This window comes from Mytilus galloprovincialis, chromosome 7 (genome assembly GCF_965363235.1).
Source record: "Mytilus galloprovincialis chromosome 7, xbMytGall1.hap1.1, whole genome shotgun sequence".
NCBI classification, from domain to species: Eukaryota; Metazoa; Mollusca; class Bivalvia; order Mytilida; family Mytilidae; genus Mytilus; species Mytilus galloprovincialis.
The window spans coordinates 44,294,363-44,438,541 of record NC_134844.1 but is presented as its reverse complement, the minus strand read 5'-3'; the positions used below and the strand labels follow the sequence as shown (position 1 = coordinate 44,438,541).

At 32.3% G+C, this 144,179-nt stretch overlaps 6 protein-coding genes across 7 annotated transcripts; 3 read left to right on the top strand and 3 right to left on the bottom strand.

Annotated features, from left to right (window-relative positions):
* Nucleotides 1-24,360: 24,360 nt before the first annotated feature.
* On the bottom strand, nt 24,361-55,478 carry LOC143083088 (homeodomain-interacting protein kinase 2-like). Its single transcript, XM_076259298.1, has 14 exons — nt 55,159-55,478; nt 49,770-50,748; nt 43,193-43,316; nt 42,487-42,609; nt 35,834-36,105; nt 33,388-33,547; nt 32,755-32,959; nt 32,167-32,252; nt 31,499-31,702; nt 30,920-31,005; nt 30,292-30,555; nt 26,821-26,915; nt 25,468-26,122; nt 24,361-24,968 (listed from the first exon to the last, which is right to left on the bottom strand). Exons 2-14 carry the CDS (start codon nt 50,732-50,734, stop codon nt 24,611-24,613), a joined length of 3,597 nt encoding a protein of 1,198 aa, XP_076115413.1. The 5' UTR covers nt 50,735-50,748; nt 55,159-55,478; the 3' UTR covers nt 24,361-24,610.
* Nucleotides 55,479-63,525: 8,047 nt separating this feature from the next.
* Nucleotides 63,526-76,921, bottom strand: LOC143083086 (E3 ubiquitin-protein ligase TRIM45-like). The gene is made up of 7 exons (XM_076259291.1): nt 76,899-76,921; nt 75,596-76,693; nt 74,391-74,571; nt 72,783-73,007; nt 72,451-72,510; nt 70,655-70,711; nt 63,526-64,423 (listed from the first exon to the last, which is right to left on the bottom strand). The coding sequence occupies exons 2-7, from the start codon at nt 76,685-76,687 to the stop codon at nt 63,744-63,746; spliced, it is 2,295 nt and encodes a 764-aa protein (XP_076115406.1). The 5' UTR covers nt 76,688-76,693; nt 76,899-76,921; the 3' UTR covers nt 63,526-63,743.
* A 582-nt stretch (nt 76,922-77,503) lies between these two features.
* On the top strand, nt 77,504-87,603 carry LOC143083085 (uncharacterized). 2 transcript variants are annotated; one of them, XM_076259290.1, is made up of 12 exons: nt 77,504-77,576; nt 77,814-77,898; nt 78,732-78,927; nt 80,646-80,858; nt 81,252-81,290; nt 81,544-81,582; nt 82,491-82,556; nt 83,078-83,116; nt 83,774-83,815; nt 85,437-85,493; nt 86,110-86,175; nt 86,768-87,603. In XM_076259290.1, the coding sequence occupies exons 2-12, from the start codon at nt 77,890-77,892 to the stop codon at nt 87,442-87,444; spliced, it is 1,443 nt and encodes a 480-aa protein (XP_076115405.1). In that variant the 5' UTR covers nt 77,504-77,576; nt 77,814-77,889; the 3' UTR covers nt 87,445-87,603. The 2 variants fall into 2 exon arrangements, with proteins under 2 accessions (XP_076115405.1, XP_076115404.1); XM_076259289.1 differs by having other exon boundaries at nt 85,437-85,502.
* A 6,478-nt stretch (nt 87,604-94,081) lies between these two features.
* On the bottom strand, nt 94,082-96,438 carry LOC143081710 (uncharacterized). Its single transcript, XM_076257451.1, has one exon. The coding sequence runs from the start codon at nt 96,433-96,435 to the stop codon at nt 95,254-95,256; it is 1,182 nt and encodes a 393-aa protein (XP_076113566.1). The 5' UTR covers nt 96,436-96,438; the 3' UTR covers nt 94,082-95,253.
* Nucleotides 96,439-99,284: 2,846 nt separating this feature from the next.
* On the top strand, nt 99,285-115,794 carry LOC143084202 (glutamate receptor ionotropic, delta-1-like). Its single transcript, XM_076260612.1, has 8 exons — nt 99,285-99,567; nt 104,358-104,545; nt 109,249-109,437; nt 112,088-112,273; nt 113,204-113,298; nt 113,631-113,721; nt 114,633-114,954; nt 115,544-115,794. The coding sequence occupies exons 1-8, from the start codon at nt 99,483-99,485 to the stop codon at nt 115,792-115,794; spliced, it is 1,407 nt and encodes a 468-aa protein (XP_076116727.1). The 5' UTR covers nt 99,285-99,482.
* An 18,350-nt stretch (nt 115,795-134,144) lies between these two features.
* On the top strand, nt 134,145-142,651 carry LOC143081709 (putative glutamate receptor). Its single transcript, XM_076257450.1, has 6 exons — nt 134,145-134,311; nt 135,720-135,814; nt 136,213-136,303; nt 138,553-138,874; nt 141,138-141,406; nt 142,158-142,651. Exons 2-5 carry the CDS (start codon nt 135,768-135,770, stop codon nt 141,182-141,184), a joined length of 507 nt encoding a protein of 168 aa, XP_076113565.1. The 5' UTR covers nt 134,145-134,311; nt 135,720-135,767; the 3' UTR covers nt 141,185-141,406; nt 142,158-142,651.
* The last annotated feature ends 1,528 nt before the right edge of the window (nt 142,652-144,179 follow it).

Genomic DNA, 144,179 nt, shown 5'->3' with positions numbered 1-144,179 from the left:
ACCCTAATACCAGCCTCTCCCTAAAAACTTAACCCCAACCTTGAACAAAGTCTAAACATAACCCGAAATAATCCATTGTCCTAAATTAAATGAAGATCACGAATGCAACAGCAACTGAAGTTGTAACATCCAAACTAATTACTTTAATGAGTGAGAAGTTAACATAGAGCACTCGAAACGTAAACCGAAAAAAGGACAGATAAAACTATGAGTAAATAGAAAATAAAAAAGAGTACACAGAAAACTGAAGATTGAAAAACAAAAACACCAATGGTCTGCTGCTGAATTAACAAAGAACAATATTTTTCATGGAGAAAAGAAGCATGTCAATGTTGTGACTATTGATTGGCTTTTACTGTTAAGACTTTTGCTGCCCCATCCCCTAATTTAGCATCTATGGTGTTTAGAAATGGAACTTGAATCAACAATATTTATTTCCTAAATACATACAAATATATATGTAGTACATTTATGATGAATTTAATAATGCCTGCACTCACTCGCTGGAAGAAAGATGAGATAACTTTTCTCTTGATAATGTAAAGATACTGCTATAGGATGCACTTAGATTTCAAACAAGGCAATTGGAAGTGCAAATAAACAGGATTGTATTCGTTAACCACTTGAAGTTTGTGTCCCACGTACAAGTAAAGATTGATTGATTATCGGTTGCTTTACGGCCAGTGGCTAATAGTTCATGCTTGTTTAGGACGATACAAATATAGAATAAAGCAATGTGGGTTTTGGTCCGGTTGTTGTCTCTTTGAATCATTACCCATTTTCATTCTTAATATTATTGGAGCACATTTTTTTCCCACAGTGATTTTTTGGGTGGAAATATGAAATTTTAATACAAGCTATTATAAATCAAGTAAATTCAAATATGTGATACAAAAACACCATTTCAACTAACGTCTCTGCTTTCAATATTATCCTGAATCAGTCCCACAAAATTATAAACTTTTCTTCCTGTCAGACTAGTACTAGTACGAAACGAGCTGTCTGAATGCAGTTTTGTCTGCCACCCTCAAAAGAAAAGTATTCTGGAGAACTCTGATCATGCAAACATTGTACTTTAGATGACGTTTAAAACCAATCATTTTTCTCATACTTGCATGCTTAAAACAATTTTCCCATATACAAAAAAACGGATTTGTCTTTCCATGTGAAAAAAAATTCGAATAGTTTAAATCCTTGTTCATGTGGGAATATGGCATCCAATCTAATATGTCAAGTATTAATGACAAATTCCGGATAACAGACTTTCTTGTTAACTTCTTAAGTTTAAAAATTATGACTGTATAATAATCTGATCATGTCTTCGTCTGGCATATGAACAGCTTATCATGATAGTTCAATTTAGGCGGCCATACTTTTTTTTACTATTTGAAGGGATTTTAAGGACCGTTACTAAAGTTGTTCGTCCGTCCACCCATGTTTTGCATCAGCATTTCCTTCAAAATGAAAATCTATGATAGCTAAGAATATTGTGCTCCCTCGGTTTTACAACTTTCTTTTTACCCTAGTAATACTCATTCTAATGCAATTATTTTGTAACAATTGTTCTGATTGGATGACAGCAAGCGTAAAATTCTCTATCTCCTTTTCTGTAACTAAGGAAGCCGACATTTTGAATTTCGGAATGTGTTGACATGTTATTTCTACAATAATAAACAAAAAACTCACTTGTTGCGCCTAAAAATCTTCTTTTTATCAAATTTTATTACATTTTGAAGCGGCACAGAAGCCAGAAAACGCCCGGTGTTTATGTTTGACGCCGGAAGCATACCTATGACGTCACCTAGTGTAGGGACCAAAGAAGATAACATCTTTTCGCGGAATTTTCTTTAATGAAGATTTTACACTGAAATAATGATTGAAATTTAATTATGAACTTGTTTTGCATTAGAATAGAGATTGTATCTGAAGCTTTGCGGACGTCCATCGGTAGTTTTACTGTCGCAAATACCCGTTTACCTGTCTCCGCTCCGCGTCGCCAGGTAAACTAAATTTGCGACAGTAAAACTACCGATGGACGTCCTTAAAGCTTCAAATACAATTCAGTTATCTCTTAATTTACATATATATGGATCTCTCATAAAAATATAAAAAGGTAAAGCCAGTATCTGGTATCCACAATATAAGATTCGGTCCCATACAGTTTGCCGTGTGTTAAATAATAACATTACTGTACGCTCATAACACATCTTTCAAAAGATTTTGCTCATGTTTAAAAAAAAAAGTAAAATCACAAAAATAAGGATAAAACACATTAAACGAATGGACAACAACTGTCATATTCCTGAATTGGCACGGGCATTTTCAAATGTAGAAAATGGTGGATTGAACCTGGTTTTATAGCGCTAAACCTCTCATTTTTGTGACAGCCGCATCAAATCCCGTTATTTTTACAACGATGCGTGAACAAAACAGACATTATCGATAACAAAAAAGTCAATATATGGTTACAGCAGTGTCAATGAAAGTATAAATATATTATAATCAGAGTTTATTTAAAGCTAGATATTCTGTGAGAACTTCCACAGAATGTCAGCATTTTGATTTTTTTTTTACATTGCATTCGTTGGTAATGGATGACCAGTTAAATGTTAAAATGTTATTTTTAGAGTTTGAAAATAAATTTGAATGATCCAAGTGCACTTATTCTTATGATTCCCTAGTTGAAATGAAAACAACTACATTCAAAATAAGAATAAGCAGGATTACCAAAAAGATACTTAATGTTTTGGATTGAAATCAGCAGTTACCCTCAAGACAATGTTTTAAGGAATACTTACGTGTTAGCAAACACGACAAAGAGGGACGAAAGATACCAAAGGGACAGTCAAACTCATTAATCGGAAATAAACTGACAACGCCATGGCTAAAAATGAAGGACGAAAGATACCAAAGGGACAGTCAAACTCATTAATCGAAAAGAAACTGACAACGCCATGGCTAAAAATGAAAAAAAAACACAGACAAACAATAGTATACAACTATCATGTTATACAATATGAAAATATGATACTGTCGATTTATTATAATTTTTTTGATACCAATTTTCAGGTTAACCACAAACTCAAATGTTCAACGAATTACCAAATTTTCTACAGGCTTTGTATGCAGAGATTAGCACAAGAGTGCACACACTGAAATGTCTCGCCTTCTTTACTAATCATTGATATTATGTTGATACTCCTAAATATAAAGCTTTATTACAACTGTCACATAAACTTAACATGAACCATGAAAATGAGGTCAAGGTCAGTTGAACCATATGCCAGGCAGACATGTACAGCTAACAATGGTTCCATACAAGAAATATAGTTGACCTATTGCTTATAGTATAAGAAAATAGACCAAAACACAAAAACTTAACACTGAGCAATGAACCGTGAAAACCAGGTCAAGGTCAAATAAAACCTGCATGACTGACATATAGATCATAAAATATTTCCATACATCAAATATAGTTGACCTATGACATATAGTATTAGATAAAAAGACCAAAACTCAAAAACTTAACTTTGACCACTGAACCATGAAAATGAGGTCAAGGTCAGAGTGACATCTACCCGCTAGACATGTACACCTTACAATCATTCCATACAACAAATATAGTAAACCTATTGCATAAAGTATGAAAAAAACAGACCAAAACACAAAAACTTAACTATAACCACTGAACCATGAAAATGAGGTCAAGGTCAGATGACATCTGCCCGCTAGACATGTACACCTTACAATCATTCCATACAACAAATATAGTAAACCTATTGCATAAAGTATGAGAAAAACAGACCAAAACACAAAAACTTAACTATAACCACTGAACCATGAAAATGAGGTCAAGGTCAGATGACACCTGCCAGTTGGACATGTACACTTTACAGTCCTTCCATACACCGAATATACTAGACCTATTGCTTATAGTATCTGAGATATGGACTTGACCACCAAAACTTAACCTTGTTCACTGATCCATGAAATGAGGTCGAGGTCAAGTGAAAACTGTCTGACGGGCATGAGGACCTTGCAAGGTACGCACATACTAAATATAGTTATCCTATTACTTACAGTAAGAGAGAATTTAACATTACAAAAAATCTGAACTTTTTTTTCAAATGGTCACTGAACCATGAAAATGAGGTCAAGGACAATGGACATGTAACTGACGGAAACTTCGTAACATGAGGCATCTATATACAAAATATGAAGCATCCAGGTTTTCCACCTTCTAAAGTATATAGCTTTTAAGAAGTGAGCTTACACCTCCGCTGCCGGATCACTATCCCTATGTCGAGCTTTCTGCAAAAAACCATGAAATCAAAGATCACTGAAAATGCAAGTTATCCTCGATCCACAAAATTATTACCCTAGAGAAATAAATGAATCAGCAGTGCATGACAATGAGACAAATGTCTACTAAAACAAAAGGACTAGACATGTACAGTATTAGGTCAATGTCAGAAAATGTAGAACTCTTTGTTATGCTTACAATAAAAAAAAAGGGTTTACTTGATCCATCAGAAAGTTTAGTGTTTATGGATGGATAAATGACTGTCTAACATCCAGTGTCAAATTAAATGAATATTCAGGAAGAGAATATGTGAATATCATATAAATATGAACCCTACTTATTACTAGACCAAAATTCTGAGCCTTCTAGTGCTATTGTGTACCTGTTAGTGCTAGTACTGAATAAAAAATGATGATAGTTTCAAGTTTTGATCTAATATTGTTTTTATAATAGAGATATAAAAGGCTAAGATGACATCAAATGTGTTAATTTCACATAAATAGACATAGTGTCCAATTTCTGTCCCTGAATGAGTCATTGAGTGCAAAATACAGTGATTATATTAGTCTAATTAAAATATAGATCTCTGATTTCGTATATAGTATAACGAAATCAGAGATCTATATTTTAGTTAGATTGTGATTATATTCAACCGACATTGCAGAAAAATATAACAATATTATCTATATTTGAAAATAAAAAGTTAAGGCTGTAGTATAAACAGTTCAGAATAGCCATACATTGTTGCAAAATCAATTTCGTAACAAAATTTGCTTAGCTATTCTTGTGTTTGCCAAGTACAAATAAGTTTTATTTCCAAGACAATGTACTGTTGTATTATTTCCTTTCTATTGTAAAGCTAAAATACTTTTGGTAAAAACTCTGATTTTTAAAGTTAAAATTCCCAACATTTATTTCTTGCTATTGCATCGTCAATAAAATTCTTAGCAAACATTATTCTTGTCACAAACACAACTTTATATGGTGAATAACCGTATTTGATAAATGTTTACAGTCAATAAAATTTCTCTGCAAATGGCATGGTTGTTGAATAAAGTGAAATGTTTATGCATTCACACAATTTGATTAAAATACAGATCCTGCTTCCATGCATGGCTTACAAGGATCTGACAACAGTCGGTTCTACTTTCTGTTCTGGTCAATGTAGGAAATTTCAACTTAAGATCCTGTCTCTAACATCATGGTGGATCAGTCCCATAATGTGAAAATTATAAACTTTGCTTCGTGTTTGACCAGTATGAAGAGAATTTAAAAACAGCTGTCTGAAGGCAGACTTGTCTGTCAATCTAAATAGAAATGTATTCTGGGGAACTCTGAACATGCAAACACTGTACTGTAGATCTGGTATTAATTATTTTTATACTTCTCGCATGCTTAATACAATTTTCCTATAAACAAAAAACAGATTTGTCTTTCCATGAGAAAAAAAACATCTATCTAGTTTAAATTTTTGTTCATGTATGAATAGGAAATCCAATCTATAAAGTCATGTATTAATGACAAAGTCCGGATAACAGACTTTCTTAATAACTTCTTAAAAGTTTAAAAATGATGGCTTTATTACAATCTGACCATGTCTTCAGTCTGGCATTTGAACAAAGAAGTTATCTTAATAGTACATTTTTAAGCCGTAAGACATAATACATAAGACATAAAGATTTATTTAGAATCTGTATAAGCAATACAATTACAAACAGAAGTTCTGATAAACAGACAGAACAAACGCACAATAAACAATAAACAAAACATAATATTAAGTCATGCAAACAAACAATTAACATAGAAAGTAAGAGTTCATATTATATGTATACATGTAACACAAAAATTCTATCACGCATCTTAAACACACACACTGAAGCAGACATAAATAAGGTAAAAACACAAAAGCAAAAGTAAAATGATTTGCAACAACAAATGTTAAGTAACTACAACAAGTACAAAATAGCAGAAGCACTATAAGAAAACAAAACAAATAATTCGACATGCTGAAAACAAAGCATTAAACCAAAACTGAAGAACAGAATTAACTGCTTTTCCAGGCAAAATAGCATGAGCTGCCTGTCCAAGAATTTATCAAGTTCTCGAAAATGATTTAAAGAACTTTATAGTATAAAGTGATAGTAAGGGCCGTTAATAAATGTGGTCGCCCGTCCCCCCACATTTTGCATCCACATTTCCTTCTAAATGCATGCATTGAAAAAAAAATACAGAATCTATGGATATTGTGCACCTCCTGTTTTACAACTTTCTTTTTACCCAAGTAATAATCAATCTCAAATATATGGCTGTCGTAACAACATAAAAAAGGGTAGCAAGCATCTGGTAAACACAATATAAATGTCAACCAATTGCATTGAATCTTTTTCACAGAGTATGCTATGTTATCCGAATTATTCCGTTTTTTGTCACGCTTGAATCTTGCGGCAGCGTTAACTATTTGTATAAGGTAGCACTCCACATTTAGAAAATAAAATTAAAAATGAACCACAAAATGTTTTATCATCTCTTATTCGTAGATTAGCATTAACCTTACTGTTTGTGTTGTACATGTGCATATGTATGTAATCAGTATCTTCCATAGATTTGATTTTAAACAGTTAAAAGGGTGAAACATAATTCCTTTTATGTGTATCCATGGCAACATTCTGCATTTATTTGACTTTAAATATTGCAAAAAGGAGGGTGAAACTGTCACATATCCCCACCCCCACCCAATTGGATCAAACTAGAATTTCAATGCCTATGAGTGATACCATTTTAGAAACTGTTTACATTAATTTTCCTAATGCTCAAATTTATTGACTGCTTTCGGAATGTTATCACATGCCTTTCCGTTAACATCCGTCACGTTTATCACATGCATCTTCGTGCATTTCCGGAAATTTCTTCGAAAACGACAACACAGTGCGGAAAACCGCAAGTGATTTACGACTTTTCGCGAAATAGTTGAGGAGCAAATATCAAACTAAGAACATGATAATTGTTGTGACAAGATAAATAAAATGCTTGTATTATCAATAAAAATAATTAAAGTTAAGAAATTTGTATTTGGTTGTATGTAAATTATTATCTAAAGATTCATAGAAAGACAAAGTTTTAATTAATAGTTCTTGTCTGTATTTCTTCTGCTGAAGTATATGATAAAAAGATAATTACATGTCATGCAATTTTCATATCAGACCCTTCATCGGGCCCTCGTTCAATACATCAGCCCTAGAGCCTGCGGCTCTTGGGCTGATATCATGACCTAGGCCGATAAAGGGTGTGATATGAAAAATGACATGTAATAATCTATACTTATTGCACACTAGCTCTCATATTTAAAAAATCAACAGGATCCAAAATGTGAAACTACACACCTAACTGTGGAGTTCTACCTAAAGCATTTTCAGAAGGTAGAAGACCTGAATGCTTCAAACATTGCATATGCCTTGTGTTAAGAAGTTTCCGTCTGTTATATGACCATTGTCATTGACCTCATTTATATGGTTCAACGACTGCTCGATATTTTGTCATTTTGTCATCTCAGATACTAAAAGTAATAGGTCAACTATATTTGGCCTGTGAAATGACCTTGACCACATTTTCATGGTTCATTGGTCAAGTTTTCATAAGTGTGCCTCTTTAATAGATATTATATAAGCAATAGATCAACAAAATTTGGGGTATGGAATGATTGCATGATGTACATATTGTCTGGTAGAGTAAATATGACCTATACCTCAATTGTATGGTTTTGGTCGATGTTTAATTTTCATAATAAGGTCTGTTTCGTAAATACTACCTTTATTTAGTGTGTGTTATCATTGTCTGTCCAGGTTCATTTTTCCTAAATCATTGATGATGTTAAATGTATGATATACTTGTAGTAAAACCTGTCTCTTTTCTTTTCACACAAACACAAAAAAAAAAACTCCCAATATGTCAAATTGGAGATTTCTGGTAAGAAAGTAATTGAAATATTTATGATCAAAAGACTTCAAAACGACACAAGTCGGGCGTACTGCAGATATATGCCTATTTATCTAGAACAACAATATAACTTACAATCTCTAATATAAACCTCTTGTGCTATACTTGCGATCTTAAAATAGAGTTACACCAAAATCCTGATCCATTCGTTTTGTGCTCAGGAAGTTGAGTGGCGAAAATTGAGAATGGATCTCATTCTCACAACTTTAAGATGAATTAAATGGCAATGGGAAACTGGTGAGTCGCAAACAATGTATAATTGTAAACTCGTCTTGCGGTTGAGGTAATATGATTTAATTATTTGTTTACTTTGGTAACCTTCTGATTGTTATTGTGTTCAGATTGTTTTTCCGTACCTTCACTTCCCACTTATAATGATAATATCGGGACCTAATACTCAACATTACAAACTAGTGTGACTATCCTTGGTAAATCGTTGCGGTTATTTCTTACATGAAGTATTTGACGTGAAAGCAGCTCTTCTGCTGTCACTGGTGAATTAATTCACAGCTTCGGATGAGGTGAGACATGGTGTTTACGTCATTGAGACAGCAAACAAATAACAACTGAACTTAAAGAAGAAAAAAAACCTTATAGACATTTAGACTATCTAGACTCTTATCAATTTATCAGAGTTTGACATATGATATAGACACTCCCAAATAGATTTATAAGCGTCTTCTTATAGATTAGTCCTATGACGCTAGTAAATATAATAGACGACTTCTACTAAACAAGGCAATATATTTTGTGGTTCATAAATCACATTCTGAAAATATAGATGAATATTATAAATATACAAAGACCAATGATAGCAAAAGATTTGATACAAAAGTCATCCCCAAACGGAGTAAGTGAATCCTAAATTAAGCCAAGCCTAACAAAACCACACAAGTCTGGAAACGAAAGGAGAAAGAAACCCAACCAAACGATCTTAGTGGTACATACAATATACAATTCGTTATGATTGACATCTGTTTGTCTTGAAATGTATGACGGGTTTGAAATTACAGTTCGGTTATTTATGTGTTAATGCGTGATCCTTTATAGCATGTGAACGTACTCAGGACGAATCGAGACATTTAAAAAAAAGGGGGGCTACCTAGGAAAAAGGGGAGTTCCAAACAAATGAACCCATTCAAATGCATTAATCGTTTAACAAAACGGGAGTTCCAATCCCCGGAACACACTCTTTCTGGATCCACCACTGTGTACTGCTAAGCTTAAGGTTCTGGTATTGGGGTATGGACTCGCGTGCAAAAAAAAAATCTTAAAGTCGAAATTAATATCTTATGTCTGGGGCAAAGTGAAGCATTGAAAAATTACTAAGCGCATGGCTAAATAACATATTGTAAAGGGAATGCAATGTAAGGTGAGTAACTCAAACAGATTATATGCAACTACAAAAAAATAGCGAGAATCAAATGAGCATTACAAATCGTGACTTTAGATAGAGAGTTGTCTCATTGGCAGTCATCGTATTACATCTATAAAAGAGGGACGGAAAGATACCAAAGGGACAGTCAAACTCATAAATCCAAAACAACTGACAACGCCATGGCTAACCAGATGCTCCGCAGGGCGTAGCTTTATACGACCGCAGAGGTTGAACCCTGAACGGTTAGGGCAAGTATGGACACAACATTCAAGCTGGATTCAGCTCGAAATTTGGATTGTGATTAAATAGTTGACACAGCATAGGTTTCTGACACAGAATGAATGTGTTCTAATGAACTTAAAATTTTTGTTTCTCTTAGAGCAATTCACTATGCTGTTGAATATTAATCCTCTCAAAAAAATGTTTGAAGAAATTTTCTTTTTTATTTATGAAATTTCAAATGAGAAAAATTGAACCCAATTTTTTTAATCACATCCCCCTTTCCCTTATTCCAAAACTAATCTCAATTAAAATTTCTAATGGAGTTTGCAACAATAACTACTCATTTAAATACATCATAAAATATTAAGATGTAAAAAAACTGCTTGTTATCACTGAATGGTAAAGATTATTTTAATTTATCAGTTGGTAGTAAAAAGTGAATATACATTGTATATTGTATATAACAAAGATTTAAGTTGATTCTGGACAAAGAAAGATAACTCCAATTAAAAAAAAATCTTGCTATTGCACAATATTTTGCAATTAGATATTTCTTGCTTACTATTCTGGACAAAGAAAGATAACTCTAATTAAAAAAAAATTTGATATTTCACAATATTGTGCAATTAGATATTTCTTGCCATTGCGCAATACTGTGCAATTGAAAAGACTTGCTATTGCACAATACTTAATATAATAATTTTAGATCCTGATTTGGACCAACTTGAAAACTGGGCCCATAATAAAAAATCTAAGTACATTTTTGGATTCAGCATATCAAAGAACTTCAAGATTTCAATTTTTGTTAAAATCAGACTAAGTTTAATTTTGGACCCTTTGGACTTTAGTGTAGACCAATTTGAAAACAGGACCAAAAATGAAGAATCTACATACACAGTTAGATTTGGTATATCAAAGAACCCCATTTATTCAATTTTTGATGAAATCAAACAAAGTTTAATTTTGGACCCCGATTTGGACCAACTTGAAAACTGGGCCAATAATCAAGAATCTAAGTACATTTTTAGATTCAGCATATCAAAGAACCTAACTGATTCATTTTTTGTCAAAATCAAACTAAGTTTAATTTTGGACCCTTTGGACCTTAATGTAGACCAATTTGAAAACGGGACCAAAAGTTAAGAATCTACATACACAGTCATGACAGTTAGATTCAGCATATCAAAGAACCCCAATTATTCAATTTTGATGAAATCAAACAAAAGTTTAATTTTGGACCCTTTGGGCCCCTTATTATGTTGGGACCAAAACTCCCAAAATCAAACCCAACCTTTCTTTTATGGTCATAAACCTTGTGTTTAAATTTCATAGATTTCTATTTACTTATACTAACGTTATGGTGCGAAAACCAAGAAAAATGCTTATTTGGGTCCCTTTTTGGCCCCTAATTCCTAAACTGTTGGGACCTAAACTCCCAAAATCAATACCAACCTTCCTTTTGTAGTCATTAACATTGTGTTTAAATTTCATTGATTTCTATTTACTTAAACTAATGTTATTGTGCGAAAACCAAGAATAATGCTTATTTGGGCCCTTTTTTGGCCCCTAATTCCTAAACTGTTGAGACCAAAACTCCCAAAATCAATCCCAACCGTTCTTTTGTGGTCATAAACCTTGTGTCAAAATTTCATAGATTTCTATTAACTTAAACTAAAGTTATAGTGCGAAAACCAAGAAAATGCTTATTTGGGCCCTTTTTGGCCCCTAATTCCTAAAATGTTGGGACCAAAACTCCCAAAATCAATACCAACCTTCCTTTTGTGGTCATAAACCTTGTGTTAAAATTTCATAGATTTCCATTCACTTTTACTAAAGTTAGAGTGCGAAAACTAAAAGTATTCGGACGCCGGACGACGACGACGACGACGACGACGACGACGACGACGACGACGACGCCGACGCCAACGTGATAGCAATATACGACGAAAATTTTTTCAAAATTTGCGGTCGTATAAAAACGAAAAAGACAAACAAACAACAGCACACACGACACAACATAGAAAACCAAAGAATAAACAACACGAACCCCACCAAAAAACTAGGGGGGATCTCAGGTGCTCCGGAAGGGTAAGCAGATCCTGCTCCACATGTGGCACCCGTCGTGTTGCTTATGTGATAACAAATCCGGTAAATAGTCTAATTCGGTAGGTCACATTCATGAAAGGAAAGGGGATTGTAGTTACGACGTAAGGAACATGTCCGATATCATTTGTGAAACGGTTATTCCATAACGGTCAACCAACTCGTGATGGCGTCCGTAAAATTTACGAAGGGATGATTTCAACTTCACCATTTGGAACTCTTGGTTTAATAGCTTCCTTGTGAGCAGCAACCCTCTATCAAGAAAATCATGATAGGAAATGCAAGCACGGGAATATCGTATCAATTGGGAGATACACCCCGTATGCAGGTGCTGCTGGAATGTTGCTACTTAGAAATGGAAAGTTCACAATTGGAAAGCTGAAATCATCTCTTTTGTCGTAAAGTTTTGTTTTCAACCCACCCTCAGTGTCAATTTCTAGATGTACGTCAAAATATGAGGCCGACTTAACTGTATCTGTTGTATCCTTTATCTCTAGCTCGATTGGATAGATGCGCTCCACATAGTCACCAAATTTGGAATTATTTAGTGAAAGAACATCATCTATATAGCGAAAAGTGGAGTTAAAGGATATTGCTAACTTCTTATCTTTCTTCCTAAGAAGTTCCTGCATGAAGTCCGCCTCATAATAATAAAAGAAACAAGTCGGCAAGTAGAGGGCACAGTTTGTTCCCATTGGAATGCCGACAGTCTGTTGAAAAACACGTCCTCCGAACGTAACAAATATGTTGTCAATCAAGAAATCAAGCATCTTGATAACATCAAATTCAGAGAATTTTTTGTTCGAATCAGAGTGATCCTTTACAAAGTAGGATTTATCCCTCCCTAAAACAAGATACTTGTATCTACGTTGGCCATTCTTTTTTACGAAGCAAAGCAACACCAACTCTTTCAATTTGTCTTTTAGTTTGGAATGTGGAATACTAGTATAAAGAGTAGAAAAGTCTAATGTTTTAATACTGTTACAAGATGAAAGAGAGTTAGATTGTATGTACTCTAAAAGATATTTGGAATTTTTAAGTATCCACATCTGATTCACGCCCCCTCTAGAATAGGCAGTTTCACAATAACTTTGAAGCCCGTCTTTGATTGCTGATAAAATAGATGTTAATAATTTAGAAAGAGGTTTCGTAACCCAGCAATATACCGTTGTTTGTAAGGACACTTATGTAGTTTAGGTATCCAATACAGTGATGGCAGATCCAGTTCTTCATCTTTGGTTGAAATTCCAAAGGAACACAGAACAGACCTATTATTAACCAGGATTTCCTCTTTGGTAAGTGTCGTGAGGGTATAGTTGAGTTTCCAAGTGAATTGTCAATACCTAATTCGTTTATCAAGCAGTTAATGTAATGAGTTTTACACACAAAAAACGAGGTTATAAGCAAAGAAAGTATCGATTTCAAAATGTATATTTGATCAACATGACGAATGCCACATGTAATGCCGGATCTGCTTATCCTTATGTCAAATAGTTATCAAAAGTACCAGGATTATAATTTTATACGCCAGACGCGCGTTTCGTCTACATAAGACTCATCAGTGACGCTCAGATCGAAATAGTTAAAAAGCCAAATAAATACAAAGTTGTAGAGCATTGAGGATCCAAAATTCCAAAAGGTTGTGCCAAATACGGCTAAGGTAATCTACTCCTGGGGTAAGAAAATCCTTAGTTTTTTCGAAAAATTTAAAGTTTTGTAAACAGAAAATTTATAAAAATGGCCAGATAATTGATATTCATGTCAACACCGAAGTGCTGACTACTGGGCTGGTGATACCCTCGGGGACGAAACGTCCACCAGCAGTGGCATCGACCCAGTGGTGTAAATAGTTATCAAAAGTACCAGGATTATAATTTTATACGCCAGACGCGCGTTTCGTCTACATAAGACTCATCAGTGACGCTCAGATCGAAATAGTTAAAAAGCCAAATAAATACAAAGTTGTAGAGCATTGAGGATCCAAAATTCCAAAAGGTTGTGCCAAATACGGCTAAGGTAATCTACTCCTGGGGTAAGAAAATCCTTAGTTTTTTCGAAAAATTTAAAGTTTTGTAAACAGAAAATTTATAAAAATGGCCAGATAATTGATATTCATGTCAACACCGAAGTGCTGACTACTGGGCTGGTGATACCCTCGGGGACGAAACGTCCACCAGCAGTGGCATCGACCCAGTGGTGTAAATAGTTATCAAAAGTACCAGGATTATAATTTTATACGCCAGACGCGCGTTTCGTCTACATAAGACTCATCAGTGACGCTCAGATCGAAATAGTTAAAAAGCCAAATAAATACAAAGTTGTAGAGCATTGAGGATCCAAAATTCCAAAAGGTTGTGCCAAATACGGCTAAGGTAATCTACTCCTGGGGTAAGAAAATCCTTAGTTTTTTCGAAAAATTTAAAGTTTTGTAAACAGAAAATTTATAAAAATGGCCATATAATTGATATTCATGTCAACACCGAAGTGCTGACTACTGGGCTGGTGATACCCTCGGGGACGAAACGTCCACCAGCAGTGGCATCGACCCAGTGGTGTAAATAGTTATCAAAAGTACCAGGATTATAATTTTATACGCCAGACGCGCGTAATCCAGTTTTTGGTGGGGTTTGTGCTGCTTAAACTTTGGTTGTCAGTGTCGTATTGCGTATACTTCTTTTTCCATATACTGTCCACATTCAACTTTCTGAATATACTGGCAATTTGATTCTGTCTTTTGGTCGTTTTTCGTTTGTGGCCGTTGCAGGTTGTTTTCGACGAACTAGTTTGAATAGATCCCTTTTGCACCTTCTGTCTATTTTTTTTTTACTTTCCATTAGTTTATTTACACTGTACCAATAATCAATTAATTTATTATCCCGAACATTGAACCCGACCTGTTAAATAGTATTGGTCTCTGTAAGGGGACAAATTGAATATTTAGCACCAAAATCTCAACAACCTCAATATAAACGAAAGCGAAGATAAGAATAAGTTATGTTGGCAATTGTTATCACTAGTCACCGTTGTAAAGGTACACTTTTCTGTCATTTAGTATGGTAAAACAAACAGTTGTTCAGTAGATCTTAATATTTATACAGCATAATGACACTATCAAAATATTCAAACAAATGCATATGATTGAAGACATCCGTTTTGTTCAATTTTTCAATCCACTTGAATTACTTTACGTCACAAAGAAATAAATTTTCCAATTTTCATTTTAAAGTTCTTGACATGTTTATCCTGCCAAAAAAAGCCCTGATTCAAGAGGTTTCACTAGTGTAGCAAAGGCTAACTAATTTTAAGCTTCTGCACACGAGCACATATGGTTATTGATTAAATATTTAAAACACATTCTGCAAAAATCTTAACACATCATTTTTGCATTTTCAATAATAGTTGCACATTAATTTCTGAAAAGATTGCATTTTCTTCATTCTCCTTCGATACAAATATTTTGTTCTAAGTTTGATGGATATTACATCCATATAAGGATCAACAACCTCAATATAAACGATGTAATCCGGTGAATGTGATATGCATATGAACCCTTTTATGTACTGCACTAAAAAGGCTGTGTCCAATTTTTGACAAGTTTGTTAACAAGGTGATTCCCAAGAAAGATATATAACTCTATGACACATTATTCCGAATTAAAGCAGACCAGTCTATGCTGTTGAACTGTGTGAAGAAACAGAAAATATCAATTTTCGTGTCTTTGGTTTGAACCTGCAAGAAGCTCACCCATGAACTCTCACTCAAGGATACCATTCCACCACTAAAGCCTTTTTCTAAATTTGATCTAACATTCTTTTCATGCCTACTTTCATTATGTCACCATCTGCCCTTGACATCAGGCTGTATAGCAAGAAATTGAAAAAGAATTGGTGAACTAAACATACTTAACAGTCAGTGGTAAAACTTACAACTTTAATCAGAGAGACAATATGATACACATCATTTGTCAAGTTGTGGAATGGCATATTTTAATGTACTAAATTACAAGTCTGTTATAATGGATTAGTTTTTAACAACTACTGGGTCTATACCACTGCTGATGGATAGTGTGTCTTTAAAATTTTATTGATCATTAGTTTTCTGTTAAACAGTAAATTAATAGTTAATTACATGTTGAAGTCAAAACTATTCAGTTTTCTCAAGGGATAGAGTCTAATCTATATCAAGTAACTTGATAACACCAGAGAGAAATTGGATCATCCAAACACAAAACCTTTAGTTTCAAATCCATTTTTTGTTGAGGACTGTACTTTGACCTATAATGGTTTACTTTTACAAATTGTGATTTGGATGAGAGAGTTGTTTTAATTTTTTTAATGTGCTAGTTCAAAAGATATTTTTGCAAGGGCGCAAGACTTCCAAACGGAAATGCTTTTCTGACTTTTAGGTTGCAACTTTTTGGTTCTTTCTCCTAAGTATGAAGACAATGTTTGGAATACTTCATCTAAAATGAGGCAGGTTAACTTCTAAGATTAAAAGCTGAGTAAAATAACAAGACACAAATCAAGTGAAAACAAATTTTATTTCCTATTGATCCCAAAATGTGAGTAACTACTACTGTCTGATATATCAAAGGAAACAAGCTGGTATTAGCAACCCATACCGACGTGATTACTACGCTTTGTCGAAAATATTGCACACGATTAATACAAAATGATTAATGACAGAGTACACAATAATTAGGTACTTAATTACAAATATATAACTGTATATATCAACAATCAGAGAAAAGGTTGGGAATACATTTAATTTGAGCTACAAGAGGAAAATATGGCTAATATTTATCTAATTATCCCTTATCTAATTGCTCCCATTACTAAGCTGAAAATTTTGTCCCTTTTTTTAAATCTATATGATTTTTTTTAAAATCAAATCTTTTCCTATATCAATAGGTAGAATTCTAAATAAATATTTCAAATTAACTTTAACCTAAATTGAAAATTCAACATTTCTAACAAATAAAATGCAATAGAAACATCACTAAAAATAAAATCAAATTAATTCAATTCTTTCAAAATTAAAACAAAAAATTTCTTAGGCTGACCAATTTTTCTCTTGTGTGTGGGATCAAAACATAAAGCATAAAATCTATATAATGCTGATCACAAGTGTGGGTAAAGAGACAATCAACTACATACCCGCTGTAACGAGGTCAGGGGAGTACAATGAAATATGGCAATCACATGATAAAAGGGGGAGTAAGTAGCGTGAAACCGTTCAAACAAACTGACTAGACGATTATTACAGATAAAACCATTAAAAATATTAAAATAAGATTAAAATAATGATTAAAAATGTGCTCCCATATTGGCTCCACTCTGGGTTTCATCAATGATAAATACAAAATGCATCAATATTAAGAATGATAATGCCTCTGTGAACAGGGTATGGCAGTGAACTTGTGAAACAATGAATTCATTTGAATTGAAAAATACTTGTGAAAAGATAAATTCATTTGTCTTTAAAAAAAAAAAAACTTTTGAAATACTTTTAGTTAAACCATTTAAAAATCTGTTGTTTCCTAAATTTCATACTTACAAAATCAATTTTCAACTTTTGTAAACTTACTCAAATAATAATAACTATCAAACTTCTAACAACTACTTAACCTAAACTCTTTCCGTGAAAATTGGATTTTTTTCTAAACAAGTTGATTGCCACATGAAAACTTTTTTTTTCTATTTAAAGAACATTTTTATACAAATACAAGTCAACAATATAAAGGTCCAACAATACATCTTAGCTGCCTTTGGTGGCAGGGGTCCATAATGGTATCCTACAACTTCTATTTATTTGTAGATCAGAATGAACAATCCCTTGTAAACAACCCTTATTATGAACTCTGGGAAATGAATACTGTAAAGTATCTGAGCCCCTATAATCTGAACTAAACTAGGAATTACAGTTTTTAAGTTATAGCACACAATACAGCTAGTCAACATTTAATTCAAAACAAGAAAAAAATCAACAACAAAAATCAGTATTGTACTTAAAAACTAAATTTATAAAAGAAAAATCAAATATCTGAGATAAACCTTGGAGCTTATTATTTCAGAACCTAACTTGTTTTCAGTCTCCCTCTGCAAGATTGTTTTTCAAAATTCCAATGGATAGAAACATCAAAAACAAAAACTTCAATCTTTCCTTGAAAGGAACTGGTAAATGAAAGGAAAATTTTATGTACCAAAATTATTTTCCATGTACATGTATAACAGAAGTGGGTTAACATAAAAATTTATATTAAATCTATCTGTTGTGAACTATATGTTGGCCAGCTGTAGCCATTTAATACATTTGTTTTTCAATCCGGGCACCTTAAAGATCAATACAAAAAGCACTAGACATGGAATGTATCAAAGCCATCTTGAAAGACAACCAGAGTGTGCCTCATCAAAACTATGTGGTAAAATAATGAATGATGATAACTAGAGTTACATATTGTCATTGGTTCAAAAATTGCTTTCTAAAAATGGTACACATTTACAAGTGTTTCAATAGTTTTGTAAGTTAGATTTCATTTAAATAAATTTATCTCTTTGCAAGTGTAGTTATGTGAAGTTTCCAATAGTTCTGAAATTCTTATAAATTATGTCATTTATCTTTATTATATCAATTCATACAAATTTTATCAAAAATTACATTTTTTATGAAATGTGTTTATTGTTAAGAATATTAATATATGTCTGTCTGATCATTTCTCAAATCTAAAAGCTCATTAAAATCAAAATTTTTTGCCAATGTGCATTCTTAATTATCTATTCCTGTACCGGGTATTAAAACATATCACGGTTGTAAAACTTGTTTCACTTTATGGTACCGATTTTTAAAAACAATTCTAAAACAAATGACCCTACAAAAATATTTCTAATGATAAAAGCCTAACGTAATGATTAATTATGAGATCATACTCTGAATAACAAAGCTAAAAACACACACTATGATATAAAAATATTATCACACATGCTGACACACAAGTGAAATCTACAAGCTCCTATTAACATCTACATCTTATGAATAATAATAATAGTAATAATAATAATAAAATAATGTTAAAATAAAAAGACTAATAGGTTAATTGAACACAAAACTTCATTCCAGTAAAAATGTTAAAAATGCCATCAACACTGTATAATACATCATAACTAAAATTTGCAGTGATTTCATGTTAAGTTTTGAAATCAATAATAAGCTATCCAGTAAAAATAAACTGTTTTATTTGGCTTCAATATGAAGGGTATTTGGGTCTGTGTTTTCATGAAAAACAAATGTAAAGGATTTTTTTTTTACTTAATTCAATTATCAAATTTGAACAATTTTAATGCCAACAAGCAATAAGATTTAATTCTTCAGTTTTTCTTAAAATCTGGTTATGAATGGTCTTGCAAAAAACTAATTATGACATAATTATCTAAATAAGGTACATGCATAGCTTCAAGAAGATAATGGTAAATAAATGTTTATTGGCCTTAAAGTGTATCATTTTTATCTACTTTTTGCAAGATTTTTTGCAAGATTTTAGCAGTATAACTGTGTAACCCTAACTTTAATCTATACACCAAAGGGAGATAATTACAATTTATCTTCTCTAGGCAAAGATTATATTTTCTATGACAATAAAAGTACTTAGATAAAAAAAAGTGTTTTCAGAACCAAACATAAAATCACTGTAAAAATATCAATCTAATCAATACACATTATATCATATTTCAGAAAAATATCTACTTCAGGGGCAAAAAAAAAAAAGAAGGTAAAATAGGTCAAATGACTATGTCCAATTAAATTTACAGATATATTTATATAAGTATATATATATATAAGTTTAATACTTGTCTGTGTAATCTCAAGCTACGTCTATATCAAATTAGTAATTAAAATTATTTAGATAATTAAGTTTTTGTTTGTTTATCCACTACAGTGTGTCTGGCTATGCTAATGATTATTTCGTTGACATCACGAGACAGAAAATACGAGACTTAGAATCATCTAATTATGAAAGGATACGTCTAAAATGATGAAAACAATACTTTTAAGTCTCTGTTTAAAATATATAAAGCTAAATCTTTTGGAAGAAGCAATAGAAGCACCCACGAATGATGAAAAATAAATTTCCGAATATCAATTATAGAAGCCTAACAAAAATGAACAAAAACCAAACCAAACAAAATAACCTGTACTGACCTAAACTGAATATAATATGACTTTTTCTCAGTTTTTGATTATCACATGAGCAAGTATTTCTTCACAACATTCTATTAATTCATTGCATGTACTCCATTTCTTTATGAAAATACCAATATTTAACTGCTTTGACATTACTCTGAGAAATCTTATATATAACTATTACATATTTTCAAACATTACATCTACTTTTGATATTGTCTACAAATTTTATAACCTAGCTTCAACATTTCACGTTTCTATTTCATTCTCTCTATTTTGATCAATTTTTCCAACAAATGATTTAACGAAAAAAATAAAATAACCCATGTGTCTACGATCCCACCACAAAAACTATGTTTGACAACTACCCTGAGTAATTATACTTTATTTTCAAAGCATGCTATATGTACTAAATATAAAACTCTATGGCATGATATACCCCCAAAAACTACTATTGCAAAAAAAAAATCCAAATGTACCAAAATGGGGTATGTTGAAAATTACAAACTACATGCACAAGAATTAAAAAACACAAAAAAAACTTCAACCATTCACCACATCAACAGAATTAAAAAAATTCTTCAAACATTCAAAACTAACTTGAATAAATACCATTAAACTATTAAATATGTGCTAAGATTAAATAGAATAAAAAACTAAACTTGATTTAAAACTTTCTGTTAGATCATTGTTAATTTGTGTTTAAAGGAACAGGTAGCTTTGATTAATTCTATCGTTTTGAAAATAACCTCCCTTTTCTTTAAATTTGATTTTCTAAACATCCAAAATTACAACCCACAACACTAAAAGAACTACATCATTTTTTTTGCTATTTTCCTATTTCACACTCAAAAATTTAAGAATTAATATCCCTTTGCTTTAAATCCTATTCCAAAAATTTCATCGTTCCAAATTATTGAAACCAAACTGCTTTGTATACAAATAACATGAATTTGATATGTAATTCTAAACAGTCTAATGACTTTTCTACACGGTCAGTTGACCTCTAGCACCACTAATATCACACTATACCAAACAGAAAGTTCTAAACGTCTATAACAATACGATATAAATAACAAGTGCACCAGTTGATAAAAAAATCTACACGTAATGCTGAATATACAAGGCAATAAAATACACATGGTAAATGATGGATACAAATGATTGGTGTACTGACCATATCTATACAAGATGTTTGGTAACAAGCAATTCATCCTTAAAGCCCTTTGAAATTTATTTACCTAACTATAATATGCATAATCAATTTTTATCCAAATGCAACCCTTGTTGAATAATGTCTTACAATTTAAAAATACCCATACTTTTATATTCTTTCATAAGCTCTTTAAAGCTTGTGTTGTATATTTAATATATATATGCTGGATCAAAATTTTTTTTTTTATAATATCTTATTTTACCCACTTTAATAAAGACTTGATATTTATCAATAAACTCATCATAAATACCAGGATTGAAATTTTGCATTTGCACCAGATATGCGTTTCGTCTACAAAAAGACAGCTACTTAAGTTTATTTTAACACTGATCTTAAGCATGTTGTCAGAACATCTTGCATATTTGGTCCAAAAAAACACTTAGTTGACATGGAAATGGATTGAAAGACACTATAAATACTGGCAACATGTGAGGTGATATATGTATCAAAACTAATGAAATAAACACGTCAAACAGATTGGCTGTAACTTTTATACGGACATTTAAATGCTTTCTTTAAGAATATATCTTAAGTTCTTTTTCTTACAGGTGACATTATGCTTGAACTCATTTTTTCTCTCTCCAGACAACAGCTTGCTTTAAAGATAGGAAAGCTTATTTCTAATAATTTGTTTTCCACTAAGGAAGAACATGTACATATTGATGTTCAATTTTGAACCCTTAATCAGTTTAAGAGCCCTTCCACCAGACAAAGTCCAAGAAACAACCATTCTGCTGACAGATCTGTGATGTTTTGATGTAATAACTATGCAAATCTTGAGTATCACAATAAATCGGTGCATAAACAACATTACAACTATACTGGAAGTTGTTAATAAGATTACAGTTAACACATGGCAACTACACACAATTAAAATACATCTACAAGTACACAAAAAAATACCATTTTGTCCTTCTCCAAAGTGAAATCACCATTCTACCTATATATACTGAACACTTATTTACAGGGAGACATTTAGTTACAATAATAATCATAAGACTAAAAGTTTTGTATTAGTATATTGCTCTAATGCAATACAGCCTTTATAACCGATTAGTATATTTCTCCTTTTATAATTGTACTGAGGCTAACAAAAATATATATATATTTATTAATATAATGTTTTTCTTGCTATACATTTAGATGAAAGTGAGTAAAAATGGCACCATATATAAAACGAATCTACATGATTAGTTGATAAATACACACACAGACACACAACATGTACAAATTTGTTACCTTATTTCACTTTAATAACTTTGTGCACCAAAATCTGAACTAAATTCCTTATTTACATCTTATTATCAGAATTCTATGTACAATTACTTCTCTTTAAAACTTCATTCGTTTTCTACTTCATCTCATTCTGTAGAAAAATATTTTCATTTCATTTGTATTCTATATATAGAAAATATTTGACAATTTATAGCCCTGGTTAAAAATTCTTTGGCAAATCACAGATCAGGTAACTGGAGGGCTAACACTTTAAATAAAAATATTAACAAATCAAATTTATCAAGTGGCACAATTTTATTGCTGTGGAAATTAAATGTATATGTTTCCAAGTCCAGCACACCTTTTTTTTAAATTCATGTAGAACATTTGCATATAACTATATCCTGTCCTTGCAGGGATATATTGTGATTCCACTCGAGAAGCAAACAACGTGTGGCCACACCAGTTGTCTCCATATCTGATTAAAAATTGTCGAAAATATCTCTCTCTTCTTGCAAAAATTTATGGAGACATATTTGAAGGCACTACCATTTACTTATGAGCAACAGACTGTTTCATCATCATCAACAACAAAAATACTACAGAACACCCATTATATGTACAAATTCTCCTTAGTACTGTTGTGCTTGTCTACCTATTACACTAGCATAAGCCTCAAATTATCACATTTGTATTCATTTCCTCATCATTTAAGTCAATTTTCAATGTACAAATTTCCCCCATCTTATAAATTACCTAGAATTAAAATTCAATTTTTTATAAAATCATCATAGTTTTATATTGACAATATTAATTTCTATATATTTGCACACCTATACTGTCAGGGATCCTATAAATACAGTGTTTATTAAAATCTAAATCACACCTCTGAGACAAACTGTAAACACAGCAATAAAAATGTTGCCCCTGAACTTTCTTGACAATGAAAGCTAACGTGTCTTCTTTATGTCTCTAATAAAACTAGACAAGGAGGAAAACAAAATCAACAGAACTCTTGAACTACATTTAAATGCATTAGTGGAAACAATAAAACAGCATGATAAAATGCTTTTACAATAACAGTGTGTGATATGATAAAAGCTAACATTCTACATGTACCACACTAAAAATACATAAAAAGCTCAAAATAAAACACCAAATGTTTTTGATATACTTGAAGAAAAAACTGGTTGTACAATTTGAAAACATTGTATATCCTCTGAAATAACACTTTCTTGTCTTTGAATTCCTTATTGTCCCTTCTGACCTTCCTTCACAAATATTTCATGCTTATTCATGTCAATAACTTCCATAATAAAAAAAATTGAATCTAGTAGAGACTCATTTGTATTAATAACCTTGAGAATACTGAAATAACAGGATGAAAAATGACCAACTGCTTTTAATTAACTAAAATGTCAGCAGAACATCATCCAGAAATAAGCCTCAAGGACAAAAAATGAAAAGAAGCATTTAACAGACACCCCTTAGTTTAAAAAATTGATAATTATTCAAAGAAAGGAATGTAAAATAATGCTATGCTTTGAACTTTTTCTGCTATAATTGAAAATGTGAAATATTTACAATGACATGAAATTAAGCTGTACAAAAAACAATTTCTCGATCACCAAATAAGTTATTTCTGAACTTTATTTTTCATTTATTTTCAATGATTTAAAATTCAGGATAACTTATTGTAGTTATGAAAATAATGTGGCAAGAAAACTCCCATAAAATGCTTATTTGGACAATATCTTTTTCCAATTACATACAACCAGTTTTTAAGTTGAAAATTGACAATTAAAATATGTTCAAACTATTATTAAAAATTTACAACATTAACAAAATTCACATCACACTACTGAGTAATTAACGATAAAAAAAGCTTCTGATTAAAAAAAAACCCAAGCACTCTGTGCCGCCCTAAGTCTATATAGGAATGATATAGTTGCCACATAGCACCAATGAAAACTACAAAGTCTATGAAAATTTACATGGAACATCACGCAAAATACTGAAAGGGTCTGCCCTTGTTTGGGCTAAGAGGATATGTAGCATAAAGTCCTGCTGATGCGGGATTCAAGCTCCCAAGACCACCATATTGTGAAGCTAACTGTGGCTGATACTGTACTGCCGGTATGGTGGAGCTCTGTAAAACTGGATGAACATGTGCTGGCAGTGGGTGGGTCGTGTATTGGACATGTCGTGGACTCTGATGGGCAGGCGGAGGGGCAACAGTAGGTGAAAACGGTGCATACTGGCCCATTCCTGCAGGGATGGCAACTTGAGGTTGCTGATGAGCTGGCAACAGATAATGATGAACAGGGCTTCCTTGTAATGTTGGCTGTCTTCTGTAGTCTCTGAAGTGAAAAATATTGATTCATGAGAATTTATAATAAACAAACCAAACACCAAATATTTTTCTCAAGTTTATTTGGATCATATTTATCTTTTGAAACTATAAAATTGTATATATATTACCTTTGAATGATTGTCTTTTTTTATTTTTTATTTTTGGTTTTAGTTAAGTGTTAAAGGTTTCACTGTGACTGAGATGAAGAACAGCAAATAAAGCACTATTCCTTTGCTTTTTGTTTATATTTTTTTTATAGTACATGATAAAAGTATGGTTCAAATACTGTAAATTCAGAAATTATTGCCATGTTTTCAATAATGCAACAAATGTAATAGTTTCATGTAAGCAACAATATTCATGATTTCATGTGATTTTTTTTCAACAAAATTTTTGAAATCACATTAGTTTTATCTCACCACAGTGATTCACTACAATAAATGCATGGATTAGTTTCTGAATTTACAGTACTTTATTTGAGGAATGAGATTTAGAATTAGACTTACCGATGTACTTCTAGTTGAGGTCCAGCATTAAGGAACACTGGCTGACCAAATGCTATTCCTGCTTGAACAGGTGACAGCTGATTTGTCCCTCCTGTAGAAAAGTTCAAATTACTTGGCTTATGCTTTTGTCCAAACAATGCACTGCTGTATATGGCATTGGCGGCTGACAATTTTATTTGTGGATTAGGAACTGATCTCACAGTGGGCGACACATAGGCCAATTTTCCATGATTTGATGTGTGTGGCATATCCAGTTCCAAAGGAGGCAATTTCACCTCTTGCTTAGGACTCCTACCTCCACGAAATCTATCAAAACTTGACATGGATGAAGAAGAAGGCAGGGCCTCTTGTTTTGGCATGCTCACAAAAAACGGTGAAACTTTAGCCTGCTCCCTTTTCTTAATTGGATCTAGCAAGCCTGACAATTCTGGCGGCACAAATGAAATAGGATTACTAGAGTTCTGTAATTGCATGCCACTGTATGGATATGATCTTAAACTATGCTGTGCCTCACTAAGTAATGATCGTTCAAGGTCTTCATGCTTGATTGGTGTCAAATTGATTTGTTTCTTGAAATCTAAGTTGCTGTCCTCTAAGTCTGAATCTTGTATGTCAGAGACTAAGAGATGACTCATAGGATTTACTCTAGGTGAATCTAAAATTTAAGAATATATGCATTTTAACTTTTTAGTGATGCATTGGAAAGACATGATTGTAAACTAAAAATATTAACCACTTATTTGATGTCATTATTCAGTTAGTCTTTTGCAATAACGGGGCTAAAATAGTTTTTCTGCTTATACTCCCAGACTTTTTTAAACATTTAGAATTTTTTAAAGAAAAAAGGTTAGAGAATTGTATGTGTAGAACAATAAGCAAAGGGAAACCCATTTCACATATGAGTTTGGATTTTTTAAAGCTAATTTTCAGTATAATGACAGACGTGAGTTGCCAGTTTCAATTTTTGTCTACCAGTACTTCTATCTAACAAAAATGTTTCTAGCAGCAGTTTGAATATTTCATTCTACCTATTTGATGCAATATATCTTGTCCTGAAAATACATGATGTACTTTCCAACAACTACCAATCAATCTTAATATGACACTAACTTAATCTTTAAAAGATAACTTTATAATACAGGCTATTCCAAAACGAGTTTATTATATTCAGCAAATCTCATCATTTCAATTTATTCTAAGACAATGTCAATAAATACTTTTACAGTTTGTGTTTATGATCTAAATAGTGTTGTTTTTTTTGTTTTTTTTATCTCTTTTTGGTTTTTCTCTCCATTTTTGAATGTTTACCTATGATGTTTGTGTTTTTAAGCTTATCTATGCTGTTTAACTTACCTGACACACCCACTGATCCAAACAAATTCCCATCCAATGTCTTCTGATCCAGATAACTATTTCTGTTTTGATGATGATGGTGATGATGATGACCTCTGATAAAAATATAACATGCATCATATTAAAAACATCATTTCATCTACTTCAACTTTCCTGATGATTTATTTAACTTTTTCACTAAAATAAACATACATGTATATGGTTGACTTTTTAAAAATATAAATTCTTACACTTGCTAGTGGTAATTAGTAATAACAAAATTTCAGATGAGTTTCGCCTACTTAATTAGTTTTGTTAAAGATAAACCAAAGCCCTTGTTGGCACCAAGGGTAAAGATTGCTTTTATTTTGAATTGTAAACTGCATCATATTAAGCAATGGAACAAATTGAGGCAATATTTTGAACTGGTATCTTCTTATGTCCATAATTGTAGGGTAAACAGATAGATTCTATTCATACACCATGCACTATTTCTTCAACTTTTTATAAAATTGTTTTTTTGGTCAAGTATGGTTTTATGCAAATACACAGCATTTTGTTACTTGATAAATCTGAGTATATATTTTTAAATTGTTTGACATGGGATTTAATTAGGAACTATAAAAGAATGTCCACAGCACTGCATTTTGTAAGCTTTAAGCTTAATGTAGCTGCCAAGTGCAATATTTGTCCCAAAAACTACCCATTACTGCCCTGTTAAGGGGATCCGATACAGTTTCTCGATATAATGTCATTTTTATAATTTTGAAATATGTTGTAAGGCCTTGGCGAGTTATAAAATAGAACACAAAATAAAACATGGGTCACCGTGCTTGTTTTCAAGAAAATTGAGACTGAAAATTGAGGATTTGTGCAATTTTGTAAAAAAATTAGGCAATGTTATAAATTTTTTGGAGCAGATATTCTTCGTCGTAAATTATTAAGATCGGGTTCAATCTGAAGCTGTGATAAGTGGCAATAAGGAAAAAAATAAATCACTATACGAATAACTATAAAATTATTCAAGTCTTGCTTGACATTGCGGACCAGATGCTCAAAGTGGTATTTTTCTAAACCTAAAAAAATGGAAAAAAAACTGTTTCTGAAAATGTCATTTTTATCATTTTTCTGCATAAACTGCATTTTGTCATGCTTTCTCTAAATCTCAATTAAAAAATATAGGTCACCGTGCTGGATTCCATGATAATCACGATTTATCCTAAAAAATTGCGTCACCCCTTTGTAACCTCAACGTTAGCGATAAAGTGCACGACGTCGCTGGCAGACAATTTCGACGTTGTCGCTTCAAATTACCGGCGACATTTTTGTAAAGTACTATGATGATCTATAAATTGGTAACATTGTTTTCGGAAGTAAAATCATGTGAATAACAAATACCTCTCTGTGTTTGTGGTCTAAGTGAGAAACTTCTCAAGAAAAGTTATTACGGACTGTTGATAATTTTTACGGTTTTCAAAAATTTAAGACTCGGCAATTTAGAACATGACATACAGGTACATTTACTGTACACACTCGTATAATATTTCATACTGTATGATGACCTCTAGATGTTGTTCTTTGTTTTGTTTTGTTTGGTTGGCTGCTGTTTCATTACACATACTCCTTAATATCCTTTAATTCACGTTTTTATCACTGAGAAAATCCGTTTTTGTTGATACGAATTTTAAAAAAGTTAGCGTCGTTTGGACAGTAATCAAATTTGCCGTTACTTTTCTCGTTTGAGATGTTTTACCTTGTCATTTCGGGACCTTTTATAGCTGACTATGCGGTATGGGCTTTGCTCATTGTTGAAGACCTATAGTTGTTAATTTCTGTGTCATGTTTGTCTCTTGATGAGAGTTGTCTAATTGGCAATTATACCACATCTTCTGTTTTATGTGGTCAGAAAACAGAAGCAAAATCTTACAAAGGAGAATTTTCAATTTGCTAATGGATGCTTTTGTCCAGACAGAGAAACTATAATTTTGAAATTTTTGATTTGGCAAAAAAATGACTGAATTAATAGCGAGAGGACTGGATATATTACGATTAGTTGCAATTAAAATCATTCTCTCATAGCGTAATTTTATTGGTAAATAACTATATATTTTTTGCACCACAGCGCGTACATAAAATACCGCATGTCCATTCCCCTGTATGTCCTTCCGGACTTCTGGTTAATTAGATTTTTCAAATGTACAATTCTTGCCAACTTTCTATAAAACTGATATCGTATGGACACGTTCGAAAATCAGTGCATATCAACTATTCTTTAAAAGAGTTATGCCATTTGGAAATATTAATTATATTGAAAATTGCATTGTATTTTCTGTCATTCCGTCATTTCTCTAATATATATATATAAAAAATAAAGAAAAAATAAACAACTGCGCTTCGAGCGCATGATACGCCCTTCGTCTCATGAAAAAAAACCCACCATAATATATGTTTTTAAAATAACACGGGGGTTGTACGGAAGTCATGCTAGGTATATCCTGACTCATTCATTATTCTTGCTCAATAATGAGTTTATATATATCACAACATGTTTTATATGATTCCTAAATTGAAGCTCAACTCAAAAATGAATTAAAGAATCATCACGAAAAAGTATACAGATCTTAAGAATAATTTAACTAAAAAGTATGTGAAGTTCTATGCAATTATTATAGATAGTTTCTGAGATACGGCGCGACATGTGAACCCCCAGCCCCTTTTTGTCATAAACTCAATAACTCTAAAATCAAATTCTGAATCATTCTCAAAAGTATATACAAGTTCTTCAGAATTATATAACTAAGAAGTGCGTGAAGTTTAGAGCAATAGTCATAAAACGTTTTCTAGATGCAGCGCGAACTGTTAAAAAAACTGTTCTAGTTACAAAGTCCTGTAACTTATAAAGTTCACCAAAAATGATACAGACCGTTTGACCATCATGACTGAAAAAACAACCATGTTCAGTTTAATGATAATATGCTGTACCATATTTATAAAGGAAAGGAAATTGACTTCTTCGTGTACATACATTTTCGGTATTAGTTTTTAAATATCATTGGTTTTCTGTGCTGTAATAAAAAATCGGATCCGGACCAAATCGTGGATGATGCATGATAATAAAATTTTAATTGACATGCATGATATTAGTAACACCAAAAGGGTCAGTCGTCTTGAGATTGCTCACTATACGATATTTGTTGAAGATCTCAAAGAAACAGTAATGTGTTTTATTTCTTATTATGTTATTAGACGTTATCCTGGTATAATCAAATGCACTGACTAATATTAATGGCGTAGAAATTAGCATGCGGGAAAAACAGAAATTGGAGCATGGAAATTCCACATTACGTTTCGTATTACGGAAAATGACACGCATTACGTCCCGCAAAAAGTGACGTTTTGCGGGAATTTAAACGCTTAACGTCGCGCCAAGAGTTAACTCCCTTGAAACTGTATCGGATGCCCTTAAACCTGTTATTAGGTTAATTGACCTACCTTCTGTGATGTTTTCCCTCTCCATCATCTTCACTGTCAGAACTAATGGTGATTATACTATGGGCAGGGCTGGGAGTGTCAGCTATCACTATAGTCTGACGTTCTCTCCCTGGACGCCCAGGGGCATGACTACTGTTCCCATTGGTCCAATCACACAAAAGGGCAGCTTCTTGTTGTAACAGTGTATCTGGTGGAGTATTTTCTTTCACTCTCTTCTTTACTGGTGAAAGGTGAGTTGACGTAGGCTCTTTAACATAACTTCGACTAGAAAGAAAGATAAATATTTTCATGATTTTTGCAACAGATCATATTGTTATAAACATTATATTATGTATGAAATGAATGTTTTGATTCTTAGTGATCTGAATGGTAGGGGTATACATTTATAAAATAGCAACCTCAAAAGGCATACAATATCAAGGACTCTTTTAGTTCCATAAAACTAAATACACAAAGAACTTATATACATCTTGATGTCAGGCATCATAATAGTATCTTATCTTTTAAAATAGTAAGCATGACACCCATGTTCTTCAGCTGAGTAAATAATTATTTTTTTAGGCTACATTTTTCGCAAATAAGACTGTTTTTGGTAAGAATCATTTTTCAATTGAACTTCCTATATTACCTTTGTTTCCTTTGCATCTTATTAGAAATATCATTATTTCTGTTGTATGGATTTGACATCATCTGTAAGTGTTGGTTCTGTACTGCCTACAATACACAGTACATTTTTATATATAAAGCTTTGACTACATACACACATATACAATGTTCAAAATAATACAAAATTGATAAACACAAATATTATTATATCTGTATAAGCTAGTATAACTATTATTCAAGTCATCTCATCCATAACATTTTTTTTCTAAGGGTGGAAAGACTTCTAGAGTGGTGGTCATTCAGTTAACAGCTTAATGATTCAGTTAATCTATTATTTGCACACTTGAAATTTTCACACACAACATAATCATTATTAAATGTATTTATACTTTTAAAAGTTGCTGTTAATTGTTTATGAGATTTTTAGGTATGTTTCACATAAAATTGTGGCTTATTGAAGTAATTTTGACATAGATTAGTGGCATGATTGAGTTTGTTTTGCATAGATTTGTGGCATTTTTCAGTACATCAACCTGGGATTTGAATGCATGTATATCTCAGGACTATATCATTTAGGACCTTTAATTCTAATAGAACTTACTGTTTCATTCAACATTGCAGCAAGTGGACCATGCTCAAAACCATCCAGGACCAAAGACTGTCTCCAACTCTCTTGTAAGGACTGTGACGCCAGGGTGTCTGCTAAGAGAGGCTGTTGTACTGACCTCTGTTGAGGTAGGCCTAACTGTTGCCAGGAGCCTACCAAAACTGGCTGTCCTCCAGGCCAGGAGTTTCCTGGAGCAGTCTACAAAATAAACATCATTTCAATATTAAATCTGCTCAATGTAATGTGTTTTTGGTTGTTTTGCTGCTTTCTTTCACAGTATTTTCATGAACATTGAAATGATCGTTATATAATTAAAATGTCAAAAATTTCTGCAATGGGTTTATTCAAACTTCCGATATCATCATTTTACACAATTTTATCTATTATTGTCATTAATTTAAAATCTAAATTAGGGGCAAAAAAACATGAAAGTTAAATTAGTGAAGAGGTTTTGTCTTACAATCATAAAACTGCAACTTGACATTGCAATACACATCATAGATTTATTTTTTAAAACCAGTAAATGTTACATGTGAAAGAAATACCAAACTTGGCATATGCAATGAATTTGGTTAAAGTGTTCAATTGAAAAGTCGTTTTTTCTTTTTAAATATCAGCATCAAATTCACTGCATGTAATGTAACCAATGGTTAACATCCTACCTGTGTTATTAATTGTGGTTGCAGCTGTAAGGCTGGTGCTTGTGTAACCATTGGTATAGGATTGTATCTTGTTGGAGAACTCAAGCCTAAAAATACAAACACATTTTGTGGTTAATATTCTTTGTCTGAATCAGTTTCTACTCCCATGACTATAGATCAAAATTTGAATTTTATGTTCTTCATAAATTGAAAATAACTATCAGTAGCAGGTATTATTTTATAGAAATAATGGTAGTTTGAAAGCCATCACTACTATAAAGTTTGATTTATTGCATGCAGTTTCAATTTAATCAAGATCTTAGATACTCAGAATTGTCATATGATCCAATACTTTTCTTCCCTCACAAATTAACTGTGTTTTAAGCTAGAGTTGTCTTTCTTGGCATTCAAATTTCATAAAATGTTTTGACAGTTAGTTGGGTTATATAAGACATATGTTTAACTTTTATGTAACACCTTATTCCACAGTGAAAAACTGATAATACAAATTGATTCAAAATATATCCCATGTTTATAGCTTTTTTTTTAACTTAGAAATTGCATCCAATTTTTTTTGTAATTTCTATAAAAAGCAATAGAATTACATACCCTGTATACCAGGAACCAGTACAGATGACACATGTATAAATGGATCAGCTCTATTGAACTGGTTACTATTCCTAGGTGCTGTGAGTTGTGGATTTAGTGACTGTTGTGTAGGTTGGTATGGTATGTATGGACGAGACTGTAGAGGGTACGGCAAGTACTGAAGTTCTGTTCCCTGGTGTTGTGCAGTCATGTTCTGTGATGCCATCTACAATTAGGTTTTTTTTACTTAATTAATAGTTTTAATATTAAACAAATCAAATAACCAAAACTGTTAAACAGTTTTTAAATTCTTTAAATTTCATTCTGATTGACACTGATGTCAGAAAACAAAAGGTTGGGTGCAAAACAGCATATCTGAAAATTTTCACTATTAACATTTCCCAGCAAAATACACCCTTTTCATTGTGAAATCAGTGGACATGAAACAAACATTATGACAACAGCGAGATAAAACTACACATCTTAAGCACTAACAAAACCTAATATACAGTATATCTATAAACTTAGAGCATGGGAAATCACAATTCCATAGCTTAATATTGTTTAATTATAATGCAAATTTTAGCATTTATCCCTACAGCTTTTCAAATGAAAAGTACAATAATTTATAATGTCTGTCACTGAGCTCCATACCTGTGAATGTAGAGCATTAATCTGGTTGTTAAATGTAACAGTCAGACTACTAGTAGTAGCTGGTACAAAGTTAGACATAAGTCCACTGTTCTGATTCACATCAAATAAGTTCTTTACAGACTTTCTACAGATCTCCATTGCTGTCACACTCTGCTTCACTCTGTAATAAAACAATAATTATTGTTAATATTTATATTTTTATAGTTGTGCACAAGGTCTCTTTGATCAAAACATTCTTGGTAAAAGAAATAAAGAATTCTTGTAAGGATAGCAGATTGAGAAATTGTTATTCAAGATTCAAAGTTTTATTTAGAGTCGATATTCAATAAACTACATAACACAAGCTCTAGTGAGCTTTTCAAATCGACTAAAATGAATTTGTTATAGTCATGATATTGAAGGATCATGCTTATAAAATTGAGAATGGAAATGGGGAATATGTCAAAGAGACAACAACCCGATCAAAGATCAGATAACAACTGAAGCAATAGGGAATTAAACATTTAATAGGAATGAGATAGAATTAATGAATGGGGGCACCACACCCCATACACCCTGAAAGAAAAACACTGAACAAAGAAAAGCAATTTTGAAAATGAATTTTAGCATTTCACTTTAAGTTTCACTGTATAACATAAGTTAAAGTTTGGGGCAACAAAGAGAACAGTCGATCTATTTTGACTGTTTACCACTTTATAAGGTTGAGTAACAATTGATCTATTTTGACTGTTTACCACTTTATAAGGTTGTGTAACAGTTGATCTATTTTGACTGTTATGATTACCACTTTATAAGGTTGGGTAACAGTTGATCTATTTTGACTGTTTACCACTTTATAAGGTTGGGTAACAGTTGATCTATTTTGACTGTTATGATTACCACTTTATAAGGTTGAGTAACAGTCGATCTATTTTGACTGTTATGATTACCACTTTATAAGGTTGGGTAACAGTTGATCTATTTTGACTGTTTACCACTTTATAAGGTTGTGTAACAGTTGATCTATTTTGACTGTTATGATTACCACTTTATAAGGTTGGGTAACAGTTGATCTATTTTGACTGTTTACCACTTTATAAGGTTGAGTAACAGTTGATCTATTTTGACTGTTATGATTACCACTTTATAAGGTTGAGTAACAGTCGATCTATTTTGACTGTTATGATTACCACTTTATAAGGTTGGGTAACAGTTGATCTATTTTGACTGTTTACCACTTTATAAGGTTGAGTAACAATTGATCTATTTTGACTGTTATGATTACCACTTTATAAGGTTGAGTAAAAGTTGATCTATTTTGACTGTTATGATTACCACTTTATAAGGTTGAGTAACAATTGATCTATTTTGACTGTTATGATTACCACTTTATAAGGTTGAGTAACAGTTGATCTATTTTGACTGTTATGATTACCACTTTATAAGGCTGAGTAACAGTCGATCTATTTTGACTGTTATGATTACCACTTTATAAGGTTGGGTAACAGTTGATCTTTTTTGACTGTTATGATTACCACTTTATAAGGTTGGGTAACAGTTGATCTATTTTGACTGTTATGATTACCACTTTATAAGGTTGGGTAACAGTTGATCTATTTTGACTGTTATGATTACCACTTTATAAGGTTGGGTAACAGTTGATCTATTTTGACTGTTTACCACTTTATAAGGTTGGGTAACAGTTGATCTATTTTGACTGTTATGATTACCACTTTATAAGGTTGGGTAACAGTTGATCTATTTTGACTGTTTACCACTTTATAAGGTTGGGTAACAATTGCTGCTTTTAGGAATTCAGTGTTACTGCATTTGTTTGAATCAGAGAATTAATTCATTTTGTTTGAAGGTTTTTTTTGTTTTGTTTACTATTACCTTTTTGTAAAATACAAACATTTGTATATTAAAAGATAAACAATGAAATCACCTTAAGAATAGCATGCCTTTCTACATTAAGAAAAATCTCAATGTGGGTTTTAAACTTGTATAATAGAGTTCTTAATCTTCTAACTTTATTAGTTTTGTTTACCTTTACTACTTCAACCCATTCTTAAGAGATTTAATACAGATATGTGTGTTTTATCCATTAGTTATATTTCTGCAGTTTATACCCACTTTCCTTACAGGTTTATACTTAATGTGTTTTAAGACACTTCTAAAGCAAGCATGCAGGAGTGTAAACAGATTAAACAATAAACAGACATTCAAATTATGAATGTATATAAATGCCAAAATCTAATCTCAAACTTGGACTCCACTCAAGTAAATTAAGTTATCATCATCAATCATTCAATACACAGTGCATTTTTTACTTCAACACAGCCCTCAGTTCAGTGATATTTGATAGTATTTTACAATGATTGATTGATTGTTGGTTGTTTTATGTTCAGTGGCAAATATTATAGTATTTTACAAACTGCAGTCCGGCCAACTAACAAGAGCTACTCACTTGCTACTATGAGCATACTCTATAAGATGTGCCATAGTTATAAATGGATGATTGAGTGCTTCTCCTGGTGTGATTCTCCGGTCTTGGTCCAATGTTAACATTCTCTTTAACAAATCAATGAATTCCTTTCTATCAATCTTCTCCGCCAATAGTTCACTTCCTTCCAAATCGGTGGGAACGTTGATCTGGATCATGTCATCCAAACAATTGAAGATGTACTTTCTTGCTTCTTTTGACTTTATATTTGTTTCCTTTTCATGCTCCTCAGGTGTCTGAAAATTTACAAGAATAATGAAACATATATTTTTTGTTAAATGCAATACACATGGAAACTGAAGAAGTTTTAAGGTTCAGTAAATAGCCCTTTTTTCTCTGATTTTTAACTTCATGAAAAAAACCTTTATGGTTAGGTACATATACCGTAATAACAGTTCTTTATTTACAATAAAGGGCCCCTGAAGGGATATAATGATAATATTGCTTAACACTTTCTCATTCATCACACATAAACATAAACGTATAAAGGAAATTAAATTAAAGTTCACTTAAAGTAGATATTTCTGAAAATTAAAATACTATTAAGACTTTAATAATTAATGAAGTGGACATTAAGATTGAAGTTAGAATAATAAAGTCAGAGCGTCTTGACCCTATATAACCCTGATAGACATTCTGGCAACAGCTGATGAAATGGCTGATGAATTCATTAAGCATCAGGCATTTTTCTTCATGCAGAATACATTCATATGATTGATCAACAAAACCATTCTTTCCCATTACTTTTACCCCTTAGCAGATGTTTGATTTTCTTTATGAAAAATCAAATATATTTCTATTTTATATTATTTAAAAGCCAGAAATATAGGATCAATTTTACATACAAGTACATAGCTATGAAACCTGCTATATTTAATATTTCATATTTTAAATCAGCTGTTAGCAAATAAACATGGACCATTTATTTCTTTACATTTTAATCAGCTGTCATCATTTTTGGCAGGGATATTTAGTTTCCTTCACATTACATAGATCTACAAACACTACCATTGTACATTATGTCAGAATTATTTTCATTGTACAATACAGGATTACGTCAGGGATGGTTTTACTTCACAATAACAGTCAGTTCAACGGTCTGTTTATGGATTTTCCTGACAAGTCGTGTAAGCCCATACTAGACACCCACTTCGTATTTCCCAGCATCAATAATCTTCTTGTCAACGCTGATAAAAATCAATACAAGAGAGATTCGGAAGCCTTTCTGTCACATAATATTCTGACCATGTATACAGGGACTAAATTCAACAACCTCTATTTGCATGAAATTGAATATCTGCTCTGTCACATAATATTCTGGCCATGTGTATAGGGACTAACTTTAACCACCTATAAAGCCGTTCTGTCACATAACATTCTGATCATGTGTACAGACTACAGGGTCCAAATTGAATAACCTTACCTCTATTTGCATGTATATCATGTTAACAGTACGTTATATTTGATACAGGTACCTTACACGTTATTTCTACAGCTGATGTAATTTGAACATGTATATTCTTAAATAATACTGTATAGCCTAAAACACCTGTATAAATTGACCCTTAAAAAAGAATGATGTTAAGGATGTACACCTCTGAGGAGCCAAAAATTTCTAGAATTAAACTTTTTTTCTTAACCTGATTTTTGGGTTTATAAGACTGTAACAAAATAATTGGTGAAGAAAAAATCATATGGTGGTGCACTTCTTTTTTTGCTACGACTCTTTGAAAATGCCCAATTTTGATGATTTTCCCATTTTTCATCAATTTTTACCTATTTTTGGGCTATTATCGTGAAAAAAATCACAGTTCCACAATTAAACTTTTTTTCATACTTTCTATAAAGATGAAGTGGACCAATCTGAATAAATTTTACTTAAAAAAACTATAGGTAGGTGTTAATATAAGAAAGTTTTATCATATTTTGACGCTTTTTTGTGTAAAATTTACCATGCTGTCAAATTTCTATTTTTGGGATTTTTCTCAGTTTTAAGAACATAATGCATATTATTTCAACTTTTTTGTTATAAATAATTGAAAAAATACATATCTAAGAAATTGGAAAAGACCAAAATGATATGGGATGTACATGATTCTTGTAAAATCATTTTTTGTATCCCTCACCCATTTTCTCAAAATTTTGGCTAAAAATACTGACTTGATTGGTCGTAAAATTTGAAAACTGGATTCCTAAAAAACCGTTCGTTGTAAAAACACATTTTTTTCACAGAGTTATGTTTGATTATAGTATTTTTAAAATTCATTATTATTTTTCACTTGTATCACATTTTTTTGAAATAATTCAGGAACGAGATTTCAATGAGACTGAACGAGACTGAAAAGTCAGAAGAATACATCCTTAAAAGGATTTCATGTCAAAAATGACAAATGACATATCTTTACAAAATTCTTAATTCACGTGGAAGTGCCTAGCTAGATAATTAATATGAAATTTAAATGTTAATAAAAACCCTGCACATTTTAACCTAAACATGGATTGTCTACCTCTTCTTTTTTTATTAATTTCTCTACAAATTTCAAAATAAGCTCTTTACAACATGGAGCTCATAAAAAATGAACAGAACGACTGTGTTATTATACAGTGGTCTCGCTAGCCAAAAATAGAAGGGCGCCGCGCCCTGGGTGCCCCCAGCCGCGCCCTGGGTGCCTTCATCCGCGCCCTGTGTGCCTTCATCCGCGCCCTTCTGCCCTGACGTCTTTTTCCAAAATTCTCTTGTGCCGTTTTGGTAAAATTGCCTTTTGTTTCATCGATTTCTGATCTCCAAGTTAATTACATATCTGACACCTGTGTGATTGCCCCCAGGTTAATCATGTCATTATAATCAATTACAATGACAAAGACTTCAAAGGTGTTAATATCTAGGTAATTTAATTAGGACAATGTATCTTTTTGTCATACATTTGATGAATGTGTCAGCGAGTGTGTTTAGCTTGGGTCGGCATTTTCGATTTCCAAGTCACAATGGAAGAGTGTATAAATGAAGACTTTCATGACTTTAGAATTGAATTTAAGTCATCAAAATAAAACTATGCCTTCACAGAAATGCCTTCCATCTCAACTTGTTAGCGACAAGCACAGTTTTTAATTAACGCAAACGTGTTGGAAATTAATTTTGGAGTTACTTCCCCTGTTTTAGCTTATTACAAATTTGTGCTCTAATAATATTATCTAGTATCAAAAAAAGGAATAAAGAACCAATTGAATATATAATAACATAATAATGTTACCTTAAGGATATTAACTGTCTATGAACATATTAAAAAAAATATATTGCAATTTCTGTTTGATAATTATACTTTTAGCAATCCATGTTCTAAACATTGATAAATTAGTAATACACAAAAAGTTAGAGATAATACGTTTAAAAAGCTGAAATTCTTATAAAGATAGAAAAAAAATTCTTCGGCAATGGGTAGAGTGAAGCTAAACTATAAACACATAATATGTTGATGAAGATGTACTATATAATTCATAACTACACTAACAATGAAATAAAGACTATAGTTAAAATGCATCTTTATTTTAAAAAAACAACATATACAGTAAAAAAAAATAGATTCGTTAACTCGTGATACACACAGAAACGTAGACAAAAAAAATAGCAGTGCCTTTTCTTATCATAAAAAGTGCCCTGCCCTCCACTGGCACCCTGCCCCTTTTGATTTCTAGCTAGAGCACTGTTATATATGTAAATTTCAATTCCAAGGTAAACAAGATCACTGCAGTCAATATGGTTCTATAAATTACATCTGAACTGAAGAACTTAGTCAACATAACCTTGGAGAAACTCAATTAATTATCAGATATTGGATACTAAAGTTATGAAACATAGAGCTAATAGTAATTCATCAACTGAGCATCTACGGGAATCAGATACTCTTTGTTTGGTAATTCTAACTTCATATTCCTATGTTTATGCTTCATCCTTGTAACATTTACGATATTATTTTCAGAAGATGATGATGAAAGAACTGAATCAGTTGTCTTTAGGGCTTGAATGGATCTTGTAATGTATAGAATCGATGAAACATTCATTTTCCTTTTCTTTCTGTTTTGTCAGTGTCTAATAAGCATCATACAAATAAGCTTAATTTGCTTAATAATGATGCCCTTTCAGCTTGTTTTATTATAATAGGAATAACCTTACATCTATGAACCAATCTATTTTTAGACTTGGCAACATTTCAGCTCTAAAGATTAACAACAATGGCTGGACTTTCAAATATGTAATGTAAATATGTTACTACGTAACAGGAATCAACATAGAAGATTTTTCAAGGGGAAGCTTATAAAATAATATTTACCCAGTTTTTAAATATTTATATTCATTACACTTTGTACCATTTGCCGTACACTCAAATTATTTGAAATAGATATATATGCCAGTCAAACAAAAATGTATTTATCTATATTGTATGGGTAGGGGGGAAAATGAAGCTTAATTCTAGCCTTTCAAAATTTTACTGATCAATCATCATCTTCCAAACTGATCTCATATATTAATTTCAAAATTTAAAAGGTTTCTGCTATGAAAATTAAGTTAGTTTAAAGTGTAGCTTTAAATCCAAGGCAGAGGAGCATCACAATTAAATTGTTGCTGTCCCTATAAATAACTTTTACAGATGGAGGAACCATTGAAAATTTCATGTGCACATTTGAACTCTTTATATATACATGATATACAAGCCCCATTTAGAATTATTATGACATAAGATACAAACTTTTTAAAGGTGAAAGGATGACAAAATTTATCAAGCTTGGATTTTACAAAAATCTCAACCCTTCTCTAGTTTCATTTTTAACCTTCAAAGCACATGAACAAAGAGTTTTCACTAAAATTGCATTATTTTTGTAATCTAACAAACAACAATCTCAGTTTAATTTCATCTTATTGGAAATTGGTTTGACATTTAGCAAATATCTTAAGACACGACCAAAAAAGAACAAATCTCAATTTCCTAAAGAGAAACCTTCTCAAACACAAATCAATTTTTCCCTTTTAATGTGAAAGATGTTTTGAAGTGCTTCAAATAAAATGAAGCAAGGAGAAAGACCTTATTGGAAATTGATTTTACAAGCTACGACATCTTGTGCCCAGACAAGCATTTAATTTCAACACGCCTACAGAACACAGAATGCCCAGGGGCGACAAAAACATTTGTTAGTTAGATTGGATTCCACCTTTCCTGTACATTTCTATGTAAATGATTACACCGTAATCTGTATTGATTTCTATTTCATCAATAATGAATTCCTACTCCTAATGAGTTCATGACTGTACAATAATGTGCAGAATTAATGTCACATCTTCATCAAGACCAATTCATTTATGGTAATGTATTTTTATGAATGGCATACACCTGCTGTTTAACAGCAAATAGCAAACAAACACTAACTCTTCAAGGAAAACTATTTTAGTATACATGATTCTAACATTTGTGTTATAGCAACAGCATCTTCTCTGATCAAAACAACTGTCAAGCCATTAATGTAAACAAGTTACGAAACAATAATAAGATTGCTCAGAGGGAATATTTGTAGACACAAAAGTAGCTTTCAAATTTATTTCAGGAATTTTCAAATGTCTGCCAGATAGTTATATAGATCTACTAGTCAAGGTTTAAAGTTATGCAAACTGGTTTTTTTTCTGCTGTAAAGACCTAGGCAATTTTCTAGAAACTTGAAAAAAACAAATAAACAAAAAAACAAAACAAAAAAAAACCACCATTCTCTTGATGGATGCAAAATACAATTTTTATGTTCATCAGAATGATTTTTAGAAAACTGCATTTTACACTTGACTTGGTCACATGTAACATGAATATTTATATATAACTTTCATATTTGAAGATTTTCTTTCAAATATAGTGAATAATGTTAAAATAATTGTGAACAGGAAGTAATACCAAGTCATGTGACATAATAATCGTTTAACATGTGTTTTTCTCATTCTTCCTTTAATACATTCATCAAGTTCCCTTCTTATGTAATCGCATTAGAGCAGTCATTTTATGGAAGAGAGGGAAAGGAGGTATTTCTTTCATCTACACAATACTGTATGTAAATGTCTGGATGTGATCAGATAAAATCTATCAATCATTTATTTACATTTCCTATTTTCTTTATCAATGATTTTAGAAAAGATTATCTCGATTGAATGGCCATGAACTTTGAGTTACTACAATGAAATAAGGCATATGTAAAATACCATTTACATTACAAATCTTTCACATCTTAACCTTACTTTTAACCTCAAATTCACATCATACAATGCAATGTATAAATATGAAAATAAGGAGATTTGATAGGATTGCCAATGACACTATTACCCACCAGAGGTAAAAGGAAGTGGATGTAAGCAATTAAAGGTAATCTTACAGCCTTCAACAATGAGAGAAAATCAATACAGTATAGTCCACATTAAAAAGCACTGACATGAAAAATTCAACAGCTTGCATTGATAACTTTACCCTACATAATAGTTTCATAACCTGACCTTTAACCTATAAGGCCACTTAACCTTACCTTAACCATCAAAATCACATCATACCCTAACCTCCAAACTACAATATCAAATCATAATATAACCTTACCTTTAACCTCCAAAATGGGTAATTGCTATCTGTCTGTTCTCGAATAAAAAATCTTGTAGTTTTTGTTGCTGCAGTTAACATGTGCTCTGCTGGTAATCCTTGTGTTTGGGAAATGTATCGGATCTGTAGAAGCAATACAGGGGCATTTTAAGACATGTATACATGTACACTTACTATAGCTTTCTGCGAGTTTCATTCATTGAAATGGACGTTTAACATTGAAACATTATGCACATACTGCAGATTCATTTGTTTTGGATTGTACTAATTTTTGATGATTATGGAACAATATTGTATTTTCATGGATATTTGATATCTTGGTTATACAAAAGTATCAAAAGTAAATGACATAAGCCTGTGGAAAATTGTTACTATTATGAAATTTTAAATTTATGGTTCAGATCAATGTACCCACAAAATCAACAACAAATTGTATCCTACAAATAACAATGTATCAACATTATTGGATTTGTCTCCACTTATCAAATTGAAGAAAAAAAGCTTTTTCTTACATCTTGGAAACAAAATGTTTATTTAAAATTCAGGATTTTTTTTCTTTAAAATCCGACTAACGGTATATAATAAATTTTCAAAAAGAAAGAGCAGTTTGAAGAATCATTCATTCTTATTTCTAATGTAGCATTTTGTTCCTATGAACAAATTATTAATTTTTGTTGTTGTTGTTGTGAAAATAAAATCAACCAACCTGATCATATTCTGAGGAACCTGGATACAGTGGCCATCCTAGAAACAATTCAGCTATCACACATCCTAGGGACCACATATCAATAGCCTCACAAAATGGCAGACCCAACAAAATTTCTGGTGCTCTGTAAAATAAATGAGTATATTGTATGAGTAACATGCAATAAATAAAGTCACAGAATTAAATTTATTTTTAAAACCAATTTTATAATTTACACATTGTGTATTGTTAGCATTTACATTTTGTCACTAAGGTTTTGCTAGATATAGCTGGATTAAATGAAGAAAAAAAAAGACCATATATAGTTTAACATGTACATGTACATTAAACCATAAATCATTGTACACAATCATGATAATGAATGAAATAATTGACCACAGATAATTGGAGAAAAAATATATAAGAGCAATCAAATATGCATTGAAAGATTCCAGTAACTTAGTGATGCCACTGACAGACAAAATAACTGAATTCAGCAAATAATCTACCAGGAAATTTCAAATAACAACCTGGCCTTGAGATAAATTTTGGTAGAATCTTGTTGCTAACATTTAATGCTTTGGGGTTTATCAAATGATGCTGAATTAAAGCTTAAATTCAAAACTTATAGAATCAGGGTAAAACTTCGAATTCTCTACCATCAGTGTACACAAACATTTGTTCCTACATATATTTACAAAGAAGGAGGTATGAAAAACCTATATTCCCATTGAGGTGAAAAAAAAATAACATTTACAATTATTGTTTTAATTTAGATATTTGTTTCATCATGTTCATGGGAAATATGTAGACATTATAATGGTTCTAAGAATTTACACAGTAGCAATATCATTATTTAGTAGATACTTTTTATTGATGCTCACATATGCATATATATAAGACAATTCTTCTGTTTTCTTCTTAATTAATATTCAGTTCAAAATTTTCTTTCTTCGTTTATATTTATTAATATAATTAAAGTTCTTAAATAAGATATATATTTGCAATCAGAACATATTCAGTTGAAATCAAGGCAACCTCAACCTTGTTATTTTTTAAGATATTCATATAGCCAAATCATTTACATTTTGTTCACATAAAGCCTCATTAAAATTATTTCTACATGTACTGAAGTATCATTTAAATCTCTACAACAATTAAAATTTATTCTCTCTAACCGCAAAATATCTTCTTAATATAGTTTACATTTGACAAACATTTAAATTTTATTATACAGATCCTAACCTAACAAAGACATTTCACTGAAGTTTATGTTGGAGTATACATTTCTGTATATAACATAAGAAGTTTATGTAAAGGTCAAGGTTTTAATATATATACAACCTGAGATATACACAATGTAAACAATACCACTAACTACATTGTGTACTCTTCATTCATTGCACAGGTAAACAATGTATCTATGTGTGACTTTTACCTGTTTTAATTTACAAGTAAGATAAAGTAAAGTTACTTTAATTAAAGCATATTTCTTAGTGATGATTGAGATTTGAGATTTTTAATCTCTCTAGATTTCTATTTCAGAGGGTCAGGCAGTACCGAGTTCATTTTTCATAACAGAGAAATGCTTAGTACATGTACAATATTATGAAAATCTGACATTAAGTCTGAAATTACTGGTACACAAAATTTACTTTGTATGAAAAGGTACATGTATGTATTACATGCATGTTGACTGCAAGGCAATAAAAAACAAAGATTTATATATGGTAATCATTTTCCTTTGAATTCTTTGGCAGTTTTGCAATGATTAAGCTAGACTACAATGCCAAACACCAATCCATCTTCATAAAATAATTTTTAATCTTTTCATAAATCTAACATCTTAATTCAGTTTTCTTTGAAGTATTTTTTGGCTTAAGTATAGTTACATGTTAAATACATTTTCCTTTTCCTTGAATAATCACATAAATCCTTACATTAAACAACAAATGCAAATAGTGTTCTACCATGTAATTATGAGAAGGACCTACTTTTAACTTTACTAATATATCAGATGTAATATACATGTACATAACATGTACAAAACTTAAATAAAAGACTAAACTTGTATAAATCTAAATTTACATGTTTATTTTATACTTTCCTTAAAAAATTATCTATAAATTTTCAGATGTCTTAAAATAGTTCATCTAATTAGACATGCACGTACACCAAAGACATAACCCACTTTCAGTCGTTTATTTTGAAGAAAATTCACTTCCTAATGAGAATGTGTGCTAAATTATAAGTTCAAGTTGATGTGACCCTGACTTTACCATTAGCTAAAGACCAAAACTTTAAAATGAGAATGTACCCATTTCACACCATCACATTTCCATATTCAGTGAACCACAAAAGCTGGATCAAACCTTATTTAACATCCATTTTTTAAAACTTTACATCAACAGGTGCATGGTACTTATTTTTAGGTTAATAGGAGAGCAACTTCGTGGTAAACAGGAGCTTTAACCTTAAAAGGGACAGACTAGCTAACAGTCAGACAAAAGGACACTGACAGGAAAATAATATGTGCCAAAGGGATTGACTATATACAGTCATCTTCGCTAGCCAAGGGTTACGATCCACTCCCGCTCTCTTCACCCTTGGCGGATTGAGATAAAATTTCGGAGACACATGGTAAGGATTTTTATTGGTTGCAGTGGAAACTCGCTGCATCCAATCAAAAAGCGCCTATAAAATGATCACGTGTAGATGTAGAAAGTGTTTGTAAACAATTGCCACATGTTTATTGCGCAACAAGTCTTTACATCACTTAACATACGACTATATTTAGTGACAACTGGAATGTTTTAATCAACTAATAGAAGTTCCTGTGTATGTTTCAAGCACAAATGCATGAATGTTGACGTATATTTTCGTTTCCGGCTTTACCAAGTGTGTAGAATCTAGACGCTACAGTGTTTTTACCTCCAAATTGAAGAGTTCAAGTGCTACCATTGGTCAAGAATAATGTATTCGGAATGGGCGTGACTTTAATCTTCCGATAGATGGCGCAACATTGATATCACAAATGTTAGCTCAATCTGCCAAGGGTGAAGAGAGCGGGAGTGGATCGTAACCCTTGGCTAGCGAAGATGATATACAGTGTACCTATAGCTAACAGTCAGACAAAAGGACATGGGCAGGAAAATAATATGTGCCTCAGAGACGACTAACAGCTGTCAGACAAAAGAACACAGATACGAAAATAATATGAACCTTATATAATTAAATTCGCAGTCTGTGCCAAACTGGTTTACGGTTTGTCTGACCCAAATTTTTTTTGGACATTTTCTACTATATGTTCAACAGAAAAATATAAAAATTTCTGTCTGACCAAATGATTTTTTGTCTGACATTTCTTTGGTCAGACAGAGTTTGAGATACACTGGAGTCAGCAGATTAACAGTTAAACAAAAAGACATGTACAGGAGAACAATACAAGTATGCGCCCAGTTTATGGTTGTGTTTGTGATGCCCAGTCTTTAGGTTTTTTACATACACATGTATGTAGTGCTGTGTAAAATGTTATCTACCTCTCATTGTTTTTTTTTCGTTACGAAACCATGTACAGGTATAGTGGGTCTTTATAGGACGTGTGGTTTTTTATTGTCCCTTTGGTTTCTCATGCCTTTTATTCTCTACTATATATTTGGGGATACATGTACATGTAGGTATGGTATATAAAATCCCAACTTGTTTAACCCTGCCACATGTTATAAAATCAGGAAACACATCACTGGACTGGAAGTCAATGTTCTGACATATCTTTGTTTTAAATTTGTCCTTTAAAAAACATTATTGAATGGTTGAATCTTGGGTGATCTCATGCTTTATAGAAATTCTATCTGATATAGACACTTGTTTATGACTTAAGACCATACATTTTTTAACCTTGACCTCTAGATGATATATTTGATAAATTTTCTGGTTGAATTATGTTGTTGGATACACAGTGTGACAATCAATCGAGTGTACATAACACTATACATTTTGCACCTAACATCACCTTCTATTCACAAAAGAGTGTAAAGACAGTACTGTACATACATTGTACACGTAATAAAATATTTGGACTCAAAAGTTCATGTCTAGTAATATATGTATAGAGAAACATTTACGTAACCTTCCCCATGGTTATAAAAGTTATCTTATAGAGATACATGTAAAGCATAGTTTTAGAATTCTGAAAAAGCCTGTACCATGTCAGTTTTAAATAGGCACCTTTTAAATATGAGTTGTTATATACATGTATATCCATTTATTCCTTGGTCTGATTTTAATGCGTTTTTATGAATTTCACCTTTTTGAATAAAACTTCTATACATGTACAGTACTTGTGTTATACTTTTTGAACTATATATATAACAAATGTTAAGGTATTGATAATGTGTCTGTACTGTAGCTAACATACATTATTGTACACAATGTATCCAGGTATACAGATGTGTTGATTCATTCTTTAACAAAACTTTTACAAAATTCCCCACAGGATGAAACCCTTTATGTTTCACTATGGCCATTGACAGGCTAACTAATAAAATGGGAAGATTGAAAGATTTAAATATCCCTAAATTGCACTCCTTTAGATTGATTCGATAATGGTTTCCTATTTCTTGAGCCTTTTTCATAAATGTCAATTGGGCTTTTAATCTACACTGTGTGTCGCCAGCAAAGCCAGTTATCGGTCACTGATTATCACTGATAAATGTTCAAAACTATTGACAAAATTGTAATAAAACAGATTTTATTTCCAAACAATCCTACAAGTTTTAATATATTTATTGCACAGGCACATTACAATGTAATTGTACATTTGTATGTACAAAGTCAAATATAAAATTTGAATGAAATAATCAGTCATTTAACATTATAAATTATTTAATCAATTCCTGAATAATTCTTTATTATTAAATGTTAAATTACATTTCAGATATACATGTACATGTACAATGTATTATGCAGGCCGTGTGAGCCTTGTATACTTGTCATTTAGTGGCTTGAAGTCATACAATTTTAATTAAATTTCTCATTTAATTACGTTCCCTATATGTGTAGCTAATTAAACTAGAATCCTAAGTGGCATGAAATAATAAACAACATAATTTCCCTCTGGTGGTACACACATGCTCAGCTCTGAAACTTAAGCTTGCCATCCTGGATAAAGAAATTCTTTTCACTTTCAAGACAAGTTTAATCAAACAAAGTGGTTTATTTTTTTCTAATTTATTTTCACCACATGCAAGGGTTTAGAGTGAAACACATGTGAAACAAAATTAGCAATCTGCATGACTGCATGATTAAGGCTTAGGAAAAATTGTTTTTCATGATAGATTAAAATTTTCATAAGACAAAACTAGGATGTCATGTACAATTTTACTGAAATTCAGTATCAAGTCTGAATAGTCTTGATTTATTTTGTTGGTCAGTAAACATGAACATGTCAGCATACATGCATATGTATATAAAGTAAGCTGGAAACAAGAATGTGTCCCAAGTACATGGATGCAATCTTCAACCTGAACGGCAGCCCAGGCTCGTAAAATTGCTCTCTGGCCTTTAAAAATCATATCTACAGGCCAACAGAATCTAACAAAAAAAATGTTAAAATTGAGCTCGGGGTCTGTAGTTTTAACTGTTTATCGTAAAGACTGCTGGATGCCCCATCCCCACTATAATTTTCTATGTTCAGTGGACCGTGAAAATGGGATAAAATCTCTAATTTGGCATTAAAATTAGAAAGATCATATCATAGGGAACATGTTTACTAAGTTTCAAGTTGGTTAGACTTCAGCTTCATCAAAAACTACCTCAACCAAAAACTTTAACCTTAAGCAGGACAGACGGACAAACGGACAGAACGAACGAATGAAGGCAGAGACCAGAAAACATAATGCCCATAAATGGGGCATAGAAATCAGATAAGTCAGTTAAACTACTCCTCTCAGTCTGTAATAAACAGTTTCAGTTTATAATATGATAATATGGTGAAATGAAATAAAATTTTTGTTTCTTGAGTCGGTGACAATTCTTTGCCAGCCAGAAATTTAGCAGCTTTAAGTCAAGGGCTAGCTTGTTTCTAATTATAAATTAATAACTGAAGAGCAGTCTAACATGTACAGGTTCAACTTTTTTTTTACAGTGGGATCACCCAGATGTCATTGTACTGATTCTACTGAAACCTGCTAGTCCTTGACCTAAATTGAGTATATGTACATGTATAGTCTACTTCTTGCATAACCGACATGCACATTTTTTTCATTGTACAAAAAAAATGTACATTGTACTAGTATTTGTTGACTACTTAGTCAAGTTTGTATTGTTATCTAAAACATTTGCCTTGAACTACTTATTCTCAAGTACCAAGCTTAAGTCTTGTGTGTACTAGTACTACATCAAGTAATTTCTATTTTGTTAATCATGCTAATGGTACATTGGTATAAGCATACCTGTACTTACTACTACATCAAGTTCAAGTTATTTCCATTTTGTGAATGTTATGAGCAATACATCTACTATTATCATGCAAGCTTACCCATCATACTAAAACATCTTATCTGTAATATTATAACTTATAGTCAATTAGGTTTCTTACCTGTAGTATCTTGACTGAAGATATGTTGAACATACAGCTTTTGACACATGGCTTGCAGATCCAAAGTCTATCACTTTTACACGGTATGGAAATTGCACTGGGTCCACCAACATGATGTTTTCAGGTTTTAAATCCGCATGAATCAAATGGAGGCTCTTCAATTTAAGAAGGGCCGTTAAAACTTGTTGTGTGACAGGACGGATGTATTTAAGTGGCAGTGGTTGGAATTTGTTTTGTTTCAAGAAATCATACAGATTTTGTTCCAGCATTTCAAAAACCAAACATGTATGGTTTTTGTGCTGAAAGCATTCATATGCTCGCACGAAATTGAATTCGTCTGCATTTTCATGACTTAACCGAGTCAATATGCTCACCTCTATTTGTCCTTGACGAGCATATGATGGGTGATTCTTCAATATTTTAATGGCAACTATTTCATTAGTGCCTTTTTTCCAACATTTCACTACTTGACCAAATGTTCCACGACCGAGAAATTCTAGCACTTCATATGCATTATGACTGGTCATCGAATACAAAACCTCATGTTGTACCAGCTGATAATCCCCCTCGTTATTGGACGAGGAGGTATTTTTGGAGGTAGTTGTCGTGGCAACATTTGTGCCTTTATCTTCATCACTTGAAACTGGCTGTGTCTCTTGCACTTGGAGCTGCATGGGTGCGTCAAGGTCGTCACTCTTCCTTTTAATGCCACATCTCTGGTACGAATTTAATAGTTTAATTGTAGAAGCACGGATATAATTCTGAGTCTGATTATCAATGTCTCTTAGGACATTACGATTCTGTGGTAAAATATAGGCAGTATTATGTTGGTATACTATAGGGCTGCTTGATATTTCGTGTCTACCAAAAGCATTCACATCATGGATATCGGGTTCTAACTTGATCTTCTTAAAGTTACTAAATGCACTTTGTTTTGAACTGTACTTTAGAAAGTCTTCTTGCATCAGTAACTTTTAGTCTGCAAAATAAACACAATAAAAATATAACAAATTAAAAACAAACTTTGTAGTTTGACAGAAATCATGAATTGTAACGGCCTTTGAGACATGCATCTAATATTTTTGTTTTGTTCCTCCCCATCACACTTGTAGCATTCATTTTGATTTTACAAAAAATTGTGTATATGAACATTTGTACAAGTGCCTACTATTAAACTAATTTGAAACAACTGAATGCTAATAATCATTGCCAATATGAACTACAAATGTAATTTAGTAACACCTGCTGCAACAAAAAAATAATCAATTCAAGCATTGAAATGGAACAATTTACATGTATAATATGCACTAATATCATATATATATGTACAATGGAAACTACAAATCCTTCAGAAATATGTCACATTGAATTGTATATTATATACAATGTATAAGTATTTTCAGTTTAGAACCACTATTGTTCTGTCTGCACCAGTGACCTGTTTTGAGTGTCAAAAATCTGTAATATCATCTACAGGGCTAGTCTAGTGGATACAAGAGAGTAATACTATGAAGTATATTTCCAATAGGATGTTCCAAATTTTATTTCTTGAAAATATATAGGTAACAGTTATATTGTAACTACAAATGACAGTTTGTTTTTTACAGCAAAAAAAAAGTTGTAATAGTGGATTAGCAAACCTAATAAGACTATTGTGACCGACATGTACATGATGTATCTGTAATTCAAATGTTCCTAAAATAGGAAGTGGATGCATATGGAACATATAATATACATGTACATGTACATGTAGCATTTCAATATCTTGTTATTTATAATCAACAAATAAAGTTAACGGTAGAACTGGTTTATTTCTACAAAGAAAACAGTAATATAAATTTTCCAGTTTTTAGATTTCAGATTATCCTATAAATTGTTGGTAAGGCAGATGAATTATTTTGTGAGAATTATAATATTAAATTGTCTATAAACTTAATGTCTATCAGTTCTATAATAATGTATTTTTGGAAATTGCAAATGAAGCAACTTTTTCAAAAGATGAACAATCCTTACTTGATTTACTGACAACTTACAAAATGTATAACAAGTTGTTGATAACTTCTTATCATTGAAAGTTTTAAAGGCAACTAATTATTACTTCTTGAATTGATGTACATTTCTTTTACTAGTTTTTACCCCAAAAAATTATACTGTTATTGTTGTTTCATTTATTTTAAAATTTGTGATATTTTCAGTGAAAACTCACCTAAACTATAATTTCTGACAGTTCCCGGTTATTTCCACAAAAAATGTATTGTTTATAGAATAGTTCCCCATGAGGCAATTTACGTTGGTATCCGGTCTATTTGCTCTATTTACACCCTGTGTTAGTTAACACCTTAAGCTTACACATTTGCGTCCTAGGTTTGTTCACACCCTGCATATTCGCACCTTATTTGGCATTATTGTGATATAAAAAAGAAGATGTGGTATGATTGCCAATGAGACAACTATCCACAAAAGACCAAAATGACACAGACATTATCAACTAGAGGTCACCATATGGCCTTCAACAATGAGCCAAGCCCATACCACATAGTCAGATATAAAAGGCCCCGATAAGATGTTTAAAATTCATGCATGATTGTTGTGATACATACAATGTATGTTAGATGGGGTTTGTATTGCTCAGTCTTTACAAAATGTAGTTTTTTATGTTGGGTTTAAATTATATATTCACATACATGTACTGTTTTTTGAGTTTTGGTACTGCTTTTTTCCCATGTTTATTTTCGATTTATGTTTGCATTTGGAATATCCCATTGTTAGCCTCTCTTGAGCAATTAGCCTAGGAAGGTGGAGAAAAAAATCTAGTTGGGCATTTTTTGTTGTAACAGTTAGCTTGATATGATCACAAGTAAAAACAATCCTGATTGTGACAAGTTAAGTTTTATTATTATTGATATAGCCTTTCTGAATCTTCCTCCCTCCTTTTAAATTACAAGTCTTGTAAGAGGGTAGAAATGCCCTTAACAGTCAGGCCTCAAACAAGCATTTTCCGCTACGTATATACTGTTAGTATCAAATTGGTTAAAATTATGCTGTATTTCTTCATAGGTCTCAAATAATTATCATTGTTGTAATTTTGGGAAACAAATTAACGCAAATTGATTTTTTTTATCATCATGCACCAAAATTGATGTTGAAGCCATTTGCCAAGAATTTTTATTGTTATTCCAGTTATTCCCAAGCTCCATCAGACATCTGGCAATGTCCAGTAAAACTTCATCAATTACTGGGCAAAATGACCAGTGTAGATGCAGGAATTTTGTTATAATCATAATGCAAAAGACTGCTTAAACACTGACTGGACCAGTAATGCTTGAAAACATACTAGACCAATTAAATGCAAAAGACCACTGAGGACTGAGAAATCTTTGGAACCTTTGCTATTCATTATGTCATTATGAAAGTGCCCCCATTACGACCCTGTTATAATGAACTTCATACATGTGAACCTCCCGACGGGAGTACAATAATCCCGTTTTCAGGGGTCTCCTCCCGTCCTCCCGTTTAGGAGAAAAAACTCCCGTGTATGAAATATTTCATGAATGAAAATTTTCAGCCGCCATATTAATTTGTTGAATTCTTACTATCGTATGGGTGTAATTGACACCTGTGTTCAATTTTACCTGTAAATCAAAGAAGATGTATAATTTATGGCTTCACTTGACATTGGGTGTCAAACATACTGGTAATCAACGATGTTTACCTCTGGCTAACTGCCGTTGTTTAATAAAAACTTTGTATATTGGAAATACGTTTTTGTTACTTCCCTTTGAATTATCCTGTTTTAAGTTATTTTACTTTTAAAAACGTAAATTGTAAAAAGACTATAAATGAATAATATTTTAATCAAATAATCATAAAAGGATGGTAATTAAATGAATTTAAATGTTTTGGGACAAATAAAAAATATAAATTTATAAATTATTTTAGCAATCTAGACTTCTTTTAAAGGATTAAATTGAAGTTTATATAATAAGTCTGTCTCTTTTTATGATGTCTGCTGCTATTGGATATAGTCTAGAAAAAAAAGACTGAATACAAATCCTAGATAGCATATTTCTTTCTTATTTGTCTATACAGTTACCAATGATAAGGAGATGGAGACATCTATACAGATAAGATTAATAAATATTATAATGATTTATTTGCAAGCAGTGAACAATCAATTATCAAAAACAAAACATTTTATTTTCATTCAAATAGAAAGGCAATAAGAGTACTATAAACATATTACAATTTGATGGAAATTTGAAGAAAAAAACACAATTTCTACATCATACGGTTACATTTACGACAAAATTTATGTCGATAAAAAACCTCCTGATCTGAGTCCTAATCTCCTGACCAAAATTTCCAAATCTCCTGATCTGAGTTTCACAGTCCATCACATGTACATGTATGGAACTTGGTCTTTGACCATCATGAAAATATTAATTATTCAAATAGTTCACAAAACACTATAATAAAATAAAATTGAGAATGGAAATGGGGAATGTGTCAAAGGGAATATATAAACATGATAAAAAGAATCGGTCTACGAAAGTAACGTTTGGAGGACTTCACTTACATTGTATTTCAGAAAAAACCTGTAATGTCTCCATTTTACAGTAATACTCCAACTCAAATAAGATTAAAACAATGTATTTAACACAAACCTTTTTAAAAGGGTGTGATCATGTCAGGGAGCCACATGTTTCTAATATTTTTTTCACATCTGTTTTTAATTTAGTGATACTGAACTTGAAGTGGATTGTCTGCTAAAGGTGGAATTTATTAAAAATAATGACCAGGAGTCGGTTTCACAAAAAAACTAACGAGTAAGATTTATCTTTCGTATACTGAATTGTTCATGTCAGACTTATGATCAACCTTAATATTAATATTTTAAGGGTTTTATTTGGGGAAACAGACTCTAGACTTCCAATACTTTATATTATATTTCACATCCTTTATGTTTAATCAAAATACCTGGATTGGGTACTACTAATATGTATACCAATTGGAAGTCTTCAATGTAAACACTCCTACTGTACATGTGCCCATGGTGCAATATTGCCAATATACCTGAGCATGATCAAATTACCTGAATATTTTCAAGATTTCATAAGAAGTTTTCAAGTACATTGCAACTTTCTCACATCAGATTCAAAATTATTTTTATTTTTTTAATAATCTTTCAATAGATATATAAAGAAAACAGTTTATACAAGACATAACACTGGTTACCATTAACGTAAACATGACGAATGTAACCTTGACTTGAAATGTGACCCCGATAAACAAGGCGGAAATTAACCGCACATTGCAACGGTTTGTTCCGCATATGGTCATCTGTAATTCCTTATTTTCATTATTTATCTTATTATTCAACAAATCTTACCTTTCCTGAATATAAATCCAGTTATAAGAGCACCTGATGGTATGTGTGCCCACTTTAAATGACATCAACAAAGAAGATCAGATTTTTGTTGTCGATACATTGGTATTCCAGTGCGTGTTTTGTTCCGTTTGAAGCAGAAAGTAACCCTCGTTTCACTAAAATTATCAGTCTGTTTGCTTCCCCCTTGTCATAAAAGATTAAAAAGTAAAATCATGTAGTTCTCTTCCCCGAAATATGTCTCAATATAGCCATTTTTCGTTAATTCATTCCGTAATGCTTTCGGGGGATCAAGTCGAATTCATGTTGATGAGACGTCGGGGATTCACATTTCGATTCCGATAAAATATATAGTTTTGGTTTTCATTTTTGTTTACTATTTAATACACGTATTATAATTGAAACTTACGCTTTTATTATTTTGGGGTATAAAAATTTCATTAAAAGTATTTTAAACTAGTTTATAATAACAAAATAATAAATGATTTTGAATACGAAAATGTGGCTACGAAATTTGTTAAAGAATTTCCCATCAGGTTCTCAACCATGACGTCATAGAAACATGTGTAGAAAGTTGGCCAAAATAACATCCAATCAGACACAATGACTATTAAAGGAATTTGCATTTTGCGCCAAAAGCCTCTGCAGTTTTCTGTTTCAGAAGGAAAAAACTTCTAATATATACAAATCATCATATAATCATACCGATATACAATATACATCATCAGAATTATATTTATTTCTAAAAACTAGAGGCTCACCGGCTTTATTTACTGATATGATATCTAAGATAATCTAATATTAATAACCAAACACATCGGACAATTTTTTTTAACTAGATACCGTAGTGATTATTGTGGCCAAGTTTTGTTAAATTTAGCCCAGTAGTTTCAGAGGAGAAGATTTTTGAGAAAGTTAACGGACGACGACGACGGGCGACGGACGAGAGACTCCAGTGATATTAATCATGATCTCCGCGCCTTGTAAACCATTTAATCTCAACCAAATGTTGAGACGGGAAAAAGTATTCTGGCACTTCGAATCCTGTTGAGCTTTACTGGTTCAAAATATTCAAAATAAACACAGAGTAGGTCGACTTTTCGTCAATTTACTGCAAATCAATGCGTTTTTTGTAAAATAGGAGAATGTCATGCCATAGATAATTGAATTAGGGTTTGTCTGTCTCGTGTACAACACGGACCAATATGATTTAAAATGACATCGGAATGACTATTCTCCAGCAGGTAAATGTCGCCAGTACAGTCAGTTATTGACAAAATGACAGTGATATCATTGATAAACTAACGTATATATTAGTAAATTAGTATTTTTCTAAACCTTACAAACATATTAAAGTTACAGTTTGTTCTCTTTTTTTTTTACTTATATAGTTTTAATAAGCTAAATATGTTACAAAGTATGTCATGTTGAGAATTTCTGGTATTGGTTGAGATCTTCTGGTGAAAGAAATTTTCTACTACTAACTTAGTATATCAATTACATAAAAACGGTCAAAATTCATAAACTTGTCGTATATTGTTTGACATTTCAACTGTCGTCACAAGTTTTAATCTTGTCTGTAGTTGTGACAGCATCTTCTAAAGAGACATTTTGTTGTAATATAGTCTTAATAGTAAATAGCTGTGTTTTTTTTAAGTATTAAGGTTCTAGCACTGGAAATTAATAGTCTAGAGCGTTTGAGATGCAGTTTTGCACAGAAGCTATAAAGTCAATAATGCTGTAATTGACATCTCAAGTGCTAGAATTTATTACTACAACGCTTTACTTGACATCTCAATAGCTAGCTTTTCGATATCTACATTGCTATATACTTTACATTTGCAGTGCTGGTGTTAACACGTTATTTAATAAATTGTTAGCACGGGACAATTTGCATCCCCTAGCTGTGCTATATTTACATAATCAGTGCTTTAATAACTTTGAATCTTCAACACAAGACCTTTATTCTGACAGCCCAATATTGTAGTAGGGGGTTCCTTCTTTTTAAAGAATACATAGACGTGCCGCAGGAATGGGTCTCTTTTTCATATTCAAATTATATATCAACGGGTAGCAATTTCAACAAAGTAAATTTCAGTGGGTCAGTTATTTTTCTATTAGTTTTTCTTATGTTTATAATCAACATGAACAGGAGTAAACTGCACAGATTGTATTATTGATGAGTCATTAACGCCCATTGTCTTACTAAATACATATTCAGGACGAGTACATGAAAATGTTACATAAATATACCCCCCCCCCTTTTGTACTAGATTGACACGCCATGTTGTTTTGGAATGAAATTGATATATACGTCCACTTGTATCTTTGTCCATCAGATGAGTTAAGCCCTTTTCAACTGATTTTTATAGTTCGTTCTTATGTTGTACTATTATTCCACTGTCCAACGTTAGGGGGAAGGTTTGGATCTCACTTACATGTTTAAACCCGGCACATTATGTATGAATGTGCCTGTCTCAAGTTAGGACCCTGTAATTCAGTGGTTGTCGTTGGAAAATGTGTTCTACATATTTGTTTTTTGTTCATTTTTATATATATAAATAAGGCCGTTAGTTGTCTCGTTACAATTTTTTTACATTGTCATTTCGGGGCCTTTTATAGCTGACTATGCAGTATAGGCTTTGTTCATTGTTGAAGGCCGTACGGTGACCTATAGTTGTTAATTTCTTTGTCATTTTTGGTCTCTTGTGGAGAGTTGTCTCATTTGCAATCATACCACATCTTCTTTTATATATATGTTTATAGGTACACACAAGGTATTATCAGGTAAGATTTGTGACTTTTACGAACACATTATTCTTTATCTAAGCCTAGAAGTGTTTACTCCTCACTTAAGCTGTGATCACACCTTACCGGATAACACGAACGGACGGCTAACGGATAAAAGAAAAAGGTTTCCATTGACAAAATTGTTATCCGTTGGGAGTCCGTTGATGTACTGACCAAATAAAACGGACCTCTAATGGATGAATAATTGACAAGATACGTATTAAAAACGGAAACAGAACGGAAAAGTATCATAAAAAACGGACGCCTGACGGTTGTACAACGGACACTTCATCCGTTGAACATTCGTTAATTCAAAGTTTTGAACATGCTCAAAATTTTCCACAGAAGGGACATTCATGGATAACACAGTTTATTTGATCATTACATCGCGGACTCCTAACGGATTCTTATCCTTTTGGCGTCAGTTCGAGCTGTCTGGTAAGGTGTGACCACAGCTTTAAGCAGATATCGCATGCTTAGCATATACACATACAAACATTTTGTTTTTAATTTGGAATGACTTGTCCAGAGTTCAAACTAACCATCTCCCGCACTTTAGTTACGTCGATATCAGTTTTTAAATATTAAAAAAGAAAACTGAATTAATATTTAAAAATGGATAATCTTAAAAATTCATACATTTCATCAAAAGTTATTCTCATTTAAAATAGATATGTGTAAAGGAGATGTGCATACAGTGGAGATCACCTCTAACTGCATGTCATAATCTGAAGGAGAACTGTTCTAGGACAGAATGTAGAACTATCTTCTGACACTTTTAAGATAGTTCTAGCTAGAACAGTTCTCACCTAGAATTGATTTGGTCAGTTCAACCTAAAACTGATTTACACAGTTCAACCTGGAACTAATCCTAACAGTTCCACCCTAGACAGTTTTTAGACAGTCTATCTAGATCTTTGGTAGGTTCTACGACTAGAACAGTTCTACAACTAAACAAATCTACGACTAGAACAGAAATACAACCTGATTTCGCCATGAACTCATCACTATTGTTTTGAACATGTTTAAAGTCGGCTACTCTCAACATGATCATCAAGACCTCACCAAGACAATACCACGACCATACTTTATCCTGAAATAATGTGTAAGAAAAAATAAACCTAAACAAGTTTTTAACAATTTTATTTTTTTATAAATGTACGCATTTTCGGCATTGAATATTTAATGTCTGTTAGGAATCGAATTCATCCAAATCATATTAATAAATATTTTAAAATAATCTTATTTATACTTGTAACGCATGCATTTTTCTATCGGCAATTCTTAAAATTGTATCTGTATTTAGATTTTAACTTACTACAGAGAGAAAACATAAATCAGTTTAACCGTAAAAAGGTAAACTCGAATGGTACACTGATAAAGTTTATTAGTTCATTTTGGGAAATAACTTTATTTTTACAACAGAAATTACATTTTAATTAGTTGAAATAACCTCTATAGCATAGATGTTTTAATAGTTTTTATCTTTGTATTGTAATAATGCACGCGTGTTGGATTGCTAGTCGTAGTTAATTTGAACATTGAAACCTCAGCGCCCATGTTTTAAAAAAAATATATTTTATGGCACAAAGTAACCAGAAAGTCTCAACATTGTGACAGAAAGACTCAACCAATACCTTTATATCTCAACCATTTAGAATTTTTCATTTTTCTGCTAAGAGTAGGCTTGACAAACACATAGTTTTGCAATTTACAGACGTGGTTATCGTAAAGCATTTAAAATTTAAAAAACACAAATAATTGACAAATTTTCTTGCTAAATCATTATTATCATAGCAGTTCTATCGGATTCAAAGAATGTAAACATGATAATCCGTAGGAGGAAAGTGATTGTGACTTCAATTTCAGATATTTTGAACCAAGAAGAGATATATAAGTTACAACTATTATTTATATATGGCATGACATTCTCCTATTTTACCAAAAAATCATTGATTTTCAGTAAATTGACGAAAAGTCGACCTACCCTGTATTTATTTTGAATATTTTGAACCAGTAAAGCTCAACAGGAAGTGCCAGAATACTTTTTTCCGTCTCAACATTTTGGTTCAGATTAGATGGTTTACCAGGCGTGCTATCTATATAAACTAGTGTATTGAAAAGTTAATTACTTTGAAACTGAGAAGCGAACTCCTTTAACAAGTCCAATTGTTACATTTAATTTAGTTATATGTTAACTGCATGGTCCAATTGTCATACTTGCTTCAATAATATGTTACCTAGTCCAACTGTTCTATTCAATAATTAATTGCACTTCTACCAGAGGTTGAACTACAAATTATCAAGGAATTGTATAAATATAAAATTCCTTGATATTATACATTGCAGGAAACAATTAATCATAATTATCTAAGATAACGGAATTCTTCATGCGTGATGATGAATGTGAATGAATACATGTTACATAATTATCATCAATCGATCAAATATTAATATCAGGGGCTTGCGGTATATTTACATCTACCAAGTTGTGTTATGCTATTCAAACACCTTAAGAATAGAGAGCAAATGTACAACTCTTCAGGTATATAAAAATTCCATGTCCATTTACTGTCAACATGTATTTAAATAAAGAAAGCGTACTTATCATGCTTGTATAAAGGTTTCGGGTTCCAATTTCAAATGTTTAAATTGATGTGAAATATTTTTACAGTGAACATAAGAAAACAAATTCAAATTGCCACTAAAAATCTATAGGGAGATCTCATTCTGTATGAGTTATTCGTTACCATTTAGATCTTGTGGTCATTAACGTTAACAATACGTTAGTACTTTTATTTATTTTTTATTTTGAAGTACATAATTTCTTTTTTTTTGTGTATTATGCCAATGGCATAAACAGTCGATTTCTACGTTAAAACATACTTTTGAGCAATCATCCAAACTTCGAACTTTTGAACTTGTCAAGTAATTGATGTTCAATACCCTACAAATAAGTCATGCAAACAACGTTTTGTAAAATCGGGTAAATTTTATGCTACTCTATCAATTAATTAATCCATTTTTTTTTAAATTAGCGCGAACAAAACAACATTTTGTGATCTGCATTTTTTTTTGATAGAAAAAAATCCAAGTAATTTGTCTTACTTGTTTAACCGAAGCAATGATTTGATCTTCGTTTGTTTTTATTTTGGCGAAAGAAGGCGATGCGTATTTGTTCAAAGCGACATAACTCAATATTTTATTGGTGTTTTCTAGCTCTCAGCGAACTAAAATGAACTGTCTATGCTAGGCCGATTACACTAATTTTGAAATATCTAACGAAAATATCACATCTAAAATTACCAACACTATATCACTAATAATGTTTTATATAACTTCCTTTCGTGTACTTTTAAGCAACACGCGGAGTAGGATCTGTATACCTTCCGGAGCACCTAGCTGAGATCACCACATTATTTTGGTGGGGTTCGTTTTTGGGTCTCTTTCTTTTGTTGCCTCGGCGTATATTTTTGATTTATGATTTTTAATGTCCCTTTGGTGTCTTTCGCCGCTCATTTGGAACCACACACAATTCAACTAGTGTGAAAACATAATGTAAAGACGGATCTTTACCATGTTTACTGCGTTTGACAAAAGCTATGAATTGTAAAAGTACTGGAATAAATTTCTTTTTCAAGAGCACAGTTGGTCTCAATCTTGAATTGTCCAAAACGAAATTTTGATAACATGATAGCCCCTATTGTCCAATAAATATTTTGTTACTGATTTAATAACATATTTCTAGTTCCAGTAGTTATATTTTTGCATATTTATCCTATTTGTATGAGAAAAAGCATTTATCATCATATTTAGTTGCAAATTGGTAGTATTAATAGAGACCACCGTACAAGAGACATACGTTATATTTACTTAAGTATCAGACTTATGAGATATACATTTAGGAGGGTCTGGATGGGTTTCACCACAGAAAAAAAATTAATAATGGGCAAAAGTACCGAATTAAGGGCAATATAAACACAGAAAATAAGCCGGGGGGAAAGCAACAACAATTTTGTGTTTAAATATAAAGAATAGAGGAACATGGCTTAGAAAATTAAAGAATACTGTGTTGGGAGCCCTTCTCCAGACCTTCATATAGTGCATTTGTCATCGGAAAATGGAAGATATTTTACCTGGATTAATTGTTAGTTGCCATTTTTGTCCTTACGTGAAGTATAATTTATAGAATTCGTGTCGCATCACCGGACGTCCCTGATGTGCCTTTCGATATATCATTTATCTAAATGAGAAAATTTCTGTATGATATGTTTGTGTGTATCATGTATTTAAAAAAGGTTTCAATTTTTAAGAAAAATGTTCAAATTTTTCAGAATATCTTTCAAGAGTGTTTACCGCTAATGAAAAATTTCCTTGAAAAGATTTGTGTATCCATATTTAAGTACCGTCAAGTTTTAATCAGTTTGGAAAACGGAAACCTTTCTCAACGATAACTTCCCCATAAGTTCAAGAGGGCATTAATGTTATCAAGATTAATTCATACAAGAAGACCATAAAATGTAAAATTTTAAAGATTTATGAAAGCCTTTAATAATGAGGCAGAAATATTTAACCTGTTTGTCATGTTTGTGAAAGTGGCGAGGTGCTATAAATATGTTTGTAAAAACACTCTGGAAAGTGGCGTAACAACACAGAGATGTTACTAACCAAAGTTGAAAAACTTGTGTCTAATCCATTTGTCCTTTTTGAACACTAAACAATGTTTAAACTAGACAGCAGAAAAAAAAATCTGTATCGTGTAAATAACACATCGATAATATGACCGATTAAAAAAAAATCTCTCAGTTTTTTAGTATTTTATATATTATTACATTTCTTTGAAAACAAGATCATTTCGAGAAAAAAAACAAAGAGTGTCATAAATACTCTACGCTCGGCACAAACATATAGGGATTTTAATCTTACATTATATCTGAACCAGCATGTAAATGTGGATTGGATCTCGAGGATTGGATAATGAGACGAGGCATTTTTTCTATTATTGTCCTTTCTATTTAAATGAAAGTGCCCTTCTCTTTAATAATCTCAGCTGGCTTATCAAAGTTTTCAATTTTGACTTTAAACTATTGGCATTTGGAAAAGAAACACTCTCCTGTGATAAAAATTAGCAAATTGTTAAATAAGTCTTAAATTCAATAAAAAGACCAAAAAGATTCCCCATAGTATAATTACCATAGGCAAAATACACAGCACCATCACCCTAATGTCTGTCGTTTTTTCTTCCTTCCCTTTCCTTTTTGCAGTATTATATAAATGCATGCTCAAATTAAATTCTAATTGCTATATATTTTGTATTGTGGCGACTGATCCTTTTTGCTGTGAACAATTTAAATATCTGTTTAAACTATAAAACTATCTGCTATAACCGCCCAAGATCAATTTAGAAAATGGCCTATTAGCTTGAAAAATAGCTATGTATAGGATTTTTACAAGTTTAATAGTTTTTGTAAGTGAGGTGTAGGTAAGACTATCCTATTAAGGTATGCCCCGCATATGATTTCATTCATGTATTAAACTTGATTGATGGTTTCGTATCGTGGTAACCATGGTAACTCAAAGTAATGGTTTGATATGATATTTTTAATTAGTAAAATATGTTACAAATAAATTTTGCTCTATATACATGATATGAAAACTAATATAATGTATAATTAGAAAAAAATGGAAATACAATCTATTGGTCTCAATTTTTACAATTTGTTCAATATATTTCTAATAAACAAATTTCAGAAACAAGATTGTCAGTTCTATGCTAGTACTCCACTCAAAAGAACTAACTACGTAATTACTATAGCATCTAAAGCCTCCTCTGGGATTCCCGTGATATTCATTCCAGACAAGAGTTCCATGGAAGCTTGAACCTGTTCTGGGCTGTATAGGGCGAATACAGGAAACAGGGGATCAGACATCTCAGAGATAACCAAGTTTTTGAAATGGAAGATGACTTTTTTGGTTTTCAGGTCGACGATTATCCAATGACGTTTGATTGAATCAAGAAGAAACCCATAATGAAGCCTAACTACCATAGTGGCAGGCGTTGGTGTGCGATTTGACAAAGGATTATGTGTCATAAGTTGGCCATTATGCCACGTCTGTAGGCATACCTTTCCGCAGATATGACAACCACGTGCACTTACTGCCCATGCGTATGGAAATGCATCCACAGTGTATCGTTTATCAACACAATCAATTCTCGCAAGGCCCATTTCAAAAAGCATTGTCTGTCGGATCAAGCGCAAAATTTTGTATTGGACTACAACTTCCCAGTAAAATAGGCCAGGCTTGTTGAAAGATTTGGTTGCTATCGTTCCTTTGTAATTTCTGAAATGTCCTGCCTCAGGTTCCCGGAAGCTAATCCCATGTCGCTGTTTCATCGTCTTCACTTTCATCACCTTTTCATCGCCAGATATGTCCATTGAATTATGCGCAACAGACGAATCAAAGGAAATGTCGACACCTTCAAATATGAAAAAGATATTAAAAGAATTTGCTAAGATTTTGGTTTTGAATAATTAAGACTAATACATTCAAGTTATTCAATTATAAATAAAAGAAACAAATTTAACTCGACTAATAACACATATAACGCGTTTATGAAAAATTAATCGAAGGAGTATCGTTTTCCATTTTTATCTACCCATTTTAACCGTTATCAGGCATTCCCCCGTCATTCTTATATACAATATATTATCTACAGTTTTTGCTAAATGTTTCTATTAAAGGTTTCAATAGAATTTCTGAGATTTCTGAAACATCTATGTTAATCTCCAGTTTCTGATCACAGGGCTTATGTTTCGTTTTGTTTGCTTTGTTTTGTAGACTGAAAAGGGGGGGGGGGCGGTAATAGGGCTCCGTTAACCTGTTAACAACACCTCGATATTGTCAAAAACAGTAAACAACAGATGAAAAAATACTGATAACAGTTAACACAGTGGGTTGACAGCAGTTAACAGTTTAAATTTATCTCAGATAACAGTTAACAACACCTTGAAAAAGGAAAAGGCCAAAAACAGGTTAACATACAAAGGTATCGCCCTCCCTTTTTTTTTAGACTGCTTGTGTACCGCCATCTGTATTTTGACAATGGTTTTGTCAGTTTACTTCTTCCAATGGTTTTTTGGTTACACTGCAGTGAGGTGGGTTTTGTTGCTTACTACTAAAAGCCTCACTTTGACTTTCAGATGAAGAACAGCAATACAAGCGCTGATTCATTGATTGTTACTTGCTTTACGTACAAAGGAAACCATTGCATGGAAATTAATAATGACAACAATGTAACAATAAAACGTTAAATATATTATCTGCGATGTTGGTTGATCGGGACGATCGGCGGGAAATTCAGATAGCTCTTTGAAAAACACGTTGTATAGGTCAGAAATTTTCCCTTGCAACATGCCACTTACATGGACCTCTCAAAGAGTTGTAAAACAAAATATTGTACAGAACGCATGACACTCTTACGATACGAGGCATGGATTTTTCGTCACCTTTCCTGGCGGACGTGGTTGCGTATCAAATTATCAAACACACATTTACAGAGTAGGGTTATATTGTCAGACGGATGTGAGAAGTTCATTTATTTCTATATTTGTATACCTGAGTCAGCAATAAAAAATATTAATACTGAAGTAAAATGATAAAACTATTAATGCACATACCAGTTGTTGAATAGATTAGAACATACTGTAACGTGTACACAGGGTAAGCGTGTCTATTTCAATTTAGAATGAGTACGTTACCAGTTTGATACTGGATCCAAAATTGCTCTATTTACAAAACATATAACAAATAATCTTTATTCAAATATATACGTCAATGAACCAAAATATGTACAACTGCTCTTTGCAATCTTTAATAAACTATCTATAAACTATTCTACTTAAAGTATCTATATACAACTGGTACAAATTTGTACTCTTACAAATTTGTCCTTGGGTCAGGAACAAACTTGTCCTCCTGGTACAATAATGCACCCTACAAGTTTACACACTTGTCTTTGTTCCTCTGGTACAATTATGTACTTTACAAGGTGGTCACACAGACTCACACTTGTCCTATACGGTACAATACGGTTCCGCTTGTAAATGTACAAGTCCGTATTTATAACAGGCACCGACCTGTTCTTTATTACTCTTAGTAATAATATTTAAATATATACGAGCGAGCGATCTCGAATATCACCGTACCGTGGTCTTATGTCTCTGAAGACTTTATGACAATCGACCCTGAGCTAGGAATCTCTCCTGCTTATATACCCCAATGGTAGCCGTACCATTATTATAGGAGGGGTGTTCTTCCAAAGTGTCTCATTACTCGTATTGACAGTTTCCTTTGGAACACCCCTTCACGTTTGACCTGACCCAAAGTTTACCCGCGAAACATCTTACTCTTTTCTATGTTTTATTACAGTATATATACAATGCATAAAATAAGGCTTCTATCGAACTGTAACCAATGTAAACAATTTAACCTTAGATACAAAATCATCACATAACCCACGCCTCAAAAACACATGCGTCCCGCATGTCTAAAACTAACTTTACAACAGATAAAACATAGAAGTACTATATACACATTTTTGTTCATTTAAATATACTAAAACTATTTAACAATGTAATCTGCCATCCAAGCTGGTTTTCGCCTCGTACGACGCCCTTCAACACTACTTTCCTCAGTTTCTTCCACAGGCAACGTTGACTCATGAACAGCAATGTCTTGAACATACGGAGTTTCTATAGGGTCGTTTTCAGCTGTATCATTTTCAGTGTCTAATGGAACAAAAGTGTTATTATCTGATTCTGTCCTTAATGTCTGTTTGTTCTTTTTCTTAAGTCTGTCGACATGTATGACTTGTGGTTTACCTCTGTATCCACAGTCAACTTTATATGTAAGGTCACCATATTTGTCGAGAATTTTGAAAGGACCTTTCCAAAAACTAGTAAGTTTTGAAGACATCCCAGGTTTCTTTACTGGGAAATAGACGTATACCTCATCATCTTTTCTGAAATTTTGATATGACAATTTGAGGTCGTGATAGTGTTTCTGTCTTCGCAATTGCCCTTTTATTTTACCTCTGACAAAACTGTGGGAGTGTTCTAACTTCTCTTTAAGCTCCCAAGCCAACTTGTGTGCAGGTATATCTTTAATAATCTCTTTTTGTAACATTTTGTCAAGGTTGTCATTTACTACCTTGTTCAAATGATATGGTGTACGACGAGGCGGTTCTTTAAATGGCCTTGCGTTTCCCGTATTGATTTCGTGTTTTACAAGATTGGTCCTTCCCAAGTCAACATCAGAAGAAGCAAACAAGTTCTGATTTTCTATCAACAAAGATTTTACTTTTTGTTTGTCTTTCGAAGTCAATTCATCTGATGTCCTGTCTAACAGATCTTGTAAATCTGGTCTAAGTCCGTCATGTTTCTGTTCATTTGAACTAATATTACTATCTAGTACTTGTTCAACACCAGACATTTGGGCTATAGTTGTACCAGGATAGATTGTCTTAGGATCTAGTTCTGTGTTCATTAATCTAACAGGGACTTTTTCGCCTGACCTTACCAACGTTCTAGCAGTCAAAATGTAGTCTTTCCCTGCATGCTCATTTGCTTCTAACAAAGCATTGTCAGCAGGTAATTTTTGACCTTCTGCTAAGCAAACCGTGCCATTAATGACAATTTCTGACCTTGGCGGTATGACAACCGCTTCTGAAGCAACCACTCGGTAACAGCCTATTGATCCTTGAAACCACAAATCTACCTTAAAATCCCCAATACAAAAGTGCCCATTCTTAACATCAATTAAACAATTATGTCGTTTCATGAAGTCTAAACCAAGTATACCGTCAACTTGCAGATCAGTCACAACAGCTTCAGTTTGCAACATATGCGGACCGAAATGCAGATTGAACCTGCCTTTTCCACGAAGCTCTAGCTTATTGCCACACACTGACCTAACAGTTGTCTTAACTTCGCTTAGATATGATTTATCTAATGGAGTCAACATATCATATAACTTGGAAGATACCAATGTCAAAGTTGCTCCTGTATCAACCACAAACTTGGCTTCAATGTCTCCTACATTTAGTTTGACATACATACCAGCATCTTCAGATGCTGTTGTAACCGCACCTTCATTTGTCTTACGGTTATTTTGTTTCCTAGTTTTCATTAATGTTTTGACAGACCCATCCCCCTTATTTCTATTATAATGGTTCTGATTTCTTCGGGGTAGGCGACAGTCCCTTGCTAAATGACCAAATTTGCCACAATTGTAACAACCCTTATTTGTCCTTTTACTTTGGGTATATCCCGTTTTAGCATAATAAGGCCCCGCATTTGTACCATTAGATTTTAATTTTGTCATTTCAGTCGTAAGAGTACTTAGACTTTTCTCAATTGTTTGCATCCATGATGCTATGTCTTTGTTTGGAGAGTCACTATTTGTAATCTTTTCTCCCCTACTTAATTCATCATCGTTATTAGTTTGCCGTAAATAACCTCGTCCCTCTCTCACGTTATTTTCGGCTTTATTGTAAGCCTCTAGTTCAACGGCAAGTCTCACGGCATCATTTAAACCTTTCGGTCGCGATTGTTTTATTCTAAGTCGCATTTCCGAATCAACGAGCGCGTCAATAAACTGCTCTTTCCCGAGAGTTTCACGTACGTCCAATGGGGCAGTAGGATATGCCAAGTTGGACAATCTCCGAATTGACTGGCCTAATTCGGGAAGAGATTCGCTGGCTTTTTGACGTCTTTCTTTAAACTGAACTCTGTATAACTCAGTTTGACTAGAAGGCGCGAATCGCTCTTCAAGTGCGCTGACTAGATCGGAAAAGTTTTGTCTTTTCTCACTTGGTAAATCTCCAAGTACAGCCTGTGCTTGTCCCATTAACGATACCGCCAAATATAACCCTTTTTGGTTTTCCGACCAATTATTTACAAGTGCACACATTTCAAAATGGGACAAATAGTCCGTCCATGATGTGCTACCGTTATATTGACATGGTTTAATTTTCACACCAGAATTATTTGTGTTACCAGTATGTCGGTACTTTGATTTGTCAGTTTTGTCTTTTTCCCTAATGTAACTATTATCTATGGGTAAAGGCAAAGTGTCCCCTTCCTTTAAATCAATTTGGGAAAATTTAACAGTTTTGTGCGTATTCGGGTTGTTGAATGTTGGTAAATCAACTTTCACATTATCTCCCTTTCTTGACAATAAGGACCCTCTTGATTCCAGACCCGAATCATTTCTTGTTATAAAAGTATCTTTTGGACGAACACCCTGATCTTTAGGTGTAGACGAAACAAAAATGTTTCTGTACCTTGTTTCTTCCATATCTTCAATTTGTTTTGTCAATTCGTCATCAAAAGACATTTTTGTACTTTAATTTGCGATATAATCATGCATACAATATAATAATGTCAACACAATGTCATAAATTTACAGTGTAATAAATGTCAATCAAAAACTTGCCTGTACCACTATCGATCGTTAATCCCTAATGTAAATAATAATCGTAACTTAACCGTGGGAAATTTAAAACGTTAACAGGACAATTTTGATCTGTGTAAAAGTGAACAGTTTGAACAAAAACGATATGTGCAAAAGTGAACAGTAAATTCTCACAACACAGTTTGGATATAAGTTTATTAGATGATCAAATTTGGATATAATCTTTCACTGTGGATTTAAAAATGAACAATTCGGATCCCACCGCTAGCCACCAAATTATGTAACGTGTACACAGGGTAAGCGTGTCTATTTCAATTTAGAATGAGTACGTTACCAGTTTGATACTGGATCCAAAATTGCTCTATTTACAAAACATATAACAAATAATCTTTATTCAAATATATACGTCAATGAACCAAAATATGTACAACTGCTCTTTGCAATCTTTAATAAACTATCTATAAACTATTCTACTTAAAGTATCTATATACAACTGGTACAAATTTGTACTCTTACAAATTTGTCCTTGGGTCAGGAACAAACTTGTCCTCCTGGTACAATAATGCACCCTACAAGTTTACACACTTGTCTTTGTTCCTCTGGTACAATTATGTACTTTACAAGGTGGTCACACAGACTCACACTTGTCCTATACGGTACAATACGGTTCCGCTTGTAAATGTACAAGTCCGTATTTATAACAGGCACCGACCTGTTCTTTATTACTCTTAGTAATAATATTTAAATATATACGAGCGAGCGATCTCGAATATCACCATACCGTGGTCTTATGTCTCTGAAGACTTTATGACAATCGACCCTGAGCTAGGAATCTCTCCTGCTTATATACCCCAATGGTAGCCGTACCATTATTATAGGAGGGGTGTTCTTCCAAAGTGTCTCATTACTCGTATTGACAGTTTCCTTTGGAACACCCCTTCACGTTTGACCTGACCCAAAGTTTACCCGCGAAACATCTTACTCTTTTCTATGTTTTATTACAGTATATATACAATGCATAAAATAAGGCTTCTATCGAACTGTAACCAATGTAAACAATTTAACCTTAGATACAAAATCATCACAATACAAATCAATGAGCAAACTTTTCATTAAAGACAAAAATATCAACAATTACATGCCACCATATTATCATCAACAATGACAAACACCCATACCATGCATACGGTATAGTTTTCTATAACAAATCATGAATGCATAATCCAATACTTACAATTGACATCTCCATGCATGATATCTCTAGGAGTAATACGACCCACAATGGTTACATCTGTAATTGAAAAAAATAAATCATTTTGTAGAATTTGTATCTGCTAGACTGAATATCTGCTCTTAACTTTATTATACTTTAGAATATGTTCATTTACGATTGCCCATGGTTTTATAAGAACTATATATACATCTTGTGACAAACAGAAGGTATTGGACACGTTGCCACGTAAAAACGCTTCATTTTAGAAATTCCCTTTGCCAAATCAATTGTTTGATTATCTCAATGCCAGCGACGTCCATTCTGAACCTTTTGATTGCGCGGGTACAAGTTTCTTGCATATATAATTCTGATGGCTGGTTTATAACCGATAACCGTAATGTCGCTAACAACATTGTTTTTTTTACGAAATATCGCAAACATCAATCAATCAACTGAAATAAAAACATAAATTTACTATGTAGATGCGAGGGTGATTCTAAATAATTAACAAAATGTGAAAAAAGCTTAGACACTCTTTTTAATTGGGTTACGGCTATGAAATTGTTGATACGTTCAGAACTACTAGTAATACAGATTATGTGTATTGAACACTCATTATATAAATGTATCTAAACTAGTTGATAAACACCAGACACATGTTTTGTTGTTTATTACAAACACTATTCCAAACAATATCGTTTTATGTGTATATATTACTTTCTATACTAAGTTATAGGAAAATAACACTCAATGAATTTGTTATTATAAGCTGTTGATAAGACAAGTAGGTATGGATAATTGCGACAAAACTCCCACGACATTTATTAAAAGGGAAATATCGAACAATCCTAGAAAATCAACTCAAGATTTGAGTTGAAATCAAATAAAGGATGCCAAAGATACAGTGCTGCTTACTATTCTTTAGTTTTCTATGTTGTGTCGGGTGTACTATTGTTTGTCTGTTTGTATTTTTCGTTTTTAGCCATGGCGTTGTCAGTTTATTTTCGATTTATGAGTTTGACTGTCCCTCTGGTATCTTTCGTCCCTCTTTTAAATCTGCTTCACATTTCAATATTTAACTAGAAATTGACTTGAAAGGCCGGTTGATTTACTTTAAGATAAACAGACTAATTTTCCATTGTGAACATTTCATTTAAATGTAGCTACATTCCAACATAATTTGTACATGAAGTATTATAATATGTAAAATTTGATATCATATGTCGCTTCTGATCATCATTTTATGATTTCCTAGAGATATGTGTTGCTTGTAAGAAAGTTTTAAAGTCGTGTTATCTTAATGATCTCTCAATATTGTGTGCAGGAATATGACAGTTGTTTGATGTGTTTGATGTTTTGATTTTCCCATTTATTAAGGTACTTTCCGATTCGAAGTTTCCTCGGAGCTGGATGTTATTGTGATTTTACTTTTACATTTGTTTGTCCAGAAAATCTTGTTTTTATTTAAAAACACTCACATTCGATCAAGTGACAGGATTAGAAAAATCAAATGTAAAGATGGTTTATAAACTCTGGTGATGTCTCAGAGGGTTATACATGAGACATTTACCAACCCACTGCGATATATTAACTAATTCCTTTTTACCCTTCCAGGAAGACTGACTTCTATCCGGGTTTTGCAGCAGTTTGTGTTATTCAATCATTGGGTGCTTTTAAAGCGCTTTGCGGAATGTTGTTTATCTGTCCGTTTGTTTTGTTTTTCTATAAATTTATCTAATTTTCTTGGATGGTTTTATATTGAAACAGTTGTATCGTCTTTCAATTGACCATTAGCATTCAAATAAAATAAAACCTACCCGAGTTAGTTGGTGACACCAAGTTTCTAGGTTGAGGCGTATCTGGGATTCTTGCAGACCCTTAAACAAGCAAGAATTAAGACGTTGAACATATTATTGCATTGGAAATATTATTGAAAAGATATAGGACAATAATGCGATAAAAGTGAAAACTATGGAAAATTTGTAGAACAGTTTGAACTTCAATAGTTTAAGTGGAAAATGTTTCGAAATAACATTTAGTTATTTAAAAATTAAAGAAATCACATTTATCTTCCAACTACAAATGGTTTATTCAAATTGTTGGTTGAAGTTATTAAAAAATATGCAGTGAAAATGAATACATGACTTACTGTAAGTAACAGATTGTCTTCCAGCACCATGGGAGATTACATTGAATCGGTACCCATCAGGATTTATGCTATCTCCGTTGATTAAAACTGTTGCCTTGTGTTTCCCAAGTTTTGCAGACATGAAGTACACCTTGTAACATCCTTGTTTGGCTGTAAAATCTTCAACTGTAGGTCGGTGAATCTTTCCATTTGGATCTTCAATTTCAACTCTAATGTCGACACCACCTTGGTTATATAAATGAAATATATGCATTTAGATCGTTATATACCATTTTCATGAGCGTAAATCAAACTTAAAAGCTTGTTAAATCTTTTACAAGCGCCCCTTGATCATTAAATAATACTAAACAGTGGCAATGTAATCGTTATTTGGAACAAACTTTCAAAAAACAATCGTTTCTGTAAAGTTCAGTACTGAAGTTTAATACTAGTACATCTAAACATTTGGTATTTGAAGATCAAGACAAAATAGTTGAAACCGTTTGAGGTCATATTTGCCTGAAGGAGTTTATAAAAAAATTGGAAAGATAAAAAAAAAGAGATTATAGGCTCATAAATGTTACGACAGAAGTTTTTTTCACCTACATAAGTCTGTTCAGTAACACTTGATACAAACGAGCTTAAAGGCTAAGACGATTTTCAAAATCATCGTAAACCAAAAAATGTCAAGAGCTCTATTGCGAAGATCTTCTCGTCTATGCATACAGATAGAAAAACATAGGTTTTCAAATAAAACCAGGTCACGAATTTAGAGTTTGTATAATTGTTGAAAATAAAACAGTTTCCCCATACATCGTTTTCTGTCACAACAGGAGAAAACAATTAATGTATCAGATCAAAACAGGTTCAAGCGCCCATTAGTTAACTGAAAAAAGGACTTCATCACGTTAGTGTCTAAGCACTGAAGATATCACCAAAAACTGCCAGTCGAAAGCAATGACAATGACCCGGAAATAGGAATTAAACAACACTGCTCATCAATTTAATGGTAAAGACATGTTTCTCATGTAAAAACAAAAATATTTATAGCAGAATACAAATCAGTGGAAGTCAATTTTGGCAAATCCAAATCTCCTTTAGATAAAATTATAAGAAGGTTTATTTAATGTCACAAGTGGTTGGTTGGATTGATGTTAATTGTCAAGTGGCAAGTAATAGTATTGAATTTATCATCCTATAGGGAGAGCATGTTTTAATGTGATGTTATAAAATCTATAACCCGCTTTGTACTTGGTCGACCATCTGAAGTGGATTTTTGACTCTTCGTGAACACTTCACAAGATTACAGCACATAGTTTACTGTCACCATACTTCGACAAACTATTTAGATTCATCACCGATCTTTTATAATTGCTCTAATTCACGAGACCACGGTTTGGAAATAGTGAAACAAGCACTTCAAATATCATGTTTGAAAGTTATATTATGTTAAAAAAAACCAATAATGCATATTTCCTAAGAAAAGGGGAAGACATTTGTCTTCTAAAACTACACGAAGAAACCCGGATTTCGATTTATGACTTTTGAACACCGGTATACTTTTGTTGCCTTTATTTACACTGACTAAAATATATGCTAGACTGAATGATAGGAATAGTTAGCTTATACCTTCTACTTGAGGATCACCGTCAATATTGTATAGAAAGATGGTAATAGGAACGTCCTCTACGTCAGCTGGTATGTCACTCATTGTCACATTGGTTTTTGGTATGTATAGCGACGAAGACCATATCTTTCCAACATTGTTTGCAAAATGCTTGAAATCTTCTCCCATATTGTCCAGATGAAACTGTAATTGTAATTTAACCAAAGACTTTAATTACTTTACTACTTCCTCTACGGTTTTTGGAATCCTTATTTTTTTGTACTGTTTATTTAGTTGTTTGCGTTTGTCTAGTTCTTTAGTAATCTTTACAACAGTAATTGAAATGCTGTTAGACACAATTTGCTCTGGATAGATAAACTCATCATAGATACCAGGATTTTATATTAGCGCCAGACGCGCGTTTCGTCTACAAAAGACTCACCAGTGACTCGAATCAAACAGGAAAGATACATACTGAAAAGCTATAGGCAAGCGTATGTTCTTGAGAACCGTATCTATTGGTGTAGTTTTGATCTTAAGTGTCGTGTAGATGATTTTACATTGACCTATGTGCTTGCTGTGTTTGTTTATATAGTTATAGGAAGATGTGGTATAAGTGCTAATGAGACAACTCTCCATCCAAGTAACAATTTATAAAAAAATAAACCATTATAGGTCGAGGTGCGGCCTTCAATTATTGTCTAATTGTCACATACCAAAAATATTCGGTTTTCACTCCTAAATTGCATGGGAATGAAATAATACATTAAACTGATCAATGTTCTTTTTCTCTCACAAAAGTTTAAAATGTTACAAAAAACATGTGTCAATTCCTTATTTGATATTTTACTGCACCGTGTATCATTATTTATATAGAAACCCCCTAACCTTGGCAATCAAATTTCATTTTTCAATTCAAATCAATGTAAAAGACGACACTTGAAACATTATGCTCATACACTTAAATATATCCTGCAAGAGTTGACAAGGTCAAAAACTGAAGAGGGCATAAACAATTATAGAATGTACGAAAAAGATGCGAAAGATATACCATTTTGTTTTGTATCAGAACATAGCCACACAATAAATATAATATACGTCCAAACTGACAATGCCTGCATAATAAAATACACAAATAAGTAGAAAAATGAATGATTACGCGGACATAATTGTTTATTTGGAATCGGACTACATTCAATTAGCACAGACTATATGAAAATTTCTTTACCTGAACATCAGCGTTATCATGTGGATTGACGTCAAAATGGCGAGTGTTCATGTCTTTCAACCTATCAATTACTTTATCTTTAAAGTTCATAAACTCTGAAGGGGTTGCATATGTTGACACGCATGTTGCGAATTCGTTAGAGTCATCTAGGTTTCCTTTGTGGAAATTAAGAGAGCTTAATTGATCTTGCAGTCGTTTTTTCTTTACGCTTACTGCATTCAACAGCTCGTTTTTTACTTCTTCTTTCCTTTCTTCTAATTTCTTTTGACATTGTCCGAAAGCAACTTCAATGTCTTCGACCATTTTTTCTTGAACTTCGTCAAGGTTGGCGATTATTCCATCCACAATATTCAACGTGTCCTCAGCTGTCAGTTGTTTGTGTTTAACTTCTGATACCAAAGTGTCCACCGTTCTTTTTGTTTCCAGATATACGTCCATAAGAGTCCGAAGCTTGTGTCCCTTACTTTCTGAATGGAACTGGACAGCACAAAGAGCACAGACCGGTTTATCGCAAGTGTTCGAGACACAGTAATATTGGAACTGTTGATCTTCATGACCTTTGACCGAACAACGCTGAATGGCTTGTAGTTCTTCTATCGTACAGTCCTTGAGGTCGTTAACATTTGTTATTTCATGCCTCTTGGTGACCTTTGTTTTCATGTGAGCATCGGTACAATCATTGCAAAGAAATTGTGAACACTCTTTACATCGATGTGTCCCGCGTCGCTTATTAGAGCATTCATCGCAGGTTATTGCAGTTTCGTTCGCTTGTACCTGCAAATAATTAACAAGATATCCCCTGCAACCATCTTTTTCAAAATTCTTCACATCTCCATTTGGAACCGGATGCGATTCGTTGCATTCTGGACACACCACTGAATCACGTGTTTTCAGAGACTCCATGCAAACTTCGCAAACACAATGAAGGCATGGCAGAGTTCTAGGTATATGGTCAGTCTCATTGAAATCCTCATTACAGACATAACATTCAAGGAACTTCTGCCGGACATGCTCAATTTGCGGCCGGATGGAAGTTTTACTTTGTACACGAAATGGTTGTGTCATTACCGGATGGTAAGTGCCTGTTGACATTTTGACCTTTGTAGAAATACAAAATAATAAATTAATAATTAAAACAACATATCTTAATACATGTAGGTAAAACCTTCCTTAAATCTAAGTTTTCTTGAAAATATATGGCTAAATTTCACTATGGTATAATGACTGAAAAGACGCAAAATATCTACTTATTAGACAAAAGAGAAAAAACAAGTTGCAAACTACCTTCTAATGTAAACTTTACCTGAGCCGGCAGGAGGAGGTTGAAACAAAAGAGTTGAAACCTTTGTTTCGATAAAACGATATGTAGATTTAATCAAAACATATATGTGTGTAATGAAATATTTGCATGATATCAAACTAAGCAAGAATTCCGAAATATCAGACAAAATGGCGTCATCGGGTGTTAGTTCTGAAAAATCATAGAAATTTGCTGCTCAAGTTTATAAATTTCATATCAATCCAATCAAAATAAAGGTATTTTGTATGTATCTTTCAATCCAGTTCAAAAGTTATAAAGACAATAAAACAATACATTTTTGTAAATAAAAGACGTTTAATGAACTTTCTCGATCACCTACCTTTATAGATAGTTCTGTACTTATAAATGACGATCTAGATTCTCGGCCAAAAATTTGTTGTTTTACTTTTCGAGTTCGATTTCCATGTATCAATTTCACGTTGCTATTAAGGTTATTGTTACGCTGAAAGGAATCACAAACTATAATTTCATGCCTCAAGAACAACAAAAAGTGAAGGTATTTGGGAACTTTGTTGACTATCTTGATTTTAAATAATACCTTATAAAGTTTTTTGTGTATTGATTTCAATATCCATTGTTTTTTAAAAGTCAAGAGTGAAACATTAAAAAAAGGAGAATCAGAATTTCAATCAGAAGAAATCCCTTCAAATTCTTATCGTGGTATGTTTAATTTATAGTCTATGTGTTTTTAAACCTTTTTATTTCATTACTGATTTTTAACTGTTTTTGGTGATAAATTGGTTTGACAAAATTAAAAGTTCATGACAATTTTGATTAAAATGAATATAATTATGATATTCTTTTATTTTGAAATTTTTTTAATATACTTTGAGTTTCTGAAAAAAAATAAACATTCAAAATATGTCAGCAATGTATCATGGTTTATTTTTTTTGCAGACCATTCTCTGAAACAATATATAGCCCATCGACTTCTTCATTATAGCTGACACATGCATTTCACGACGCTTTTTATATGTACAGGGTAAGTTCGTTAAATTTGATTATTTATCTAAACTAATTACATCCACAGGTAAACAGGAGTAAAGATTTAAATAAACAATTAATTTCCCCATAGGCGACAATGGTAGCCTTTTTCGAGATACAGACTTTAGAAAGTTGATTTTTTTAACGAAACCTTGCTAGAATCAAAGAAAAGTTATTAGGACAGTATTTTTTGGTCCCAAAAATATAGGTTCGCGTTGCTTTTATTAGCTTATTTTGTACTTATCTCCCATGCCTATCAATTTTGCCCTTAAAAATACGTGTCTTGTCCTAGCGTTAAAAAGTCATCTCAGTGCCTTTACGGAATAATTTTTATTTTGCCTTTTGTATAAAGCAGAGTGCACGAAGTCTCTAATAATAAAAAACAACGGGCGCACATATCGACCAATCAGGATTAGTCATACTCTTAATTCTGAATACCATGTTATGCTCATAAAATGGCTGCGCCCATAAAATCTAATGGTGTATTGTAACCTAAAACTTAAAATAAAATGTAAGTTAAATGATGCAGGGCTATTGTTTTTGTTTCTTTATAGTAAACCAACAGCAAAAAGCTTCACGAAAAACTGAAGAAAGTAATGCAAAACGATATGCATATTTTTTAAGTTGACATAGTCTTTGAAAAAAATGTCATATTAATGAATGATAATGAATGAAAACTTTGGTTTACACAATTATTGAAATGCATATACATGTACCCATAATAATAATAAAAAAGAGGCAATGAATAACTTTGCTGAAGAGAACTTTTCCTGATTGAATATACATCCAACAAAATATATAATATGATATAGTTTATATTAAAACATTTAGGAATACAAAAACAAGCTTCAATCCTCAACAACAAAGATGGATACTAGACGATCAAAAGACTTGTTTAAGAAACCGACATCAATAGCCATATGTATTCCAAACACAGTTGTCGTGCCAAGTGATGCTGCAGTAGATGAAGAAAAGATTGTCCTCACAATAAGACTTTATAACGATGAACTCATCCCAATATATGATGGTAAGACTCATTAACAACGTTCTCAAAATGCCTTGTTTTTGAAAATTAAAAACACTTTATAATGTTCTTGCGTCTTCATCTAGAACGCTCGCAGATATACTTATACATAAAAAACGTAAAGAGCTATATGAACAAAAGGAACCCTGAAGCCTCGGTAACACCTTACCGGATAGCACTAACGGACGCCTAACGGATGAAAATAAAAGTTGTCCGTTGACAAAATTGTTATCCGTAGGGAGTATGTTGGTGTACTGACTAAATAAAACGGACGCGTAACGAATGCATAACGGACACACACCGGATATGCAACGTACGAGAAACGGACTGAACGGATGTCGAACGTACATTCAACGGACGAGTACCGCATAAAACGGACACATAACGGAAGCGTATACCGGATAAAACGGATGAACAAGCTATACGGAAAAATTAAAGGCGACAATAATAATACATGTAAATCGCATCAATATTCAAAATGATTCTGTATTACTGGTTTTGGTTTCTTCTTCAAAATGCCGCCAAAGGGCAGTGTCTGGCCTGAATAAGAGCTGCTTGATTGTGAAGACGTGCCTTTACTCAAAGATCGATTATGAATAATAAGAATTCGTGAACCTTAAGAAACCTGACATACCAATAATTGGCATTTCTGATACGAAATTTTCAATTGGCTTTTATACGTTTCAGATCCGTTCATCATCCGTTTTATCCGTTTTTCGTCCGGTAGAAGTCCGTTTCACATTTGTTCAACATCCGTTTTATCCGTTACACGTCCGCTAGAAGTACATTGGTGAATTTATCTGCCAGACCTCTAACGGATGTATAACGGACACGTAACGGATACAAACGGAAACGAAACGGACGAGTACCGTACAAAACGGACGCCTACCGGACGTTCAACGGACAGTTCATCCGTTGGACGTCCGTTCAAAGTTTTGAACATGCTCAAAATTTTCCACTGGACGTCGACGGATAAAACGTACGCTAAACGGACATGCAACGGATATGGACGGACGTCTAACGGATAAGAACGAACGTATAACGGACATGAACGGATTGAAAAAAAAGTTATCCTTTAGGCATCCGTTCGAGCTATCCGTTAAGGTGTGACCGAGGCTTGAAAGAATAGCTAAAGTCCTTTTTAAAAGTAAATATTTCCTTGAAACCTTAGTTTCTGAATGATTGCTTTTGATCCAGAAAGAAGAATGCATAAGGATGAAGATACCGAAACGGAAATTTAAATACATGATATTTTTTGAAAAAAGGTTTCACTGAAGACTGAAAGAAGTTAATGATAAAAATGTCTATTTATTATAATGTGAAACGATATAACTCCACCTGTGTTGTTACACATGAACTTATAGACAGACAGACACATACACATTCAGACATGCATACAGACATTGGGACAAAAATACATACAGACATAGAGACATCAGGACTTGAATACAGTGCAAATAGACAAACAGGATGAGGTTTCAGCCATTGTCAAGATGATATCAACAATAAGGTTTCCTCTAGTATTTCTAGAAAATGTTGTCTTTGTTATCCAACCTGTAGCCCTTCTTTTGTATAAATAGATATTTCATAAAGTAATTTGAAAGGCATCATTCTACAATTTATACGGAGAGTCGTCCTTAAAACTATATACTCGAGTAAACAGGACTTAATATAACAGTTCAACAGCAACATGAGCAAGTAAGATCTTTTTCTATTTATAGCGACAGCAGACATAAGTATAGAGATATTAGATCCAGACAATGATATACTACGCCCTCACGCAGAAGATTATACTGACAAAGATGGAACGTACAAAGTATACTTCATTGCTCCAAAACCAGGGAAATATACTGCGCATGTGCTAGTAAACGGGAAATGTATAAATACAGCAGGTTACAAATTCAGTGCTTTAGGACAATATTCTTACAACAAAAGTTAGTTGACATATAAACGAAATACTAATATATAAATCCTTTCCAGTAGCTTTCTTTGTCGAAAAAGGATGTAATTTTTTTCTATTTGTTTACTGGTCATCTTTTTTTTATATTTGCATTTGCATAAAAAAAATAGAGCATTCGCACTGAGTAAGAAATATTCCATCTTGATCGGTATTGCATTCTGTACCTTCTTATACACTTGAATTTTTGGTAAAAGAAGCAAACGAAAGAAAAACAACGTAACAGAAAGTAACATTTCGTCCTTATTAGAGACATCTGAGCTGCAGGAATTGAACGAAGTATGATGAATTTAATTTTGCGGAAATATTTGGTTGAACGTATATATCATAGAATGGTTATTGCACTTATTTTGAACAATTCTATTTGCAGGAAAACATTCTTTTAGGAGTTCTCCAAGGCTATATACAGGTAACTTAGTATTGTTAAATAAGTAGCATTTTAACATTAGAAGTATTTGAAAGAATCAAAGATAAAACTTCAAGAAATCACTAGTCAACAATTTAAGATGAATGTGTGAATTTAATCGATTTGTTTGAAAATAAATTTAGATTAAACTTTATTAAAACCAATAATGATCATGTTATTTGAGCTGATTGGGTTTATTTCTTCTGCAAATGAAGATACTAATGCACACACACACAGTTTATTTTCTTTCAACTAGGAGACATGCCTTCCAGAAGTATTTCAAGAATGACTACAGGTAATTTACTATTTAAAGTTGCGATGACAAAAGATAAAAAATGTATCTTCAGATATAATTATATAGACGTAAATTTAAAGTAATTTTCTTAAATCTGGAATCGATGTATATTTATTTTTTAAACTGACAGCAACTATGTATACATACAAAAAAAAAACTGTAACAACAAGTGCTTGAACTATGCTTGAACATTAACAAATACAGTGAACACACAAGGAGAGAGTTAATGTTCACTTATCTTGATGTGTGACACTTATGGGTTGAACAAGCGCATCGGTGGTGTCGTTGTTGTCTACTCTCGTCGACTGAGGAGACCGTGGGTGTGATCTCAAGACGGATCAAACCAAACACTAGAAAACTGATATTTGCTTCTGATGTCAAATAGCCATTCATCATCATCATTTTGTATGGCCACTATATCATTTTGTTACCTGTTACAGTAGATGATTTTTTTGTTTCTCCTTGTTAATTGGCGTTGTTTATCTTCAAAATATACTCTGGATTGACGTTTATTTTATCTTTTACCATTTTTATGCCCCACCTACGATAGTAGAGGGGCATTATGTTTTCTGGTCTGTGCGTCCGTTCGTCCGTCCGTTCGTCCGTTCGTCCGTTCGTCCGTCTGTCCCGCTTCAGGTTAAAGTTTTTGGTCGAGGTAGTTTTTGATGAAGTTGAAGTCCAATCGACTTCAAACTTGGTACACATGTTCCCTATGATATGATCTTTCTAATTTTAATGCCAAATTAGAGATTTTACCCCAATTTCACGGTCCACTGAACATAGAAAATGATAGTGCGAGTGGGGCATTCGTGTACTGAGGACACATTCTTGTTTTTAATATTATATTCTTGTGGTCCCGAAAACCGCGCACGTACATCAGTAAGTAACATTTTCTACTTTTTTGTCAGGGATGTTGTCGTCAATGTCATCACCTAGAATTTCTGCTTTGATGTCATCACGTTCAGCAAAATCAGGTAAACCTTTAACTAAGGTAGCTGCTATTTGTCACAATATCCTTCTCATATCATTATATTTTTGTAGGATATATTTATTTTAATACGACAATACATATTTCATAGGGGATATTAATCCTAAAATGAAAACCCCATCGAATTGAAATGGAATTTGTCAAGATTGATATACTATATGAATGATATGCTTATGGCTGACAGCACATTTTCCCTTCTCGCTAGTTAATAACGATGTTCAAAATGTTTAAATAGAAAGAACATTCACTTATGCTTAGAACCTACCAAGTCAAGTGGCCTAATGAAACAACATGAATTTTTGTAAATTCAAATGTTTATGCAAAGAATATTTTGAATACCATTGTAATGTAACAACATAATAACAACGTTCTTGACGTTGCAAACACTGCGACCAGTCCTTATGCAATTAATAAACCACAATCATTTTCAAAGAATGTTTTAATCTTTTTTGTGTATATTTTTTATTTAGCTTAGTATGTGAAATTATATTCCTGTTTTACTTTCAGATGATATTTTGTATCGTGGGACACCAAGAACTTTTAAAGGTACCTTTGTAACAACTGAGAATGAGGAGTCACCCAATAAATATATGTATTGTAATTTCCCTGTACAAAAACCCTTTTTATATGGAAGTGTGTAATTTCCCTGTACAAAAACCTTTTTATATGAAAGTGTACAATAAGAGAGTTTAGTTGGATTTGGCAAAATTTTTAGGAATTTTGGTCCTCAATGCTCTTCAACTTCTTACTTTATTTAACCTTTTTAACTTTTTTGGATTCGACCGCCACTGATGAGTCTTTTGTAGAAAAAACGCGCGTCTAGCGTATATACAAAATTTAGTCCTGATATCTATGATGAGTTTATTTACAACCACTGGGTTGATGCCACTGCTGGTGGAGATTTATTTCCCCAAGGGTATCACCAGCCCAGTAGTCAGCACTTTTTGTGCTGACATGAATTATCATTGATATAGTTATATTTATAAATTGACTGTTTACAAAATTTTGAATTTTTGAAATACTAAGGCTTTTCTACCTCAGGCATAGATTACCTTAGCTGGATTTGGCAAAACTTTTAGGAATTTTGGTCCTCAATGCTGAAAGGTTGAAATCTCGTTTTTTATAAATGACATTAAGAGTCAATTAATTGAAACAAGAAATAATCATTTGAATTGCTCTAAGAACACATCGTTTAATTTACAGGTGTAGTAGCGACAAAACCACCTTCACGTCTGACTGTTTTAGGTAAGTTTGAAAATCCAGTAACAATTGCATTTACTTTCAGTACATTAGAAGGATAGGGTATATACATTTTTGAAAAGAAGTAAAATCACACAAATACTGAACTCCGAAGAAAACTCAAAATGGAAAATCCCAAATCAAATTGCAGAATCAAAGGCTCAAACACATCAAACGAAAGGAGAACAACTGATATATTCCTGACTTGGTACAGACATTTTCTAATGTAGAACATGATAGATTGAACCTGGTTTTATAGCTAGCTAAACCTCTCACTTGTATGACAGTCCCATACAATTCCATTCTAGAGACAACGATGCGTGATCAAAACAAATAGACATAATAGGTAAAAATGTAAAACAAAAAGACAGCAGTCAACAATGTGTTGCAATCCGAACTACTAAAAAACAAACAAATATGTAACAAAGAATCACACAATAGACCAAGTACATCAGCCAAAATTACAGACAAGAATACACAAATTTACCATAATACAATAACACAATGAAGGGATGTACAAGTACAGAGCCACGTAATATATGTAACAAAGAAACACAAAAAGGCATAGACAAAGCACATAGCAAAAATGAAAGACAAGCAACAAACAAGTTTTACAATAGCACAATAATGAAAGACATGAATACGAGAATATCATAAACATTTAGGACATAATGTAAAAGTACCATATGTATCTTAATCACAATGATAAAACAAATAAATGTTTAACAAAGAAGCACAAAAAGACATATATTAAATTAAACAACCTCATTCATTATTTCTTATTTTTTTAATTTTGTTTTATGTATGTTAAATTCATCCATAAACGATTGAAAGATAGTAAGTACTGGGACCGAATGGTAGAAACATTGACTATAACGTACAATCGCGTGTTTGACGTCAGAATGTATACGTCACAAAGGTAGAGATGTAAAATAATGTTGTTTTGAAAATAATGATAGTCCATAGGTATAGTCGACTAATCTGTCATAAGTAGGGCGTCTGTTTCATTGCATGGGATGCATAAATATTCAGTCACGTCGGATTAGAACAGAAGGTTAACCCCAATGCCTCTTGTAAAGTGAGTGCCACATACCTGTCTAATTAACATAAACCGGACATCAATTTCATCAATAAACACACCGATGCATCTTCGCTAGGAGGGAGAGGAAATCGGATTGTAACCATTGGCTAGTGAAGATGATACCAATGAAACTATTGGAAAAATGTAAACTATGTAAACTTGGAACAGGGTAAACATAAAGCATCCTAGGATAAACAAAGAATTCCATGGACACTGTACATCAATCACGTGATTCCATAGTTATATATCATGTCTTTGATAAAGTTGTCATAGTGAAAGTAGCAATAGCAAAAATGTGTGATCTATGACGTCTTGTAAAAAAATCCAACAGGATGAAAAAAACCAATGATCAAATGCACTGACAAATCATATAAAAAAAACCAAAAAAACAAACACAATACACTTTATAAATTACAACAAAAATCTATGTCCGTCCCTGTAATGCATTACTTAGAACAACTGTTCCTTTAACATAAAGTGTTTACCGGATTATATGTAACGTACTTAGATAAAACTCTACCAGTCTAGGCTTTATATCACTTGCAGATGAGTCTTTACAAGATGCACCCATATACTCTGCCAGAGATCAAGTTGACACGGATAGTAAGAAAAGTATATCTATTAATAGTAATGTTATTTAACCCTGGTATCAATGTGACAGAAATTAATTGGAAACAAATAATAAATGCTCAATCATAAACTTCTATATTTGGTCTTTGTCAGTGATAATGGACTTTCCGTCCAATCTTAGTGCCAATGCAGGCATAAGACTTCCTATGATTAGAATAAGAATAACTTAATTTTCGACATAATTAGAAAATCAGGATTCATGAAAGAAAGAAGTTTACGTTATAGGTTGGACATCTTTTCAACTCGCTTTGTTCGTAGAAACACGTCCAACTAAAAAAAAAAATCCACAACACTGAGAATGCCAAATAAATTATTCATAAATATTCTAATCGTTGTAAGCGACGAGACCGTTTGGATTAAATTTTAATATATCAATTTTAAGGGTTACTATAATTAATGTTAATGTTTCTATAAGGGACTCTCAAAGAACTTTATTTTTTTTTAAATGTACTTAGTCATTTTCTGAATTATTAAAAAAAAATGAAATTCGGAAATTCTGTACAAAAGAAATAATCAAAATTATTCATGTTTGCAGAAATACATTCATAAAATGTTATCATTATTACAAATTAATCTTATTTAATTGCAGATTTCTCTACACGAATATATTCTGAGACCATAACGGAGCGGAATTTGTTGTACAATGACGTAAACTGTAAGTTTCAAAAAATGGGGGGGGGGGGGGGCAGTCTCAAGACATATATTGAGTCAAATAATTGTACTCATATTCCTTTAGCAGGACTTGTTTTGGAAAAAAAATTGAAGTGGTGTTTTGATTGTTATGTATACTTGTCCATTATTCGTCCATCCATTTTAGAGGATTTAAAACATTATTTAACTTCAAGTTTGAAATAGAATCGTCGATGTTTTTTTTTCTCTCGGCCAAACGAACGGTTGCATTTTTCAATACATATGACTGATCTTTGAATTTAGAAAGTTCTGTCCTCAGTAAAAATTAAAAAAGAAAGAAATTTAACCCTCACTGGAATTATGTTAAGAGCACGTGATTGCGATGGGAAACCTTTATACTATCTTGCAGTACTCTGTAAACTTTTCAATTTTCGGTTTTTAACTTTTTCAAGGTGTTTTCTGTTCCGATTTGGCGTTTGATTTTGTATTGTTTTCTTTAAATTTCTTTATATTTATTGAACAATATTTTTCCAGTTTGTCTCCTATAAAAAGGTAAATTAACTAAAACAGTGTGTGTATTATTTTCACTATTCAAGTCTATATTTATACATTTTCAGGCATAAGTATAGCATTTGATGCAGCTGTTTCTCATCCCTCAGTAGAAGTGTCACGTGACAGTCTTACGTTGGCTTTAAAATCGACAAAGCAAATATATGGATCTACTCCAGGGAAAACCGGAACTCGCAGACTTCGTTTATTTCCAGGAACTATAGGAACACGATCCTTCAATAAACCGGGGCTGTTTTATTGGGAAATTTCCGTTAAATTCAAAATCTTGCGAGTAATTCGACGGACAATTTTATTTGAGATTGGTCTAGCAAGGAATGACGTAATCGATAAAAGTTTTAGAAACGACCGTAGTCCGTTCGCCTGGGTAATCAGTGGAAGTGGTTGTCACTTATGTGGGAAAGTGTGTCTTCATGGATGGCATAATGGACAAATGTTAAGTCATTATCCATTCAGTGATCGAATTCCCTTAGCCATCAGATCATATTCTAAATTACATTACGGATTTTTGCTGGATACGTCTAAAAGACACTGGATAGTTGTTGATTTAAAAGGTAGAAAGGTAGTGGCTCACTTCAAAAACTTAGTAGTTTCACCGACAGAGCCCCCATTGTGGCCAGTTTTTGGTATATACAACCCAGAACAGACACATATTACCATGGAAATATTCTATGGGTCTGATGTCAGTCGGATACCAGAGGAAGCTTTAGATGCTCTTTCTATTTAGCTGTGTCGCATCTATCAACAAATGAGTCCTTTCATTTATAGATATGATGGCTCGAAACTTTTGAAATATGACATGATGTCGTTTCCAGGTTTGCAACTCGATTCTTTAAAATATCTAACAGGAAGAAACAAATTTTTGTTCAAATAATATTTTGAAAGAAAACACCGATTTAGTTACTAATGTTGTGAGTCAATAAACGTGTCTAGATATTTATCAGGTAATAATTGTTGACAATCCAATAAAAATCTTTTGTCAACATTGTAGATTTCAGCATTATATTAACGTAATATAGCGTTTCATTTAATCCACAGACCTCCCAGTTCTTCTACAAATGAAAGTAGGCATGTCATTCACTACTGAAATTTGTTTTTTGGATTTAGTTTTTGACTATCATTTTCAAAAAGTATTGTCATTTAGTTCAGTAGAAAGAGAAAAATATGAAACTAATATAAAACGTACAAACAGACAGAGTTGATGATAAACAGTACAAAACACTAGGTTAGTACATGCGGGAAAAAATCAATATCTATTGATCTTAACTCTGATTTTCAAACCATTGTTAACTTATTGTCAAGAGTCGTATACATTTTTAGCCTTAATACTTCAACATTAGCAAGGTTGTTTTAATTTTAAATTTCATATTCATGTATTTCTGTTTGTTTTCCTCCAAAATAGACCAAAGCAAATAGTTAACTATGTCGGTGCATGCATCATTATAATCACACAATCAAGCAAGATACAATTTTTATTATGGACTTAAATGTCTGAAAAGTGAAATAACCGGTAATCCTTACCTTTACAAAAGATTTAATTATGGCTTAGAAGCCTGACCAATTTTCAGTTTCAACATAAAATGTTTTTATGTGGACTGAGAGTAAATGTAATTGCAATGTTTCAAGATATAAATGATCCATTACTATGAGGAGCATGATATATAATAGAACAGGAACTGCTTACCTTCTCTTTCATGCAGTCCACCTGCAATTCTGTAATTAATGCCGTGTTATTTATTTTACTCAATATTTTATTTCTATGTCACAAATCAATAAAAAAGAGGCGAAAGATGCAAAAGGGACATTCAAACTCATAAGTCGAAAATAAACTGACGTTCTTATATTTATATACATGTAGTAATAATTCGCAAACACTTCATGCTCTTCAACTTTGCAACAATTTTGATCTGAGCGTCAGTAATAACTTATGTAGATAACACGCGACTTGCGTATCGAATTGTAAGCCTGGTACCTTTGATAAATATTTAAACAAATTTTTACAATTTTGAATTTAATAGACAGAAATACAGTGAAAACATAAGAGTTAACTATGTAAAGTATGGAGCGTTCCAGTCCCGGTCGAAGATGAAGTAAAGAATCAAATCTGTTCTTAAGATTGTTAAGTTATTTTGTTGGCACTTTTGATAGATACAATTTGAAGATATTCACGAACGACTAATCTTGCTGAAAGATCAGTGTAAGTTTTTCAAATCTGTTTGATTGAATGACAATATCTCAAGTACAATTTACAATAAGGGAAAACGGCCTGTTGTTCTAAAGTTCTCCATCCGGTGACACAATAAATACAGAGATAAAGAGTTGATGATAAACAATACAAAACACTGGGTTAGTACATGCGGAAAAAATTAATATCTATTGATCTTAACTCTGATTTTCAAACCATTGTTAACTTATTGTCAAGAGTCGTATACATATTTAGCCTTAATATTTCAACATTAGCCAGGTTGTTTTAATTTTCAATTTCAAATTCATGCATTTCTGAAATATTTTCTACCAAAAATAGATCAAAACAAATATTTAGCCACGTCAGTGAATGCATCATTATAATCAGACACAATTCAAAGGACAATTTTATTTATGGACTGTTAAAATTTCTGAAAAAGGAAATAACCGACAATCCTTACCATTACAAATAGTTCAATTATAGCTTAGAATAATGATGAACAATTGGCAGTTTTAACATAAAATAATAACATGTGGACGATAAGTAAATATAATTGGAATGAGGCGAAAGATACCGAAGAAACATTCTTCTAGTAACTCATAAGTTGTAAATAAACTAACAGCACCATGGATTAAAAAGAAAATGACAAACAGAAAACCAATCGCTAGTACACAAGACACAATATACCAATCTAAAGAATAAGCAACACGAACCCCACCAACATCTCAGGGTGTTCTTATGTACTCTGAAAGGATTAGCAGAATCTGCCCCGTATTTGGCACCCGTTGTATTGTTCATGTTAGTACAAACCCGGTGATAAGTTTAACTAGGTCGTCCACATTCGATGAAAAAAAAAGTGGGGGTTATAGTTACGATAAACAGAACATATCCGCCATCATCAGTGAAAAGGATATTTCATTATGGTCAACCAACTCGTGATTGTGTCCGTAAAATTTACGAAAGGATGATTTCAACAACACGACTTGGAACTCTTGGTTGAATAACTTCCTGTTGACCAGCAACCCTCTATCAAGGGAATCATGATAGGTAAACAACCCCTTGGATATCGTATCAACAAGGAGTAATATTCTCCGTATACAGGCGCTGCTGGAATTTTGCTTCATAGCAATGGAAATTTCACAATCTGGAAGGTGAAATCATCCCTTTTGTTGCAACGTTTTGTTTTCAACCAACTATTATTGTTAATTTTTAAATGTAAGTCAAGATATGAGGCAAACTCAACTGTATCTGTTGTATCTTTCATCGTGGGTTCGATAGGATAGATGCGTTCATCAAAGTCACCAAGCTTTGAACTATTTAGTGAGAGAACATCAGCAATAGTTTTATAGCGGAAAATTAAGTTTAAGGATACTTCATTTCTTTCTTCTTAAGAAATTGGTGTAGGAAACTGCACGAAGTGGGACACAGTTGGTTCTCATTTGAATTTCAATTATTTGTTAAAAACACGCCATACAAACGGGACTGAATGTGTTTCCCGTATTCCATTTTGAAGAGTGTATAAAAGAGAGGCAGAAGATACCAAAGGGATGTTCAAAGTCATAACGTAACTCTAACAATGTCAGGGCAAAAAAAAGAAAAGAATCTGACGAAATGACAAATAGTACATGAAACACAACAAGGCAATTAAATACTGGGCAATTCGAACCTCACCAAGTCAAAGGGGTGATCTGAGGTGCTCCGGAAGGGTTAGATGTAAATCTAAATAACTTAATGTTTGCATGCTTCTCACTTTCAATAATATCAAAACCATGAAAACATAACAAAATATATTTATATTGTTTTGCCTTTAATCTAACCTTTCATAAAATGAACCAAACATAATATATGTAAACTTATTATCTGTATCCACTAGTTTTCTAAATAAGTAGTTTAGGGCGTTAGTTTTATATTCCTGGAAGATTAATGGTTTTGCAAATAAATCGCTTCTCTTCAAAGCATGCTGTATCGTCCAAGAGAAAACTTTTGGTTGCCCCTTTTGATTGGCATATTTTATTTGCCGAACTCCATCTTGCTTTTCTGATGTCTATCCAATACCATGAAAATGACGCAATGTAAAATATCCAGTCATTTAGGCAGGGTGTGATATTGCATGTCTTTTGTTTTAGAAGGTTTTGTCTATATTCTTGAAATCCACACTAAATATTTTCACAGTTATTTCCAGATGTACCAAGGGGACATGTACAATGATAGATGCTTCCTCACATTGAACAAAATCCTCCATTATTACAAGGGCTACCACTACATGGTGTTTTCTCACAATCTTTTCCTGTGTAGCCTTCTTTGCAATTACAATTACGTCCACTGCCAATGTTCTCACAACGTTCTTGATTTTTGCAAGGGAAGTTATCGCATGGCGTTAGGTGACAGTCAGTGGCAGAAAATCCTTTTGGACAGACGCATTTATAGTCATAACCATTTTCAGTGCAAACCCCGTTATTTTTGCAAGGTGAACGTCTTCACGGATTAATCAAAGTTTTACAAGTGAGACCGATGTATTCAGAGGAACAAATACACTGGTAGACTCCAACCACTTCTACACACTGTCCGTTATTTCTACAGGGAAACGAAGCACACACAGGCCTTTGATCCTGTTTTAAATTGTTAACACATAATTTCATATATCCGTCAGAAAGGCAAGATTTTCTATTCTCGCAAATAATATTGTCACATGGCGTAATTTCACAACATCGTCCGGAAAAGCCGTTTTTGCATTTGCTTGCAAAGTATTGATCGAGTCCTATTTGATTTTTCCCAGAAGATAAACACGAGTCACGAGAAAGTATTTTTGCACAGAGGTATGCTACTGCACCACCTTAGATGACGGTACTCATACAAAAAAGTAAGGCTAAAATTTTCCATGTAGTGATGTTTTCATTCTTTAATTTGTTCTTTTCGGTACTGCTGGCAGTTGCTTCTTGAATAACCTCATATGTATTGTCTTCATTTCGTGATTAAATTCTAACAAGTTTTGGTAACTATTATCAGGCTTGTTTTAATCTCCATGTCTTTCTGTGTTGTTATCGCATATTGTAAGATTAGCATGTCTTGATCGGTTTTGAAAATTCATACTGTTGTTGTAACCATAAATATCTCGCTGAATGTGTGTATAATTTCTTTCTTTCTTCTTATAAAATTAAAACAAGGCGTATTGTTCTCCACTTAACAAACAATTGGGTAAGAAGGGGAGAAATCTTGCCTACTTAGGGTCACAAGGAAGTTCGCTCTCATTTAGTATTGCGAACATTATTGAATACATTTGATTTAACTGTTATGGTTGGTTTTTTTTTTGTCGTCTTCACTTTTTTATGAGAACTAATAATAAAACCTGAGTCATAAACTTCGTGAACTTTATTTTATATAAACCTCGATGTTTCACAAATCATTATTATGGAAAACAAAAGATATGTAGAAAGAACGAAGTGAAAAAATACAGTGTGAACCAGTCCCGGTCGGGAATCAGATATATTTGAAGATTGTTAGGTTGATTTTGAAGGCACTTTTGATAAGATATTATTTAAAGATATTCACGAACGACTAATCTTGCTGAATAATCAATTTAAGTTTCCAATCTGTTAGATGGAATGACAATATCTCAAGTGCAATATACAATAAGGGCAAACGGCCTGTTGTTCTTTAGTTTTCCATCCGGTGACAAATTAAATAGAGAGATAAAGAGTTGATGCAAACCACAAGTTTAGGACATTCGGAAAAAAATCCATATCCAATGAAACCTTAACTCCACCATTGTTAGTTTATTGTCAAGAGTCAAATATTTTTCAACATTATCTAGATATTTTATTATAAATTTCAAATTAATGTATTTCTGAAATATTTTCTACCAAAACAAATATTTAACCACGTCAGTGCATGCATAGACTAAACAGAAACAATTCAAAAGACAATTTTACTTACTATAGATTATCAAAATTTCGGGAAAAAACCGATAATCCTTACCATTATACCGAAAGGTTCAATTATGGCTTAGAATCACGATGACCAATTTTCAGTTTCAACATAAAATGTTTATATGTGGACGGAAAGTAAATGTAATTGCAATGTTTCAAGATATAAATGACTCATTACTACGAGGAGCATGATAGATAATAGATCAGGAACTGGTTACCACCCTTCCGTGCAGTGCACCTGAAATCCTCCAGTAAATGTCGTGTTTTTTATTTACTCAATGTTTATTGTCATTTCATAAAAAAAGAGGCGAAAGATACAAAAGGGACATTCAAACTCATTAATTTTTATTAGTGTTTCTTGTTCTTCGTTTTTATAAAGATTAGACTGTTTGTTTTCCCGTTTGAATGGTTTTATACTAGTCATTATTAAGGCCCTTTATTGTTTGCTGTTCGGTGTGAGCCAACATGACGGCTCCATGTTGGAGACCGTACTTTGACCTATAATGGTTTACTTTTACAAATTGTGACTTGGATGGAGAATTGTCTTATTGGCACTCATGGCACATCTTCATATATATCTATTGGCAACGCCATGGCTTAAAAATAAAATGTCCAACAGAAAATCAATAGTTCACAAAACACAGCGTATATAAAACTAAAAATTGAGAAACATGAACCCAACCAAAAACTCAGGGTGATATCAGATGCTCCGGAAAAGTAAGTAGATCCTGTTCCACATGAGGCACCCAACATATTGTTCATGTTAGTAAAAACCCAGTAATAATTTTGATTCGGTAGGTAATATTCGGCCAAAAAAAGGTGAACTGTAGTTACGATTGCAGAACATATCCGTATCATCTGTGAAACTGATATTCCATAACGGTCAACCAATTCGAGATGGTATCCATAAAATTAACGAAGGAATTATTTCTACTTCACAACTTGGAACTCTTGGTTTATAAGCTTCTTTTTAAACAGCAAATATCTATCAAAGGAATCGTTATTTGAAATACAAGCCCTGGAATATCGTATTGACTGGGAGATTTATACTTCGTTTGTAGGTTCCACTGGAATGTTGCTTCATAAAGATTTGAAGTTCACAGTCGGGAAGCCGAAATCGTCTCATTTGTCGAAAAGTTTTGTTTTCAACCGACCCTTATTGTCAATTTCTAGATACAAGTCAAGATGTGAGGCACGCTCATCTGTTGTATCCTATATATCGATGGGATTGATGTAGTATACAGTCACCAAATTTAAATTTATTTAGTGAGAGAACATCATATATACATGTATACTCATGCGGCGTAAAGCAAAAATCAATCAATCAATCATCTAAATACTTGTAAAATAAAATAAAATTAAATTAAAGGTAACTGATGATTTCTTTTCTCTTTTCCTCAGGAATTGCTATTTGCACTCAGCCTCATTTGAATAATGAACAAATAATTAAGAAGAAGAGCACAGTTGGTTCCCATAGGAATGATAATTGTTTGTTAAAAAAGCCCTCTAAACAATCATTATTGGGGTATCTAGTTTATAAAATGTTTCCGGTGACCTGGCCAACCAACCAAGATGGCCGTCATGGCTAAAAAAGAACATAGGGGTAAAATGTAGATTTTGGCTTAAAACTCTGAAACCAAAGCATTTAGAGCAAATCTGACATGGGTAAAATTGTTTATCAGGTCAAGATCTATCTGCCCTGAAATTTTCAGAAGAATCAGACAATTGGTTGTTAGGTTGTTGCCCCTGAATTAGTAATTTTAAGGAAATTTTGACGTTTTTGGTTTTCATATTGAATATTATTATAGATAGAGATAAACTGTAAACAACAATAATGTTCAGTAAAGTAAGATCTACATGATCAGTTGACCCCTTAAGGAGTTATTGCCCTTTATAGTAATTTTTACCAATTTTTCGTAAATTTTTGTAATTTTTTCACAAAAATCTTTTCCTCTGAAACTACTGGGTCAAATTTAACCAAACTTGGCCACAATCATTATTAGGTTATTTAGTTTAAAAAGTGTGTGCGGTGACCCAGCCAACCAATCAAGATGGCCACCAGGGCTACAGCATAGGGGTAAAATGTAGATTTCGGCTTACAACTCTGAAACCAAGCATTTAGAGCAAATCTAAACAGGGTTAAATTGTTTATCAAGTTAATATCTATTTGCCCTGAAATTTTCAGATCAATCGGACAACCGGTTGTTGGGTTGCTGCCCCTGAATTGGTAATTTTTAAAACAATTTTGCAGTTTTTGGTTATTATCGTGAATACTATTATAGATAGAGATAAACTGTCAACAACAAAAATGTTCAGCAAAGTAAAATCTTATAATAAGTCAACATGACCACAATGGTCAGTTGACCCCTTAAGAAGTTATTGCCCTTTATTGTCAATTTAAAAAAAGTAGTTTAGGACGTTAGTTTTAGATTCCTGGAAGATTTGTAGTTTTGCAAATAAATCTCTTCTCGTAATAACATGCTGTATCATCCAGGAGAAAACTTTCGGTTCTTTTCCCAAGTTGTACGCAGTAGTGTCTATTGAATGATCCGGGTTCATTCTGAGTCCATAAATTAGACTGATTGTGGATAGCGTAATTATACTCTGAACTTTGCCATCGATACTGCTTGTTAGCCGAACGTCCACCTACCCATACGTTTTCATTGATAAATTGTTCCAGCCATTTTATCTCTTCCAGACTTTGAATGAAGGCGAGACTTGCCCCTTTTGATTGGCAAATTTTATTTGCCGAATTCCATCTTGCTTTTCTGATATCTATCCAATAGCATGAAAATGTTGCAATGTTAAATATCCAGTCCTTTAGGCACGGTGAGATATTGCATGTCTTCTGATTCAGAACATTTCGTCTGTACTCCGGAAATCCACACGAAATGTTGTCACAGTTTATTCCAGATGTACCAAGGGGACATGTGCAATGATAGATACTTCCCCTATTTGAACAAAATCCTCCATTTTTACAGGGACTACCACTACAAGGTGTTTCCTCACAATCTTTTCCTGAGTAGCCTTCTTTGCAATTACAAATACGTCCACTGCCAATGTTTTCACAACGTCCTTGATGTTTGCAAGGAAAGTTGTCGCATGGAGTTTCGTGACAGTCAGAAGCAGAAAATCCTTTGGGACAGTCGCATTTATAGTCATAACCATTTTCAGTACAAACCCCTTTGTTTTTGCAAGGTGAACGTCTGCACGGATTAATCAACGTTTGGTTGCATTTGCATGTAAGGTCTTGTTCGAGTCCTGTTTGATTTTTACCAGCAGATAAACGCAAATCACTTCTTACAGACAGTATTTTTGCGCTTAAATATGCTACCGCACCACCTAAAATGACAGTACTCATGCAAAATAGTAAGGCTAAAATTTTCCATGTTGTAGTGTTTCCATTCTTCAATTTGTTCTTTTCGATACTTCTTGAAGTTGCTTCTTCGTGGAGAAGAACATCATAAGTATTGTCTGCATTTTGTGATTTAATTCTAACAAGGCTTTGGTAACTTTTATCTGGCATATTTCCATCATCATCATGTCTCTCTGTATTGTTCATATATATTGCGAAATTAACAGGTCTTGGTCGTGGTTTAACATCCATACTGTTGTGTTAAATATAAGTAGCTCACTGAATGTACAATTTTGTGTTTTCTTTCTTTCAAATAAACATTAATCAATATGTATTGTCCTCGGTTAAATTAACAATGGGGTCAGAAGGGCTGAATTCCTGAATACTTAGAGTGTAGGAAGTTCACATTCGTATTGAAAAGTTTTGTTTTATAACTCCCTTCTTTTGTTCATATTAAACTAGGATATGGAAAGTAAATGATAAAAATTTGAAAACAATTGTTTAGTAAGTACCTGCGGAAGAAACCCATCATCCATGAAACGTAATTATAAATCTATGTGTATTGCTAACTTAATTCTTATTGGAAAATATGCATACAAATGCAGAGTTTTACATTACTTTTATTTTAATTTTTACAAGGTACTTTTGTGGTACGGAGGAGTCAAAAAATAAACCCAAATAAAATTCAACTCAGTCCGTCATTCAATTTTCATACACGACATTTTATTAGGATATTAGTACCCCACAACGATAGTAGAGGGGCATTATGATTTCTGGTCTGTGCGTCCGTTCCTTTGTCCGTGCGTCCGTCCGTTCGTTCGTTCGTTCGTCCGTCTGTCCTGCTCCAAATTAAGAGTTTTTTTCTTTTTCTTCTTTGTCATATAAACTCATATAAACAAACTTGTAACAAAACTTTAGTTAGTGTTAGTATGATAGATAAAATAAGTTATTTTATTGTTTTGCAATCCAAAATTACAGGATTGCTAAAAAACACAATAATCATTGGCCATAAGACATAACCATACAAACGTACATGTATATCTCTGTCTACATTTATAAACATTGTTTATATAAATTTATCTGTTATCAAAAAGAAAATACTGTTACATTTATCTTTGTTAGAAGTTCAGTAACAATTGTTCCGACTTATAAAATGTAGAATTTTTTAAACTTTTTTTCATACGAAAACAAAGAAAAAGAAATCTTTGAATAGAAACTAGAATATGTTGTATGAGTGCAAATGAGACAACTCTCCCAGTCACAACTTATAAAAGTAAACCATTATAGGTCAAAGTACGTTCTTCAACACGGAGCCTTGGCTCACACCGAACAGCAAGCTAAAAAAAAGGCCTCTAAAAATGACTAGTGTAAAACCATTCGAACCGGAAAAACCAACAATCTAATTATCTGTATAATAAACGAGATACGAGTAACATTTAAGAACCATATCAACCAACAACAACCACTGATCATCAGGTTCCTGACGGTGGACAGTTGCAAACAAAGGCCTAAAGTATATCCATTTTGAAGTATATTAATTTTACATACAATTTGATCGATTGTTTTCTTGATAGATACAAATGTGAAATGAACCTTGTCTGAGTTTGATTATTACCTGTAAATCAATACCTCTGCTAATGGATGTTAGTTCCCTCGGGTCATCACCTATACGGTCAGTAGCACTAGTAAATCAATACCTCTGCTAATGGATGTTAGTTCCCTCGGGACATCACCTATACTGTCAGTAGCACCAGTAAATCAATACCTCTTCTTAAGGATGTTAGTTCCCTCGGGTTATCACCTATAAAGTCAGTAGCAAAATCTTCATGCATTATTTCATAACTATATTTATATATCATAGATTAATAGAATTCCCTTAGGAATGAAACCACAATTGACCGTGCAAATTATTACTTGAAAACGAACGTCATAGTTAGGTAAATATAAAGTTTTCGTCCATTTGACAGTTTGAAAGTTCTGAAAATAAACAATAGCAATTAGCGTGAATATTGGAAACTTTATCTTGGATTATCTCGAACTCGTATTTTGTTATATTAACCATGCACCATGGTAAGTGCACAGTAACTTTGTTATAAACTTTGAAATACTAATAATAAATAAAAATATAAACGTAAATTTATTAAATGCACTAATACATCAAAGTTGACCATATGAGGTTTTTGTTGTTTTGTTTTCGCAATTTTTTACGGTAACTCTATCTTCGACTGTCACATGTTATACAGCTCCGGTGTATGTTTTTTTGTAGAACGATAAATATTCCTAAATAACTAAGCTCTAGCTCATTTGTAGTTGTTTGCTGTACACTTCCTCGTAATCGTCAATACTACAATCTATAGAACTTGGTCCATTTTAGGTTGTTTGCTATATAGCTCAAATTTATTTAGGCGGTTTCCTATACATTATATCTTTTATCATTTTATGCTGCTTTCTGTGCAACGCCAGTTCATTTTAGACTGTATTATGAACAGAAGGAGATATTGTTTCATTAATACAACTCCCACCCCGACTCCATTCCAACCCCAAATATAAACACGAAAAAAATCGAAAACAAATCAAATGTGTATAGACAATTGTGGATATGTAAGCTCTATAAGAATTAGAAAAAGAATTTCCATGTAATGAGAAGTGCTGAAGACAGGTGTTTACACGAATTGAATGTTGTCTCCAATTATGTAGACAGATATTGACGGTATTTATATGATAAAAAAGGCAAGGGTCATGTAAAAACAAGGAGACGTGGTATGTTTACCAGTGAGACAACTTTACAACAAAGTTCAACTGAATTTGATGTAAGCAGGCAACCGTACTGCATTTAACAATAAGAAACACGTATGTTAGCCTTTGTCTATTGTAAAGCTAATTAAAATTAAGTCAAGATCAAATATTAAAATATAGAACGATACTAGTTGATTAAAAAAGAGGTTGCAATTTGTATTTCAACAGATATTCATGGCTAAATTTGTAAAGTTTAAGTATACATTTAAGTGTACATAAATAATTAATATTCTTGTATAGGAACCATTATTATGATTGGTATTAAACTAATTAATCTTTTAATTAATATTTACAGTTTATGGCTTGGTGAATTATTGGATCTATTGATGTTAGAATGAAGATAAGGAACATAGGAAATCCGAAGTAAATTATATAATAATATTAATCATGAAACGTAATATTATGGTGCAAAGTGAATAATTCAGCAAATCAATGCTATAATTGACTGGTGGTATCTTTGAACTGTTGGGAGTTTTATCTACTGGAAACCTGTTCTGTATAAGATGGAGATACCAGTAGTGACATTAATAACTGTAATTACTCATCTTAACTGGACATCAGTGTGTATCATTTTTGACCATGAAACAGGTAGGTACACGTTTACTTAAAAACAAAATCATGTTGTATATAATTATTGAATGGATTGAGAATATCTGGCTTTAGTTGCGGAAACGTAGCTCTTAGGTTCTTCTGATATTTTTTGACAATGTCCGCAAATTGTCAAAAAACATAAAAAGGACCTAAGAGCTACGGTACCGCAGCCAATCTGGCCTTTACATTGGTTAATTTCGGGGTTTTTTTTTGTGTACTTTTGTAAATTACTCTACAGTTTTCAACCCAGAGCTTTATATGGTAAAACATAATCGAATTTTGACAGCAACGCAGGATAACATGTTTTCTGTTTTTAGAAAATATTCTTAAGTATTTTTTATATCAGTATAATTACACTATATATTCTCTAAAGCATCTAAACAATACTAGTGCTATTGTAATGTTCATTGGTCGCTAAGGATACAAATAAGAAGAATCTTCTTGTATCATTACACGTTTCATGCTGAAGGAAGCGTTGTGCCGATTTAGACCTTTGGCGTGAAAGTCAGTGGTTGGGTCCAAAGGTATTGGGGTGTTTGAGAGGGATTCTTGTGTTCAGTATGAGGAACATTTAGAGAACACCCATATCCATAAATAGTGTATTCGCCCTGGAGTATATAAGTCGGTGATGAATAAATTCGGGTTCTGTCTGTCGATATTCTTATAAAGAAGATCTGTGAACAAGAGTAATCACGTAACATAGCTGTCATTGATATAGTCGAGGACAACTTGTACTGGGTACAAGTTGGTCTGACATAGGAAGTTGGCAAAGCAGACTGTCCCATACGCAGGACAGACTGCAATAATCCGTACTGATTGGTAGTGACAGCGTGTTCCACTGGAGGACAACTGCACCAGCACGTACTGTCTGGTAGAGACAAACTGTACCAACCATACTGTCTTGTAGTGACAGGTCGTCCCATCTGGAGGAGGGGGTGTGAGTTTGTTTTACATTTGTGTATATATATATTTTTCCGTTGTTACTTTATATCGACAAAGAGTCAATGTGTATATTTTGATTCGGTGTACATTACTTATAGTTTGTAGTATTGCCGTATTGTTTGTGGACAACTTGGATCCAAGTGTTTACTGGAACGTTCGTTTGAAATATTAACGCCTGGTTACACGTTACACTATCACCTAATGGAATGTTGCCTTTGAAATTATAAAGCCTATGATTTGCAACTAAAATATTTGAGGCGTTGAGCTATTTTATGAAACATGACTACATAAAACTGCGAAAACGTTTGTGTACAATGATCAACTCTTTAAGTAAGCGAGAAACACATGTAAAGCATTGTCAAAAAGTAGACATGTATGTCTTTAAAACGTTATAGGTCACCAAACTGACGCAAAATTAGCAAAGATAGAAACAATAAGGTAGGTTGAATATGGTCCTAATAAAATTCTACTATGAATATAACTAACGGGGCTCATTTAGTATAAACTGGCAGCAACATGCACAGTACAGTTTATATCAATAGATGGTATACTGTTGTTTCACAGACAATCAAACAAAACGATTGCGTTTATACCACGTGTGATGTACTAGTATTACTTTTTATTATTCATACATTTCAATATCATGACACAGAACGTTTGACCATATAAGCGTTATGCTTATGAATTAAATCTTGAAAAACAATAGGCCTCAAACGAAATCAATGTTGATAGTCTTGTAGATTGTATGTTTGGCATGACAAAAGTTTTGTATTACGGGCATACTTCTAACATCGATTTGCCGCCAAAATCAATAACCGAGATCCACTAGGCGAACTCTTTCAAGATGAATTTGATTTTTACGCTTCAATATAACCTTGTCAACCTTCAATTACACCAACCTTCTGGTAATTTTAATCATTTATTCTTCTGTTTAATTAAATCAATACTGTGTATTTTGAGTTCATGAACTAAATTATGAACTTAAAATTAATATAATCTGATAACACAACGTTTATAATATAGCAAAGTGCTTTAGGCCAATGAAATTGTAGAATTTGATGTTATTAATCGCGAAGAATGGAGGTATATCTATCATGTTCTAAGTAAGGGATAATCCTAGTTTTAAGGCTTACTTACAATTCAAAAAGAAAGAACTTCTGTAAATCAGTTACAACTGTTTCGAAGCACATTTATCAGCTTGAAAGGATTTACTACTGACACTGATAAAATTTGGATTTTGAATGAAACAAACAAAATTAAAATAGGTTTGAAATTTACTTGTGCAGTAACAATGGTAGTGTTAATGTAATTATGTGAGAATTCCAAAGCAGAAATTTGAAATTCAAATGCAATTTATTTTATTGGCACTGGAATATTGGCTTCGGGATAAAATGTGTATGGGACTCAGATTTCGAATTAATTGATTTAAACTGATTTCATAAGCACAACAGATAACTTAACTTGCCACATGTGGAGCAAGATCTGCTTACCATTCCGGATCACCTGATTTCACCCCCAGTTTTTAGAGGGTTCGTGTTGCTCAGTCTTTAGTTTTGTATGTTGTGTTTTGAGTACTGTAAAATAGTTTTTTGTCTGTTATTCTTTTTCTTTTCTAGCCATGTGTTGTCAATTAATTTTTGACTCGAGTTTGAGTGCTCCTTTGGTATCTTTCGCCTATCTTTTTCCTCACTAACATCTTACATAATTAACCTTCTTACTCAAACTTAGGGACGTAGCAGTCACCGATTGTTGTTAGAGAGCGTTACGAGCCACGAAACACACACCAATACTCGGCTAATAATGGTCACACAAATAGAAACACTGATAAATGAACTGATGTTTTCTTTAAACAGCCAAGTTATATCATAAAAATGTGCACTTTTTGATAATATTCACCATGAGATAGCCTGCGTTCCTCACGGTTTGATCTTTCAGTGTTTTATAATTACTTTATTCACTCATGTAATGCAATTTCATATATTGAATTTATATGTAATAGTATCGTTCTCTTTACTTTTAGTGACGAGAAGAAGTATTTGTGTGCATATTCATATTCATATAAATCTTCCATTCTGTGTGAGCTAATCAACTTTTAATTTAAAATTCATTTTTGATAAATAAAAAAAGTTTTGAAACTAAAATACATGTTTTCATTTTTTTTTTTTTATCATTCCTTTTAAACATTTAGAGACGTATATCAGTGAATATGCATATGAAGTTAACTCTAGCATCCGTGAAGAGTCGAAATGGTGCAGTAAAATAAGTACCAATACTATAGTGAACATTTCACTCAATATCTCATTGCATATAAGAAAATAAGAATCACCGGAAGTAAACCAAACAACTTTTCGTCCCTTTTATTTTTACATCTTTTAGTTTCCAAAATGATTTATAGATACAAAATAAACAAAATTGTGCTTTGGAACACCCAAGAAATATTTTCTATGTCTCAGAAAAAAATTGAATTTTTTCTGCAGCAAAATGCCAGGTTAATTACTAGTCTTTGTTACTAAAAAGCTTAGAAGATTTTTATCAAACTGGTTAAGACAAACGTACCAGTGATTTTTTAAGAGTTATGTCCCTTTACCTATTTCTGTCTCTTAAATTACCATTAAAATACGCATGCTTTCAATAACTGCGAGTACTCTTATTTCGGTGCTTTGTGTCTATTTTTTTATTTTAATTGTGTTTGTGCCTCGTACCGATCTTTTGACTTAAGGATGTACATTATTCTTCTGACTTTTCAGTCTCATTCAGTCTCGTTGAAATCTCGTTCTTGAATTATTTCCAAAACATGTGATACAAGTGGAAAATATCAATGAATTTTAAAAATATTATACTGCAACATAACTCTGTGAAAAAATTGTGTATTTACAATGAATGGTTTTTGAGTAAGTCAGTTTTCAAATTTTACAACCAATCAAGTCAGTATTTTTAGCCAAAATTTTTGAGAAAATGGGTTAGGGATACAAAAAATGATTTTACAAGAATCATGTACATCCCATATCATTTTGGTCTTTTCAAATTTCTTAGATATGTATTTTTTTAATCATTTATAACAAAAAAGTTGAAATAATATACATTTTGTTCTTAAAACTCAGAAAAATCACAAAAATACAAAACTAAGTTGACAGCATGGTAAATTTTACACAAAAAAGCGTCAAAATATGATAAAACTTTTTTATATTAACACCTACCTATAGTTTTTTAAAGTAAAATTTATTTAGATTGGTCCACTTCATCTTTATAGAAAGTATGAAAAAAAGTTTAATTGTGGAACTGTGATTTTTTTTCGCGATAATAGCCCAAAAATAGGTAAAAATCGATGAAAAATGGAAAAATCATCAAAACTGGGCATTTTCAAAGGGCCGTAGCAAAAAAAGAAGTGCACCACCATATGATTTTTCTTCACCAATTATTTTGTTACAGTCTTATAAACCCTAAAATCAGGTTAAGAAAAAAAGTTTAATTCTAGAAATTTTTGGCTCCTCAGCGGTGTACATCCTTAAGCCAATTGCAACTGATTTTTACAGTTTATTCTTATGTTGTGCTGTTACACCACTGTCCCTGGTCAGTGGGAGGGTTGAGCAGTCACAAACACGTTTAACCCAGCCACAATCTTAATGTGCCTGTCTCAATTTTGGAGCCTGTAGAAAAGTGGTTGCCGTTAATCCAGGTCTGTCATATTTGTGTTATGTTATAAACTATACCATAAGTTGTTTAATTTGTAAAACATTTTTTATGTCGGTGCCTTTTATAACCGTCTATACGGTATGATTTTTTTTTCATGGTCGAAAGCCGAAAAGTAAAATTATGACGTTTGGTTTTGATTTTTTGTTTTTCAGAACATGAAGCAATACAGCTGCAGGAAGGTTTGTCAAAGATTGGAACATTTGGGGTGATTTATCGTATAGAAGACTTGACTTCATTCAAAATTGATGTTTTATCAAATACCTCTTTTAAGGATGCCCCAGACACACTTAATTTCATAGTGGTTTGTAGATGGGAAACCAGTCGACAATTTTTAAAACAGGTATGCAGTACATGGTTACTTCTATTTCATAATTGGAACATGCTTTAAAATAAAATATCTTCTATAATTGAGTTGAAACAAAGCTCAGATTAGCAAACACATTGAGAAATGTATCTTTTTATTATTGTAGTTTGATATTGAATTTAAACATTAAAATATCCATCAATTAATGGTAATAAAATTGAGAATAGAAATGGGGAAGGTGTCAAAGAGACAACAACCCGACCAAAGAGCAGAAAACAGCCGAAGGTCACCAATGGGTCTTCAACACCGCGAGAAAATCCCGCACCCGGAGGCCGGCTTTAGCTGGTCCCTAAACAAAAATACGTACTAGCTATGGGAAAATGGACGTCACACTAAACTTCAGGCCCCGGCGCCATAAAACTATTTGAGTAAAGTTTTTTTACTCAGCCTGAGAATTTTCTCAATTTTTTTATTCTCAGCAAAATGCTCCGCCATAAAAAAATTCTCAGATATTTTCTTACTCAAAGTTAAGAGTATTCTTAAATATTTGAGTATAGCCAAAACCATACTTAAGTACATAAAAAAATCTTAAATATTTTTTTTAATGTAATTTGATATAAAATTACAAATGTTGATAGTGTTTTTGTTAAAATTTGCAATGAAGAACTTCACTTATCACATCAAATCAAATTCTATCCAAAGGAACATATACATCTATATTCCTTAACATATTTTTTTTCATACATTTTTTAGGATGAATACTCAAAATCAATGTTGTCTAAAAAAACTGATTAATGGGGTGCTCAAATGTGCATTTTTTTTACATAAAAAATAAGAGTAAGGTGAAATGACTGAAATATGTCACATAATTCTGTAAAAGCATATGAAAATTAAAAATATTTAAGAATTGAATGCTTCTTTTTGTAAATTTATTGGGGTGTAAAAGCGTTGACCGAAGTACATTTTGTATGAAGCGCGTTGAGACCACAATCCTGACAAAAAGTCACAGAATATAAAGTTGGCAAATAAATTGTGTTATTATAAGAAATATAGAACCTAATAGATTTTATAAGAGAAAGATCTTGAAATACTTGAGTTATTTACCCGTAGCTTCTTATAAATATGTATATATATATTTTGATATTTCTTTATTTAGATCTATATTTTGTATTATTTTAAAAGATGCAATGCAATCTTCGTTGACGTTTACGGGAAGAGTGCTTTCTTTCACGTCCGCACTTCTATCGAGTATGGTGTGCCAAATAAACATTTAAAAAGATAATTATTACGGATCAATAACATACATTATGTATTCAGACGACATAAGACACCATGTGACAATTTTAAGAGAAACAGAGCTGCTTTTTTCTCACATCTACAATGAAAAAAAAAAAAAAACGACAAACCAAATATTTTTAAATCAATACGAAAGCCAGTAAATAATTTGAATCCGTTTTCAATATTCAAGATATATGTAACTTTAATATCAATATAAATCTGATACAGAATTTAACATGTTTAATACGATTTAAAAATTATGCAAGTAGTCATAAAAGTTGCTCTGCATAATGAATTTAATATCATATTGCACAGGAAGAGAAAATAGAAGTACGACGTCGTGTGAGAAGGTATGGCATATATATTTAATGTCCATTACAGTTATTAACAAACCTTGTACAAATATTATTTTCGAAAATAAAACAGTTTAATAAAACAAAGAAAAACTATTCAATTTATGAGGGTCATGAAAAGGGGAGTAGGGGATCGGAAGATGTTCTATTTTTCTCTATTCAGTAAGAAATATTTTCTGTAAAATTCTTATCATGCATATAGAAATTTCCTTCTGTATCATGATTTTGACATGATAAATGAGTTGTCTGGATCAACGACATATGTATGACAACAATACCCCCCCCCCCTCCCCCCGAATCTGTCACTGTACTACTGTACTGCACAAATGATACATTCCTGAATATCAATATTTTAACTAATATATGTTTAAAAGCAAACAGGTAGGGGGGATTTTTTTTTTTTACTTTCTTTGTGAAACTTTTGATATCTAAGATAATAAATAGTAGATTGTAATACATGTATTTGGTTTAGTAGATATGAGGTACCGGTACTGCAATCTAATTGATGTACCAGTAGTAAATTGTAAAAATAGATTTAAGAGAGAAAATACATTGATAAGCCCAACTGTCCAACAAAATATAAAAAATTGCATATCTATCATCTATTTTGGAGAATATATTTAAAATTTATTGGAAGTGAACAAAAAAAAACAAACAAAAAAAATCGAAAACGATGTAATTATCCGTCCTCGAGTATCAGTCAAACAGCCCTTACCAAAAAATATTGTATTAAATTGCAATGAATGATGGATCTTACAAAACTGGAACATAAGACGTAGTAAGCATGCTGGCGAACGTGAGATCAGACTTTTTGATTCTGTAATTCTATTTAAAGTCATAATAAACAGGTTACCGGTGAAATATAATGTTATTCCAATTCTTGAACCAATGCATACAAACATCATAAACTAAGTCACTCTGCACGATTTTATCATTTTTTTCGCATTAATTTCGTATAATCGTCAATTTTTTTTTTCAATCGGTCAGTGTTGTGAAAATAAAGCAGGTAATTATAGTTCCTGTTTTCAAGCCGAAGTTTAACGATTGTCACCTGTTTGTCAACAATCCACCAAAAAGCATGGATATTGGGTATTTTCTTTTCTGTTAATCGCATCATTCATTTGGGTAATTTCTAAGAAAGATCAGATATTCAAGCGTCAAGCGGGATATGTTAAAAGTGAAGAAGTATTTACAATGAGAAGCTGTTTAATTGGTCGCTTTTTTTTGTAGTATCTTTTAAAATTTGGTAAGATTAATATGGTACAACCAACTAACATCAAGATGGGGTTATCAACTAATAATTACATTAGATGTATGTTTCATTATAATACTTTATTCTGATTGACTAACTGCAATTCACGTGTTATTCCGTAAGCAGTTGCATTGCTCAATACAACTTTTCATTCATGATAACACGTGGTCCAACAATAAAGTGCACAGGTGAATTAAATAAAAAAGATATATAAAATTCGTGTTTTCATGATAATAGCTAAAAAATGTAATTATAAGTATTGAATGCTTCTTTTTGTAACTTTATAGGGTTGTAAAAGCGTTGACCGTGCGCACATTTTTAGAATGAAGCGCTTCCGCGCTTCATACAAAATGTACTTCGGTCAACGCTTTTACACCCCAATAAATTTACAAAAAGAAGCATTCAATTCTTAAATATTTTTAATTTTCATATGCTTTTACAGAATTATGTGACATATTTCAGTCGTTTCTCCTTACTCTTATTTTTTATGTAAAAAAAATGCACATTTAAGCACCCCATTAATCAGTTTTTTTAGACAACATTGATTTTGAGTATTCATCCTAAAAAATGTAAGAAAAAAAATATGTTAAGGAATATAGATGTATATGTTCCTTTGGATAGAATTTGATTTGATGTGATAAGTGAAGTTCTTCATTGCAAATTTTAACAAAAACACTATCAACATTTGTAATTTTATATCAAATTACATTAAAAAAAATATTTAAGATTTTTTTATGTACTTAAGTATGGTTTTGGCTATACTCAAATATTTAAGAATATTCTTAACTTTGAGTAAGAAAATATCTGAGAATTTTTTTATGGCGGTGCATTTTGCTGAGAATAAAGAAATTAAGAAAATACTCAGACTGAGTAAAAAAACTTTACTCAAATAGTTATATGGCGCCGGGGCCAAGACATATAAATGAAGTAAAAATTAAAAAGCATACAAATCTAAGAAACACCAGAGGCTCCTGTCTTGGGACAGGCGCAAAAATGAGTCGGGGTTAAACATGTTTTGTGAGATCTCAACACTTCCCCTATATATCTAGCCTATGTAGAATAAACAAACACACAGCAATCGCACAGTAAAACTCAGTTTAAGGGCATACGATACAGTTTTGAATCCGTATTTACAGTTTGATGAAAATTTCCATATAGGCTATTTTTTTTTTTGCCTGAGTAAATCAAATATGTAATAAAAAATATGCCTTCATGTGCTACTTTTTGAGTTAAATGAGGTCGAAAAAAAAAAAGATAAACACATTTTTTTTTTGTGTTAAATGATTTGTAATTTCTGTATTTTATAAGTATCATAAAAATGTATGCATTTTTTATTCAGAAATAACTCATATTTATCAAATGATCATGAATTGAGAAAAAAAACGTCATTTTTTGCTGTATATTTATCAAAATTAAAAAAATTGCACTATTTACAGTTTTATCAAATTTGGTCAACATAATCTCCCTGCAAAATAAAACAAAATGTCGTTTTAAAAAATAGGGGTCCATGCGCTCGTTTTCAAATTAGATCAGTTTGAATGATAAAAATCAGTCGAAAAATGCATCTTTTCCCGATAAGTCACCGTTTGACGTCGCGAAAATAACAATTTACGTTAGCAACGTCATTACCCCCTATGTAACTGTATCGTTTGCCCTTAAGAGAAGTCTGAGTCCTATGTCAGAATAGGTAACAAAAGAAACTAAGCAAAATGACAATGAATATTAACAATACTGATTTAATCAATTTGAAGATCCTTAGAAGATTAAGCACCAGTAAATGAAATGAAACGGAGATAAGAAAATTGTAAAAATTGTTCACTATATATATATATATATATATTAACGATGTATTTCAGCCATTTGAATATGACAGAAAAAATGCCTTCCGAAATTCCTTGCTACATTATTCAAGATGGCTTGTTGGTATTTTCCATACTTCCACTGATGTGACATCATGGCCAAGTGATTCCGGTATTGAGTTTGACAATGTTGCTTTTATGCAATTTAATTTATCATCTGAGGGTGAACAGCACCGGAATTATACAGTAAGAATATTATTATATCTATTTTAGGTCTTATTATTAGACTAGCATTATTCTGCTGGTTAGACCTGATGAATCATACTAACTTTATGTTAGATGCTATTACTTTGCTATTATGCTAATCTATTGTATATTTAATCTGTTTCAAGTTAGATAACATTACAAAAACTATAAATTTTTATTAAACTAAAACTACAGTTCAAAATATCATGGATTCTTAGAGTCATACGAAACGACTTTTTGATAAATATAATGTTAATGCCATTATTGAACCAAAACATGCCCAAAACATCTCCCAGCACGTTTTTTTAATACTTAGTATCGAATCTATAACGTATGTATTTTTTTTAATCAATAGAACTATTTCGTTCGATGATTGTTGATCGAAAATTTCGGCTGCTAACTAACTCCTAATTTTTTTTAAAAATCCAAACTTTACCGATCGTAATCTTGATAATAGTCAACACAGAATCCTGTACAATGTAGAAATTAAAAAAAAACAAGTGAGATGATACAGCGATGTTTATTGTTGTTTTTGCTTAAATATTTTCATGCATTTCCGTTTGTTAATTAAACAGTTGTTAAAAATCAATTGATGTATTAATATTTTTTAGAATCGATTACTATCGACTTTCTTCCACATTCGTTTACATTTTCTTTCATCACGGATTTTTCCTATGACATAGAACCCGTTTACACTGTACGAAATTAAACCGAACTTTATTTGAATCGATCTTTTAAAAACAGACAAGTTCGCGTTTACCTTTGCACGGCCAAGATCGATCTTATTTAATCTAGTGCGTTTACACTGCAACATAAAAAATAACCAGTCTGACCTGATTACTTTACATTTTGTAAACACATAATCGTGAAAATAGAATAGTATAATAACGTATGCATCTCGCGCGAACAATCACACTGGCAAAATAATTCCGAAGAAAATAGTTGGATCATTGATATTTCCAGAGAAATATAATACTATAGGGTTATTGCATGAATATTGGGGAATATTGTCCCGAGTAGAATTCTATATATATATTGCACGAGCTTGCGAGTGCAATATATGTTCTACGAGGGAATATATGTTCTACGAGGGACAATATTCCCCAATATTCATGCAATAACCCTTTTATTGTATAGCAATATAATATTTGACAGTAAAAATTGGTTTAAACTAAGATTTAAACGTTGATGACGTCATGAATTTTAAAAATTTATTGCACTAGTGCAATATTAGAATTTATTGCACGCTAACTTTTGGTTACGTTCTGTGGGAAATATTATATTGCTATACAATAAATTGTATTATTGTAATATATGTGTCTGATATTTCGTATGCAGTCATCAATTAACATTTTGGTTCACATGTTACAAGTCATTAACAAAAAATGTGAGAAGACTATTACTTAAAAATGAACAGCCAATGCGTTTGAGGATGAGAATTTGCAACAAAAATTATCCAAAAAATGGCGGAATCTATATATACATGTATTTTCTAATTTCATCCATTGTTTTAAAACACGTGTGTTTTTCCCGCCGAACATTCACAGATGTATTTTCATATCTAACTGAAGAAAGATTGATCGCGATCGATCTAAGCGTTTACACTTGAAGAAAGATCGATTCAACTAAGATCGATCTTTTTAAAAACCACCTCTGGAGGTAGACTTTTTAAGTCCAATTGAAGATCGATCTTTCCCGTTTACATTAGACTAAATATCGATCTATTTAAGATCGATCTCATGAAAGAATCAAATTGATCTTTTTTACTATTGTAAACGGGGTCTTACTCTGGTTGCGGTTCTAACGAGATGTGTCATGATAAAGGTCACTGAATACGGAAAAGCTGTCGGCGAATTAGAGTACGCGAAGATAATAAATAATTCAGTTACAGAAAAGATAAAGGACTTTCTTTTCAAATTATATTCAAATAAGAACATGTAGTTTTAAAAATATTTAAAAAGTATTCTTAACCAGTTTGATTTATTGATTCATTAATTGTTAGTTGCTCAACGTCCAGTGACAAATATTTTATGCATGTTCAGGACGATATCAATATCCAGTTTGAAAGTGAATAAAAATCATGGCGATGGGCGAATATTGTTTATCAAATAATTTGGATAAAACAAGAATGAGTTTAACATTAGAGTAACGACAATTTAAAACCAAACAGTTTATCTGTGAAAGTAAAAACAAATCCGAGGTAAGAACAACACTCTTTTTAAATAGTTCAAAATAAAGATATACAATTTTCATTTTGTCGTTAACCCTATATCCTTTTCTATTTTTTCCAATTAGCATGCCCAGAATTGGTTGTCAACTGTGTTTGATTTCATTTCCATCGTTTTGATTTTCATTTGGCTTTTTAAAAAAATATCATGATGGGAAATCATAAAGTTTTGATTTAGAAATGTGTGAAATTATTTGAAAAGTCCTATACACATATTAAAAAACCTATTGTATACTATGTAAGGAAAATATCTTATCATATAAGGAATACATGTACTATTGTTGGAAAATGAAATTAAAAATTCAGACCTAATGTTTGTAAGCTTGAGTTGAACAGTTTTGAAAACCTAAAATTCTAAAAAAATATTTAAGAGAACCATATTTGTGAAATAATTTTAAAGATGATTTTGTGCCTATTTTGTAGTCATGGATGGATAATAATAACTGTACACGTGTGTCTATTGAGACATTGATGTGGAGTAATGACCGAAAACGCAAATTAACAACTGTAGGATCTGTATTCAATGGAAGTTTATACCTTCAAAAAGACATATTTCCGAATGTAAAGTTTGGATTTAACCAGAGAAGGCTATTGATAAGCATACTGCCTGTAAGTAGTGAAGAGTAAGACTTAATTGTAGCGTTCGTAACAAACATTTCTTTAAACAGAAACTTGATACAAATTAAACATAATTTACTGAAACACCTTAGATTCAAGTAAAATGAATCATTAATAAAATATGTTTACATTAATATAAAAGTTCCTTGTTGTAATGATATTCAATATTATTCCTTTTTATTCTGCAAACTCATCAAATGAGAAAAAAAAAAAAACACTATAGTATATGATCTCCGATCTGCAAACAAAAGTACAACAAATTACCTATTTTATAGGCTATAACGATAAAAAGTAATTAATTATTATATATATTTTTTTTTATGAGCATTTCATAGTTTTTCTGTATAGGCCATTATTTTTGTCTTTTAAATCGTTTCACATTTGCTATAGCGAGACCTTTTATGCTTACTTTGCGGTATAGGTTTAGAGTTACAATGCATTAGTTTACTCATCATCTCTTTGTCTGAAGGATAGTATTCTAAAAAATGAAAACAATACTTTATATATTTATATATAAGCCGAATATCTGCAAGTCAATGATTTATAAGAAATCGAAACAGTTGAAGAGCAATATGACTAAAGAAGGACATAAACAAAATAGCCAATTGCATCTAATTCAAACTTTGCCGGAGGGAGTTGAAACCTCATTTTCTTTATATTTTCATATTTCATAAACGGACATTTTTAGAAAAGTTTGTTATAAATCTGACTACTTAGTTGATTTAGCCTCGGTGAAAAAAGTCCTTACAACAGAGGTGTTAAGGCCCAATACATGGTAATGACGTCACATCTTATTTTCCTGCTTACTAAAATGTAAGACTGTTTAACAAAATAATATAGAACCTCAACATTATGATCAGACTACATGTGCTTAGTCATATATTCTAAATTTAAAGTTGTTTTTTTATTCATATTTACAAGTGGAAGCCTTATGTCGAGATAGATGAAGTCACGAATGAGTATAAAGGGCTGTCCATTGACGTTCTAAAAGAATTATCACGCAGGCTTAATTTCACGTATGTACCATAATTCGATATAGTCGATTCTGTTTTATTTTATCACTTTTCTACGCATTTCAGAAAAGGACGGAGAAAAAAGAACAATAGATATGATTGAATATTCAATAAACTGAATTGATCTAGAATTTTGTTTTTTTGGCGAAAAAATGTACACTACATTCGATAAGGTAATATAGAACTAAAGCCTATTACAAATCTGTCACACATTTTGATTTTTAGCATTGAAAAATTCTCAAAAACAAAGTAAAATGAAAAGAAAAGAGTTAAAAATTTGAAAAAAAACCACATTAGCTTTTAAAAGGTGACTCAGTCCCATTCATATTCTGTAGTTATGAATTGATATCGCCACCTGATGGAAAATGGGGCGTGGCATCTGGCAATAACACTTGGAATGGTTTGTTTGGACAGTTACAACGTCGAGTGAGTATGAATATTTTTAAAATGCTTGTGTAGATTTATATTAAAACACAATATACATTGATAGAATCAAAACAATGTAAGCGACATAGTATAGATTGAGGGAGGAAAAAAGTTTGTTAGACAATGAGTTGCAGTTTTAAATAAAACATTTACTATTTCATATCTTGTGATTTTCAAATTTTCAAGTCTTAACTTTAAAACGCAATTTACCATACTAGTTTCGTCATTCCTCTAAAATCTCTGGCATATCTGATTAATTGAAATAATGAATTTGTATCAGTAAGTAAGACGACATGTTCTAAACTACCCTCATAAAGTGAAAATAACTCTTTCAATTGTATGCGTTCGAAGCGCTTTCATGGACTTACCTTCACCAGGAACCATCAAAACCAACTATTAAAAAGCCGAGGTGTTCACGTACCGAAACACTTGGAAGAGCTGTTCAAGATAACAAACAAAAACGGAGGGAATTACATGAACTTCAAAAGAAGCGAGACCAGTTGCGTCGACATGATAAGCGTCTCCTGATATGCATACATCACCCACCATGCCAATCCACATTGTCTAAATGTCACAATCGGTAAAAACTATAGATTGGACGACCGTAAAAGATCTAAGACAGCGAAAACATGTCGCTCATGAGTTGAGAGATGAACATATCCGGAAATGTATGACTTTGATCCAAAATTGTAAAACCTTCGTGGGAGATTGAAAAAAAATGCATGTAAATGTAAAAACACACTTTTTTGTACTGATAAATTTTATTAAGTTGATGCGATTATTTAATTGCTGTTTGCTGTAGCAGTAGATTTAGTGGCAGCGCCACTAGTTATGAAATTGTTGTTTGTGTTATATTAAATTTTTTTTATGAATTGACAAAGTTAGAAATTTAATTAAAACATTTGTTCCAGGAAGTAGATTTAGTAGCAGCACCTCTAGCTACAGATGCACATAGAGAAACAGTATCAGATTTTACACTGCCTTATTATTACGAAAAATCAGGAATTATCATAAAGAAGCCAGATCCATCGTATTCCACGAAATTATTTGATCCATTAAATCCTATGGTCTATATCTGTATTGGGATTTCTCTACCAGTAACAACTTTTTTTCTGTTTCTTTTTGAAAAGTTTAACCCGTTTTACAGAAATGTTGCCGGTAGAATGAAGATCAGAGGACTGCATCATTTCTCTGATTCGTTCTTTTACATGTATGGAGCATTATTTTGTCAAGGTAAGTTTTCTATTTGTATATTTTCAAAATAAAACGTTTTAACATGAAAAAGTAAATAATTGACCTTCTTGGTAGCAACAATCATCTTAACATATCTAATAAGTATTTTAACGACAATATATTAATTATATGTATAGCAATAGGCTATTTGTTATTGCCAATTCCTGTAATCGACCCTGTAATTAGAGATCCCTAAAAAGTTGTCTCCCTTATGAGGGACATTTATTTTGATTTACAATGGAGAGCTACATGTAGCAGAAAGTGGAAATCTACCTGTGCGTAATGCCAGCAATTTATATGGTTTTCAAATCTTTTAATAACATCAATTTGTTGTTTAACTAAATACTTTTGACATCAGCAATTATTTTTCGTGAAAAATTAGTTAAACCGCAGATACATCACTTTCAATTCATCATGCTTTGCATTGGCTAAAGCCAATTTTGTCCGGTATGGAACCAGTCTACGATTGACAAAGGGAAGTAATTTGTTTAAAAAGTGTGTAATATCAGAATTAAATCGGTTATTGGCAAATGGACTATTGAATGAAGTATGTTGTTATCTTAATAGAAGGAACAGAATATTATTTCAGGTGGAGAACATGTCGCAGCTTCGTCAGCAGGGAGAACACTTCTGAGCTGCTGGTGGATATTTTGCATCATAATGGTGGCCACATACAGTGGTAATTTCGTGGCTTTCTTGACTGTCACAAAAGAAACGTTACCTTTTAAAGATGTAGAAGGATTAGTTGAACAAAATACCTATAAATGGGGCACTGCTGGCACCACTATATTTGAAACTCTTTTAAAGGTATTTTTTAATCCAAAAATTATATACATTTGAAAATAAGTTTCTGTACAATTGAAACTAAACAATAACATTAAAATACATGGTTGACAACATATTAATCCTGGAAGAACTAGCCTATCTGCAAATAATGTTGGCTCGGAGTCGGAATTATGTATCCATGTAGGGTGGCATGTTCTGTAACTTTGAAGTGTTTATCTAGTACTTAGAAACAGAGTGAATTCATAATTAGTTGAACAAAATACCTATAAATGGGGCACTGCTGGCACCACTATATTTGAAACTCTTTTAAAGGTATTTTCTAATCCAAAAATTATATACATTTGAAAATAAGTTTTTGTACAATTGAAACTAAACAATAACATTAAAATACATGGTTGACAACATATTAATCCTGGAAGAACTAGCCTATCTGCAAATAATGTTGGCTCGGAGTCGGAATTATGTATCCATGTAGGGTGGCATGTTCTGTAACTTTGAAGTGTTTATCTAGTACTTAGAAACAGAGTGAATTCATAATTAGTTGAACAAAATACCTATAAATGGGGCACTGCTGGCACCACTATATTTGAAACTCTTTTAAAGGTATTTTCTAATCCAAAAATTATATACATTTGAAAATAAGTTTTTGTACAATTGAAACTAAACAATAACATTAAAATACATGGTTGACAACATATTAATCCTGGAAGAAATAGCCTATCTGCAAATAATGTTGGCTCGGAGTCGGAATTATGTATCCATGTAGGGTGGCATGTTCTGTAACTTTGAAGTGTTTATCTAGTACTTAGAAACAGAGTGAATTCATAATTCATTATCATGTTATTGTCTTGAATACTTGAATATGGGTGTAATATTGGTCACTGGACGTAACACTATCTATGATGATATCTATCAATTTCATCCACTTTATGACCTTATGTGTCTTTTAGTATCGAAATGATATAATTTGTGCAATGTCATAAGAGAACGACCATATACATTCAAAAGGGGGAAGGGAGGGGGTGTTATGATTTTTTCCTTAAAAATATTCTGATCCACAATTTGATGAAAAAAAATATTGTGGTCAAACAGTTGACAAAAGAAAAAACATTCTGAATCCAGATTTTCTCCATACCTTAAAGTGTTAAATTTTAAAAAAATAATTTGATTGATAGTTTCAAAACAGTAAAAAGAAATGTTCGTGATTGAAGTTGAATGGTTGCTCCCTAAAATTACACCTAATTTATTGTTTCCAAAGCCCTTGTCTGAACAATTATTATTTGACGATTCCTAGTAGACTTCAGTAATACCAACTTCTTATATATATAAATACGAAGATGTGGTATGAGTGACAATGAAACAACCACCCACCCAAGTCATAATGATGAAAGTTGAAAATTATAGGTCAAAGTACGGCCTTAAATACGGAGCCTTTGCTCACACCGAACCGCCAACTATATAACAATGTTTCCATTGGTGGCCTTGGGGCTGTTTTTTGCTCTTTGGTCGGATTGTTGTCTCTTTGACACATTCCCAATTGCCATTCTCAATTTTATTAATTTACGTGTTATTTTTACAGAATTCGGAGTTACCTGAACGCAAAAAGATTTGGAATGGCATATTAAAATTTAACCTGAGTGACCCATCAGTTTTAAGTAGTGATCCGGCTGAACAAATACGAAAAGTTAGAGGTGGAAAATATGCATATATTGGAGACCGGACCTACCTAGATATGGCAATAGGAGAGAGTTGTGACATGTCAGTGATATCACCTGCCGATTTTCATACACTGCTGATAGCGTTTCCGTTGCCGAGCAATTCTCCATTTGTGAAAATTTTCTCTGATGAGTAAGTTTTAGATTTCGGTTTAACAAGGATCTGAACTGTTGAATGCCACTTAAACATATATATAAGTGAGTTACTAAACTTCTTATTTTTCAATCCTTTGGCGTCCTCCTCTCGCCGTATGTGTTTTACCTCAGCTCAGACACCACAGGTGCCTTACTTTGCTTTGATATTTCTTGATTTGTCATATCCAAAAACTAATAATATATTAAGAGTCTGTCATTATAAACGGTTCTGATCAGTTAAAAGCTGCAGCGATCTCTTTGTCAGAAACAACTCATCAACCAAGACGATCGTCATTCACTATAGAATGACCGTTATATTGTCAGCTATCGGTATTGTAATTTTGACGCTTATCTGAACTAGCGACACAAACACTTTTTAAACATACATGTTTTTTTTAATTCATTGTGCACTTAATTATTTTCTTAACAACCCGACGCCCGGGCTGTCAAAGGCCCTTGCAGCGTCAAAGTCATGTATTTTAATTGAATGATAAATAAAAAATTAAGGTAAAACATATAAGCAACTTAAAGTCTCAGTAATCGCATAACGAAAATCCCCATGCTTGTTCAAGAATGAGAGCACACATTGGTTACGGTTAAATTTTCAAAACTAATACTTAGCGATCATAATTTATATGTTTACTTTTTATTTACAGAATCGTTTCGATAGTAGAAGGTGGATTGATTCAGATATGGTTGAGAAAAGCATTACCGAAGTTGGAGAAATGTGAAGATACGTCTGTTACAGTTGCAAAAAGTATCAGTGTTTTGGAGTTCCAATTTGCATTCTATATAATGGGGATAGGAGTAATAATATCATTTTTATCGCTTATTTATGAACACATAAAACGTAAATTTTACCAAGGTGCAGTAATACGCTGCAGGAGACGAAACGGAGGGAGAACGACAAATTACGTAAAAGATATTAATCCCATCACTGAATTTTATTCAAACACGCATGGTGTCAATGAAACGCCCATACAACTTGCTATTCGTCGACAGATTCCGTATACTTTACGAAATACAGATAATAAAAGTAATAAAATTTTGAACTTCTAATAAGACAAAGGATTTTTAAGAAGGAACTAAAATAAGTGCCCACAAGACATAAAAGAGAGCACATACAAAACATTAGTCCGACCTCACCTTGAGAATGCTTCTGCAGTGTGGGACCCATATAAAAAGTGCCATATTAACCAAATCGAGATGGTACAACGAAGAGCTGCCCGATTTGTAACAGCAACCGCTGGCCATCACTAGCAACACGCAGACAAGGAGCCAGGCTCATACTCCTTTATAAGATCTTACACGAAGAAGCATCAGTCATTATTCCAGATTACATCAGGAGACCAACTGTAACAACCCGACAATACCACAGAGACAGGTTTTCCAGAGTCAGCACTTCAACGGATGCCTATAAATACAGTTTCATCCCAAGAACAATTGTTGACTGGAACCAACTACCTGAATGTGCCATCCAAGCTCCCACAACAGTCGCCTTCCGGGTCTGTGTGGGGCAGTTCCTGGCGTAACTATTGATACCTGATTGTAACCCTGTACAGTTGTTGCAAACATCACATAATTTTATTTGTTCTTGTTCCTGTAAATACACAAAGTTTGTTATTTTTAACTTGGTGTGTACTGGTTGACACACGCGCACAGTATATTTGCGTTATGGAATTTCCGACAGCAGATTAACCACATAGAAGTAGAAAAAGTAGAAAGTGTATTATTAGAAGATTGCATATTTTAAGTCAAATGGATGCATTTATTTTTAGATATGAATATGGTACGATCAATTCTTTATTACACTAACCACAGAAAAAATACAGTGATTGCTTCTATTTGAAGATTAAACATCGTCAGGTATCCTCAGCGCACATTGTGGATAACCAACTCCTTATGCATTGTGTATGTGTCCGTACAATTTGCAAAAACGGAGAAAGGGGTTGTTATTCTTCATAATGATTTTTACAAACATTAAACCTAAATAACATTAAATATGTAAATGAGGAAGATATTTCTTGTTCAATCTCTCTCAAAACATAGTACGAAAAAGTATTGGAGAGGTAAAATCAAAGTATGCCTCAATTCCTCCCCACCTCCTGCTCCCGAAAAAAAGAAGAAAAAAAAGAGAAATGAAGCTCTGGAACACAAAGGCCCAACAAAATATCTGACACAGCCCATATGTAAATAATGCTTTTCTACGGAAGCCCATTGGGGACCTACAAAAAATAATATTTTATCGTTATCCCAATATATACATCGTTATTTCGATATTTATATCGTTATATCGATATATTTATTTTGTTAGTTCGATATATTATATCGTTATCTCCATACAATTTATTTCGTTATCTCGATGTAATTATATCGTTATCTCCATATAATTATATCGTTATCTCGATATAATTATATCGTTATCTTCATATAATTTTATCGTTCTATCGATATTTATATAGTTAAGGTGGTGTTGGGTTATTGCACCTCTTTTGCAAATAACTAAAAAATTATACATATATCAAAATTGTAGCAGAGGGTAAAATTGATGAGTGCATAATGGTTTGTCTTATTAAAGAGCTATTGGCATTTATTTTTTTCAAATCTTCATCTATATTTTGAGAATATCTTGAAAGTCCTAAAAGCTAGAGCCTTTTTTAGTTTTCATAAATATTCTAAAGTATTTCCTGTTTACAATTATCTTACTACTCCATGTAACCAAGGATTTGTATAGTAAGTCTTACTATCCAAATCCCTGATGTAAATAGTTATCAATGGTACCAGAATTATAATTTAGTACACTCATATCAAAATATTTATAAAGCTAAACAAGTACAAAAGTTGAAGAGCAATGAAGATTCAAAATTCCAAAAAGTTGTTACAAATACGGCTAAGGTAATCTTTGCCTGGGATAAGAAATTCCTTACTTTTTCGAAAATAACAAACTTTTGTAAACAGGAAATTTAAAAAAATGACCACATTATTGATATTCATGTCAACACCGAAATGTTGACTACTGGGCTGGTAATACACTCGGGGACGAAACGCCCACCAGCTGTGGCATCGACCCAGTGGTGTACATAGTTATTAAAGGTACCAGGATTATAATTTAGTACGCAAGACGCGCGTTTCGTCTACATTAGACTCATCAGTGACGCTCATATCAAAATATTTATAAAGCCAAACAAGTACAAAGTTGAAAAGCAATGAGGATCCATAATTACAAAAAGTTGTGCCAAATACGGCTAAGGTAATATTTGCCTGGGATAAGAAAATCCTTATTTTTTTGAAAATTACAAAGTTTTGTAAACAGGGAATTTATAAAAATGACCCCATTGTTGATATTCACGAAACACCGAAATATTGACTACTGGACTACTCCCCTGTAGCAATATCCTCGGGGACGAAACGTCCACCAGCAGTGAACACATGATACGAAGGTTCCGTGTTTACAGAAATGCCATATATCCAGGAGCAATAGAAAACTATCAGAATCCACTTTAGCCTTTACTTAACATTGAGTTTAAAAGAAATGCATAATGATAACATTGAGTTTAAAAGAAATGCATAATGAAAACATTGAGTTTAAAAGAAATGTATAATGATAAGAGCATACAATATCAAAAATATAAATGCATGATAATTACATAAAGGCTTTCTTTGGTACAAGTAGTAGATATGGAATTATAAATGTATACACATATACAACACTGCATACCATTTGTATATTTACATACTTCTTTTAGAGTAAGAAATACATTTCACCTAAATTTTCAACAGGACAGTTTCTAACTTGTTTTTACCGATCAAATCAATTCCATTCAATTCAACTTTTAGGTTAAAAGCTAGAACCTTAGGAATTTACAAATTGTTCAGATCATTAAGAGCTACAATAAAGTCTTGTTGGCAAAACTTTCAGATTTTTCTTCTCTTAAAATACCCAAATTTTCCGATTTTTGCATTATTTTAGTTTATTGAAAACTATAGGCCCCAGGTTTGCTTGATTTTTTTATATAATATACACAAGGTCAGTAATTCGACAAATCAAGAAGATGGTCTTCCTTTTCTCGTTGTATTTTATTCATGTAATATTAAATTTAGAATGTAAATGGGGAATATGTCAAAGTGACAACAACCCGACCAAAGAACAGAAAACAGCTGAAGGCCACCAACGTGTCTTTAATACAGCGAGAAAATTCTGCCTCAGGAGGCTTGCTACAGCTGCACCCCCCCCCCCCCAAGTATACTAGTTCAGTGACGTCATTCTAAACTCCGAAATATATAAGAAACTAAAATTAAAATTCATACAAGTCAAAGGCTAGGGGCTCCTGACTTGGGACAGGCGCAAATATGCGGCGGAGTTAAACGATGTTTTGTAAGATCTCAACCGTCTACTATACCTTTTGTCATTATAGAACAAAACGCACAACAATATGCACAGTAAAACTCGGTTTAAAAGATGTCCGAGTCCGATGTCAGAATAGCCAATAAAAGAAAATAAACAAAATGACAATGATACACAAATTAACAAAAGACTAATAGCAATTACTAACATGCCAGGTTCAGACCTCAATTAAATTGTCTGGATCAACATCTTTAAATTTTCAATATATATTTCATTTTCTTTGAAATGAGCCATAAACCAACATTTTACATGTAACAATTAAAAGTTATGCAATGCAACATCTCATAATTAAAACAAGAGGCTCTAAAGAGCCTGTGTCGCTCACCTGTATTTAATGATTCTTTTGGAAATCATGTAAAATAAGGTTTAAGTCATAATTTATAGGATAAGATATTATTAGATACTATAATAATATCTTAGATAATAGCAAAAAACTGCAAAATTTCCATAAAATTACTTACTGAGGGGCTGTAACCCAACAACTGGTTGTCGGATTTGTCTGAAAATTTCAGGGCAGATATATCTAAATCTGATGAACATTTTTGCCATCAATCAGATTTGCTCTAAATGCTTCAGTGTGGGTCTCATTGGGGTCTAAGCGTGACACGGGATTGCCGATTTTTTGTAAGCGTGACACGTGAAAGTCAAATTATTTTGCCGTGAAAACGGGAAATGAAGTCTAGCGGGACACGGGAAATTACAAAAAAAAAATGAGAATTGCTTACGTAAATAGTGTAAGCGGGATACGGGAATCTGACAAAACAGTAAGCGGGATCCGGGATCAGAACCCCCCAATGAGACCCCCTTCAGTTTCAGAGATATAAACCCAAAACTGCATTTTACCCTATGTACTATTTTTAGCCATGTCTGCCATCTTGGTTGACAGGCAGGGTCATCGCACACATTTTTAAAACTACTCTTTGATGATTGTTGACAAGTTTGGTTATATATTTGTCTTCCTAGTATCAGAGGAGAAGATTTTTGTAAAAGATAACAAAAATTTAAGAAAAATTGGTAAAATTGACTATAAAAGGCAAACACTCCTAAAGGGGTCAACTGACCATTTTGGTCATTTAACTTATTTGTAGATCTTACTTTGCTGAACATTATTGCTGTTTACAGTTTAAGTCTATCTATAACAATATTCAAGATAATAACCAAAAAACGGCAAAATTTCCTTAAAATTACCAAATAAGGGGTAGCAACCAAACAACAGGTTGTCCAATTCATTTGAAAATTTTAAGGCAGATAGATCTTGCCTTGGTTAACAATTTAACCCATGTCAGATTTGCTCTAAGTGCTTTAGTTTCAGAGTTATAAGCCAAAATCTATATTTTACCCCTATGTTCTATTTTTAGCCATGGCGGCCATCTTGGTTGGCTGGCAAGGTCAACGGACACATTTTTTAAACAACATACCCAAATGATGATTGTGGACAAGTTTGGTTAAATTTTCCTCAGTAGATTCAGAGAAGATTTTTGTAAAAGATTACAAATATTTACGAAAAATTGTTAAAAATTGACTATAAAGGGGATTAACTCCTTAAGGGGTTAATTGACCATTTTGATCATTGTTGCTGTTTACAGTTTATCTTTATCTATAGTAATATTCAAGATAATAACCAAAAACGGCCAAATTTCCTTAAAATTATCAATTTAGGGGCATCAACCCAATAATGGGTTCTCCGATTCATCTGCAAATTTTAGAGCAGATAGATCTTGACCTGATTAACAGTTTAACTCTGTCAGATTTGCTCTAAATGCTTTGGTTTCAGAGATATAAGCCAAAATCTACATTTTACCCCAATGTTCTATTCTTAGCCATGGCGGCCATCTTGGTTGGTTGACCGGGTTACCGGACACATTTTAAAACTAGATACCCAATGATGATTCTGGTCAAGTTTGGTTTAATTTGACGTAGTAGTTTTAGAGGAGAAGATTTTTGTAAAAGTTAACGACGACGGACGACGACGATGACGATGACGATATGACGATGAAGGACGACGACGACGACGACGGACGATGGACGCAAAGTGATGATAAAGGCTCACTAGGCCCTTCGGGCCAGGTGAGCTAAAACACATTTATCGAGGTCTGATAACTATCGAGCAGCGCTGGCTTACCCCTCTAGGGGTTTATCGAACATTGTTCATTTCGCGCTCTTCAGATAGATGCCAAACCTTGAAAGACATTTTTTGGGCTGGCAGTTTGATCCGCTTGCTTGATATATCAATTTCTGTTTATATTGATTGCTATTTGCTTAACGTCCAGTCGCAAATAATTCATATGTAATCAGGACGAAAAGAAGAAAGTGACAGACCAGGGAAGTCGATCGAACTACCGGTGCAAAAATGTAATGTCGTTAAAGGTTTTATATCATTCTGTAGCTAACGCGAAAATGCGTAAAACTGTCGATTTTCAACATAGGTCCCAGACACGATTGAAAGAGTATATAAATATTTAATATACACGAGGTTGGATAACTATCAGAAAGCGCTTGGTAACACACTGGGGGATCAATCGACAATCACAGTCACTCCTAACGACAAAAATCATAATATTTATATTCTTTTTTATTTAACGTCAATTTGTCCCAAGTAACAGTTGTCTTATTATTATTTTTACAACATTTAGTTTTTATTATAGATATTAACACTAGTTCAAGCGGGACATTGAAAACTTAATGTTAAATAAAAGTTAAAATGGACTTTGTTACTTTCTATTGCCACTGGATTGATGGTATTTCTGTAAACCGGGAACCTTAATCTAATACCTGGACGACCAGGGATAATTGTAAACAGGAAATATTTTGGAACAATAATAATAAAAAAGCCTTTACGATTTTCAAAATATTGTCAAAATTATATATTTTTTAGAATAATAATTTAATTGCAACTAAAGGTCCATAGCTCTGAAATGAATTTCCGATCAACCTGAACTTCAATTTCGGCAGATTTTTTAAACAACATACCCTAATGATGATTGTGGACAAGTTTGGTTAAATTTGCCTCAGTAGGTTCAGAGGAGAAGATTTTTGTAAAAGATTACAAATATTTACGAAAAATTGTTAAAAATTGACTATGTCGATTTTTAACATAGGTCCCAGACACGATTAAAAGAGTATATAAATATTTAATATACACGAGGTTGGATAACTATCAGAAAGCGCTTGGTAACACACTGGGGGATCAATCGACAATCACAGTACTCCTAACGACAAAAATCATAATATTTATATTCTTTTTTATTTAACGTCAATTTGTCCCAAGTAACAGTTGTCTTATTATTATTTTTACAACATTTAGTTTTTATTATAGATATTAACACTAGTTCAAGCGGGACATTGAAAACTTAATGTTGTCAAAATTATATATTTTTTTAGAATAATAATTTAAATGCAACTAAAGGGCCATAGCTCTGAAATGAATTTCCGATCAACCTGAACTTCAATTTCGGCAGAGGCAGATCATAATGTACTGATTAATTTTACTATCTGCTAGATTTTGATATCTGTATACATTTTTGAGTTATTTTCAAAAGGGTGCAATAAACCCACCATAACTATATATTTATATCGAGATAACGGAAAAAAATAAATCGAGATAACGATATAATTATATCGAGATTATGAAATACACATATCGTTACTAACAAATAATTATATCGAGATAACAAAATAAGTATTTCGAGATAACAAAATAAGTATTTCGAGATAACTATATATATATATATATATATATATATATATTGAAATAACGATGTAATATTATTTTTTTGTAGGTCCCCTACGAGCTTCCATACTATTCAGATGTTCAATAATTGGTAAGAACATAAATTTTTGATTAGGGAAACGGTATAAAAACAAAAGTACACACACAGACAGCTCCCTTGCTTTAATATTTATAAAACACGAGGAAAATAATGTAAAATTATTTTAAGAATGTACTGGTGAGGTTTGGGAATTTACTGGTGAGGTTTTGGAATTTGTGTCAAATGTTCGGACTCCTGGGTGTTTTCCCATACAATACAATGTAAAATATTTTGACACATAACACCCATTTATTTTTTCATATAAGACTTAATAGCTCATGAAAGGTCATTAACCAAAATTTTAGAAGCTTCTTGATTTTCTTTCTTTTGTTTTGAGACCCAACACTGTGTAATAATCCTAATCAGTATAAAAACAAACAAAGAAGCACAAAATGGCATATAGACAAACCAGATTAGCAAAAATAAAAGTCAATAAAACACAAATTTATCATAGTACATCAACACAATGACAGGAAGTACAGAGCCTTGTCATATATTTATCAAAGAAACATAATGTGACATAAAACAAAGCACATTAGCGAAAATGAAAGACAAGTATAAAAAAGAAAGTTTTACAATAGCATAATATTGGGATGCATAAGCACAGAGCCATGTCATATGTATCAAAGAAACACCAAAAGCCATATAAACAAAGCACGATAGAAATAATGAAAGACAAGAATACGAGAATTATCATAGAACAATAGCACAATGACGGGATGTACAAATACCCAGCCACATCAAAAAGATCAACTTCCAAGCAAGGACCGAAGCTCATAAACTCGACAATCAAAACGCAGGACTTCGGGAATGTCCGGAGAGCCGACAACCTTGCTTCGGAAGTTGCAAAAAGATATCAATAAAAACAGACTCAACAGTAGAACATACTCATACAGACAATTAAAAGAATAGTTTGATATATAAACGATAAAAAAATTCCACTTTGAAACCTTATTCAGACTCCGAACCGTCCTGTTTTTGTCTGTGATCATAGTGTTGCGTATTTAGTTGAGAAGCTGCAAACTTAAAATCTACAGTGTTTGAGTTGAGTCGATTCTCAATAAATGAGGCAGTTAAATTTTCCACGAAGTTCGTCACTTTATGATTTCGTGACTTTGTCATCGAACTCGGAATAAAGAATACAACTGATACATGTTCTCTAAGTGTCTACAATGACAAAAAACTTAACATAATGCGGGACAGGCGAACAAATTAAAAGGGAATTAACTAAGGGACAGATATGTGGTATAACTGACGGACAGACGGACGCACAAACGAGAAAACGTAAAGTTCTATTATCGAAGGAAGAGTTTAAATATTAAAATATTAAAGGAAACTTGCCATCCTGTAAATTTAGACGAATGAAATACGGTTAACGTAATCAGCATTGTAAATGCGTTGTTCCATGAAATGAGAGAGAAGGTCTGATGGTATATCGATATCCGACTTGGATATTGTCTTTCAATTATGGAAACAATTAGTGGCAGTATTTCTAAAGCCTAATAGCATTTTGTCAATTTTAAGAAGCGTGTCAATTCAAATATTAAGACATCAAACAACGTCATGATGGAAAAAGGATAATTTTTTTTTCTTTAAAGAGATATTAAAAAAAAACCGTTACGTTATGTATATATTTATATTATGAAACATTATTGACTAATATTTTTAACCGGTACTAAAAGGTAAATTTAGAACAGATAACCCGGTTAAAGATCGTGGTTAATTTGAAGTATTCAACGATGTCAAATTGCAGATACGGAATTTTGGTAGTCGAAGAAAAAGTTTTACCTGTTAATCATCCGAGAAATATATGATGTTTCAATTCTAATAAATTACATATGTAAGTGATCAGTGTCTACGGTACCTGCCTCCAATAAATTACATATGTCAGTGATCAGTGTCTACGGTACCTGCCTCCAATAAATTACATATGTAAGTGATCAGTGTCTACGGTACCTGCCTAGCTATTTAATCTACTAGAAATCAAAAGCGTACATCATGGATATACCGGTAGTGACATTAATTTCTGTAGTTACTCATCTAAACTGGACATCTGTGTGTATTATTTTTGACCAGGAAACAGGTAGGTTCTCAATAATAATACCGACTTCTAATATTTTATTAACGAATACCAATATTTGTGGATATCCCATTATTAGTATTCAATATGTCGAGCGGGTAAAAAGGTATCTATTTTGTGTTAACATTTCCTATATTGAATACCATATTACGATTATAAATTAATGTTTAGCAAAAGTTTCTATTAGGATACTCATTCATTTAATGAAATTGTTTGCTTAGAACTAAAATCTATCGCGATACTGTTAATTTTCAAATTTTGGATAACTAGTTGCCTTGTAAGGAGAATTCTGGAGGTCAAGGATTCAATCACTAACCAGATCAAACTCACAACTTAAAACCTAACCCTTTCGGTGCACCTGATATCACCCTCAGATTTCGAGGGTTCATGTTGCTCAGTCTTTAGTTTTCTATGTTGTATCTTGTGTACGTTCTTTGTCTGTTTGTCCTTTTCGTTTTTTGCCATGGAGTTGTCAGTTTATTTTCGATCCATGAGTTTGACTGTCCCTCTGGTATCTTTCGCCTCTCTTTTAAAACTAGGTGTTCGCTGTTTATCGACTAAGTACCTAGCATTTAGCAGTATTAAAATTAAAGACTGCACCTCGAAATCTGAAAAGTACGTTCTGGTATGCTGACATGTCTTCCTGTGGACCATTATCTTGTAAACTAGTTCGTAAAAAATCACAAATTAACAATCTAGTGCAAAACAAGGTTGTTTCAATCCACAAAATATTCTGTACCAAGTCAGGAATATGGCAGATATTATCAAATAGTTCTTTTCTATGTATGTTAGCGTTTGTTTTTGTTGTACTTCAACGTTCCTGGTGTTCCTTTGTTTTCCTCGTTTCCAAAATGCAAAATGGATTAGTTTTATCTCAGTCGATTTATGACTTTTGAACACCAGTATAATACTGCCGGTTTTTTTTTTAGTATACATATCACATTTTCGTGTTCTCATCCTCAAAATAGATGTAATTTGCCACTGGACGTTTAACAGCAGCCATCCTTATCAACATTCAATTATATTAGATGCACTGCAAATCAGATGCATTTGCTTATATTTGTTATTTCTTTTAGGATGTATTTTGTATGATATTTTGCATATATTAATTTATTTGTAAAACCTTTTACTTGCGTTTTGGATTCAAGTATAATAGTTTGTCTGACAAAATGTTGTGCTTAAGCAATTTTTGCATGTTGAGCAGATAATAACATGAGTTTAGAGGTATTTTTTCCCTTTTGTACAGTTTAATTTATAAGATAATCAGAGTTTATTAATACCGATATTTCTAGATATTTTATTTGAAAATAAAAAAAACTACATTAATACATTGATATTATAGTTCAATATATTTCCTGAAACTCATTAAAATGATGTTATGTTTAATGTATACTGATAACTCAAAGGAGATGGATAGTCTTTTATCGATGACATACATATGCAATCTTATCTTGTACAAATTCATTTGAAAGAACAAAGAGATTTTCTCTACATTTTCAAAAATAACGTTAAAACAAATATGAAATTAAACAAGGAAGACAATACACGGTATAAGCAATTTAGATTTTTTTTTATTTAGAATGTCGTACAAATATCTCTTAAAATTACACATATTAGTAAAAATTGGCAAATAAACTTTGGTTCGCGGACTTTTACATGTACTAAAAGTTGTAAGAATAATGCATTTATTTGTTTTATTCTATGAAAAATTCTAAACCCATACATTTTTTCTTTTTAAAAGTCATACGTTGTTGGTATTCTTATTTCATCATTTGGTGCAATATGTTTGCAAATTGAAAAACGTTAAACAACTCAACGTTTTATGGCTTACACAAATGTACAAAACGATGACGCTTATTTAAACATTTTGTGATATTTTTTCAACTAGCACACCACTTAGAGTATGCTGTGAAAATCAATTCTGTGACACATTATTTGTTTTCAAATTCATGTCAGTGATATAAGAACACTCTACTGGTTGATTCAAAGATAGATTTCTCCTGAAGCTACCTTCAGAATATGTGTTTGGTATGGATAATAACAATGGCGAAGGGTTCCTGGCTTAGGTCAGGCAAACTATTTGGGAGGGGGTGAAACATATTTTGTGATATTTCAACCCCTCATATACTCTAAGCCAATGTGAAATATACCAACATTCATCAACAGGCCTATTAAACTCAGTTCATATGATGCTGGTAGTGAAAAAACGACGAGTTCCATTAAAATAGATAATAGAAGAAACTATGCAAACTGACAATGTTCAACATAAATTAACAAAGGACTTTTTAAACAGTTACTAACATGCCAGCCCCAGACCTCAATTAAACTGATCTTGATATTATGTTTTCATTCTAAATTTACGAGATTTATTACCAACAACAGCAAAAATTAAGACGAGCATGATATTCCATTTGTTATAAGAACTCTACAGATACCAGCAAACCTCATAACCCAATAATTGTATCTATGAAAGAATTTGGTAAAATATATAGTTTTTTGTGATATCGAAATTCCTTAATTTACAACTTATCCATTGAAATATAAAGCGCGATTATATACACGAGTATAACGAACAAATTGTGAAATAAATACATCGGTAGAAAGGGCCAAAGAAACATCACAGTCTAAAACAGAAAAATAACAATCGGTAACGAAAATTCATCTCTTTTATCGTAATTTTTTGTTAAGAAATTCCCTGGTGAATCTGAAATATCAAAACAAACTGGAAAAGGACAATTTTTTCTGTCTGTATTTGATTTATTTAAAAAATAATTTTAACTTCCACTTGAATATTTAATCAATGTTAATGTAAGTATTTTCAAATTGATCAATTAAATGTAATCTACTGAGTTTGTTAAAAAAAAAGTGATATATAACAATACAGGATCAAGTCTGCGTTTGATCGGGGGCAATTGGTGATCATAGAAATACCTGTAACCTGTTGATAACATTTATTGCCAAAAACGTTCTTAAATATTTAAAAGAAGACACATTATAGCCGTAATAATCTCATCGCCGTTCCAGTATGTTTATTATTATAAAAATACCGAGACGTGGTTTCGTTGCCAATAAGACAAGTAAATTTCCTTTTTTTAAATACAGAAACAGGCTTTGTTTTGGGTTGCAGCATATGAAACTGCAACTACATTCAAAGAACCATTATTAACATCACTTTTTGTTTGATTTTTTGGCAGTGTAGTGTATATGGTCGAGAGTCATAAATGGCAATCGCATATATTTGACCATCAAAAGCACGTAATTTATCCATATTCCATAACATCCAAAGATAGTTAATTCCGTAATGTTCATGTGCTTTGTTACAAAAATTGATAACTAGTTCTAGACAACTGGTTAACTGTCCAGAAAGACTAGACATTTGAAACTTACTACAATGTAGAAGCTTTGATGAAATAAAATTAAACGGTTTTTTTTTATGTAATTTATATAACCGCTTATACATAGCAGGGACTAACAAATTTCTAGAGAATGCATTAAACTGACTTTTGGTAATGCATTGATTTTTTACTATTTGACACTCTCTGGAGCACACTACCTTCAGTGTAGATGAATGTATATTTCATTCTGACGGACTGGTGTCATAGCATCACCACATTGTTGACTGCTTTGTCGGTCGTTACGAGCACAACACGCTTTATAAGTACTTGCATTTTGTTTTTAATCCTAGAGATGGACGTATCACCTACTCGAAGTGTTATATGCGAATTTCAACAAGTTTTGGACGTTCATCAAAATATGATCGCGTTACTTTTTGTCATATTGTTTACGTATGCACTGCTTTAAGCCAAAGAATAACAAGTGATTTGATTTTTTTTTATCAGAACACGAAGCAGTACAGTTGCATGAAAGTTTGTCAAAAATTGGAACCTTTAATGTCATTTATCGTATGGAAGAAGTGACGTCATCACAAATTGATCGTTTAGCAAACACTTCATTTCATGATGCCCCCGACATAATCACATTTGTAGTTCTTTGCCGATGGGAAATCAGTCAACAATTTTTAAAACAGGTATTTGATTTCACTATCTTATAAAACTAAAAGTAAGACAACAAATATACCAAACTCAAAACTCAAAACGGAAAGTCCCTTATCAAATGGCAAATCAAAAGCTCAAACACATCAAATGAATGGAAAACAACTATAATATTCGTAACGTAGTTGGTACAGGCATTTCCTTATGTAGAAATTTCATGGTAGCACCTTTATTCAACTTATTAGTTATAATTGAGTTTTGAAAAAAGCCCTGATAACAACACACACAAATAAATTAATTACAAATGCTAAGTGATGTATCTTTATTCAAAAAGTTTTAAATCGAAATCAGCTGAACACTTAATTTGATTTCAACTCCGATTTAGGCAATGACGCAACAATCTTGCACAATGTCTAAGATGAATAGAATACAATGCAAAATGATGAAGCAGCAACTTTGAATTTTTATGACACTTTGTAAGCATTTACGGCTACAAAGAACTGCATCCAAATATCGAAACCAAATCATTAAGGTAACATTTATACTTGCAAAGTCACATATATTTCATTATTTTAGCGAGTTTGGTAAAATATTTCTCCACTCGAGACTGTAAAATTTTTATGTTTAAAACGCGAGGTTTGGTTGGCTTTTAAACTTTTTTTCCGATGATCTTCAAAAAGATCTTTTGTCACGAAGTGAGATATGGTCCCCTTTTTCTTATCAAGATATATAATTCAGGGGAAAGCAAGATAGAGGCGACATATATAGAAAGGCATTCAAACTCTTAATTCGGAAAAAGTCTATGCCATGACTTAGAAAGAAATAAATAAAAAAATAACTGACAAACCAAAGCAAACGAAACACAAAACTTTGACGTTCTTATTGATTTTTGACTAATGAAGAACAAAGATCAAACGATCAAACTATGATGATAAAATATAATGAAAGGGTTGGTAAAGTTTACATGATGTACGAATTAGAGAAAATAAATTATGGAAAACGACATTATTTCAATAAGGCGAAGTATGTACTAGAGAGTCATAGAAATTACATAACCACATTCCTAAATGACATATCTTCCGTTTTGATATCAAATATTATTAATTTTAGCCTTTTGATTTTGGTCGCAAAAATGTCTGGAGAAATTCCTTGCTACAGTATTCAAGATGGTTAGTTGGAATTTTCCATACTTCGACTGATGTGACATCCTGGACAGTTAATACTTCTATTGAGTTTGACAATGTAGCCTTAATGCATTATAACGTATCTACTGGGGATGTCCAAAACCAGAAATATACGGTAAGAATTATAATCTACTAACATAATTCAAATCATTAGACATGATTAAATCTTTGATATTTAGGTTGTATTTCAAAAAGAATTCATTTTTGACATGACTATCAGTTGCATACAATGTACATCTTATGAAACATTTTATAAAAACGAATGAAGAATATTTATTGTTTAAATGATTAGCGAATACAGCAAATGAAATCCAAAGTACAAATCTACGGATTGACGGTTGTAACAATCATTATCTTGGCTAGCTGTCAGAATTTATTTTCACTTTGGTGTGATAACGTAATGCTCTCCTATTTTGCTTTTACTTATCTCTTTTTGGTCCATTTATAGAGATTTGAGCATCCGTTAAATACTTTCACCTTTAATTTGTATGTCGATTTGTACGATATATATTTGAAGAAACTGTACATTTTTTTAAACTTTTCAACGACAAATAAACTTAAGTTTCCAGAGATCACTTTTATTCTTTTTGTACAAGAAAGAAGAACAATGGTTTCTAATGAGACTATCTAAAGGAGATCAAAAAGTTAAATAAGAAAACAAAACACCAAGGAAAATTCAAATCGAAAGATCCTTATCAAATGTCAAAATTAAGAGCTCTAACATATCAAACAAATAAAAAAAGTTGTATTCTTGATTTGGTACAGGCATTCCCTTATGTAGAAAATTTCTAGCTATCCAAACCCTCTAATTAGTTTGACAGTGCATACATTTTTAAAAGACAAATATTTTAAGATCACTGTTGGGTTCAAATTTAAGCAGCGTATTCGGCTATATAGGTTAATTCAAGTCTAATTTAGTATCAAAATAAAAAAATACAAAACATCTAAAACATAATTCTCTTTTTTTGCATGTTCAAGAAATAAGTTTTGAACATAAACAGATATTACCAAGAACTACTGCGATAACCATATGTGTAAAAAAATAAAAACTCATTTCACAAATTATTTTAGCAATGCATGGATAACAATTGTCTGTCTATTGAAACTTTGCTGTGGAGTGATGACAGAAGACGTAAATTTACAAATGTAGGATATGTGTATTTCAATGGAAGTCTTCGCCTAGAGAACGTTATATTTCCAAACATAAAATTTGGATTTAATCAGAGAAAATTTTTGACCAGTTTATTGACAGTAAGTAGCTTAAAAGAGTACGACATTCGCTAAATTGTCTTAAAATAAAAATATAAAACAATAAGCCAATATGTGAAATAGTACAAAATTACATATTGATTTTAAGCATATTAAGCATTCGTTCTTTATTTGGCTTGATTTTCCGTTTTCAATTTCGAGCGCCACTAATAAGTCTTTTGGAAACAAAACCCGTGTCTGTCGTGCTTAACTTTAATTCTTGTATATATGATGAATTTATTCATCTATGTTCAAATCAAATATATCATTTAGAAAGATACAAACCATGGCAACAAACCAAACCAAAGGGAATTGCACGAGCTCCAAACTAAGTGTGACCGATTTTGTTTCGACAGGGCGTGACTACGTTTAAGGCCTGACTAATTATTGTTACAAATTTAGAAAAATGAGGGGAGAAAGTGACCAGATAGACATTCAAACTTATAGATCGAAAATAAATTAACAAAGCCATGGCTAAAAAGAACAAGACAAACAGACAAATAATAGCACACACGACACACCATAGAAAACTAAGACTAAGCAACACGAACCCAACCAAACACTATGGGTGATCTCATGTGCTCCAGAAGGGTAAGCAGATCCTGCTGCACATGTGACACCCGTCGTGTTGCTCGTATATTACAAACCCAGTAAATAGTCTCATTAGGTAAGTCACATTCGTGAAAAGAGAAAGGGATTGTAGTTACGAACAAAGGAACAAATCATCTGTGAAAGCTGAAGTTTATATTATGTATAAAAACTACATGTACGTAATTATCTAATTAAACATAAATGTATCAGTACAAAAAATCAACAAAGCCCATGAATTTACCTGTAAACCGGAAAATCTAAACGGTGCTTTGCATCACGATTCAAAGCTAATGTTTCATATAATATCAGATTATTTCTTAAAAATACTAAACAATCATATACTTTCTTATAACTCCATTATGATGAAGAAAATGTAACTCTTAATTGTTTCATGCTATTGTTACTACAACTATATTGGCTTGAATAAGGGGACTGTTATTTTTAATAAAGAGACAAAAAACACCAACAAGACATTTAAAACTCATACATCGAAGAAAAACTGACAACGATCTGGCAAAAAACAAATCCACACAACAGTTGATAGAAAACTTAAGATTGATGTAAATGAACCCCACCAAAAAGCGGGGTGAACTCATATGCTCTTGAAGGGTGACCAGTTCTTTCTCCACTAGGAGCACACGTCCAGGTGCTAATGCATGTACAAATCAGGTGAAACTTCTCAAAATCTTCTTCACTTATTCTTAAAAAAAAATCTGATGTAGATAAATGGTAAAACAAAACACCTCATATCATTTCAAAAATAAACTTATAATGTATTATAGTGTATTAATACGAACGTTGATTCTTATTTATTTTTAAGTGGAAGCCATATGTTGAGATCGACGAAGTAACACAAGAGTATAAAGGAATGACAATTGAACTACTTAAAGAACTATCACACAGACTTAATTTCACGTATGTAGCGAAATATAACATATTCGATTTTGTCTAGTTTGATCTCTCTTTTGGTAGTTAAGAAAGGATGATGCTTATTTGACTGAAAGTTTAAATAGAAGATATTGTTAAAATTTGTTTGATCTAAAGCGAACTCCTTAAATAGGTCATTAGAAATTAGATAAGTTTTTTAAAAGGGAAAAATAATCACTATTTTCTATAAGTTAATTTCAATAAACTATTTATGATATTTTAATAAATGTCGTAATCAAATTTCATAGCAATGAAATAAAATATAAAACAATAGTTTGTTGAAGTTTTTGACAATTGTGTAAAATATTCTGGTTTTAGAAGACAACTCCCACATCACCGGTGTACTTTTACTTGGATTACTGTCGTGTATTATTTGTGTTTTGAAGATATGAACTAATACAGCCACCAGATGGAAAATGGGGAGTGGCATCGAACGATAACATTTGGAATGGTATGTTAGGACAGTTGCAACGAAGAGTGAGTTTTAAATTGGTATTTGACGTATTGACAGTCATACCACTCCTTGATTATTTTCATAATGCAAATGTATATGAACAGAACAATAATGAAGAATAATATCACCAACGGAAGCAATATCAGCTATTTAGGACAATACCACGAATTATCCGATTGCAACACGATCTTAACACGCCTCTACTGCGATTATAGCACGCTCTTACCACTACCATACTACGATCATACTGCGATCTTACTACGCTCCAAGCAATAACGTCAACATCGTGTTCCATATAAATACTGTACCATTCCTTCTATTTTTCATTGATACGTAGAGTTTCTAGGAAACAACGCAGTCATGCAATCAAAATATACGTAAAGATAACGGTAGAGGTAGAGATAGAGGGAGATTTGATAGTAACGAATCATGATCTAGAATATATATGTCAAACCAACCACTCCAACCTGAATAACAACTTATTACTGGTTCATCAAGATCAAATGACGATGCTATAGTGAACGATAGAAGTGATGACACATATGTGTCAAGAATGATTGAGCAGTTGGAGATCAAAGACAAGACCTCCAAATTACATACAGACAAACAGAAGCTTTTATAAATGTTTATGATAATGACAATGAGCATGATAATCGTAGTATGAACGTAGTAGGGTCGTAAGAACAGCGTGATGGGGATAGCATGGGCGTGCTTAAATCGTACTATGGTCTTGAACAGCGTGATATGAACGTGGTATAGTCGTAGTGGAAGCGTGTTTTGGTCGCGGTAAGAACGTTATGGTCGTACTGAGGTCGTAATAAAGTCGCTGTTATATCATAGCGCGGTCTCCCCGGCTAGAATCGCGATTTCACTACGCTGTAGTTACGATTGTACAACGACTTTGCGATCTTACCACAACCTTACTGTGCTCTCACTACGCTTCTACTACGACCTGATTTCGACACGACCGTACGCCGATTGTTTTGAACATGTTTAAAGTTGGTCACGCTCATCACGATCATGAAGAACTCACCACGAACGTACTACGACCTTACTTCGATCTGCACGATCGCACTACGATCGTCAAAATTTTCTTTTTTTTTTTCACAGATCGTAGTGCGATCGTGGCCTACTGAGACTTAGTTATTAACCCAAGTTTAAAGGATTAGAAATGAAACATAATGTTATAGTTAAACAGTGAAATACGAGACATAGCTCTTGCCATGTGCTTTCATAAATTTAAAATGTTGGGCCGTGCCCTGTTGATACAAAACTAAAATAAGTAAATGTTTCTATTGATTCTTTTATACAATATCAGATTTATATCCCTCTATATGGGTAAGATGGAAAGAAAACAAACATTCATTTTTTTACAGCAGTTGTATAATTGAATAAAGTCACAAACTTTTCATTATTGTAATGTATGTCCTACAAATGAATAGCAATAAAATTCAATGATTTGCGTATTGCATTATGTTTCTAGATCGTAGGTTGTTATACCACTTTACAATTTCAAGATATTAGCAGTTGGTGGGTTTTTTTTGTCGTGGTATTTTATGTTTGTTAATTTTCAGGGACAAAAAAGGTTGATTAAATTTGAAGTCTACTATCATACAAAGGTGCATACATCTTTATCAAGTAGCAACACACACTTATTATGTGACAGCCAATTACAAAAACATTAACAGGAATATATCGTATCCCGATCATTGCCCGGAATAAAAGATGCACTAGCCAATATCCTTATCTTTATTATTATCACATATTATGTACGTAAAAGTTAAATGGAGTTAATCTTATAAATATCATAGTATACAAGCAACAGAATTGAAATCAAAACACAACCACAATCAAACTTTTTAATCACTTTGTAGGGTCATATATGATCAACATATTCTGCAGCGATCAATGAGGCAGTTATTAATCTTTACAAATGTAAAGTAACGGTTCGTTCAAATTAGAGCTGGCCTCCTAAAGTTATAAAATAAGGACAAGATCCAGTAAGCTTGCACAGATGAAAAAAAAGAACAGACATAGCTTAACGATTGATTGAATTGAAAGGACACAAACAAAACAATTCAAAATGTTATGAAACTCGACTGAAAAGGAATTGATATCGTTTCGTTTGTTGTGTTTGACCTTTTGGATTTTGTCATTGGTTTTTCCGTATAAAATTTTACTCGGAGTTCGGTATCAAGTTATTTTACTTTTAGTTAAGTTGTTTAATAAGTTAAGTCGATACCAGCTTAAACAGCATCCATGTTTGTTTCAGGAAGTAGATTTGGTTGCAGCGCCACTTATCATAGATGCACACAGAGAAACTGTAGCAGATTTTACACAGCCATATTTTCACGAAAAATCAGGAATCATCATAAAGAAACCAGTTCAATCACATTCTACAAAATTAGTTGACCCATTGAATCCAATGGTTTATCTCTGTGTTGGAATTTCTCTGCCAGTAATAACATTGCTTCTGTTCCTGTTTGAAAAGTATAATCCGTTTTACAGACAAGTACCAGGTAGAATGAAGATCAGGGGACTGCACCATTTCTCTGATTCGTTCTGGTACCTCTATGGAGCATTACTTTGCCAAGGTAGGTTTCTTTTTCACAGCTTCACAAGAAATATTTGTTAATTATCAAAAAAAAAAAGTTTCTTTAGATTATTGTTTACATCTTCCCTTTTTATACATACTATCTTTTAAAACATATTTAGTCTAAGATGCATGATTTTTTACTAGTTGTTAGTGGCTTTGAACTAGCTGTCAGTAACTGCGAGTACTCTCAGATCTGTACTTAGTGTCGTTTTGTTGTTGGAATTCACAAGAACCCGGCCACGTCCACTCTGTATAGTATTTGTATTTGTGTCCATCTGATGAGCTAAGCCTTTTTCAACAGATTTTTATAGTTCGTTCTTATGTTGTACTGTTACACCACTGTCACAGATTAGTGGAGGGTTGGGATCCCGCTTACATGTTTAACCCCACCACATTCTGTATATATGTGCCTGTCCCAAATCAGAAGTCTGTAATTCAGTGGTTGTCGTTTGTTTATGTGTTACATATTTGTTTTTCGTTCAATTTTTGTACGCAAATTTAGTCGTTAGTTTTCTCATTTGAATTGTTTTGCATTTGTGATTTCAGAGCCTTTTATAGCTGACTTTTCGGTACTGGCTTGCTCATTGTTGAAAGCCGTGAAGTTACGTATAGTTGTTAATTTTAGTGTCATTTGGTCTCTTATTGGTAATCATACCACATCTTCTTTTTTTAAATAAATATTTTTCATGACAATACATATCTTTAAAATATAGCTATTTGTTTTATTTCATTTGATTTTCTGTGTTTTAATGCTACTTTTATGCAACACATTTAAGCTATTTCGTGGCGGCCAATATTTAGTGGTGGAGAAAGCCGAAGTGCCCGGATTAAACCGACCTTCGATAGGAAAACTGACAATCATAGTCAATTAACAAAATAAAGCAATAAAATGCATGTTGATGTTCAAAATAATTTCAGGAGGAGAGCATGTGGCAGCGTCGTCAGCAGGAAGGACACTTCTTAGTTGTTGGTGGATATTCTGCATTGTTATAGTGACCACTTACAGTGGTAATTTTGTGGCTTTCCTGACCGTCACAAAGGAAATATTGCCTTTCAATGACGTAGAAGGACTAGTTGCTCAAAATACGTATAAATGGGGTACAGCTGGTGCAACAGTATTTGAAACAATTTTGAAGGTGACATTTATTTTAGTAAAATTGATAATTGAAATGGAGAATGTGTCAAAGAGACAACAACCCGACCATAGAACAGACAACACCAGAATGTCACCAATAGGTCTTCAATGCAGTGAGCAACTCCCAAACCCGGAGGCGTCCTTCAGCTTACGTTTATTTATTTAGACGATTCAAATATTTTTTTTAAGTGTTTGCATAAATTCAAAACAGTAGTTAACCAAAGTTTGCTTTTGGATTAAATCAGTTGAGGACGGTAAGGGCATACGTCTATTGTTTTCAATGGATTGTAACTGTTTCTTTCTGATGTAGCATGTAAATTATTTTTTAAACTTCTTCATAGAAAGATAGTACCTTTCACAACTAAAAGAGTTAACTTAATTTTATTCAATATACTTATCTGAATTTCGGGCAAAGAAAGGGAAAATATTGAAGCGAACTGAAATTTGTTACGCAAATTACGTTTTTAACATGAAGGTATTAATATTTTATAGAAACATTTTAAAGCATACTTTTTTACGAAAGGGGTTAATGCTCTTCAACTTTGTACTTGTTTGGCTTCATAATATTTTGATATGAGCGTCACTGATGAGTCTTACGCAGACGAAACGCGCGTCTGCCGTACAAAATTATTATCCTGGTACCTTTGATAACTTTTTAAGAGCATGTACAGTTACAGGTGAAAACAAACGCAATATTATTTTAGTTTTCAAAATGATGTAGGCAATTGTGTGGGATGTTGTTATACATTTTAATAGACACACTAGCTTTATTCTGGTAAAGACAACACATGTACTACATTCAATATAGCACATCTTAATATTTAAAAGGTAATAAAAACAAACACAAAGAAAGGAAGAATCGACAACTAAAACCATGTTTTGTCAAAAGAACTTATGAAAAAACTAGTTTCATTAATTATATTTGTCAGGAGTTTAGGTTAATTGTTATTTCGTATTAATATTTATAAAGTTTGAAATTTCATGCAGACAATTACATAAAATAGATTGTCGGCTAATGATTTGTCTTTTGCTAAGCATTTGTCAAGTTAAGACTTACAGATCATCTGAAAACCACAGCCATGCAATATACACAGCATCTTATTTTTCCCTGGTGTTTTATTTACAGAATTCAGAGCTGCCAGAACGAAGAAAGTTATGGGATGGTATATATGAATTTAATAAGAGTGACCCATCAGTATTAAGTAGTGATCCTGCTGAACAGATACGTAAAGTTAGAGGTGGAAATTATGCATTTATTGGAGAACGGACATACCTAGATATGGCTATAGGACAAAGTTGTGACATGTCGGTAATATCAACTGAGGATTTCCATCCACTTTTAATAGCTCTTCCCTTGCCGAACAATTCTCCATTTTTGAAAGTATTTTCCAATGAGTGAGTAAACTTAACAGTTGCAATTAAACAAACCCAAACAAAAACAAATGTCAACAAAAAACTTTTTGTGAGATATCTTTTGAAAAATATGGATTGATAGTATTTAGTGAGGATTATGATCAAATGGTAAATTAAATTCGTAATTTGGAATCAATAATTTTTTCATCAACAATAAAAAAAATTGTAATATTTATCTGTTTAACTACAGTCGGAAACCGGTTGAAATAGAACAAAAGAATCTAAGCTCTTTGCTAGAGAAGGCGACAAATGCTTACTGTAATGTTTACTATAGATACAAAAATTTTAAAAGTTTACAATTTTCTTCTCAATTACGAATTGTTTTATTTTAAAAACACCATTTGTATAAGTTTTCAATTTATCTAGAATACGCGTCCTTGTCGGATAACTATTAATGAATATCATGAGCCTACATAAATTGAAATGGTGTATTACTATGTAAAATCATAGATATAATCCGTATTAGAGCATAGATATATGCAACATTGTCATAAAATCAGTTAAATACATTGATGTCATAGTTGTATAAACAGAAATAATGTTACGTACTTTTTTTCGAATCAAAAGGCATTGCCTTTACTGAAACAGTAAACTTGAACTAGATAAAATAAACTGCATAATAACGAATTGAAACCTATTTTCATATTTCTTTTTTTATTTCTTATATATATTTGACATACATTTTGTTTTTCATTGGCTACGTTCTTACTATGATTTATGTGTTTATTTCAAGGATCGTTGCAATCATTGAAACTGGATTGATTCAGACTTGGATGTTGAAAACATGGCCAAAGCCAGAAAATTGTGATACATCAATTACAGACGCAAAATCCATTAATGTTTCGGATTTTCAATTTGCGTTCTATTTAACCGGTATCGGAGTGATGTTAGCTGTCTTAGTACTAATTTATGAATACATAGAACGCAAATGTTACCATTGGATAGGTACCAGAAGACAAAACGAACAGAAGAAGATAACAGTATTTAAAGAAATTTAATGTAAGGACAATACATTTGAATGTTGATGTGACTGTTATAATCCCAGTTAAACTTACCATTCGTCGAAAGTTTTCATATACTCTCCGGAGTGTAAAGAATTAAGAAAACTAAAATACATGATTTCTTATTTCGTTGCTGCAATATTATAAATCAAAGGAATATTTATAATTTTTATATGAATATCTGACATAATATTCTGTATTAACTTTATCAAAATAAAGATACCAATCCTTACTGTAATGACCTGATTGACCATCATATTGAACTGTAGGAGCCAAGTTTAGACAGGCACAACTATAATAATTATAGGGCGTAATAAATGTGTTACAAAAACATATGAGTATTTCGACTTTAGACATGCATATAAAAAGGAATTATTAAGTAAAATATTTCATATTTCAAGCTGATCTCCGGTCTCTGAAAGAAAAAAAACTCTGAGAAAATCCAGTAAAAATATAGTAGCAATTTGTCAAGAAAGGTAATTCAGTCGGTTTTCAAAGAAATGCTGATTATTTGCTATATAAGACATCATCCAAACGCAATAATTATAAATGAATATTATTTAAAACCCGACACTTTGATATATTGATATAAGTTTCAAAGAACGTTCTATTTGAATCCAGTATTAGTTTTTTAACAAGTGTATTTATCCATTCATTTAAACAATACATTTGTATGTATGTTTGACATTTATTGTTGAAAGGCGCATCTGATTCAATAAATTTGGTACATTTAATGTAATAACTGCCATTTGGTCGATACGTCTGCTGGTGGAAGGTAAGTTTTCGAGGGTATCATCGGTCGAGTAGCAAATGCTTCGATACTGGTATGGAAACACGAATAAGGTTTGATTGAAATTTTGCATTTATTAAGACAATTAATTTAGAATTATGTCTCTGTAAAAATTCTTTCTCTGGATTTTAATGTACTTTTGCCGAGTGTGAAATCGCAATGCTTTACGACTTGTCTCGGTATTTATATATCAACATTAATGTATTTAGTTTTTTATGTCTTTTGTTCGCTGTTGGAGACGACGTGGTTCGGGCATTTTGTTATTAAGTGCTTATACGTGTGGGTCTGTTAGCTCATTTTGTCTTAGTAGTGTCTGCTTATTTTGTTGATGGTTTTAATGTTGTCCTTTCAAACATGTCTTATTTGTCAGTGGTTACTGTTTGGTCTAACATGATCTTGACTTGTATAACAGTTATTTTACTTTTTTCTCCATATGTATGTCAAAAATAAGATAAAAATTAGCTAAACTTTATGCAAAGAATATGTTTTTTGGTGGTTTATACATTATACATTTATACATGATTTCGAAGAAAAAACCGACATGGTTAGCAAATATAAATAACAACATTACAAACTAAATTCAAATTTTATTAGTCTTGCTGGCGTCTGTAAATAAAACAAATCTGTTATATTTTTAAAAATTTAGATGTGGTCATGGTGATTATATCAACATCATAATAGATACGTCAGTTTTGTGACGTTGATCCATTCCTGTGCCACGCAGTTTATGCTTCGTTTGCAATGTTCTAATTTAATGTCATAAATTGATGCGATGTGTTCATTGTTTGTTTTTTTCGCGGCTTACATGTTGTAAATTTCTATTATATTATTTAATTATCTATTTCATTACCTGTCAGGTAGTGTTGTCGTTTTAAAACTATTTCTAACAGTTCAATGTTAGTGGGAGGTTTGGCTAGCATTACAACCAGGTTCAACCCACCATTGTTGGTTCGTAAAATGTCCT

Excerpts from the sequence above, each read along its gene's own strand:
- LOC143083088 (XM_076259298.1), bottom strand. The coding sequence starts at position 50,734 with ATGCAAGAAGACTTTCTAAAGTACAGTTCAAAACAAAGTGCATTTAGT. Across the intron at positions 43,317-49,769 it reads CTTCAGTCAAGATACTACAG|AGCACCAGAAATTTTGTTGG; the intron begins GTAAGAAACCTA and ends TTTATTTTACAG. Across the intron at positions 26,916-30,291 it reads GAGGGAAAACATCACAGAAG|AGGTCATCATCATCACCATC; the intron begins GTAGGTCAATTA and ends TATTTTTATCAG.
- LOC143083086 (XM_076259291.1), bottom strand. The coding sequence starts at position 76,687 with ATGTCAACAGGCACTTACCATCCGGTAATGACACAACCATTTCGTGTA. Across the intron at positions 73,008-74,390 it reads CGGTGATCCTCAAGTAGAAG|GTGGTGTCGACATTAGAGTT; the intron begins GTATAAGCTAAC and ends TATATAACCAAG. Across the intron at positions 70,712-72,450 it reads GGTGTCACCAACTAACTCGG|ATGTAACCATTGTGGGTCGT; the intron begins GTAGGTTTTATT and ends TTTCAATTACAG.
- LOC143083085 (XM_076259289.1), top strand. Across the intron at positions 81,291-81,543 it reads TTCTCCAAGGCTATATACAG|GAGACATGCCTTCCAGAAGT; the intron begins GTAACTTAGTAT and ends TCTTTCAACTAG. Across the intron at positions 82,557-83,077 it reads ATCACGTTCAGCAAAATCAG|ATGATATTTTGTATCGTGGG; the intron begins GTAAACCTTTAA and ends TTTTACTTTCAG.
- LOC143081710 (XM_076257451.1), bottom strand. The coding sequence starts at position 96,435 with ATGGATGTTAAACCACGACCAAGACCTGTTAATTTCGCAATATATATG.
- LOC143084202 (XM_076260612.1), top strand. The coding sequence starts at position 99,483 with ATGGAGATACCAGTAGTGACATTAATAACTGTAATTACTCATCTTAAC. Across the intron at positions 109,438-112,087 it reads AACAGCACCGGAATTATACA|TCATGGATGGATAATAATAA; the intron begins GTAAGAATATTA and ends CCTATTTTGTAG. Across the intron at positions 113,722-114,632 it reads TTGGACAGTTACAACGTCGA|GAAGTAGATTTAGTAGCAGC; the intron begins GTGAGTATGAAT and ends CATTTGTTCCAG.
- LOC143081709 (XM_076257450.1), top strand. The coding sequence starts at position 135,768 with ATGACAATTGAACTACTTAAAGAACTATCACACAGACTTAATTTCAC. Across the intron at positions 135,815-136,212 it reads TCACACAGACTTAATTTCAC|ATATGAACTAATACAGCCAC; the intron begins GTATGTAGCGAA and ends TGTGTTTTGAAG. Across the intron at positions 138,875-141,137 it reads TGGAGCATTACTTTGCCAAG|AATTCAGAGCTGCCAGAACG; the intron begins GTAGGTTTCTTT and ends TTTTATTTACAG.